The sequence below is a fragment of the Haemaphysalis longicornis genome, unplaced genomic scaffold (assembly GCF_048455015.1).
Source record: "Haemaphysalis longicornis isolate Haplotype H1 unplaced genomic scaffold, Haemaphysalis longicornis Haplotype H1 scaffold_10, whole genome shotgun sequence".
NCBI lineage: Eukaryota > Metazoa > Arthropoda > Arachnida > Ixodida > Ixodidae > Haemaphysalis > Haemaphysalis longicornis.
The window spans coordinates 35,822,355-35,966,533 of record NW_027526204.1 but is presented as its reverse complement, the minus strand read 5'-3'; the positions used below and the strand labels follow the sequence as shown (position 1 = coordinate 35,966,533).

The following is a 144,179-nucleotide window of genomic DNA, read 5'->3' as shown; positions in this document are numbered from 1 at the left end:
AATCAGGCAGCTTAATTTCTCTTCTAGCCTTTTTCGGCCTTCTGGAACCCCGATCGCAGATGCACAAATCGAATTTACGAAAACATATGCGTCATAAGGGCGGCGCTCAGCTAAGCCTAACCTCATCAGGTGTTCATTGGTTATACCCATTGCCCTCAAACTGACAGATAATTTCGGATACTTGTACCGCTTTTAATTTGCTTTAGTCCTTGTTGCATAGAATAAGTGAAACGGTGTTTTTCTGTAAACTCCGACAGATCCCCCTTTCACGAGCACTTGCCTTGGTTGGAGCCCATGAAGAGCCAAAGAGTAGAGCAAGTGGCCATGTTGAGTATCAAAGAAAACCAAAAAAATCTTAACTCATCCTTCTTGTGCCTTCCTTTCAAAATACAGTTCACTAAAGCGAGCACCAAGCTTTTCAGCGGAGCAAGCGTAAAGCACAGCACATAGGTCTAAACACTGACACGGAAGAACCCACTTGGTGCTATTCACGGCAACACAGCGAAGTATTGAGAGGTTGTCCTGCCCCGTATCAAAGTGGTTTCCATGAAATGTATTCCACAAATTTTCCATTTCATATATTGCAGGATAATAATGTTTTTGTATCAATACATTACTAAGTCCTTAACACTGCGTGCTCCTTGCTTCTTGCTGAAGGGATCTATTTAAGAAGGTTAATGATTTCCAAACCTTTACGGTAGTGAAACAACCGAACCTGTCGATTTTCCCGCAAGGCATATCTTGCTGAATACTTTCCTAAGCGTGAACACACCACCATCTCCACCTAAACCTTGAATTCGCTTCAGCCAAGAAACACACAAATAAATCAGCGTGAATAAAAGTGCTCTGGAATATAAAAGATTTTGACAGTGGTCACATATATATAAATATATATATATATATATATATATATATATATATATATATATATATATATATATATATATATATATATATATATATATATATATATATATATATATATATATATACATATGTATATATGTATATATATATATATATATATATAAATATATATATATATATGTATATATATTTATATATATATTGTGACGAGGGTAATGAACATATGCAATAGACGAAACATGCCATGAAGACATCGGGGTATGTGCCTCACCAGCATAGCCCATATAAGGATTCACAATCCACACATGGGGATATGCGCCAAAGAGGTGTCAGGGAAGACGATGAACCCCAGGACGTGCATGCGCCAGAAACGCGCTTGGTGATCGCAACGCTCAGACCTGCGTTATCCATCGGCTTCGCTCCTGCAATTAAACAACCTCAACCGCCTACCGGCGTGTCGGCTGTCGTTTTAACAATATATATACATATATATGTATAAATATATGTATATATATATGTATATATATATATATATATATATATATATATATATATATATATATCTATATATATATATATATATATCTTTTTATCCAAATTTTTTATCTGTTTCAATGACCTACCTTATCCTCCCCTTTCCTTTCCGAGGATTTTTTTGACTGCAAACTGTTATTTCTGTCTTATTTCAACGAGCCCCTCATTCCCTATTCTTATTCGCTACATGCATAGCGAAAGCGTCTGTTCTGGCAGTCTTGATGCCACAAATATTTTGTCACAATTTCACTGACACGCAGAAACAAAGTCAGCGGCAAATAACTCGATAATAGCCTTTAGATCGTTTGTATGCACCATTGTTTTTCAGAGGGTCATTTTCTGTGCAATTATCTTGTAATTTTAAATCCATAGATCCATTTTCAATTTTTTAATTTACCCGTTATACCTTGGTGCAACGGGAAGGGTTTCTGTTCTTGAGCCCGTTTTAATAGTCTTGGTGCCCCAGGGAGCTTAAGAGGGGTCAACGCTGGTCGACCACCCTTGAGATGTCGCACCACTCGAATAACGACCGGGGGGTTAAAATAAGGTGGCGCTGGGTACCACCCCCAAGCACAGGAAACCAAATGCCTTAACATAAATACCCGAGAAAGTGGAGGGGAAAATCGCCCCGCCGGTAGCGTAGTGGTCATCGCACCAAACTGGTATTCTGGAGGTCGTGGGCTAGGATCCAGCCTGGCGGGCATTTTTTGTCTACTTTCTTTCTTTCTTTCCAAATTCTTTATCTGTTTCAATGACCGACCAAATCCTCCCCTTTGCTTTTCGAGGTTTTTCTTGAGAGCCAACTCTTATTTCTGCCTTATTTCAACGAGCCCCTCATTTTCTATTCTGATGATATATGTATATATGCATATATATACCTCACGTATGAACATATTCGGATATACTAGTAAGAGACCCGCTGTGTTTCAAAAATACCATGACGGGATGCTATTTTTTTATTACCTGGCACAATCTTTCAAGTCTTTTCAATAGTTATATTGGCCCTAGATAAGAGTTTACCGAGACGTACTGTGGCACCTACGCTTTCTGTCGGGACGAGTGGAAATGGAAATGCTATGTGGAGATGGTGCGGTGCATCGCTGTCAAAAAGTATCGGTAAATCAGCCATGGGATAGAGCGATCTCTAGGCGTCACTGCCAAATATCCTGTGTGGGTTTAATAGATTGGCGGGTTTGTGCGTTGGTGTCACGGATAAATAAGCGGTGGCGAATTATCCGTGGTGCCACCTTACACAGGCGGTTATAATTTGCGAATTACCGTACACAGTTGTGCTACAGTTGTGGGTGGGTATGCTGAAGCTGCTGCAAAATAGAAATTGGCGAATAGGCCACCACTACAAGCACGGATATATTTCAGGTATTGTCAGAGGGTTACCTATATCGAAAACACCTGATATTCGAGCGGGAAGCCATATTTTGTTACTGTTGCAAAGAAAAGCATATGTAACAACGTGAACATGAGAACTAGCGATTGGATTCCCAATCATACACGCTAAGAGCTCGGTCAACACAAGGGACTCCCAAGTTGCCTGTCGAAGTATCATGGCTGAATAAGTGGCTCCATCAAACTTCCATCTTCTTTGTAGCATCAATTTCAAAGAAACGTCGACCTAATTCGGACCCCCGCCCATTGCCCATTGACGGACAATAAAAAAGGCCGCCTGAAAGCTTCTGCCCTTTTCTACCTCGACCTAGACTCATAAGTGAAGCAGAAATAATTGGTCGCATTTGAAAAAGTTTGACAATGGCTTCGCCATTGCCGACCATATTTTATTTCACGTCACCCACATTGTCTGATATAGAACTGATTACTACCCGTCTCACTTAAACAAATGCATGCTTTTGTCTAGTTCGCTTACCCCTATGGCTTCTAAGTTGATTATTTGCCCACTTCCGTTTCTTCTCTGAGCGAGGAACACGGGAACAGATTGTATAAGCGTACCCACCACGCACAACTCTACGCTTACAGTCTTTTGCGCCACCTTCACATTTACAAAATGTGATCACCAGTGAGCATCTGGCCATCCAGGCACTGCTGGCATCTAGGACATCGATCGCCCGATCATCACTTGAAATCCAGAAATCGGGAACTACAACTTCCTTAATAGTCAATAATAGTTTACTACTACTACTACTACTACTACAACTACTACAACTACTACTACTACTACTACTACTACTACTACTACTACTACTACTAACTACTAACATGATTACAAAATCACTGCTTCCCAGAGCTGGTTCAATCTTGGGAGGAAAATTTAGTCTATTGGCAACTAGTTCAATGAGTATAAAGACGATGAGCATTAATGGCACCCCTCAGCCCATATTAAACAAATACTGTAACTTTGTTGAAATTGGCAAGAACGATGTTCAGAAAACTAAATATGCCAATAACACTACTGTCTTCAACGTTTCCTAGCATCAATTAGTACATTGCAAAAAAATTATGGCATTGAGTGCTGGGAAAGTGAGTATTACAGATTTCATTCATTGCGTGAATTTTCGCATTCATGACTGACGGCCGCCGTATCGATGAGGGCATCCGTACCGATATCAAACGTTTCTCTTGAAAATATTGTACACGCGGGGTCAAAGATTGCACGCCACAATTTCGATTTCTACGTTATTTTCTCTGCTTCCTGGGCCTTAGCACGGAATATGAATTTGCTAGCGAAGCATCACGCTTGGGGTATCATCACAGTTTGCGTAGCAGGACCTTAGCCTCCAGAGAACAGAGATATTATAGATAAAATTCTAAATCCAGTCCTGTAACCTTTTGAGCCCACGTGTTCATTACCGCAGGAACTGATGACCGAGATGATAGTGCCGGAGCACGCGGGACTCAGAATTTTCATAAAGATAAGCAGCACTTTCTGACGGTCTACCCTGATTTTTTAGCTACCTTTAAGCCGTCCCACATATAGAACAGGAATATCGTTGTGTAGTTTTTTACTTCATAACCAGCCTTGTGCTATGCCACGGGGTTAGCCTAGGACCCCCTGCGTTCGAGCTCGCAGCAGAATGGGCGAACCATGAAGAATGTAAGCGCAGCCCTAGGATAACGGTATTGAGCTGGAAAACAAGTTCACCTCACAAATAGCATCCGCACTTGTTTGCACAAAAGAGCCATAATTACAAACAGCTCACTAAAATAGGTCGCATGAAAAAAAATACCTCTTCTAGCGGAGACTATTTCAAAATATTGAGAATAGCCAAGGGGCTTGAGCCATTTATTTGTGAGAAGTTGGATGGGCCGACAAGCGTTTTAGCGCACGAAGCATAACGAACGCAGCATTTACGGAAAAGATATCAGGAAGTTTTACCTCTTCAGCATCGGCGGCTGTCATTAAGATTGAAGCCACATGCTTACACACTCATACATTCCCAGGGACTCTACTGATCATGACAATGAATCCTGTTCATATCGAAGAGAAAAAAGGCATGCTGAGATTAGGAGAAGCATAATCTTCGTGTATAAGTTATTGCTTGATTAAAATAGTGACCTCTTATAACTGATATACTATACGCTCATGTCAAACTTATGCGACGTGCAGGCGTGAGGTGCGGATCTTGCTTTGAGTGCATAGCATGCTACTTTGTTTGAATACGCGTTGTTGTGAGCACACACGGCAGAAGCGTTCATTTTAAAATGAAAGCTGTCTTAGTGGGACGGATTGCATCCTGACAAAGTACTATTGCATTTTTTCTTTATGCCGGCCGGCCGACCGAAAGTTCTGATAAGAGCTCTTGACAACAGGCATCGGCATGAGTCCGGGATTCCAGTGCATCTGTTCGATTCGATTCATTTCTTGCTTTAGAGATCACAGAACAAACAACATACGTTGTGTATATACAGGAGAAGGTCCCGAAGTGAAAAACTACGGGGGGACCTCCTATAATGCAAATCTCAACAGGTAAATATTTTAGCAAACTTGTTGCAGTATTATGTTGAAACAGACAAATCGGAGATATCGCAAAACTGAAATTGCACAATTACAGTAAAAAAAAGCAAACAAAAGTGGGGATAAAAGCATACAAAATCATCTCGAATGAACGGAAGATGTGCGCGCTAGCTATTCTTAAAAGAAAAATTATTTGAAGCATTTTGTCAAGTGAGGCAAGCAGTTCTATGTGTAAGCAGCAGAAAAATGCGCAGCTTGGTGACTATACTTAGTTTGAGCTTTAGGAAGTAAACCATTGTTATGTAAGGCAAGACGAGTGCAGCTCTGAAGTGGAAGCTGGTTAGTAGTGAGGACGCGCGTTTGATTTCCTGCCACAGCGGCCGCTTTTCTAATGCAGGCGAAAAGCAAGATCACCCATGTGTACGAGATTTCAGCGCGCGTTAAAGATCACCAGGTGGTCAAAATTAATCCGAAGCCCTCCACTACGGCAAGCCTCATCGTCTGCGTTGCGTTGCCACGTTAAAGCCTACAATCAATCAATCATGGTTGGCAGTGACAATTTTGACAGGAAGCCTTCCGCTAAAGAATTTGAATGTTATGACGCAAAGAGAATGCTTCGCCAAATTAAAACCGACAAAATATAATGCGGATGAAGGAGCGGTAAAAACTACAACGGAAATGACTAAGAGTAGTGATCCTTATGGCTCGATTCTGGATATGTTGCAAGGGCGACAGGTGCTTTGGGTTTCTATTACCCCAAGACTATATGCCACAACTAATGTGGCTATGAATGAAAGCATAGTGCAGTGAAATTGAAGTCTTCATCCAAAAATACGCACGAACCTTAGTTATATTGCTATTCCATATGTTTTTTTTTCAATTAAACATTTAACGAAGCCGTGTATTTTTTGGAATTTGAGATGTTCAGCAAGCTCAACGCCTCAAAATGTATCGTTTACCTGTTATTGGTGTTGTTTGCCCCAGCTGGCCTTGCCCCATTAAAATGCAACCATCATCATCATCAAAATGCGCCGTTGTCAAGAAAAAAAGTTGACTACCAGTTAAGCAAATGGAACAGTTTTGCGGGAACGTTTTGTGTTGAGGTAGGGAAATACTAAATCTATAAATTAAGCTATAAATATAAATATAATAATGAATAATAAAATACCTATCTATAAATAAAAGTGAATAAATTAAGTAATTATTGTGGTTATAATATCGTCCCTGCTGTCGTGACTCTTGTGCTGTTTTATAGGCACTCTGCACCGGACGGAGTTCACTGTTAGCGCTGCACATTTGCTAATGGCGATGTCTCTAGCGCACTGTTGGGTTTCCATGAAGAAGGGGCGATTTCTTGACCAGTTATCCGCCACTTCCTGCAGCTTGCCGTGCCACGTGGAATGGGGCTGACACATAAAAACGGCGTAATTAAAACTGCTTTTTATTTTCTATAATCTCTGTGGTCTGCTATTATATCAAAGGAATACCGGATTTTCCTATGCCCCTCCTAAACATTTCCTCCGAATCTGCCTTTATTATCATGACGCTACCCTAAAGATTTTATTCTGCGGAGGCTTGGGCTTAACTCGGGTGATCTCCACTTTTGACATCGCGGGCTTGGCGTGGACACCTACGTAAGTTGAATTCTTCGAACCGAGGGGGTGATGAGCCGGCCATCTTCGCTAACAGAAATGACTCCACGAACCAGAAGATATAGAAAGCGGCACTGCTGCTTGCGGAGCCACCATCGTCGCAACTTGCCTATAGAACTGTTCCACAGCACAACATACAGATTATGCTGTTTCTAATCTTCCTGCAACAACACTACTGCACATGTGAAGTCAAAATTTTGGCGGGAACAGAGACGGCAAGACGAAGCAGACTGATAACCTTTGTTCCAAAACCAACAGGATAGAAACAACTGAGGTAGGAACTGAGGTAAGCATGCGAAGGTAACAGACATTTCTGGAACCCACCCTACTGATATTATTCCGGGTTAACAGCAGATGCGGCCCAAAATGATGGTAAGCGAAACAGCGGCATGGTTGCACGCCTTATTCTAAAGGAAACGAGCCCACTCAACGCAAGCCCGCAAATCAACGGAGAACTCGTGACAGGCCAACTCATCTCACCGGCTGTTTGTTAAAAAGCTTACACTTTAGAGTAGCAGGTGTTCTTGCGTGTTCAAATTTTAGAGTAGCACGTGTAACTTATACGACACAACCATTTTCTGAATTATTCTGTCAAGGATAAACTGGCCCAGTGCCCTTGTAGCATAGTCTTTTTTATCCACAAATATTCAGTATTCTTTTGACGCAATTTATTCTGTTAAAAAATAAATAATTTACCCTCTTTTAGACAATAAGAACCTCTACAGTGTAGGCGTAAACGCACTCATTTCCTCCACTCTTCTTGCTGTTATTCATATTCCATTTTTATTGCTTAAAATATTCTTAAGACGTAACAGCATCCACATTTCATTAACAAATGACATTAAGCACTTTGTGAGGAAATAATACAAGCTACCATCCCAGTTTTTTCTGGGATGTCATCTTTTTCAAGTACAATTGTAAAAACATGGTATAGATTATGACATCACTGGCTTTAAAACCAATCAAACGACAAAGCCGCATTTGAGTCAAATTAAGAAAATCAGTTTTGTACCTGCTATTGTCATGACCCCAGTGGTACTTCGGAGAAACACTGGTACTTTTATTTTCAAGCCAGCCAGGCACGGTTCTTCCAACAGCTTCTGAGAAGGTTCACTTACGCAATATGTCAAAGCTCGCGTCTGGTATTTTTCATTTCATAACCTGCTGAGCTTTTTGCCTTATATACATGAGTAGTTGCAGTGTTGGTTTTCCGCAAATGAGATTTTGCTGTAAAATATGCAGTCGTACTAAAAGCCCTGTTTTTATATATTTTGTGTCTGAAATCAGAACGTTGATAATTAATTTTATAGTTTTGCTTTTATAAACCTCTCACACAATGCCCGGGGCGCGTGGAATACTTGAAACAAATTTGTATTGCTATCACTCGAGCGTCATCCTGAAAAATTTGTTGATTTTTATTGGAGAAAATTGTCTTTTAAATATTCAAACTCTACCCAGACCTTGGTGACTTTTCACTTTCTATGCAATTTAAATAAAACAGTTGCGTGAGTAAATCTATTCGCGTAATGAAGGCTACTTCACTGTCAATAGTTATTCTTTTGAATTATGTTCTACCTCTTACACGTTTGAACAGACCGAAACTACAAAAGTAAGTGCTTAGGACCTTTCGGTATTGCATAATCACAATACATATGAACCAAAAACAAGGAGAAGTATTATTTGAATTGTATTTTAAGGAATAAGAACATGGTTAGAGAAAATAGCATGATCTAGATCTAGGAATACAGCCTGGAAATTTTTGCTTTGAAGACAATATGCGAAATTATTCTTCTGCACATACCCCAAAACAAAGGTAATTATAAAACAAGAGAGCCCACTTAAATTTAGGCTTGGAAACAGACGGCAGTATTGAGAAACTTAACGACTGATTACAAAAACATACCTTAGCGTTACGTTTGGCAATAACATAGGTTTAGCCGGTTTATACGTGGACTTAGAACGCTAATGTTATTAGGCTGTCGTTTGTGAAAAGCAATATTTACTGTGTCAAAACAGGCGGCATTTTCAGAGCTCTTTGAGGTGCTCGTATCTGACCAACAATGTGTTTCATATACGCGCACTGGGGCACATCGTAACTACACAGCTCATCACCACGGGCGGTGGTTCTCTTAGCAAAAGCACAAGCAAAGTACAACCATTTTTGACACTGCAAGGGAAGTTTTACGCCAAACGCTCGGCTCAAATTGAAGCGGCGATTCAACTATTCTAACAATTTCATTCCGAACGCTCTTTTTTTTCACTGCCCTGCAAAATAGCCTAGGATATTCTTTGGTAAACAAAGCCTTTTAAGATACATGAAACATTGAGGCACCGGCTCTGTCCCAGGTGCATTGTCACACAGCAGAAGCTGAATACTCAAGTTTGGCCCGAATGCAAACCATTAAAAGAGTGACGAAGAGGGTATTTGCTGTTGGTGAATAAAGCGGGAAGTTAGGCAAGTTGGTTACTTATAAAATCTTACTGCTAGCAAATGTTACACGGAACGGAGAAAAAAAAAGTCGAAACACACGCTAAACTTCAAGCAGCCTAATTCTAGAGAACAAGGAAAGACGCATACACGCACATGCGTATGCACGTTCTCGATTGATGTACATATGTGCGTGTTCTTTGTTTTCTATGGCATAATACAAATTGACGTGGAGCGTGCATTTTGTCTTTTCTTCCTTCGTTCAGTGTCGCGTTCGCTATCAGTGTGAGTTCATTAGTTGCTCTTGGTTTATAACATCATACGAGAAGTGATAACATGGCTACGAAATATGCGGGAGCACTGTAGCCTAACGGTAGAATAATTCAGAGCCGTTAGGTCGGGAAATTTGGGGCCGAACTGGCACTAACACTGCCAGCGCTGCCACGCCGACCCAGGACACCACTTTACTATTAATAACTGTGCTGGACTCTGTCGTCTACATAAAAAAATATGGAGTTATTTTTATTACGAAGTATCCTGTATATTAAGCAGGAGATGTCAAGCGTACTAGGCATCGTATATCTAAATGGTATATGAAATTCAGAGTATTTTATACGGAAAAGTACTGCAAAGCTACTTGAAAACGGCAGCTGTTAAACATCTTACCATTAGGAAAAGTGGTGATTTGTACATTGGAATGTCTGAGCGAACAGAAAACCTGATGAACTGAAGTGTTTAGTAATGAGTGCCAGCAAAAGTTTAAGGGTAGTATTTTTCAGGACAACAAAAATTATTAAAATATTTTTGTTCTTGCATACAAAATATAAAAATAAAAGATTGTTCGTTTTGTTCTTGCTTAAAAACTTAACTATTGATGTTTTACCTAATTGGTGTAAGCAAGCAAAACCTTAACAGTGTTATTTATGAGTGGCTAAACGTCCACCTGTTCTCTCCATTTATCAATGTGGGCTGTAAAATAGAGGTATCCTATCATGTCAGTTTTATATCCCTAAACGCTTGCGGCCGGCAGCGTTTCATAAGGGGTGAGTCAAAAACACATCAGTTTCGAAGAAGTACCAATGTGAAAAGGAAGCATTGAGTTTTTCTGACACTTTTATTAGGCAAAATGAAGATACAACATCGGGAAAGGCTATTACAGTGACGAGCCGTACGAGCAGAGAAAGAAGCGGCAAAAGTAAGGAGGAACAGAGGGGTGCGTGACGCGTAGAGAGTGAGAGCTGTGATGAGATGTGCGTACTGGGGGAAATATGTAAGAAGGTTACGAGGCGATCCATGGTAAAATTGATCAAACATTGCCATAACTGCATTGCAGATACTGGCATTGCGGTGACGCAGTAGAAAACAAGGAAGAAAGGTTTTATTTTGAAGGAAGATGGGCTGATGTGTTAAGAATATTAACAATGAATGAATCTTTCTGCGCTATCTTCAACGGCTTTCAGCGCGTCGCTGAGGTGTGTCTGGTGTTAAGTCCAGATAAGATATAGATATTCCAATTTGTATTGGAGAAGTGATCGTTAGGCCAGTAATTTACCATGCTCCGGTCTGTAGCGAAGGCGACGTTCTGAAAAACCAAGTGCTTTCTTTCCTGATAATATCACAATGTTTATATCAAGTTTCCGGGACAGGTCCTCTGACATTGTATACCGAGGTATTTGTAGTTTTCAACATGCTTAACTATGGTGTAAGAGGTAGTGTAGGAGAAAGTAAAGGGTTTTTTGAAGCGTTGAAAAGGAATGGTTTTTCATTTATTGGTTTAGACTGTCATCAGCCACACATCACAATATTCATCAACATAAAAAATAATGCTTGGAGAGATATTTTATTCCGACCGTCAGTAATTCAACGGTGGATCTATAAGAAGAAATATGCGTTGGCAACAGAAGAAGACGCTGTTTGCAAGTTGGCGCATATTTGGTAAAACTTAGAGCGCGATTCAACAAGGACGACAGGAAGACGACAAACACAAGCGCTCGCTCGAAAAAGTAGTTGCGAGTGAGTACTTGTGTTTGTCGTCTTATTTTTATCCTGGTTGAATCGCACTCTACGTTTTACCAAATATGCGTTGACAAGGGGTAACATACATTAAGAACAAAAGGGATCCAAGTACATCGCCTTGTGGTACACACAATGTTACCGGGAAGGGACTCCTGCACTGATTATTACATAAACGAATTGTGAGTGGCTAGTTAGGAAGCCCTGAATTCGTTTTGGTATAGGTTTACGCTCAATCTGGATAAATTAAATCGTAGGCAGTTAGGAAAGAACGTTGTAAAATGCTTGAAGAAAATCAAACAATATAGCATGAGTGTGCATGTTAGTTTCATGATTGGAGTATAGGACAAGAACAGAAGTAGCCGGTTGTTTCTCACAAGAGAAGTGCTTTCTGAAACAATCCTGAGGTGAAGGAAAGACGTTGTTTGAATCTAGAAAATATACGATATGGGAGTATAGGACGTTTAATTATTTTACAGCATTCTCCAGTTAAGGATATCGGTATGTAGTTTAAGGGTGAATGTCTGCTAGCGGATTTGGGAACTTGAATAAAGTTTTCAATTATTTAATCGATTGGAATCACGCATGTTACCGTGACTGCGAGAACACTCAACACGGAAGAAATGCACATACACTTGTAGTATTTTCCCAAATTTGGGGGTTAGTTTCATCAACGCCAGAGAAAAAATAAATTTTATTTTTCTCGATGAGTCACAGAATTCTTGTTGTAGAGGGCGTTACCTCAGCATGGCATTTACCACAGTGCACGGCTGTGTCCAATGCGGCGTGTCTGTTTCTTGAGTAAAAACTGAAAGGATATATTACGGGCAGAGCTGTTTAGGCCGACACAATTCGTACGTGTAGACGGAAATCCCCGCAAAGTTAAGAAAAAAAAAACGTGGTAAGGGAGGTCGTGGAAATGAAGTCCGGGAACTTTACACCATGAAACAACAGCACTGGGCAACGCGAAAGGCCTGAGGGGTAACGGTTAGCAACACTGGGGAATAATACCATGTGCAGACAATAAGAAACAAAACGACTTTTCTCCTGGGCGGAAAACCGGATTTTGTCTCAGTAAGCTAGAAACGCATTCGGGGCACACAGGGTTTTTTTTGGTTTCGTAGCGCGGGTGTTGGCTTTGAACTTGGCCGGTGGTTTTAGAGCGGACGTGGTCCACTCTGGGAGAGATGCGAAAGCAGGGGATGAAACTATGTCTGACTGTATGTGACGCTTGACGGTGGTAGCCAGCGCCACTCAGACTACGCGAAGAGAAGGGGACCTTCTTTTCAACCCCCGGGGCGTGACGCGAACGTCTACAGCTTGTCATAAGCGGGTAACTGGCGGGAAACTGGCCCCGGGGGTTGAAAAGAAGGTCCCCTTCTCCCCGCGTAGTCTGAGTGGCGCTGGCTACCACCGTCAAGCGTCAGTTACAGTTGTAGTAAATATAAATACCCCAGAAAGTGAAGGAGAACACAGTCGCCCAGATAGCCGAATTGGGAAGGCATTCGAGATCTAATCGAAAGGCGTGGGTTCGGTCCCCACTCTGGGCACGTGTTTTTCTTTCTTTCTTTCTTGTGTAATTATTATTAAAAAATAATGTAACGTCACTAACGGTAAAATATAGTCCAACCATTCCCCTATGCCTTCTTTGGCGTTGTAGACTGCCGGCATTTCTTTCTATATTTCCTAACAAGCCCCTCATTTCCAAACCCTATATATATATATATATATATATATACAAGAAAAGTAAACTTTGAACAAGGTAAAAGCACGATTCTTGCCAACGTTTCAGCAAACAGACTTGCTTTAGACATGCAAAGAGACATACATACACACATACATGCCTACATACATACAGACATACATACAGCAAGTCAGAAATGAGAAATGAGGGGTTCGGTTAAATAAGACAGAATAAGGGTTGACAGTCAAGAAAACCTCGGAAAGCAAAGGTTAGGTTGTGTTGGTCACAGAAACAGATGAAGAATTTCTTGAGTCAGAAACTAAGTGGTGAAAAAAGGCCCGCTGGGTGGGATCCAGAATCGCACCAGACCAGTTTTCTGGAGGTCGTGGGTTGGGATCCCACCCAGCGGGCAATTTTTTCACCAGTTACTTTCTGACTCAAGAAATTCTTCATCTGTTTCTATGACCCACCACAACCCTCTCTTTGCTTTCCGAGGGTTTCTTGACTGTCAACCCTTATTCTGTGTTAATTCACCGATCCCCTCATTTCCCATTTCTGATTCCCTGTATATAAGTATGTATGTATGTATGTCTCTTTGCATGTCTAAAGCAAGTCCCTTTGATGAAACGTTGGCAGGAATTGTGCTTTTACCTTGTTGAACGTTTTCGTGTCTTATATATATATATATATATATATATATGTAAGGTATGTGAGGCGAGAGACACACAACAAACAAAAAAACGTTAAAAATAAAAATGCACTAACGTCTTAGGAAGAGCCCTTCCTATGATCTGAAGAAAGGAAATCCTCGGTAAACGTCAGTAAACTTTTATGTTTTAATTGTTTTTGTATTGTGTATCTGTCTTTACTTACCTTATTTTCTCGCACTCTGGGATTTTTTGTTTCCAGAAAATATATATGTATATATATATAACAGTAAAAGCAAGTACTTTTGGAGGAGCAAGAAGAAATATTGGAGAAAATTGTTCACGCATGATTAAACAATAATTTACTGAGGTTTCGCCTGCAGGGAGCGTGTTCATCAAGTTACTCAGATGTAGACTGTTCCACCAGACTGTTCCACCACAGTTTTTGTTTTTAATCGTGAGTCCACCATTTTGTCATATACATCTCTCTCTCTCTCTCTCTCTCTCTATATATATATATATATATATGCATATATATATATATACTTATATATATATACACATATACATAGGTTTAGGAAAAGAGAAAACTCACATGGCGCACACAAATAGTATAAGATTCGGATACCCAGCAACTACAATACCAAAGAAGGTTTAGTCACGTAGCGGCAATAGGACTTGCCTTCATCAGACTACAGTTACACTATTTTGCTGCCACAATGATGTTGACTTAAGAAGGGGCTCAGAAGATTGCACGGCAATATGGAAACGCAGGTGGCATGGGCTGCACGTTCAGGTAGTATGGAAGCGTGGACAATGACGGTTTTAAAAAGAAGGAAAAGGTACACAATAAGGTATTAATGGTGTGAGGAGACGGGTTTGGATGAATTTATACACGCATGAAGAAAGACATTATTTTGGGTGTGACATCCGCGAATGGAAAGAATAGATACGGTTCACCAAAGACCATTGCACAGTCAGCTTGGAACCGGAAGAGAAAATGCTAGGGTTCATAGATCCCAAAGGGTTAAATGCTGCAAAGTGATGGGGGGACACCATATCCTTCCCAAGAAGAAATTGTGTTGTGTAGCCGGATTAGGCTAATAAAGGTGCTGCACTTGGAGAGTTTGTGCCAATTATGATGGGAAACTCAAGGGTAGAAATAATAAACAACGTGATAAAAATTATGATAGCGCCAATTTTATTTGAGGGATAAGCACATTAGTTTTCCGAAACTTTCATTGATACCAAACGTCGCTAACATAACCTATAGGATAAGATTCTTGGCTTGGCTCTAAGGTATTGCTGTTTCGCAGTGTGTGACATGGCTGCTTTGGAAGTGCAAATACTGCCGTGTGTATGGCGGTTTTCAATACAGTTTATTTTGAAGTCTACCTTGCGAAGTAGTAACAGTATCCTCCAGAAAGTTTGCGCTGTGTTTCGAGCAGGAATGAGCAAGGAAAATAATAAGATGTGCTAGGGTAATTGCGTCAATAAATTTCGGGTGTTTTGCATCACCGTGCTGCCAAATCATACATTTGTCGCCAATAAAACTATTATAGTATAGTGGCTTAAAATGTCAGAGCTGGGAAAGTGTGTTTCGCGGTTAGCCGTAGTGATAATGGCGTAGTTGGGTCCGATTCTAGTTCCCATTGACTTTGCGCTGACCTGCACGTAGTATACCCCGCCAAACTCAAAATGATGAAGATCAATAGACAGAATACCCAAAAGGCAGAAAAGAATAGCTAATACACACAAAAGCAGAAGCAGGTTGTTGAAAAATTTAAGGAAACGCCACAAATGACACCCTGACACCAGGAGTGTGCGAAAGAGATTCGTAGTGGTTTAAACTTCAAAAGGGTATTTCGAGTACTTATTTAAATTCTGGAGGAGACGACTTGACGCAAAAAAAGAGCTATTTGGTACTGAACAAGGGTCGCTTGACTCTTGCAAACAACCAAGTTTCATCTCTATGTTCAAGTACCCGATGCGAAGCTACCATGGACTACTTCTGCTTGCTTGCTAATTTGACAAAGGCATACGGCCCCCTAGAAATGTGCAGCCTCGGATTAAAGGAATCTGGTTTTGCAGTAAAGGAAGAATATGTGCGGGCCACAGTCTACACGGGGCCGCTTAATGACACCAACGGACTCTGTCCGCGCTTTGTCAATCTCGATAACAAGCCATGTTTAGTTGGAGATGGCATTGCAAACACAGAGCTCCGTCACCGGCCCGACCATGAACACACAAGTGATGGCATGTTGAGTGATGGCATGTTGGCGAACTGCTGGAGCCACTGGCTCCAGCAGTTCGGATAAGCCAATTGCTAACCCCGACCTCCGACCACGGTCTACGTGGTGGCCGCTGGGAAAGAAGACGTTCTACGTCTCCCATGGTAGTCGAGGGGCGGCGCTAGTTGACCGGCCTCAGAGCTCTTGTAAATATAAACCCCCGCTTTAAAGTCGAGAGAGAAGCCGCTGCGGGATAGCGTAATGGCGAACGCACCGCACCGGTTATGCGGAGATGTGGGTTCGAGTCCCGCTCCCGGAAACACGGCGGATTTTTTCTCGACTTATAATTTCACTTATTTATCAATGCATCAACGAAACATGACAAGCACACGTCATTCGGCCGTATTAAATATTTCGAGAAAAGCCGAATAGCACTGGCAATGACGACTGCTACCTTGATATGTATCTTTACCGAGTCCCTCGTCCCGTATCTTTCTGTTCTGCTATATATATATATATATATATATATATATATATATATATATATATATATATATATATATATATATATATATATATATATATATATATATATATATATATATATATATATATCAGGGTGTCGAACCGAAAAAAATACCGGTTCGGTTCCGGTTCGGGTTCGGGTGAAATAATTTCGTTCCGGTTCAGTTCCGGTTCGACAAAATCACGTACCGAACCGGTTCGCGAACCGGTTCGGGAGCTTGAACCGGTTCGCGAACCGGTTCGATTAGTTGAATTATCACTAAAATTATAAAAAAAAAACATTTACTAGTTTAAAACGACCGTCAAATCAAAACACAAACTGACATTCAAAATGGTGCTGCTCCCCAAGGGCAGTGGCGCAATTGCAAAGGAAACTTTAAACAATTAGGAGATATTAGAAAAACACATGAAGTGGCGACGATTTACCACCTTCTTTATCGCTCAGACTTTCTGTTGTCCTAGCAACTATTCATAAAGCCAACGCCAAGAGATATGATGGTGGGATATATTTTCTGTCCTTTCCTTTTTTGTTGAAATCGCAATTGTCGCTATGCAATCGCCCATCACGCTAACCTTGAGGCCTTAAATTTAATCCTGCGTACGGGCGTGTTCAAATACCAGCGCTTAATAACAATGGCGCACATTTTTTATATTTGTAACAAAACAGAAAAATTCTACAACAGGCACATAAATACTACCAATGAATTAGATTATTTGGTAACCCTGAATAATTTGTTAGCTGTCACCTTATCGAATGTGTTAGCCACACTTTTGTTAAAAGTAAGCTTTAGTTACGCTCAGTCACTGCATTATTGCTCTGACCACTGCAATTCCTTTTGCGATACCGAAAGTGTGCATTACAATCAGTATGTCATCGTACCGCCTGAACCCCTACCATCGTTCCGTGTGCTACATTGCGGAATCTTATAACAGATAATGCGGTTACAAAATGAAAGGGAAATTTGACACGTGGAGCATGAGATGGGACTTTTTGGGTAGACGCTCTTTAATTCGTCCACAGCAGTACTCCCCTCCGGAACGAGTAGCAGTAGAAGCAATGTAGCGAGTTGGGCAAACGGCTTAGCAAACAGCTTAGCCACTGAGCAGCTCCTGCGGTCACACTTGTCAAGTATTAATAATTTGCAGGTGTCGGACCTTTTCAACAAATTATGAAATGCAAAAAGTTTGCACACATCGGGTGTGAGCTTTCGCTGTTGCGCAGTGGAGCACTCCTGCAGCCTGATTTCTCCAATGAAGTCGCAGCTAGGGAAGGGCAAAGTCGTTTTATATCACCTGCAAGCTGCCGAGAATGACATTTCGTTTGGTCAGCTTGCACTACGCTCGCGCCTCCAGCAGCAACAGACCAATGCTACATTGGTGCTCATTCATTTCCCCTGTTGTTACATAAAGCGCGATAGTGTTCAATTGTCTGGAGGGGAAAGTGTGCGAGCAAGTACGAAGTTGATGGTACGGGAAAGAAAAAAAGGCCTGAATTGCATTGACTGTGCAATATCAACAACAGAGGGTCGAACCGTTTCGGCATGAACCGGTAACCGTTATTTCTTTTTCCGGTTCAGTTCCGGTTCGGGTTCAGCGTGCTCAAAAAATAACGGTTCGGGTTCGGGTTCAGTTCCGGAAAAAATACCGGTTCGGTTCCGGTTTTCGGTTCGGTTCGGTTCCGGTTCGACACCCTGATATATATATATATATATATATATATATATATATATATATATATATATAGATATAGTAAAAAATGGGTATAGCTTCTAACAAAACTGTTTATTGGTCGACGTTTTGATAGGATTCCGATCTTTCTCAAGACAACATTTCGCATTTTTGTGCACGTATTTATAAGCTCGTCTTCCAACGACGCCGAAAAAAGAGGGAGGGGGGATTTGGGGAGAAAGGTAGCAACAAACACGCTCTCGGCGAGGTGAGGTGAAGGTTTGCAAAAAGAGAGAGAGAAAAAAAAGGAAAAGAAAGAAAACGCAAAACAAAGACAAACCCAAACATGCAGAAAAGAGAGAGGAGTACACAACTCTTTCACAAACACTGTCCTCCGTCGTTCGTCAGCTTGTAGAACGAGTGACAGGTAGCGCCCGCTTCAAGGGGGGCTGCTCTGCTTAAGAAACGAAAGCGCAAAGCAGTAACAGGGACGCTCTCACACCATCACTGGGAGGCACAGAATTCTAATGGTCACTGACCTTACGGGAAGAGTTTACAGGAAGCGGCGGGCGCAGCCGCAGACATATCTCAGTGACGCCAACCCCACAAATCAAACAGGCAGGCTCGTTAAGAGTGTAGGTACGATCTCCGCACTGTGGCTCAAAACATGCACGATTCCGCCTACCGTCAGGACTGGTGAGCGCCATTCATCATTCTTAGCTCTATTCTTCTGCCCTGCCCGGGCAGCCTGACTATGAACCTGGTCCCTGGTCCCTGACCATGAACCAGGGAGAAATAGCTAACTAATCCTTTAACCGTACGCGGGAGTCGCGCAGGTCCTTTGTTGGAGTAAACGGCGGCGGGCGCCTCGATGTTGTTTGTGGCATATGCCGCCTGTGCGGACACCCCAGGAAGGGAATAAATAAAATAAGAATAGCTTGATTATTTGTTTAAACGACACAGAGACTTACAATTTAGATAGGGGATTATTCTGCAGCCAGATTATCAACAGCATGTGTAGACGACCTAATGCCCGGGCTAACATTCATTCCTGCCTTTACGGTGTTGAATTTGTAAATAATGTAAGATTCACGTTGTTCGCGTTCTCTTGTAGTAGAAAATCCACTCTGTAAAAGTGTGAGCCTGATGGAGTCGAACGGGTGGTTTTCGGAGTTAATATGGCGTGATAAGGGTAGATCCGGGAGTGAACGAACATGTGCGCGATGGTTGTTGAAGCGCATGCGGAATGCCGTGTCCGTCTGGCCAATGTATTGGATGCCACAAACACCGCATTCCAGAAGGTACACCACATTAGAAGAGTCGCAGTCGAGTGTCGCGTGAATTAGATGCTTGAAATTTGAGTTGGTGCTTTCTGCCACCGTGGTTGTCTGCATGTGTTTACATACGCGGCACCGTGCCTTTCCGCATAGTCGACACCCACCCTTGGGTGCCCTCTCAGTTTTGGTGTGTACAAGGTAATCTTTAATACTTTTGGGGCGCCTGTATACGACCCGAGGAGGGGTGGGGAAGATTTTCGAAAGCTGTTCACTCTGTTGTAGCATGTTGAAGTGCTTTTTCAAGATTTTGTTTATGTTTGGGGAGTTGCCCCCGAACGTCAAAACTAGGTTGCCTCTCCCCTTCTGGTTTAGTTCCTTTTCATGGTGCAGCAACTCTTGGCGATCGAGGTTGACCGCTTTGCCAATAGCGTCGTTGACTATGGGTGGTGGGTATTGTTGCTTCGCGAGTACATTGCGCAAGTTTTCTGCGTTTGCCTCGAAGTCCTCGGTGCGGGAACAAATTCTCCTAAATCGGTGGGCTTGCGAGTATGGGATACTCGTTTTGCAGTGGCGCGGATGACAACTGTCGAAGTGCAGATACTGTTGCCTATCGGTAGGTTTTTTGTACACGGTAGTGATCAGTTCTCCATTGTCTGTATTTATATGCACGTCAAGGAAATTGATTTCCGTGGTTGAATAGGTATAAGTGAATGCGATGCTTGGATGGGCCTTGTTGAAACACTCGATGAAGACGATTAAGTCATCCTCCGTACCGGTCCAAATAAGGAATACATCGTCCAGAAAGCGTTTGTAAAAGAATGGCTTAATTTCACGGGTTGATAGAAATTTTGTTTCGAGATCGTTCATAAATATATTAGCGTAGTTGGGTGCCATTCGGGTACCCATTGCAGTGCTGTTTATTTGTAGGTAATACTGATTGTGGAATTCAAAGCTATTTAATTCCAGCACTAGCTTGGTCAAAGTTTCAATGAGTTGTGGGCTTGGCGACTCATGGTCCCGATGTATGCTATAGGATTCAACCAGGGCTTCAATCCCATCTCGGTGAGGTATATTTGTGTACAGAGAAGTTACATTTAGAGTTACGAGGAAGGCGCCATCAGAGATTTTTATGTTGTCGATTTCCCGTAGGAAGTGGTTAGTATCAAGAAGATACGACGAATGGGTAGCGGGTAATTTCTTAATCAGGGAGTGTATGTAGCTTGATATTGGTTCGGTGAGAGTGCCTCTTCCCGATATTATTGGCCTACCAGGGTTCCCTTCTTTATGAACTTTAGGCAGCATGTAAAATCTTCCTGGCGTTGCGTGTGCTGCTGTAAGTGCTTTGCAGAGGCGTGGCTCTATTTCCCCAATTTTGACAAGATCATTTAGTGTTGTTATTATTATTTCCTGATGTTCAACATTTGGATCCGCGTCAAGTTTTTGGTAGAAAAATTCGTTATTTAACTGACGGTGGCCTTCTTGAGTGTAGTCTGGTTTACTAAGTATTACAATACCTCCACCTTTATCGGCCGGTTTTAAGACGATGTCTGTTTGATCACGCAGTGCCTTAAGTGCCTCGCGCTCCGCTTTAGAAAGGTTCTGGGCCCCTGGTTCGCGAGCGTTATAAGCCCGCAGAACGTCTCTTTGAACGGCTTTAATGCACGAGTCCAAGTGTTTTTCCCGCTCTGATTTCGGTGTCCACTGCCGCCCTACATTGACGGAGGTTGGGGCAGTGCGCTCTTTGTCCGGCTTATCGAAAAAATATTTTTGTAGGCGTAAATTTTGTAAAAAATTGTCCAGATCTTTCAGCAAGCTAAACTCATTGTATCGGCCGGTACTTGAGAAAAATGTCAACCCGTGCGAGAATAACGACCACTCATGAATAGTAAGCTGTACCCCAGAGGTTAATTATGTTTTCATCTATGTTGTTTAGAGTTTTTGACATTTCTTTCGACTTGCAGGGTGGAATTGGGGGTGTAATTTTGGAATTTCCAATGTCTGTGCGGTGCGGAGCTGAATTGATTTGACAAAACTCGTTTGAGTATGGAACAGAAAACTGGTTTGAGTATAGAACTTTATCCCTTGACAATTTTTTAATTTTGATTCTCATTATTTCATCTGTCTTCTTTTTCTCGAAAAGTTCCAGTTCGCTGGCCTCCAGCGCAGAAAGGACAATATTATTCCTAGCACGAAGCTCCCCCGCCCTCAGAGACGCGAGTGTATTATCACAATGATCCACTACGATTTTAGTTAGCTGAAGTGATGCGGATTTAAGAGTTTCGTTCCAATTTTGTGTTTCACATTTGTTAAACGTATGCATCGATGGTGTTTATGATAGAAGAAGGCCCCGGAGGGCGATCCCAGCCTTTAGGTATATTTTGAGTGTACGCACATGTATATCAAGGCGCACCCGATTGTCAATTGTTTTCCTTATCTTAAAAAAATTAGGCGTCAGCAGCTGATCACGCGTGTCATTTGATGGAGAGGAGGTCGGAACATTTGCGCGGCCAGGATGTCAATTCAGGATAGAACCATGGGTATGAAAATATCATGCGGATAACTAAAGTAATGCTTAATAATACCGAGAGAGCCCAGCGGTTTAAGATAGGTGGTGAGTCAGTGGAAGTCGTAAGAAAATATATCTATCTAGGGCAAGTAGTGACCCCGGATCTGATGCATGCGGCAGAGATAGTAAGAGGGATAAGAATGTGGTGGAGTTTATTAGGCAGGCATTCTCAGATAATGAATGGCACACTACCGTTGTCCCTGATGAAGAAAGCGTAGGACAGCTGCATCTTAGCTGCACCCCCCTACGGGCCCGAAACGTGGATGCTCACTGAGAGGGTAGGAACCGAAATTGAGGACGACTCACCGAGCCATGGAACAGAAGATAATAGGTGTAAAATTAAGGGACAAGAAGAGAGCAGATTTGGTCAGGGAACAAACGCGTGTTAAGAACATCATAATAAAAATAAGAAGAATGGACGTTGGCAGGCCACGTAATGCGCAGGGAAGATAACTGTTGGTCACTAAGGATAACAGACTGGATCCCGAGAGAAGCTCAGCGTGGCAGGGGGCGGCAGAAATTTACGTAGTGAAATGAGATTAAGTGTGCGAGGATATATTTGTCGTAGTTAGTACACTACCCAGATAATTGAATTTCTATGGGAGAGGCCTTTGCGCTGCCGTACTCTTCAACACGTTTTGTGTAAATACGTTTCCATAAACTGTCCCAGAACGCAGGAAATATAGTCTACAGTGTACGGGTTTTATATTGAGCAAGATGTGTCACAATGTTTACAAATACCTTCAATGTTCATTCAAGGCTTACCTGGAACCCGCCTTAGGTGTTGGTAGAATTCAATGGCAGCCTATTTGAAGACCACATATTGTGCAGCCTCGATTACTGCATATCGTATATGGCACAACGGACATGACTTGATTAGTGGAAGTGATCTTTATGGCACACCCTGAAACATTTCTCCTGGTGGATTTTTATAATAACGTTCCCAAAATAACAAGGAAGGAGTTTGTTGCTACATGCATTCAACTTTGACGAGTTTTTGTTCATTTTTGTTTTACACGTACGACCTCTTTAATAATATCTCGATGTCTGCAAACACTTTACTACTGGCTAGGATTGCGCAATGTTCCTTGCTTGAATGACTTTCTACTCGCAAACCGTCACGTTCACCCATCATGATGCACAAGCGAGGCTACCTTCTGTCTTCCCGCTGGTAATGTGCAGAAGTTACGTGCGAATAGCGTACGTAGCGCCGACTGTGGTTACCCCAGTAAATTTCAGCACAGATACAAATTTTTGTTTGCTCCAGGCTTTCCTTCTCTTGCAGCTCCCCTGATTGGACAACTTGACCTCATAAACGATACATTTCGCCACTTCATATACTCCAAAAAGTCGCGCCCATTTTCTCCCAAATGGTCACTGAAATTGTTTAGTTACCTAACCAACAATCGCACTGTATGGTATTCACGATAGCTAAGATATATCAGTACTTCAAGTTTTTTGGGAAGATTCTCTTCATGACGACCCAGAAAAAACACGTTGTTTATGCCACGATAGCTAGATTTCGGAATAAATAGGTCAATAAAATTTTAAGAGGACACTACAGTAGAAGACGGTTCAATGGTGATACAAATTTATGGCTTGATAGAAACAGGATTAGTTTAAGTTTACTCCTGGCAAGAGCCCATACGTAGTTTTCATTATTATCATCATCAACATCATCAGCAGCAGCAGCAGCCTGTATATGCACATTGCATACCTCCACGCAATGTGGTACTCTACTAACTGCAACCAATTCATCCCAACAAACGCCTCGATCTCATCGGCCCACCTATCTTTCTGCTGCCCCTGCCATGCTTGTGTGTGTAGGGATTCCCTCTGCTGCCAATAATCACCAACGGTTATGTTGCCTTTGCATTACATGTCTGGTCCAAGCCCATTTCTTCTTCATAATTGCTACTAAAATGTCCTATACACGCGTTTGCTATCTGACGCACTCTGTTCTATACTTGTACCTCAACGGTACACCCATCAGCTTTCGTTTCGTTGTTTGCTGAGTCACCCTCAAATTAAGTTGAAAATTTTTAGTGAGCCTCCAAGTTTCTGCCACTACGTGTGAACCATTAAGATCCAGCTGTTATACACTTTCCTCTTCAGGAACAACGAGAGGCTGCGATTCATTATCTGAGAATACCTGCTCAATGCACTCCACACCATTCCTTTTTTTACAATTATCTCTCCCCTGTGGTCTGGACCCTTGTTCGTTACGTAGCCTACGTAGATATAATCGCTTACCACTTCCACTGCTTCGCCACCTATCTCTAACCGATGTGCTTTGCCGATGCTATTGAGCGTTACTTTAGATTTCCGCTAATATTTTAGGGCCCAGGATTCTATTCTGCTTGTCCAGTTTGCTAATCATGCTTTGAAATTCGTCCAAACAATTGTTTAGGAACGCAACGACTTCAGCAAATCTAACGGTAGTGAGCTTTTCTCCCTTAACCACTACGCCCACCTTTTCCCAATCCGATATTCTGAATAGCTTTTGGAAACTTGTTGTGAATAACATAGGAGACATTGTGCCGCCTTGTCTGCCGCCCTTACTAATTGGTGTTTCACTGTTCTCCTTTGGGGCAGCTAGGTTTGCGGTGGATGCATTGTAGATATCCTTTAGTATTCTTACGTACTGCTCATCTGTACCCTGATTCCGGAATGCCTGCATGACCGCTGAGGTTTCGACTGAGTCGAAATTTTTCTCATAATTTATGAACGCTATACAGGGGCTAAATAAACCCCACGTATTTTTAATCACCTCATAGATCGGGTGTATATGGTTTATTGTTGAATGTTGAATAGCTTTTCGAATGCCTGTTGTGATTACCGCGTCTCTAAAGATGCCTGGACCCAAGGCCTACAGTTGCCGAGAAAAAGAACACACACACACACGTACACAAACATATATATATATATATATATATATATATATATATATATATATATATATATGAATATATATATACAAAGTAAGAAAACTCGGTAACAGCAACAGCGGAGGGTCTATTTCGACGTTTCTACTTCGAGACAAGTCTTCTACGGGAATGATGGCTTCGGTCGCTTTGGAAGAGAGAATATATGTTGAAAGTGGAAAGCGGGTTTACGAATGGCCAACGATACAACAGACAAACATACGTGAATAACACAAATACGGAGCGGGAATCTTCTTTATTAGAGGAATGAACAAAGAAAAAGAACAAAAAATGAACAACGAATAGAGAGACGACAAGATAGTTAGGGGAAAAAGGAAGAAATTGAGAGGAAAGAGCACTGAACAGGAATTTGAGTGGTGGCGGAAACGCGAAAAGCTCAACAGCGTCCGAAAGGGAGGATGTAGAACAAAGGAGATAAGGCAATATATCTTCCGCCGCTAGCCGTCACTATGCAAACGCCCATATGCTCGGAAGGATCGCGTTTCCGTTGATTGAAAGCGAGTGTACCGCCGTATGTTCGGAAAGTACAAACAGGGCATTTTACATCCTGTTTATGGGCCCCTTCACGGAGCTGAGGCAATTAAAGGACATTTTGTGGTCGTGCAGAAGGAAATGGTCCGCTACCATTCCACCATTCCCCCGCTGGACGGACGCTTCCCACTCAGCGGAGGGGAGACACCGACGACGCACGGGTTGTCGCTGAGCTGCATAGTGGCAGCTCTTAACACGGACCTAAAAACTCGGCCTAGCGCCCCGTTCTCGGAAGGCGTCCGTCCAGCGGGGGAACGGTGGAATGGCAGCGGACCATTTCCTTCTGCACGACCACAAAACGTCCTTTAATTGCCTCAGCTCCGTGAAGGGGCCCATAAACAGGATATAAAATGCCCTGTTTGCATTTTCCGGACATACGGCAGGACACTCGCTTTCAATCAACGGAAACGCGGTCCTTCCGAGCATCTGGGCGTTTGCATAGTGACGGCTAGCGGCGGAAGATATATTGGCTTCTCTCCTTTGTTCTAAAATTCACTTTCAGAAGCTGTTGAGCTTTTCGCGTTTCTGCCGCCACTCAAATGCCTGTTCAGCGCTCTTTCTTTTCCTTTTCTTCCTTTTCCCCCCACGTATCTTGGCGTCTCTCTCCTCGTTGTTCATTTTTTGTTCATTCTTCAAAAAGGAAGATTCCCGCTTTGTGTTTGTGTTATTCACGTATGTTTGTGTGTGGTATCGTTCGTAAACCCGCTTTCCACTTTCGACATATATTCTCTCTTCCGAAGCGACCGAAGCCATCATTCCCGTAGTAGCCTTGTCTCGAAGTCGAAACGTCCAAATAAGCCCTCCGCTGTTGCTGTTACCGAGGTTTCTTACTTTGTGTTCACCACGCCTTCGGCCCCACCGCCAGCATGCCAGATGAATATATATATATATATATATATATAGTATACGTAAAGAGTCGGATACACAGCAAGAACATTAACAAACAATGTTTACTTAAGTAGCGGCAACGGGACTTGCCTTCATCAGAGTAAAGTTTACATGCTTTTTACATAATATATATATATATATATATATATAAATATATATATATATATATATATATATATATATATATATATATATATATGTATATATATATTTGTGTGTGTGTGTATGTATGTATGTATGTATACCGAATAAGAATGGAAAAAGCAAAGGGGAGGATGCGGTAGGTCATTGAAACAGATAAAGAATGTTATGGAAAAAAGAAAGAAAGATATAAAGCGAAGAAAAGATGCCCGGTGGGGGGGATTCAAACCAACGACACCCAGAATATGTGTTTGCATCGGTGACCACTACGCTACCAACAGGGCTGTTTTTCCGCTCCATTTTCCCGGTTATATATGTTAAAGGATTTGTTGTCTGCGCTTAGGAGTGGTAGCCCGCGCCACTCGGACTACTGGGGGTAAAAGGGGCCTTCTTTTTTACCCCTGGGTCGTGACTCGAGCGTCTAGGACATCTCGAGAGGGGTCTACCAGTGTTTAACCCTCTTAAGCTACCTATGGCACCAAGAATGCCGGAACAGAGACCCTCGCCATGCATGTAGCAAATCAGAATAGGAAATAAGGGGCTCGTCCAAATAATACACATATAGAGATTGGCAGTCAAGCACGCCAAAAAGCGCAAAGGGGAGATGTAGTAGGTCATTGAAACAGATGAATATTTTTGGGAGAAAGTATGTAGAGAAAAACTTCCCGCCGGGTGTGATCCGAAATCACGACCTCCGGAATACGCACCTGGTGCGATGAGCACTACTCTACCTGCGGAGCTGTTTTTACCCTCCACTTTCTCAGGTATTTATGGTAATGAATTTGTTGTCTGTGCCTAAGGGTGATAGCCAGCACAACTCGGACTATTCGGGGTGAAGGGGACTTCCTTTTTTAACCCTGGGTCGTGACTCGAGCGTCTACGACATGTCAATAGTGGTCGACCAGCGTTGAACCCTCTTAAGCTAGCTATGGCACCAAGAGTGTCAGAACAGAGAACCTCGCTATGCATTTAGCGAATCACCATGGGAAATGAGGCTCGGTGAAATAATACACAAAGTAGGATAAGCAGTCACGAACGCCAAGGAAAGCAAAGGGGAGGATGCGGTAGGTCATTGAAACAGATAAAAAATGTTTTGGAAGAAAGAAAGTGAAGAAAAAGTGCCCGTCGGGTGGTATTGAAACCCATGACCTCCAGATGACGCGTCTGCTGCGATGACCACTAAGCTACCGACGGGGCTGATTGTCCCCTTTATATACAATGCTTATACACCACCCGGTATAAGAGTGACGTTAGACTAGGAGAACAACTGAGAGTACAAGATCTTCCAATGTCTTACTAGTAACGAGCAAATAGGTATGAAGGGCTTTTAAAGGCATGAAAAGAGGTTGAGCTGCAGGTGACGATATCTAACCGCGTATGTTTTAAAGGAAGGAGTAGATATTGTACTAGAAAAGGTTGCTCTAGTATTTTCTGATTGAGGGAAAACTCAAGAAGTGCCGAATGCAAAAAGACGCCAAAATTCTTCTAAAGTTTAAGAAGTGATATTCTGAAGGCGTCAAGAAAGCATACCCATCACCCTACTCAGTTTTTTAGAAGCTGTTTACGAAAGTAAAGATAATTCATAAAAGACAGCCTGCATTTCCTGGAACCCACCGAGCAGGCTGGATTTAGGAAAGTGTATTTAACTATGAATCATATCCATATTGTCGATGTAGTCGTAGAAAAATTTGCAGAATACACTAAAAACCCTTTACATGACATTTAAAGAATATGAGAAAGCGTTTCAGAACAAGTCCCATTTCCAGGATGACAAATTAGCTGAACCACATTACATTGAACCAACACCCTGGACAGAAGTTAAAATTTTACTTGTATTGAGCGACGATGGAAAGCGTGACCTGTTTTATCGGACACTCGGACGAAAATCCCCATTAAGTGCTGATGATTATGTATAGGTGATGATGATGCCGAAGCCATGAGAGCTAGCACTCATGATAATGTGGTGATTACGATTAAATGTTCGTAACGTATTAAAGAGCACAGAGTCGTGGTCAGGGTGTCTCACGGTATAAGGTATACGAAGGCCTTGAGCACCGCAACGGTTACAGTCACCCATTAAAATATATGGTGCATATAAGTACAGCTTGCTTAACAAACATATATATATATATATATATATATATATATATATATATTTATATATATATATTTATAAATCTAGAGAAAGATAAACTCACAAAGCGCGCAGAAATAGTAAAAATAAAGAGTCGGATACACAGCAAGAACAATAACAAACAATGTTTACTTACGTAGCGGCAACGGGACTTGCCTTCGTCAGAGTAAAGTTACATGATTTTGAGTTACATGAGTTACTCTTTACTTATATATATTTATATATATACATATATATATATATATATATATATATATATATTTATATATATAGAGGAACAGAAAGATATGGGACGAGGAACTCAGTAAGGACACATATCAAGGTTGCAGTCGTCATTGCCAGTGCTATTCGGCTGTTTCCGCTATATTTGATAGTGCCGAATGACGTGCGTTTGTCATGTTTTCTTTTTTTTTTAATATAGAGCTAAATAGGCGAAAATATAAGTCGAGAAAAAATCCGCCGTTTTTCCGGGAGCGGGAGTCGAACCCACATCTCCGCATAACGCGTGCGGTGCGTTAACCAATTACGCTACCCCGCAGCGGCTCCTTTCTCGACTTTTACCAGGGGGGTTTATATTTACAAGTGCTCTGAGGCCGCTCAACTAGCGCCGCCCCTCGACTACCGCGGGAGACGTAGAACGTCTTTTTTCCAGCGGCCGCCACGTAAGACGTGGTCGGAGGTCGGGGTTAGCAATTGGCATATCCGAACTGCTGGAGCCAGAGTCCTCGTAATGCATGTAGCACAACAGAAAGATATGGGACGAGGAACTCAGTAAGGACACATATCAAGGTTGCAGTCGTCATTGCCAGTGCTATTCGGCTGTTTCCGATATATTTGATAGTGCCGAATGACGTGCGTTTGTCATGTTTTCTTTTTTTTAATATAGAGCTAAATAGGCGAAAATATAAGTCGAGAAAAAATCCGCCGTTTTTCCGGGAGCGGGAGTCGAACCCACATCTCCGCATAACGCGTGCGGTGCGTTAACCAATTACGCTACCCCGCAGCGGCTCCCTTCTCGACTTTTACCAGGGGGGTATATTTACAAGTGCTCTGAGGCCGGTCAACTAGCGCCGCCCCTCGACTACCGCGGGAGGCGCAGAACGTCTTTTTTCCAGCGGCCGCCACGTAAGACGTGGTCGGAGGTCGGGGTTAGCAATTGGCATATCCGAACTGCTGGAGCCAGAGTCCTCGTAATGCAAGTAGCAGAACAGAAAGATATGGGACGAGGAACTCAGTAAGGACACATATCAAGGTTGCAGTCGTCATTGCCAGTGCTATTCGGCTGTTTCCGATATATTTGATACTGCCGAATGACGTGCGTTTCTCATGTTTTCTTTTTTTAATATAGAGCTAAATAGGCAAAAATATAAGTCGAGAAAAAATCCGCCGTTTTTCCGGGAGCGGGAGTCGAACCCACATCTCCGCATAACGCGTGCGGTGCGTTAACCAATTACGCTACCCCGCAGCGGCTCCCTTCTCGACTTTTACCAGGGGGGTTTATATTTACAAGTGCTCTGAGGCCGGTCAACTAGCGCCGCCCCTCGACTACCGCGGGACACGTAGAACGTCTTTTTTCCAGCGGCCGCCACGTAAGACGTGGTCGGAGGTCGGGGTTAGCAATTGGCATATCCGAACTGCTGGAGCCAGAGTCCTCGTAATGCATGTAGCAGAACAGAAAGATATGGGACGAGGAACTCAGTAAGGACACATATCAAGGTTGCAGTTGCCATTGCCAGTGCTATTCGGCTGTTTCCGATATATTTGATAGTGCCGAATGACGGGCGTTTGTCATGTTTTCTTTTTTTTTTTAATATAGAGCTAAATATAAGTCGAGAAACGGCGGATTTTTTCTCGACTTATATTTTCGCCTATTTAGCTCTATATTAAAAAAAAAAGAAAACATGACAAACGCACGTCATTCGGCACTATCAAATATATCGGAGACAGCCGAATAGCACTGGCAATGACGACTGCAACCTTGATATGTGTCCTTACTGAGTTCCTCGTCCCATATCTTTCTGTTCTGCTACATGCATTACGAGGACTCTGGCTCCAGCAGTTCGGATATGCCAATTGCTAACCCCGACCTCCGACCACGTCTTACGTGGCGGCCGCTGGAAAAAAGACGTTCTACGTCTCCCGCGGTAGTCGAGGGGCGGCGCTAGTTGACCGGCCTCAGAGCACTTGTAAATATAAACCCCCCTGGTAAAAGTCGAGAAAGGAGCCGCTGCGGGGTAGCGTAATTGGTTAACGCACCGCACGCGTTATGCGGAGATGTGGGTTCGACTCCCGCTCCCGGAAAAACGGCGGATTTTTTCTCGACTTATATTTTCGCCTATTTAGCTCTATATTAAAAAAAAAAGAAAACATGACAAACGCACGTCATTCGGCACTATCAAATATATCGGAAACAGCCGAATAGCACTGGTAATGACGACTGCAACCTTGATATATATATATATATATATATATATATATATATATATATATATATATATATATATATATGTTGTAGTAATCGCGTTGCGTGAGAGCGCTTTCTTAACGTTACGCCACCGATACAGCGGCATTTGACCCGAATGCGCCCACTGAGATCCACACTGATGCCAGTGGTGTTGGCTTCGGTGCTGTGCTCGCTCAACGAATGGGCGGATTTGACGAATACGTGGTGAGTTACGTGAGCCGTACACTAGCTAAAGCCGAAGTCAACTTCTCCGTAACAGAGAAAGTATGTTTGGCTTATTGTATGGGCAATCAGCAAATTTTGTCCTGACCTGTACAGTCGCCCTTTCGACGTCGTAACGGATCACCATGCTCTGTGTTGGTTATCGTCGCTGAAGGATCCCGCCGGCCGTCTTGGCCGCTGGGCACTCCGCCTTCAAGTGCACGATATCCGTGTTATGTAGCGTTCCGGACGGAAGCATACCGACGCCGACGCTCTTCCTCGATCCCCGCTTGCGTCGGATATAGATAGCTTGTTCGCGGAAGACCACAGCCTGACCTCTCTCGCCATGACGGACATGGTTGCTGAGCAGCGCCAAGACCCTTGGGTTTCTTCAATCCGCGAATACTTGTCGCGCTCACGGGCAGCTCCTGTGCCTCGATCGCTGCGCCGTCAAGCTGCCCACTGCACTATTCGTGACCAGCTCCTATATCGCCGGAACTACTTCCCCGAAGGTCGAAAATGGCTACTCGTGATTCCTCGCCAATTGCGCAAGGACATTTATACTACGTTTCACACCGGTGCGCAAAGTGCTCACGCTGGAATCCTTAAAACCTACGAGCGACACCGACTCCGCTACTACTGGCGCGGGATGTATACCTTTGTCGCCCAGTTTGTTCGATCTTGCCCAGACTGCCAACGTCGGAAATCTCTAACGCAGCACGTCAGCGGGCCACTCCAGCCACTGCCCTGCCCATCGCGGCCGTTCGACCGGGTAGGCATCGATTTCTACGGCACACTCCCACGCACAGCCACCGGCAACCGCTGGATCATCGTCGCCGTTGATCACTTAACGCGGTATGCCGAAACAGCTGTGCTACCGGCCGCCTCGGCTCGGGACGTTGCGTCTTTCCTTTTACGCCGTTTTGTTCTTCGGCACGGTGCTCCTAGCGGAGTAGTGAACGACAGAGCCCGCGTCTTTCTATCAGGAGTCATGGAGGCCCTTCTAGCCGAGTGCCACGTGGTCCACCGTAAGAGCACGTCCTACAACCTCCAGACTAATGGCCTGACCGAAAGGTTTAAATGCAGACTTGGCGATATGATCGCCATGTACGTCTGCTCGGACCACTCTAACTGGGACCTCGTTCTTCCTTTCGTGACGTATGCTTATAATACGGCCACGCAGGCGACCACAGGATTCTCGCCGTTATTTTTACTCTATGGTTGGGAGCCCTCCTGCATGCTGGATACAGTACTTCCGTACCGACCGGACACCTCCGAGTACGCAACACTGTCTGACATCGCTCGACAAGCTGAGGAATGTCGCCAGCTAGCCCGACGATTTACATCGGAAGAGCAGCAACGTCAAAAGACGCGTCACGATGACTCCATTACAGCTCCAACATTTACGAAACGATCACTGGTCGCGCTTTCAGTACCGTGCCCGGCTCCCAGTCTTTCGTCGAAATTTCTTTCTCAATACCAATGGCCTCACCGAGTACTGGAATAAACATCACCTGTGAACTATGTTGTTGAACCTGTAACGTCCACATCTGACCGCCGACGTCGTGGTCGCGAGACGGTTCACATCCAGAGGCTGAAGTCATATTATGACCCGCTCGTCTTGTGTTCCCCGTAGGTCGCCAGGATGGCTCCACTTTCCGCCGGGGGTATTGTAGTGAGCATGTTGCGCCCACGAGAACTGTGATGAGCCATCAGACACAATGGGCAAATCCCCCTTCGTGGATATGCTGCGCCGGATGCCGCTTGAGGAAGACGCCGCGCTTGTTCAGTGTCAGTCTCGCGAAAAGCTGGTCCTTTAGGCTCACCCCGTCTGCATCGACGCCTCGTTCGTGAATAAAGAAGTCCAGCCTTCTTCCGGAACGCCGACTATCTCCTTTACAATATATATATATAGTCTGGAAAGATAAAAACTCACACAGAGCGCGAAAAAATAAAATTAGTACAGACAGAGACACACGAGAAAGACGTAGAAAAAAAACGTTTACTGACGTTTCAGATAGAGGACTTCCTTTCTTCAGAAAGGAGTTCTCTTCCTGAAACGTCAGTAAACTTATTTCTATTTTCTACGTCTTTCTCCTGTGTCTTTCCCTACTAATCTTATGTATATATATATATATATATATATATATATATATATATATATATATATATATATATATATATATATATATATATATACTTTGGAGAAGGGCTGTCATTGGTTGCCGTAGGAAATAGTAAAAAATGGGTATAGCTTCTTAGACAACTGAAAATTGGTCGACGTTTCGATCGGATGCCGATAAAGATCGGCATCCGATCGAAACGTCGACCAATAAACAGTTTTGTTAGAAGCTATACCCATTTTTTACTGTATACATATATAGCTATATATATGAACCCTTCCGCTTTTCGCGCTATTCCTGCTTCGGTGGTTTTAATTTGAATTGTCGACTGCATACTTTCTAAATACTGTGCAGGCGCGCACATGCCGGTTGCTCTTTTTATGACTGATTGTGTATTTTATATTTATTGTGACTGTTGGAGCAAGTACTTCAGTACAGAAACCCGCCGAGGTGGCTCAGTGGCTATGGCGTTCTGCTGCTGAGCACGGGGACGCTGGGTCGATTTCCAGCCGCGGTGGCAGCTTTTCTGAAGGAAGCTAAAAGAAACTGCGCCCTGAAAGATAAGATTTTGGCGCACGTAAAGATCCCCATGTGTCAAAATTTATTCGCAACCCCCCACTACGGCGCACCCCATCGCCTGCATTGCGTCGGTGCGTTACACCCGACACTCAATCAATCAATACTTCTGTATACAACATTGTGTAATACTGGCGTTTGGGTATTTATTTTACTCTTTATTTGTTTTACTCTTCAGTTTGTTTTACTTTACTAAAGATTTATAGGTTGGAATGAATATCAAGCCATGGCGACCACCACATATTTGGACAGCTACAGTTTTCCTTCCAAACCAAAAACAGACTCAGACAGTTATTATTTTAACTTGTTCAAGTTCTTATTTTATATGTGGATAACATTTTTGTAGTTTAAATTTGATCATCGTGGTCTAGCTTATGAAGAGGAACATGAATCAGAGGAACACGAACTCCCGAAAGCCAACCCCGATATGAGCGAACCGTTATTGTCGCATAGAACTAACGGCCACAAGTTTAGAATATTTGTTTTCCAAGCTCAAATATTTTGCCGACCTATTTTTTGGAAATCGCTTCAAATGCTTCTGACTATATCTTGCAGTTGAATCATTTGCATAAGGAAAAGACAGCCGCTGACAATTGATAATTCATCGCGGAAACAAGAACAGCAGCACGTTCATGTAAACTAACATCAGCGGTTATTGAGTGTCGGTATTCCAAACGTTCAGTTCTACACCTAGGCTGGTAGACCTGAGGGTAAGAAGCAGAGAAAATATTTTCTTATTTTTTTTGTGTCACAACGTGCTAAAAAGAGCATACAACCACCGAGCGCCAACCAATAAATTCGCATGAAGTAGTTGTCCTATCCTAATAATTTTTCAAACAAACCATCACCTGCTGCTCAAAAATGTTGCTAATCGGATTTAAACAATTTATTACATCTATGAAGAATTTGAACAATGAATCAACGTGCATAAACGAACAAGATTGTGTTCATGTTTCTCCCGACAATCCTTCGTTTCCTTACGGGTGAGTGAAAAATGTTCTAGTGATTATTAAAAATATAATTTAGTAATGCATCAAACTTTCTTAGAAAGCGAATACGAAACCACCGTTTGACCGTCCGAAAATATTGTCACGAAGCCAAGGACGACGCAGTTGTTATGAAGGAGAAACAAGTTTGTTGGAGGGAACTTGTGCTCCCCTAACAACTCAAAAAAATACAGAGGCGGCGAAGCAGCGGTCAACAAAGTGACTTGCTTCGGCGAGCGTCGCAGAATCGAATGCCGAGGCATCTGCTCTGCAGGCTTTTTATCTTTCGGGGCGAGTGTTTCTGGAACCGTCTATTCACACCCAGAACATTGTAGATCACAGACGATTATGCTGGGCCAGCGACGGTAGGGCGAAACAGTTTGCTTATCTGAATGTGGTAGTCCGTTCGGCATAAAAATAAAGAATGGAAGACGCGCTTTGCTTGGAACGCAGATAACGAAGCCGGGCGTGGCCCGGAAGTAAAAACAAACAATAAATAAGCAAGCCAATACATGGTTCGCGGAATTACCCCCCCTTTAAGAGTGCATCGAATCGATGCTAAAATAAAAGACGGTCCGAAGAAACAACAACAAACAAAATAAAAAGTCCGTCATCTTGCATAGTAAGGTTTCAAGCGAACCCCGTGGACGACTTCGGGCCGCGTGTGTCGTTGTGATGTTCCAGAATCACCATCGGAGATCACCTCGTAGGTAAGTTGGCCGACACGTGGTAGAATTTGGTGGGGTCCGAAATATCGTCGCAGAAGCTTCTCACTGGGTCCGCGTCGTCGGATGGGAGCCCAAATCCAAACACGGTCACCTGGCTGGCACTCGGTGTCTCGGCGTCGGAGGTTGTAGCGCCCGGCATCCACGAGCTGCTGGCGCGTAGTACGAACTCCAGCCAGCTGGCGGGCCTCCTCCGCACGCTGAAGGTATCCTTGGACGTCGGAGGTGAGGTCGTCGTCTTCTACGTGCGGAAGCATGGCGTCGAGCGTCGTAGTTGGCCGTCTTCCATAGACAAGCTCGAACGGCGTAAGCTGCGTCGTCTCCTGGATAGCCTTGTTGTACGCAAATGTGACATACGGGAGCACTTCGTCCCAAGTCTTATGTTCAACATCAACGTACATTGACAGCATATCTGCGATTGTCTTGTTCAGACGTTCTGTTAGTCCGTTCGTTTGGTGGTGGTACGCCGTCGTTCTTCGGTGATCCGTGTTGCTGTAGCGTAATATTCCTTGCATCAGCTCCGCAGTAAAGGCCATTCCGCGGGCCGTGATTAGGACTTCCGGGGCTCCATTTCGCAGCACAACTAGGCTTATGAAGAACTTTGTGACTTCCTGTGCAGTGCCCCTCGGGAGAGCGGCGGTCTCTGCCTAGCGCGTCAGGTAGTCTGTGGTCACGACAATCCACTTGTTCTGTGATCGTGACGTAGGAAACGGGCCTAGAAGGTCCATTTCAATCTGTTGAAAGGGCCTCGATGGGGCGGTGATCGGTTGCAGAAAGCCGGCGGGTCGTGTCGGTGGCGTTCTTCGTCGCTGGCAGTCACGGCAACTCCGAACGTAGTGGGTGACGTCGGATGTAAGGCGGGGCCAGAAGTACTTCGCCTTGATATTTGCAATAGTGCGAGCTGTGCCGAGATGTCCGGAAGACGGGTCGTCGTAGCACGCTTCCAAAATTTCGTCACGGAGCTCTGCAGGGATGACAAGTAGGCAATGCGTTCTCGTTCCGGGGCTGAAATTCTTCTTCACGAGGACTGAGTTATTGAGGCTGAATGCTGGCAAGTTCCGCTTGAACGACCTAGGCACGGCGACATTTCGTCCTTCGAGGTAGTCGATCATGACGCGCAAGTCGGGGTCGGCACGCTGCTGGGCGGCTAGGTCGCTCTCCGTAACGACTCCGAAGAACGCGCTGTCTTAATCGCAGTCTAGTGGTGGCGGGTCGACGGGGGCGCGGGACAAGCAGTCGGCGTCGGAGGGTTTCCTGCCGGATTTGTAGACGATTGTAACGTCGAACTCTTGCAGGCGCAAGCTCCACTGCCCAAGACGGCCAGAGGGGTTCTTCAAATTGGCGAGCCAACACAGCGCATGGTGGTCTGTGACAACATTGAATGGTCTACCATATACGTATGGGAGAAATTTTGAAATGGCCCATATAATTGCGAGGCACTCTTTTTCATAGGCTGAGTAATTTTTCTCCTCCTTCGACAGACCACGGCTTGCAATGGCGATTACTTTTTCGCCAGCGCTTTGCTTTTAGACGAGAACGGCACCCAAGCCTATATCGCTGACGTCGGTGTGCATTTCTGTTTCGGCGTTTTCGTCGAAATGAGCGAGCACGGGTGGGCTTTGCAGGCGTTTTTGCAGCTCGTAGAATGCCTTTTCTTGGTCTTTTTCCCAGCTAAAAGGCGTGCTATCTTTCGTCAACCGTGTAAGTGGCTCTGCAATGCGGACGAAGTTTGCGACGAAGCACCGGTAGTATGCGCACAGTCCGAGAAATCTTCGCACGCCCTTCTTGTCTTTCGGCCTTGGGAAGTTCGCAATGGCCGAATTTTTTGCCGGGTCAGGTAGGACTCCCGCGGCGTTGACGACGTGGCTCAAGAAATTCAGCTCCTCATACGCGAAACGACACTTTTCAGGCTTCAGCGTTAACCCAGATGTACAAATGGCCTCGAGTACAGACTCCAACCTTGCAAGGTGTTCGTCGAAATTCCGGGCGAATACCACAACGTCGTCGAGGTATACGAGGCAAGTGTGCCACTTCAGGCCAGCTAGCACAGTGTCCATGACTCTCTGAAACGTTGCTGGCGCCGTGCACAGCCCAAAAGACATCACCTTGAACTCGTATAGGCCGTCCGGAGTTATAAACGCAGCCTTCTCTAGGTCTCTCTCGTCCCCTTCAATTTGCCAGTAGCCGGTCTTGAAATCCATCGATGAGAGGTACTTGGCATGGCAGAGGTGGTCAAGGGCGTCGTCGATTCGTGGCAGGGGATACACGTCCTATTTGGTGATTTTGTATAGTCGCCGGTAGTCAATGCAGAACCTTAATCTGCCAATCTTTTTTCTTTACGAGTACGACCGGCGCAGCCCAGGGGCTTTTCGATGGCTGTATAATGTCGTCGCTGAGCATGTCGTCGACTTTAGTCCGGATGGCTTCCCGTTCGTAGGAAGAGACGCAGTATGGTGACTGTCGGGTAGGTCGGGCTCCATCTTCAGTTATAATACGGTGCATCGCTAGGGGTGTCTGACGTAATTTTGAACTCGATGAAAAACACTCCCTGTAGCGAGGCAGCAAAGCCAATAATTTGTTCCGTTGTTCTTGCGGTAGTGCCGGCTTCACGTCGAAGGGGTGCGGAAGCTTGAAGGTGTCATCGGGTGTGCGTTCAAGGTCGGCGACCGCGATCACGTCACTTGCTTCTTGCGTTTCTTCGAGGAACGCAATTGCAGCTCCCTTGTTTAAATGCTGGTACTCTTCGGTGATATTAGTGACCTTTTAAAACGTGAGATTGGCGTTGCTTAAAGTGCGCAATGCCTCTTGCGTCGGAGACACCGCGGTCGATAAGCAACCTTCGATCACTCTCTACGATAGCGTCGATGTCAGAAGCAGCATCCTTACAGTAGACGTCGAGCATCGGGCTTGCGCGGGGTGGCGGGCTGGTGTGATCGTCAGCGATCCTGACAGCAGCACGGTGATCGGGGTTCGCCTGCGGCGTCGTGGAGTGATCGGAGGAAAAAATTATCGACTTGGTCTGCAGATCAATTATTGCGCCGTTGTCCGTCAAAAAGTCAATTCCGAGAACTACGTCGCGGGAGCACTTAGGCAAAATAACAAACTCAGCAGGGTACGTGGTGCCACGTATGGTGACGCGTGATGAGCACGTTCCAGTTGGCGTTACGAGATGGCCTCCTGCTGTGCGTATATTCGGACCGTCCCATGTTGTCGTAACTTTCTTCAGCTTCGACGCGAATGAGCCGCTCATTACCGAGTCGTCGGCTCCCATGTCGATGAGGGCGACTACCTCAAAGCCGTCGATGGACAACTAGACGTCGGAAGCCGCTTTCCTGGAGTTTTTGGGGCGTCGGGGTGTTGTATCTCGGCTTGTACGTGTTGCGTCGTCATTCTCGTCATCTTCTCAGCGGCAGGCTCTGTCGTTTCGGGTACGCGTCGCGTCATATCGTCGTCGGGTTCGGGAGTCACGTCCGGGTTAGATCGAGTCGTTGGGCTGCAGGTACGGTGTTCGGTGCGGCCATGCGTCGACGTGAGAAGTCAGCGGTGTTAGGGCGGTTTGGCTACTGGTACCGGTAGGGCGACGGTGAACGGTTGAAGCGGGCAGGTCCTCGGTTCGTGTTGGACAGGTATTCGTCGATCTCAGTAGGGCGCTGGCCGGGTCGGTGGCGTTGTGCGTCGACGGAGAATCCTCGCAGACCAAGCATCTTGTAAGGGCAGCGACGGTAGATGTGGTCGGCTTCTCCGCAGTGATAGCACAGCGGGCGATTACCGGGCGTTCGCCACACGTCGGTCTTCCTTGTCGTCTGGTATTGGTGTACAGGGCGTCGGGCGGGCGGCATTGGACGGCGGTATGGCTGGGCCTCCTGACGACGCGTTGGAGCAGGGCGGGGTTGACGAAGAGCTGCGGAGTTGGTCATCGCTTGGGGCTGACGGGGTGCTTCTGAAGGCATAGAAGTTTCCAGCGCCTGTTGAACCTCTTCACGGATGACGTCAGTCAGAGAAGCCACTTGAGGTTACGGCGTTGTTGGAAAAAGCTTCTGAAGCTCCTCCTTGACCACTGCTCGAATGGTCTCCCGCAATGTATCGGAGCTTCCAGTTGCGGCACCGATGGTCTCCGAGAACAGCGCGTTGACAGGGCGGTCGTATTGCCTCGTTCGCTTTTCTAGCGTCTTCTCCATCGCGGCCGCCTCAGACGCGAATTCAGCCACCGTCTTCGGCGGTTACGGACTAGACAAGCAAAAAGCTCTTGCTTCACTCCTCGCATTAGAAACCTGAGCTTCTTTTCTTCGGTCATTTCGCGGTCCGCACGGTGAAAAAGTCGCTTCATCTCTTCAACGAAGATCGCGACACCTTCGCTGGGGTGCTGGTTCGAGTTTCAAGCAAAAGCGCAGCTCGCTCTTTTCTCACAACGGTAGTGAAGGTCTTACAGAACTCCCTTTTGAATTGAGTCCAGTCGGTCAAAGAACTCTCATGGTTCTCGAACCAAGTTCGAGCAGCATCTTCTAAGTAAAAAAAGGCATGCCGGAAAGTTTCTTCGTCGTCCCACCTGTTGAAGATGTTGACGCGCTCCAGCTTCTCCAACCATTCTTCAGGGTCTTCACCGGGGGCTCCCCGGAACGATGGCGGTTCCCGGGGCTGCTGCAGGACGATTGGCGACGTTGTTTCTTGCACCATGGTGTTGGTTGCAGCGTTCCTTTTCTTGGGCCCTTCTGGCATCAAACCGAACTCGGGTAGCAATCCTTGCAGTCGGCGGCTTTCTCTGGTTGGGCTGGCTTGGCGGCTTCCAGATGTCGTAGAGAGCATAAAGGGTTAGTACCCCGCACCTCCACCAGATGTCACGAAGCCAAGGACGACGCAGTTGTTATGAAGGAGAAACAAGTTTATTGGAGCAAACTTGTGCTCCCCTAACAACTCAAAAGAATATAGAGGCGGCGAAGCAGCGTACAACAAAGTGACTTGCGTCGGCGAGCGTCGCAGAATCGAATGCCGAGGCGTCTGCTCTGCAGGATTTTTATCTTTCGGCGCCAGTGTTTCTGGAACCGTCGATTCACATCCAGAACATTGTAGATTACATACGATTATGCTGGGCCAGCAACGGTGGGGCGAAACAGTTTGCTTATCTGAATGTGGTAGCCCGTACGGCATAAAAATAAAGAATGGAAGACGCGCTTTGCTTGGAACGCAGATAACACAGCCGGGCGTGGCCCGGAAGTAAAAACAAGCAATAAATAAGCAAGCCCATACATGGTTCGCGGCAATATTGTATTCAACTTGCAATTGAACTCCTCGGTCACGGCTGTGTACAGTTCACCAACCCCAGCACATCCCGAAGCGTTTTCCGTTGTCCCGCCAGCGCCATTTTCTTGTATTCCCTGCGTCGTCGCTTTTCTGAGTCCTACTCCGACCATCCTACGGCACCGAAGTTTCTCTCTCCTCCTACTCGATTTCCAGCACACGCTCCACCACTGGTGTCAAATCCACTCCCTCGCAAAACGTTTCTTGGACCATCATATGAATCGATGTTTAACATACAGACTTAAGCATCGTGTTCTAAGGAGCCCCTCGATAGTTTCTTTATTGTGCCTCGAACTTCTTCAAAGATGCAAAGCCTGCCGCCGGTAAGTAGACTCTGTCGTGGAAGAAAGAGCCAAATGAACGGAAGTACATGCATTGTAAAGAACAAAAAATTTAAATTTTCTTGTAATTCGTGTGAAATCGGCTGAAACAGCAGAGCTGTAGTGCTATCGTCTCGGCTCGAACGTCAACGGGTGGTCGCCAGAGAAAGGCGCCGCTTGAACCGCTAAACATGTACGTTTTATAGAAAGGAATCGACAGCTAAACGTCAGAGACAGGTGTCTGCCTTTCCTAGCATGATGGAGAGGAACCCACCCGAGTTGAACCACTGCTCTTTATAATGGTGGGCATAGTCACTGATTTCACCGAGCCCACCGGAAGGGGCTGGGAGCTTGCGCCTACCCGTGTGTGAAGCATTACATTCAGCAGACTTATTTAAAGACTCGATGCACAAAAGCGCCACTGTTTAAATTACTTAAGCTGGCTAAGCTCTGAAAAGCGGACGTTCATCGGGATTTTGTTGACAACCTTATCTTCAGTTCTCCCAGTAGTCGGACGGGGTGACCACCGAGGTAGTTTCAATTGAGAAACGCCAAAAAAAGTTCTGCACACACGTTTCGTCGCACAGGCTTGAATTTGGTTTCCTGCTTTTTGGAGACCATACCTCGGTTTTTTGTTTTCTTGCAGTTGGCAGTGCAGGGCAACTATCTTGGCTGCCACTTTGATTGCAATGTTTTTCTATGGCTGAAATGATAATTGCACAAAAAACGACAATCCCGGAAACACTACTGAAACGACCGGTAAAGAACCTTAAAAACGTTATGCTTTTCCCGTTCGTACCTTGTTTTTATTGAAAAACCGAAACAATAAATATTCATTATGATCCCACCACAAAAATCACCCTGCGCCAGCTAACCAGCTGAATTGAGTGTCGTGGAATCCGGGCCGGGGACTTTTTTAGGTGTGAGGTCCTTAGGGAGACGAATCGTTACTTAGTAAAATGCCATAACCTAAGATTTCTCTAAGCAGCGAAGGCTTTCAAACTGACCAGCCAGAATGGCAACCGTTGTCCTGTCACTAACTGTATTTTCTGTGACAGAGATGAGGAAAGCGAAAATATGGTGATTGCTAAAGTTGCCCTTTTGCTTTAGGGGATGACATGTGACTTCTCACCTTAGTAAGTTACCTACTCCTAGTGTAACGTGCCTCAAATAAACTCCGTAAGCAGTTTACGTGAGGCGGAGGGTTTATTCTTTGTCTATAAATTTTAGGTACTGAAGTATGAATCCCGCTAATCAGCGGCTACGGGCTTAGGAAAAAAACTGCACCCTTTTTAAAGGCCAGATAAATTGTACTTCATGAAAGAACCTTCCGACATTTAAAGTCCACGTCGACCTGTAGCCACCTTCCTTCCACGGACTTCTAAAAGCTGCTCTCCCTTCGAGCGCTTCAAGCGCGCAACACGTTTTCTGCGCTTCGAACTCGTGGTGTCTTTGCCAGGTGATTAAGACGTTGAGCCTTGATGTCATGCTTTCTAATCCCAAGCCCTCTTGCCCTCGTTGGCGTGCCACAGATCTGGCGCCGCACATCAAAAATGTTGGTAGATATCAGTTTCATTCGCGTTGTCAGTTTACTTAGCACTCCGGACAGCAAGCAGGGGTCACTGTATTTATGGTATATAATAAGAGAAAAGGGAAAAAACTGTGTAGGTGAAGACCCACTAAGGCAGCCGCGCAATCATGAAAGAAGAGCAGCAGCCAACATAGCTACTTGGTACCGGTAACCACATGAATTGCTTTTTGTAAAACAATAAAGACAAACACGGTAATGCCTGTATGCACAATAACAGTAATTCTCAATCTTTAAAAAGCTCAAACAATGCACTAGCGTTGCGAGCCCTGTATCATGCCTTGAAGGCGCGTTATTGCTTGTTATGAAGGTATTCCAGGGTCGCTTCAAGATAGCATATTACCATGTTGAGGAAAATATTTGCGCGAAATATTTCAGGGTCGCGTCAGTCAAATATGGCTGCAAAGCATGTGGACGCTGCCAGCTTAGTGCGACGTAGTTCGCAGTTTAACAATATTATCTGTCACTCTTACCACGACAGAAACGTCATCCAAGCATGTGACGTACTGAAATGCTAGCAAGTTGTAATGTGCTATCAGCCATTATGATAACTTCAGAGGGACGTCGTGTGCGTTTCAATACAAAAGACGAATATTTGTCAGGGTTGAATGCATGTAGCAACGATACGCTTTGTTGTTGAGAAAGTAAGGCCACGCCCTTAAAAATAATTTCCAGTAAACACGTCCTCTCAAGTGTGAAATGCCCGATATGCACCAATAAATGCAGCTTATTTTTTGATAAAGATATGTTGTATTAGGCTGCTTTTTGATTGGAGCTAATGTCTGCAATAAAACATTTCTCTCTTTATCTCTCTCCCTCTCTCTCTCTCTCTATCTCTCTCTCTCTCTCTAGTTGAACTATCAATGCCGCAAGTGCGAATACAAGCATTGAACGACAGCTACTCCTAAAATTGATTTCAGTTATGTGCTTTGTTTGATGGCATGCTACTTCGCAAACACCATTTTATGCCCCTGAACGCTTGACTGAACGCACTGATGCTGTTAGGTGCTGTGAAACAAGCAACATTTTCACTCGAACGAAAGAGATTTCCAGTGCGTAATTCGCGCTCTTTTATTTCTTCGCCGAGATTGTGATCAGAGGGTTCGCGAAGCATCAGCATATAGTAGTAAGCGTAAGCTTACACCACTTTGGATTCCTGAGTAACCTTTCCCAGTGGCTTAGTTGCAAAGGTGCTGGGCAGCTAAACCCAATGATACAGTTCAAACCCGCCGCAGTGACTGCATGTTTGTCGAGGCGAAAACCGAAAATACCCTTTTGTCGAAATATAAGGTAAACATAATTATCCGAATGATTCAAGATGTTTCGGGGCCTTCTGCCACGGCCCACCCCATAGCCAAGTAGTCGCTTCGGATGGTTAACCCCGCGAGCCTATGTTTCGAGCTCACACATAAAATTACTTTTTAAAGCTAAGTTTTTCGTAGTCGAACCGATTGGGTTCTGCAGAAAAATAATGTATTTTCAATATACCAATTAGGCGACCCGATTGGTCGACCCTGACATTGATCGACCCAAACTCTAGACGCACGGCGCATTGTTGAAGACATGCTTTCATTGTGTCAAAATAAGTAATGAAAAATTGCAAAAATGGAATGGCTCTGCATCAGACAATACACTCTTGGACACTGAAAAAGGACTGCCGTAGCATATCTTTTCCTCAGAACCACGTATCGGTATACATTTAAATCGTTGGTAGATGTGCTTAACTAGTGCTTGAACAATGCGCGAATGCGGGAGAACTCTCCCGGGTGCAAGATTTCGGCGCACGTTAAAGCTGCCCAGGTTGATATTGCCGCGAACCATACATTGGGTTTGTTTATTTGTGTTTCGCTTTTACCGCCCGGCTGCGCCGGTCTGTGTTATTTCTGCGCCAAGGGAAGCGCGTGTTCCATTCTTTCTTTCTGTGCCGCATGTGTTATCTGTTCTGATAGGGAGAGCATTCCGATCTAACGTGAACATCCCGGAATAATCTTCTTGCATCTACAATGTTCTCGATGCGAATCGACGGTTCCAGAACCACGCGCGCCGAAAGATAAAAAGCCTGCAGAGCAGACGCCGGGGCATTCGATTCGACGACACTCGCCGACGCAAGTCACTTTGTTGACCGCTGCTTCGCCGCCTCTGTATTCTTTTGAGTTGTTAGGGGAGCACAAGTTCGCTCCAATAAACGTTTCTCATTCAAGACAACTGCATCGTCCTTGTCTTCGCGACATCTGGTAAGGTGCGGGGTACTAAGCCTTTATGCCCTCTACGACATCTCGAAGCCGCCAAGCCAGTCCAACCAAAGAAAGCCCCCGACTGCAAGGATTGCTACCCGAGTTCGGTCTTCTGCCAGAAGGGCCCAAGAGAAGGAACGCTGCAACCAACACCATGGTGCAAGAAACAACGTCGCCAATCATCCTGCAGCAGCCCCGAGAACCGCCATCGTTCCGGGGAGCCCCCGCTGAAGACCCCGAAGAATGGTTGGAGAAGTTGGAGCGCGTCCGCATCTTCAACAGGTGGGACGACGAAGAAACTTTCCGGCATGTCTTCTTTTACTTAGAAGATGCTCGGTTCGAGAACCATGAGAGCTCTTTGACCAACTGGACTCAATTCAAGAAAGAGTTTCTTAAGACCTTCACTACCGTGGTGAGAAAAGAGCGAGCTGCGCTTTTGCTTGAAACTCGAACGCAGCACCCGAACGAAGGAGTCGTGATTTTCGTTGAGGAGATGAAGCGACTTTTTCGTCGTGCGGACCCTGAAATGGCCGAGGAAAAGAAGCTCAGGTTTCTAATGCGAGGAGTGAAGCAAGAGCTTTTTGCTTGTCTAGTCCGTAACCCTCCGAAGACAGTGGCCGAATTCGCATCTGAGGCGGCCGCGATGGAGAAGACGCTAGAAATTCGAACGAGGCAGAACGACCGCCCTTTCAACGCGCTGCTCTCGGAGGCCATCGGTGCTGCAAATGGAAGCTCCGATACATTGCGAGAGACCATCCGTGCAGTGGTCAGGCAGGAGCTTCGGAAGCTTTTTCCAACGACGCCGCAACCTCAAGTGGCTTCCCTGACCGACGTAATCCGAGAAGTCCAAAACGCACTGGGAACTTCTACGCCGTCGGAAGCACCCCGCGAACCACAAGCCATGACCTACTCCTCGGCTGTTCGTCAGCCCCGCCCTGCTCTAACCCGTCGTCAAGAGGCCGAGCCATACCACTGTTCAACGCCGCCCGCCCTGACGCCCTGTTGACCAATACCACACGCCAAGGAAGACCGACGTGTGTCGAACGCCCGATAATCGCCCGCTGTGCTACCACTGCGGAGAGGCCGACCACATCTACCGTCGCTGTCCCTACAAGAGGCTCGGTTTGCGAGGGTTCTCCGTCGACGCCCCACGCCCCCGATACGGCCAGCGCCCTGCTGAGATCGAAGAATACCTCTCCAACACCAACCGAGGACCAGCCCGCTTCAACCGTTCACCGTCGCCCTACCCGTCTCAGTCACGGAACCACCGCAGCACTGCTGACTTCTCACGTGGAAGGTCCCCCAGCCCACGCGGGGGAAACTAAAAGCAGCAACTTCGGGAGGTAAAGTTGCACAACGGCGGAAAAATGAAAACCCTCCAACGACGCAGCGACTCGCTGAAGACCATCATTCACGACATGCCCTCATCCCGATGACTCGACCTAGCCCTAACGACACTCCTGAACACGACGACAGCTACACGGCGCAACGCGTACCCGACCTGACCGAGACGTCCGTTGAGAAGACGATGACAACGACAATGCACACTGCCCGACCGTCAACACGTACAAGCAGAGATACGACGCCCCGACGAACCCGGAACTCGAGGAAGACTGCATCTGATGTCAAGGTGTCCATCGACGGCTTTGACGTAGTCGCCCTCGTAGACACGGGAGCTGACTATTCGGTAATGAGCGGACTATTTGCGTCAAAACTGAAGAAAGTTATGACCAGATGGGACGGTCCGCACATACGCACAGCAGGAGGCCACCTCGTGACGAAAAGTGGAACGTGCACATCGCGCGTCACCATAGACTGCACAACGTACCCTGCGGCGTTCGTCATTCTGCCTAACTGCTCCCGCGACGTAATTCTTGGAATGGACTTTTTGATGGACAACGGTGCAATAATCGATCTGCAGACCAAGTCAATAACTTTTTCCCCCATCACTCCATGACGCCGGAACCGAACCCCGAACGACGGGCTGCTGTAAGGATTGCCGATGATCATGTCACCCTGCCACCCCGCGCAAGCTTGATGGTCGCAGTCTACTGTGAAGATGCTGCTCCTGACGTCGACGCTATCGTAGACACTGATCAAAGGGTTCTTCTCGACCGTGGTGTGTCGGTCGCAAGAGGCATTGCGCGCTTTAAATAACACCAATCCCACTTTCTGGTTACTAATTTCACCGAGGAGTACCAGCATTTAAACAAGGGCGCGGCAATTGCATTCCTCGAAGAGGCACAAGAAGCAAGTGACGTGATCGCGGTTGCCGACTTCGAACGCACACCCGTAGAAACCTTCAAGCTCCCGCAGCCCTTCGACGTGAATCTGGCGCTACCGCAAGAACAACGGAACAAATTATTGGCTTTGCTGCGTCGCTATAGCGAATGTTTTTCGTCCAGCGCAAAACTACGTCAGACCCCTCTAGCAAAGCACCGAATAATAACCGAAGATGGAGCCCGACCTACCCGACAGTCACCGTACCGCGTCTCTTCACATGAACGGGAAGCCATCGGGACTCAAGTCGACGACATGCTCAGCGACGACATTACACAGCCATCGAAAAGCCCCTGGGCTGCGCCCGTCGTACTCGTAAAGAAAAAAGACGGCACATTAAGGTTTTGTGTTGACTACCGGCGACTGAAAAAAATCACGAAAAAGAACGTGTACCCCCTCCCCCGAATCGACGACGCCCTCGACCACCTCTGCCACGCGAAGTACTTCTCATCGATGGACCTGAAGACCGGCTACTGGCAAATTGAAGAGGACGAGAGAGACCGAGAGAAGACTGCATTTATAACCCCAAACGGCCTATACGAGTTCAAGGTGATGCCGTTTGGGCTGTGTACAGCGCCAGCGACGTTTCGAAGAGTCATGGACACTGTGCTAGCTGGCCTTAAGTGGCACACCTGCCTCGTATACCTCGACGACGTAGTGGTATTCGCCCGGACTTTCGACGAACACCTTGCAAGGTTGGAGTCTGTACTCGAGGCCATTCGTACGTCGGGGTTGACGCTGAAGCCTGAAAAGTGCCGTTTCGCATACGGGGAACTCAAGTTCTTGGGCCACGTCGTCAACGCCGCGGGAGTCCTACCTGACCCGGCAAAAACTTCAGCCATTGCGAACTTCCCAAGGCCGAAAGACAAGAAGGGCGTGCGAAGATTTCTCGGGCTGTGCGCATACCACCGGCGCTTCGTCGCAAACTTCGCACGCATTGCAGAGCCACTCACGCGCTTGACGAAAAATAGCACCCCTTTCAGCTGGGAAAACGACCAAGAAAAAGCATTTTGCGAGCTGCAAAAACGCCTGCAAAGCCCGCCCGTGCTGGCTCATTTCGACGAAAATGCCGAAAAGGAAATGCACACGGACGCCAGTGATATAGGCTTGGGTGCCGTCCTTGTCCAAAAGCAAAGCGGCTGCGAAAGGGTAATCGCCTATGCCAGCCGTGGTCTGTCGAAGGAGGAGAAAAACTATTCTTCCTCTGAGAAAGAGTGCCTGGCTATTATATGGGCGATTTCAAAATTTCGCCCATACGTGTATGGAAGGCCATTCAAGGTTGTAACAGACCACCATGCGCTGTGTTGGCTCGCCAATTTGAAGGACCCCTCCGGCCGTCTTGGGCGGTGGAGCTTGCTCCTGCAGGAGTTCGACGTTACAGTCGTTTATAAATCCGGCAGGAAACACTCCGACGCCGACTGCCTGTCCCGCGCCCCCGTCGACCCACCACCACAAGACGCTGATGAAGACAGCGCGTTCTTCGGGATCGTGACGGAGAGCGACCTAGCCGCCCAGCAGCGTGCCGACCCCGACTTACGCGTCGTAATCGAGTACCTCGAGGGATGCAACGTTGCCGTTCCTAGGACCTTCAAACGCAGCTTACCAGCATTCAGCCTGAGAAACTCCGTCCTCGTGAAGAAGAATTTCAGCCCCGGAACAAGAGCGAATTACCTTCTCGTCATCCCCGCGGACCTTCGTGACGAAATTTTGAAAGCGTGCCACGACGACCCGTCTTCTGGACATCTTGGCACAGCCCGCACTATTGGAAAAATCAAGGCGAGGTACTATTGGCCCGGCCTTACCTCTGACGTCACCCACTACGTTTGGAGCTGCCGTGACTGCCAGCGACGAAAAACGCCGCCGACAAGACCCGCCGGACTTCTGCAACCGATCGCCGTCCCTTCGAGACCATTTCAACAGATTGGAATGGACCTTTTAGGCCCGTTCCCTACGTCACGATCACAGAACAAGTGGATTGTCGTAGCGACAGACTACATGACGCGCTACGCAGAGACCGCCGCTCTTCCGAGGGGGACTGCACAAGAAGTGCCAAAGTTCTTTATAAGCCAAGTTGGGCTGCGACATGGAGCCCCGGAAGTCCTAATCACCGACCGCGGAACGGCATTTACTGCGGAGCTGATGCAAGGAGTATTACGCTACAGCAACACGGATCACCGAAGAACGACGGCGTACCACCCCCAAACGAACGGACTAACAGAACGTCTGAACAAGACAATCGTAGATATGCTGTCAATGTACGTTGACGTTGAACATAAGACTTGGGATGAAGTGCTCCCGTATGTCACGTTTGCGTACAACACGGCTATCCAGGAGACGACGCAGCTGACGCCGTTCGAGCTTGTCTACGCTAGAAGGCCGACTACGATGCTCGACGCCATGCTTCCGCACGTAGAAGACGACGACCTCAACGCCGACGTCCACGGATATCTTCAACGTGCGGAGAAGGCCCGCCAGCTCGCTCGAGTTCGTATAACGGACCAGCAGCTGGTGGATGCGGGCCGCTACAACCTCCGACGCCGAGACGCCGAGTACCAACCAGGGAATCGTGTGTGGGTTTGGACCCCCATCCGACCGCGCGGACTCAGTGAGAAGCTCCTGCGACGGTATTTCGGACCCTACCAGATTCTACGACGTGTCGGTCAACTTACCTACGAGGTGATCCCCGATGGTGATTCCGGAACATCACGACGACGCACGCGGCCCGAAGTCGTCCACGTGGTTCGCGTAAAACCTTTCTACGGTCGATAACGAATTTTATTTTTATTTTTGGATTGTCGCTTATGTTAGCATCGGGTCGATGTACCCTTAGAGGGGGGGGTAATGCCGCGAACCATACATTGGGTTTGTTTATCAGTAGAACCTGCGATATAATTCTGGTCATCTTGGGTACACAAAACGAGTTGTCGGTGAGCGCCTGCCTCCGACGTTATAAATTTTTCGTACAGCGCGACACCACAATCCAACGGAGTGAAACAAGAGGCCGCAATTCAGTGGACAGGAGAGTTGAAGTAGGTGTTTGAAAAATGCAACAAAACGTTACCAATGACATCTCTTTCTGCAAACTGAAAGCAGTATTCGGCGACAAAGATTCGTGGCGAGTCTAAATACACGGGGCTATGAGCAGTGATAATCGAACATTGGTATGATGCAACTTGAAGCATTGAATCTGCATGCCGCACTTTCTCTCTGGGAAAACGCAGCTACTTGGGTACTAAAGCAATATTTCTTGCTTTGTTGGAACTAAAGAGCCATCATTTCTTCCGTTAAGCTCGCCATTTTCTAGCCGTCACGGACAATAACTTCGTCTATCTTGCTAATGTGAGACAACCTTGAGGTTCCCTAAAAGGGTGCAGCATTGTTTTCAAATTATTTCAATTCTTTTTATTTGTAAGTAGGTGAGCGCCGCAGTGCAGCGAAGGTACTTTAGGGACACCAACAAAGTCAGTCCAGACTTCCTTCAAACGCTATAACCCAGTTAACCCAAAAGACTCCAACGACCCGATTTGGCTGGAGGACGAGCTTGGCTATTCTTTGTCGCCAGAGGACACTGTAAAAATATATAGCAATCAGTTTGCCTCCATATTTTCAGATGAGCTTCCAATAGACTCACAAGCATTATCTTAGACTTTCATTCACCTTCGCTTTTCCCCTATTGTCGTTAAGAAAAATGGTGTAACACGAGCGACTGAGCGGCTTGAATACTAGACTACACCAGGGCCTGATGAAATATGTGCTAAACTACTGAAATAAGCCTATCAAAACTCAGCGTACCTATTGAAACTAATATTCCAGTAGTCACTTGACACGGGTTGCGTTCCAGAAGATTGGAAATCTGCATTGGTAATACCTATATTTAAACCTGGCCGAAACTCTTCATCTAATAATTGCCGACCCATCTCGCTCAGTTCTATTCCATGCATAACACTAGAGCATATTCTCTTTACGCACACAATTTCCCACCTGAAAACAAACAACCTGCTATAGACAACCAACATGGCTTCCGTACTAACCGTTCTTGTGACACCCAACAGTTTGAATTTGTAACAGACCTGCACGATTCTATGAATAACTCTCGGTATACCAACGCGATTTTATTGACGTTTCCAAGGTATTCGATCCCGTGTAACAAAAACAGGTAATGGCTAAAATCTGAAATCTACATCTAGATGATAAAACGACCCAGTGGATAAAGCTCTTTCTTAATAACAGGGTTCATTCATTCAAACTTAGCAACGTTATCTCTAGTCCCAGCTTCGTCAAGTCTGGAGTACCTCAAGGTTCCGTACTCGGTCCTTTATTGTTCCTAGTCTACATTAATGATATCGGGTCCAACATTAACTCTTCACTGCGTCTGTTTTCCGACGACGTCGCCACATACAAACCCATCTCTAAACCTAACCACATAACCATCTTGCAGTCGAACCTGACAAAGTGATCGGAATGGTGCCGTATACGGCAAATAGAAATCAATGTTAACCAAACCACGCATATCCGTTTCCCATCTGCTGCAGATCCTTCGCCTAACGTGTATGCCATAAAAAACATCGTAACTGAAACTGCTCCATCTATAAAGTATTTAAGCATTGTTTTTCATTTCCATTTATCTTAGACTAGCGCTGTAGAATATATAACCGTGAAAGCATTAGGAAAGGTCAGCCTTCTCAAAGGTTGTTTGAAACTCGCGAACAAAGACAGCAAACTTCACGCATGTAGAAGCAGTAATCAAGCCAACTTTAAAGTATGCTTCAATAGTAGGGCACCTGCACACAGCAGTCTTTACCGAAATGCTTGAATCTGTTCAAAAGGAAGCCCCACAGTTTAACTTGTAGTGCTATTCCTGTTATGAGAGTGTGTCATATATTAGGAAAAGATTAAATCTCCCCACTTGCCTTGCGCAGAAAATTTTCCCGCTTATCCTTTCTCCACAAGTTATACCACACTAATTCTTCATTTAGTCACACTTTCATTCACCCGGCTTCGTAGACTTCCATGCGTATCGACCACGATCATAAGGTGGAACCAGTATTTTTTTCGCACAAAGAAATACCAATTTTTCCCTCTTGCTTTGTCCATAAATGAGTAGAATTCACTACCTGCTAGCGTTGTCACACAGACTCTGCAATCAACTTTCCAAACTGCGTTACTTGCTTTTCTTGAAACCCATAAAAAATTTTAGTCATTGTTGTCTGTTACCTGTGTAAAACGATAAGTAGTGCTTTCCCAACGTGTTTGCTCTGTTAATAATTGTTGCGATCTTCTCTGTATTTTATTTTTGGAAGTCCGACTGGTTATTTTGCGGTACCGTGCATATTTTCGTTGTTATTGCTGCTGTATGCCTGCCTCTTATGTAATGCCTTTTGGGCCCTTAAGGTATATAAATAAATATATAAATAAATAAATAAATAAATAACGAGCAGTTTAGCGGACCTGGAATGGCATGTTTAGTTCGCGATTAGAAGTCAGCTTGAGGTCCGTCAGCTATCGTGTTCCGAAATGTAGATAATGTTAAAATAATGATCATTTATTGTTCGATGCCACACAGTATAAAGTTTTATGACTGAAGCTATCGGAAAACTAGGCGTTCGCACAAGTAATTTATGGATAATTTCTCCTTGCGTTGTGTCACTAAGGAATTTTAGTAATGCAGAAAACTAAAAATAATACGCAGCTGCGCGAGTGCACCGTCTGCGGGAATATCCAATAGAATATTAATTTTATTCTCCTACCTATGTCGAAGTCACATGTTTGTGTGATTTATTTTTTGAACAAAATTTAAAATTGCTTGATTCTCTTATTTTTGTTGAACATGATAATGACCCGCCTGCAGGTTTAAACATGTGCCTTTGTCAATTAGGGCAAGTAAGAAGTAGGTGGTTGTGCTGGTCGTCTTTTTGTGCTTGTCTGTTTCTTCCTCTACACGAAGCTGTAAATCGCCGATGCACACTATCCCAACCCAGCCTCTGCAAAGAAAAATAAAAGTTACCTTGAAGACATAATAAGAGTGTCGTACCGTTCGGAGGAACCTTACGGTAATTCATTGCGAATGGCATACCGTAGCTCTCAGTCAAGAAGAATGTAGGAGTGTAGGAGAAAGTTAGTAGTTTGTTGAAGTGGTGAAAAAAAAATGGTTTTTGCATTTATTGGTTTAGAGTGTCATCAGCCAAATATCCCAATATTCATCAACATAAATAGAATGTTAGGAGAGATATTTTATTGCGGTCGTTAGTAGTCAAATGGTGGATAGCACCATCGTCAGCAGAAATGCGGGAATGAGAAGAAATATGCGTTGGCAACCGTAGAAGACGCTGTTGGCACGTTGGTGCATATTTTGCAACACTAAGAGCGCTATTGAACAAGGACGACAGACAAACGACAAATACAAGCGCTCACTCGAAGTAGTTGCGACTGAGTACTTGTGTTTATCGTTTTATTGTTGTCCTCGTTGAATCGCGCTCTAAGTTTTACAATATATGCGTTAACAAGGGCTTAAACTACATTAGGAGGACAAGGACTCCAAGTACACCGCCATGTGGTACTTCGAACACACTGGAACACACTGGGAAGGGTCTCGAGCATTGATCATTACATAGGCGAATGGTGAGTGGTTAGTTAGGAAGCCCTTACCCAGGTGGCACCGAAAGTGTGTCCCAAGACCGGCCCGTCTTCGGCCGCTTTCTGGCATGTCCGGCCAGAGTACTGGTTCTGGCAGCCACTAATCATACGAGGAACGGCCAACATTCGGCAACCAACGCTTCGGTATTTCTCCGGCAGCCCGTCTTCAGACGCACAACGGCAGCTTCCCGGCTGCCAGATATTCAGTGCCTTTGGGCTGCCGATGTTGAGAAAGAAATCGGCCGGAGTGCGGCGTTAGGGCATCCGTTTTTCCTTCGGGAAGCGGTGTTTAGCCGAAGCACGGCAAGCGACCGGCCACAGGATATCCGTATTCTTGTGGCAGTTGGTGTTCGAAAGGAGACCGGCCGTAGCGCGGCTGCCACGCATCCTCTCTTTCAACGGTGAAGCGCGCCTCTGTCGGCAGAATATTCAGCTTTCTTCGGGCAGCCGGTGTTATAAAGGAGACCGGCCGACTTACGGCCTCAGAATGTACGTTTTTCATTCGGTTAGCGGTCCTCGCCCGAACTACGGCAAGCGAACGGCCGCAGAATTTTCGGCAACCGGTCTTCAAGAGGAGACCGGCCTTCGTAAGGTATCAAGTTATTCGTCATTATGCGAACAACGGCACGCATCTGGGCGCAGAGCATTCATGCACAGACGTAATTGGAAGACCCGCCGATTTAGTACCGGTTTTTCTCTCGGTGAAGAAAGAGCCGTTAGGGCGTGGAATGGCGCCGACACGTTTTTCATTCGCTCGGTGTTTCTACGTTTTAAATGAACGAAGTACGTTTGTCAAACAGTAAAGAGTGTTCTAGGTGAATGGGCAAGGTGCAAGGACTCGTTGCAGATTACCAGGAAAACGTTTAGGCCATCGAAATGACATTTATTGCCACAAGAAGAATGTGCCACACCGACGGGTGAGCTAAGCCTCGCCAGTCATAGCCGCTACAACGCCTCGCCCGTCGGCTTCGTCGACGCATCAGCTCGAGGCTATTCGCCTCCTCTAGAAAAGGAGACCATCGGATACAACGGCCCGGCAGCGATGTCCGACCGGAGATGGCGGTGGTTCAGCAAAATAAGTGGCCTTAAAGGGTGTCGAGCAAGCGGCCACCACTCAGGAGCTCAACCGGCGCCATCTCAAGGACTCCCCACCAAAGAAAGGCAAGGGCGCGCAAAAGCGCAATATTCCGGCTATTCTTCTCCCAATAATACTGCAAAAAAGAATGTGAACTACATTGTTTGGGATAAATGTAGAAGAGGCTAAGCTCGTGCATTGGTAGGCTCAACTTAGTGCACTGCACTATGGTACTTCATGAGATTTTATGACTGCCTATTTAGAAACAAGTGTTTTTTTGAATTTGCCATAACAACGGAGCCTTGTGAATGACGAAGCCCGGATGTTAATTTAGTTGTGGTGTATGAAATTGAGATTAGCTACACTTGGGATATGACTCATTTCGTTAAACATAATCGCCAGCATCCTAGCAAACACGGATTTCGTCGGGTTTTTCTTGTTCATGTTGTTGATTTCACGCACGATTTGGCTCTAGCAATAGATAGGCTTAAAGTAGCTGACTATTTTCTTGTGCGGCAAAAAAGCATTTCAAGGTGTTTAATATCACCTTCTTGTTAGTACATTGCAGGCAATAAACTGAATGAATCGGTTATTGCATAGATAGCCGAGTATATCTCTTTAAGACAGCAGTTGGTCGCTCTCAATGGTTGTTCGTCAGGATATGTTCCCGCGACCTCAGGAATTCCGCAAGGCTCAGTTTGTTCCACAAGGCCTCAAATTTTAGTTAAGAATGTTCGCGAATGACTGTGTAATTTACAGGACTATACCGAATGAACGTGATCCCGAATACTTGCAGCCGGATTTAAAATTAATAACATCCTGGTGTGCTGATTCAGAAAAGTCGTTGAATCTTAAAAAGTGCGTTAACGTCAACTTTACAAGAAAACCTTCATTCCAATTGAATGCGTATACAGTAAATTACACTGCTTTAAGAACGGCCGGGGAATATAAACAACGACGAGTTTATTTAACGAGTTGTTAGAGAAATAGGCACGTTCACAACATGAAAGTTAGGGCTGCACGCGTTTTTGGCTTTCCGAGATAAAATTTCAGCGAACCTCCACATAACTTAAAAGAACAACCGTATTTCACTCATGTGCGCTCAATGTAGGAGTACGCAAGTGTTTTCTTGGATCCCTACAGCAAAGAGCTGGTTGATACGCTCGAAAACATACAGAATAGGCCAGTAGGATTCGTGTTAGGTATTGGAACTGTCAACTGAGGATAAGGGAAAGTAAAAGTAAACTTAAATGGTAAGACGGGAAAGATCATAGACGAAACCTGGGGTTGAAATTTTTCGTAATACCTATCATTCGAAAACTGGAATAGAAGGCGAGAAGTATATCCAAACGCCATTCTACATATCCCAAAGTGGGATCGCTAGCTTGAAGCAAATTATTAACTTTCCTTTAAGGTGACGCCTTGCACGATTCATTTTATTTTAGATCAAGAAGGCAGTGCAATTATCTTACACGTATGATTTTATCTACTGTTTATAGTGACGATTTTCACCGCGCTTTGTAGAATTATTTTGTTATTTGGTCTCCTATTTGATGCTTAGTGTTATGTATCTCTCTGCTGTAATGCATGCAAGGGCAAGCAGGTATCAAATAAATAACTGAATAAATAAATAAACAAATAAATAAATAAATAAATAAATACACTTGCGGAGCCGCAAGTTCGCCTCCGACGGGTTGAGAACCCTACGCATTCAAACTTGACAATGAAATATTTATTGTTTTATTCGTCCCAGTATGCAAGGTTTGCTGTATGAATACTACAATTGCTAAGTTATTTGTTTGACAGAAAATATAAAACACTTGTCTTACGCCTTTCCTTGCGTGAACACAGAGGGATACAAGGGTGTCATTCGCAACAGGTGTCATTCGCAACAGGTCTAGAATTTTCTTAACGTGTGCGACTTTAGAGGAAAATTAAGTTCTTTTGGACTATTAAAATCTGTACACGTAACTCATGAAAACTACATAAAAATATTGTTACGAGACAGGCTGAAACTGAAAGTACTTCTTTGATCTCTTCTAGGATCAGCCCTGTGAAAGATCATGAGAAAAGTTGATCGAGTAGAAAATTTCTTTGCAAGAAAACTGGGCAAATACTGGACATACTTTCTGTGGAAAGTAAATTATATTGAATGCTGCTGAGTCTTTTGTGGACTACCGAACCGCTTCATAAAGGCATTCGCATCGGTTTTATATACAAAAAAAATGGTGACGCAGCTGTTGTAAACATAGTTGATTTATTTAGAGTATGAAAGTATTGTCTTAAAAGAAATTGCCTAAAAGCGGCACTTTCATCTTTCTGATATTCAACCCACTAAAGTATGCGCCTTCCGCCTGCCCTCCTCCATCCTTCCTTATTTATTACAGGTAAGCCGCTCCACAGAAGATATCAATACCTGGACGATACATCTATTCCAGCTCTGCAAAGAAATGAATATTTGCTGTATTCGACAGTAAAAGAGGCACAGCAATTAAAGGAAGGACCATTTGTGAGCACTGTTGAATAAATTAATTTGGTGTAAACTGACGCTGATAAATAAGCCAGGCTGCGCTGAAGGCTGGACGGCTGGTGGTTGCGTGGGGGCTCTATTTGATGTGGGTGCAGTGGCCCCAAAATGGTGGATTTGTGCTGCTGTACAGGGCGATTGAGTTATCTGCTTGCGCTGCATGCAGTGGTCGTCCACCGGACTCAGTCCAGTTAACGTACTGTGGCTGAACTCAATGCCCGTAGCACGGCCGAATTTCCGGCAGCTTTAGTTCATCTGGAATCCGACGACCGCATGTCGGCTGTCCTTCGGTGGCCGTACTTCGGCCGCACACGGGTGGCTTTGGGATGGCCGGAGCCCTACGGCTGGAATCTGGCCGTATGAACGTAAGCCGGTAGACTAGCCGACGGACACTGGCCGTTGGACAGTGATGGGAGTACGGACGTATACGGCAAAAGGCCCACATTTGGACACGGGCCCAACATGGTTGCAGGAGAAAGGCCGGGCAGAAAATCACCGACCAAAGTACGCCGGCTTGACTAAGGCCGAACAGTCCTGTGCGGTCTGGGTTAATTCATTTTGGTACTGCAGTGTTTGCGCTAAATACGGCGAGCTTAAATCATACGCAGTTTAAAAAAGCGTTGTGAAGTGCTTGAAGAAATTCCAAAAAATATAGCATGAGCGTGAATGTTAGTGTCATGATTGGAGAGTAGGTCAGGAACAAAAGTAGCCGCTTGTTTCTCACAAGAGAAGTGCTTTGTGTAACAATCCAGAGGTTAGTGAAACACGTTGTTTGACTCTAGGAAATGTACGATATGGGCGTATAGGACGTTTAATTATTTTACAGAATTGTCCAGTTAAGAATAGCGGTATGTAGTTTAAGGGTAAATGTCTGCCACCAGATTTGGGAACTTCAATAAATTTTTTAATTATCAATCGACGGGAACTGCGCCAGTGACTATGACTGTGAGAACTCTAAACACGAAATAACGCACATACACTTGTAGCAGTTTCCCAAATTTTGGTGTTATTTCATCAACGAGAGCGGAGAAATTAGTTTTATTGTTATCGATGAGTCACAATATCGTCGTTGCACAGAATGTTCCCAGACCATGGCGTTTACCAAAGCACAAAGCTGTGTCCAATGCGACGTGTCTGTTTATTGAGTAAAAACTGAAATGCTCTATTAACAGCAGAGCTGTTTAGGCCTACACAAACTCGTCCGCGTAAATAGAAATACCCAAAAACTCGAGAAAAGAAACGTGGGAAGGGAGGTCGCGGAAATCAAGCCCGGGAACATTACGCCGTGAAACAACAGCACCGGGCAACATGAAAGGCCCAATGGGTACGGGTTAACAGTAGAGGGGAATATAAAGAAGACGACCCTTCTCGTGGTCAGAATCAAAGCTGGGTCCGTCGGGTTATCAAATCGTATTTTGTCCGATTAAGCTATGAACGAATTCGGGGTACACAACGTTTTTTTTCGGTTTCGTAGCGCGGGTGTTGTCTTTGAACTTGGCCGGTGGTTCTAGAGCGTACGTGGTCCACTGTGGGAGAGATGCGAAAGCAAGGGGATCAAACCATGCGGGCCTGCAAGTGTTGAACTTTCAACGGCAAGCTGATAGATACATGCGCGGTGATGAAATACAATGCAGAGCTGAAACCTGGCGCCTTAGTACAAAGCTTTTAAGCAAACGTTGGTGAGTGAGCTCAACGAGCCATGGAACGACGAAGGGTAAGGGTAACTCTCAGAGACAGGAAAGGAGCTCCCTGGATCAAATAACCGATAAAAGTAAAAAAATATCATAGTTCACCTGAAGAAGAGTATATGGAAATGGGCTGGTAACGTAATTAGGATATTTAGTGGACTACCACGATAACGACTGGAAACCGAGAGTCATGTCTACGAAAAAAGGAAGCTGAATTGGTCGATGGAGGAATGAAACGAACAAATTCGGAGACGGAGAATGAAATCGAACAGCACTGCACAGTAGCCGTTGGAGGTTGAGTGGAGATGCCTTGGCCCTGCAGTGAATTTAGTGTGCTGCTGCGGCTGAAGAAGGTGATGCAACTCCTTGGTCTCCAATGAAGGGAGACGGGCCTACAGCTCTGATGTTTCCCTAGCCATGAACGACTAGAACAAGCTGCACCAATTTTAAGTGCAGAGCATGTTAGGGCCGTGCCTTGTTGTAGCTCGTTCGCTGTCACGCTGTCCAGCCACCACCGCAATCAGGCGGCGTGGCGACGTAACAGACCCAGATAGAGCACCCCTGGGCAGAATCGTAAATGACACAAAGAGAGGCTTTGAAAAAGAAGCGGATTACATGATATATTCATAATCGTTCGGAACTCCTGAACGTCTGGCACTTGGTATATATTTTGTCGTTGTTTTGCGCAACGAAAACGGCATGTACATTTGTGGCAAAATCAGTGTAAATAACCGGCCTGAAGCACACGCAACCATTTATTTAGGAACGCTGGTTGGGTTGGTTTATACGATTTTGAGCGCATAATGTGGCTGCTGAAAATGACGCATTTCCAAACTGCGCAGTATTCTCCGGCACGTTCGAGGTGTAAGCAAGAGGAAAAACAAGAGAATTCTCTGTGCAAAAACAACACATTCCGAACTGTCCTGTATACTCCGGCACGTGCGAGATGAAACCAAGCACAAAACTAACAGAACTCGCGCAGCGCTGTTCGAGGCAGGTGGCATGCGAGCACTGCGAAGGCTAAGGTACTTGTTTTTTTCAACGGTAGCGCAATCTCTCTTCCCCGCGTCGTTTCCTCCTCACCCGTCTCTCTCGGCCGCCATTAGTGGGCGACTCCCGCGGCGCGCGCCGCCGGACTCTTTCGTTTTGTAAGCGCGGCACGTTGAACTGCTTGCTTAAAACACGACAGTTCTGGAAATAATTTCACAACGGTGTTCGCAGATAATGTGTAGGAAAAACAGTTTATGATTGGTCAGTGCCTTAGCTATCATGCCGCGTTTTGAAGGCAACAAACTCCGAGCTCATGCCAGCCTTTTTCAATATCCTTTTCAGGAATCTCGCATGAGATTGATTATCTGTGACCGTTCTAGGAGATCAAAAACCTAGCATTTATACATTTTTGTTCAATTCAGAGATGTGCCAAAGGGCACGTCAAAAAGTTATGAGCACCAGCAGAGTTCTAACCGCAGAACCGTACTCAAAGTTGGAACATGCACGCCTACTTTCAAAATTTTGTGCAGGGATGTAGCCAAGAGGAGATGGGTTAGCACTTTTTTCGAAATTTTTTCCAGGCAGCGCGTCAACAGGACCTAGCGTTCCTTTCACCAAAATTCATCCCATCAAATACCCCTTAAACCATCCCTAAATAATTCCTGGCTACGGCCCTGGTCGTGTGTGTACAATAAAAAAATACTGAAACCGTTCCGTGGGAGGAAAGTACTTTTATTGCATACGCAAATTGTCATTTGTAAGCAGAGTCAGCGCCGCATAGATCTGGCACAAACACACTGGTAGACAGTTTTCGCTACTGCCCCGTGTATATTAAACAGAAAGGTGTTCTGTTTAGTGGGCGCGTTTAAAAAAAAAATGTGCATTAGTCTATGCACGCTACATGGTAGGCAGTTATATTGCCTACATACGCCCAGCTTTAATTGTTTAAGGACACAAAATGCACTCACGTGGTTCCATTTCCCGTTCAGTTTTAAAAAAATGTTTTTGGTCCCATGTGTGCGCGCGCATTCTGCATCGTGGTTTTACTTGCCACTTATCCATCGTCCTTATTTTATGGCAACTAAAGCTGACATTTTTGTTGCAAAAATAGGACATTTTGTACCCGGCAGAGCCTACACAGGGACTTTATCCTTGCTGAATTGCTAGTATTTTCGTATGGCGGTACTATTCCCTGTTATAAATGCCTGAGAATAATTTTTTGGATCACACCTATTTTGTATCCTGCATCGCTCACGTCTACTGGGTACCCTGTTCCGAAGTATCGATTGAAACGTTATCTTGGAAAAAATGTGTTATTGTCAAGTCGCGAATGAACCCTCCCCCTCCACTTCTGTGTTCACCACAGACAAGTACGTTCATAACAATGACCCCATAAAAAACAACTGTGAATTTTTATACTCTTTTTTAATAAGTACACACGTATGTACCACATTCGTCTTGAAAGTACACTACAATGTGGTAAATTAAAATACAATCTCACACACAAAGACCCAATAGATAGAGTGCAAACGAATAGAGTGTATTATAAAGGAGGTCACCGGTGAAAGGTATTTCTTTCGCTGCAAATTTTTGCAACTGGAAAAAAATCGCGAGCACGAAAGATTTTGCAGTAATTACCATGGGTATTTTCGAACACCTCACCGAATTCGAGCGAGCTAAATACGATCGTGCTTTCATTGTTACTAAATCGTGTTAGAGAGCGTCGATGGAAATGTTACGCTTTTTTGTTTGTTAGTTTCATTCAACCCGAAAGTCAGTATCAGCCTCACTTTCATCTAAAGACCTTCCAGAGGCAATTATATATGAAGGAGTTTAGTAGTTCCTGCTTGACTCGGAAATCCTTCCTCGGTGACAATAAAATCTTTTTGCACCTGGTGCAGTGCAGCCATATCACTCATCGTTTAACGTCATTTTTCTCTGCTGGAAAAACAACAGCTGATCGCCTCTTACAATGCCACGAAGCGAGCCAAGGACACAGCAAGTAGGTATCGCGATGCAGCCAAGACAGCCTTGAGTAAGATGTACCTGTAGCTGTCTTCACGTGCAGCGCACGTGTGTGCGCCTTGCCCTACGCTGCCTAATGGTGTCGCTGCCTGGTGAAAGAGAAACTCGCGGGGTGGTCATCGGTGGTAATTGGTCACGTGTCGAGCCTAGTCCAATAGGGGAGCAGAAAGGGGAGCAGATGCGGAGGAAATAATTCTCCTTTCCTTTTTTTACAATGGTTTGCGCTACCTTTGAAAAAATACAGGGGCCTTAGCGAAGGCGGGTAATTTGAATTGCATTGTACAACTCTCGGTTCAATGAATCAAAAGATGATTGAGGCAGGAGTGCGAAGAGTTTAAGATGGGGTAGCGGAATGCGGATAACGGTGCCATCACCCGTTATGGCGAATTACGGCTCTGCACTTCCAACAGCTTTCACATTTAGTGTAAGGAAACCCCCAGAAAACCGGTCTGGTGCGATTCTGGATGTCGTGGGTTGGGATCCCACCCGGGGGGGCATTTTTTCACCACTTACTTTCTGACTAAAGAAATTCTTCATCTGTTTCTATGACTCACCACAACCTCCCCTTTGCTTTCCGAGGTTTTCTTGACTGACAACACTTATTCTTTCTTAATTCACCGAACCCCTCATTTCCCATTTCTGATTCGATGTATGTATGTATGTATGTGTGTATGTATGTATGTATGTATGTCTCTTTGCATGTCTAAAGCAAGTCTGCTGAAACGTTGGCAACAATCGTGCTTTTACCTTGTTCAAAGTTTTCTATATATATATATATATATATATATATATATATATATATATATATATATATATATATATATATATATATATATATATATATATATATATATATATATATATATATATATATTAAGTAGTTAAGTAGGTGAGGCCAGAGACACACAACAAACAGAAAAACATTAAAAATAAAAATCTACTAACGTCTCAGGAAGAGCACTTCCTGTGATCTGAAGAAAGGAAGTCCTCAGTAAACGTCCGTAGACCTTTATTTTTTGTTTTTATCGTGTGTAATCTGTCTTTACCTACCTCATTTTCTCTCACTCTGGGATTTGTTTGTTTCCAGAGAGTATATATGTATATATATATATATATATATATATAACAGTGAAAGCAACTACTTTTGGAGGAGCAAAAAGAAATATTGGAGAAAATTGTTCCCAAATGATTAAACTGTGGTTTACTGAGGTTTCGCCTGCAGGGCCCGTGTTCATCAAGTTACTCAGATGAAGACTGGTCCATCAGTCGAAACGTCAGTAGACCACTGTTTTTGTTTTTAATCGTGAGTCCAGCATTTTGTCATATATATATACATATACATAGGTCTAGAAAAACAGAAAACCCACATGGCACACATAAACAGTATAAGATTCGGATACCCAGCAACAACAACACCAAAGAAGGTTTACTCACGTAGCGGCAATAGGACTTGCCTTCAACAGACTACAGTTACACTATTTTGCTGCCACAATAATTTGATACATATTACTGATATAGCTTTGCCAAAAACTGTGAGAAAGAGAGGAAGATGTTTCGAAGACGGAGAGTACGTGTACAGGAGGGCTATGCCCGGTGTAATGCAACAACAACAAAAAAAGAGGCCGGAAGAGAAAGATGTTGATTTAAGAAGGCGCTCTCAAGATTGCACGACAACGTGGCAACGCAGGTGGTGTGGGCTGGATGTTCCGGCAGTGCGGAAGCGTGGACAATGATGGTTTTAAAAAGAAGGAAAAGGTACACAATAACGTTTTAAGTGGGTGGGGAGACGTGTTTGGAGGAATTCATACAGGCATAAAGAAAGACTTTATTTTGGGTGTGCCATCCGCGGATGGAAAGAATTGATACGGTTCACAAAAGAGCACTGCGCAGTGAGCTATGAACCGGACAAGAAATAGGTAGGGTTCATAGATCCCAAACGGTTAAATGCTGCAATGTGAGGAGGGGGCACGGTGTTGTTCGCCAGTAGAAATCGCGTTGTCAAGCTTCATTAGGCTAATAAAGGCGCTTTACTTGGAGAGTTTGTGGGAATTCTTATGGGAAATTCAAGGGTAGGAAATAATGAATAAAGTGATAAAAATTATGAGGACGCCATTTGTAATTGACGGATAATCACATTAGTTTTCCGAATCTTTATTTGATACAAAACGCCGCTAACATAAACCTATAGGATAAGATTCTTGACTTGGCTCTGAGATATTGCTGTCTCGCAATTTGTTACATGGGTGCTTTGAAAGTGCAAATACTGCTGTGTGTCTGGCAGTTTCCTATACAGTTGATTTTGAAGTCTACCTTGGGAAGTAGTAACAGTGTCCTCCAGAAAGTTTGCACTGTGTTTCGAGCAGGAATGAGCAAGGGAAATTGTGCTAGGCTAAGTGCGTCAATGAATGTGGGGAGTTTTGCGTCACCATGCTGCCAGATCATACATTTGTCTCCAAAAAAACTTTTATAGTATAGTGGCTTAAAATTTGAGAGCCAGGAAAGTTTGATTCCCGGTTAGCTGTAAAGATATTGGCGTAGTTGGGTCCGATTCTAGTTCCCGTTGATGTCCCTTTGACTTGCACGTAATGAACCCGGATAAACACAAAAGGGTCAAGTTCAATAGACAGATTACCCAATACACAGAAAAGAAAGGTCAATAGACAGAAAACAAGAAGCAGGTTGTTGAAAATTTTAAGGAAACGCCACAAATGACACCCTGATAACTGGAGTGTGCGAAAGAGATTCGTAGTGGTTTAAACTACAAAAGGGTATGGCGAGTACTCATTCAAATTCTGGAGGAGACGACTTGACGCACGCTCTCTAGGGCAAAAAAAGAGCTATTTGGTACTGAACAAGGGTCGCTTGACTCTTGCAAACAATCAACTTTCATCCCTATATTTCAAGTAGCGGATGCGAAGCTACCACGGACCACTTTTTTTGGCTTGCTAACTTGACAAGGGCATACGGTCCCCTAGAAAGGTGCAGCCTCGGATTAAAGAAATCGGGTTTTGAAGTAAAGGAAGATTATGTGCGGGCCACAGTCTAAACAGGGCCCCTTAACGACGCCAACGGACTCTGTCCACGCTTTTTCAATCACTATAAAAAGACATGTCTAGTTGGAGCTGGCATTGCAAACACAGAGCTCCGTCACCGGCGCGACCATGAACACACAAGTTGTGGCATGCTGACGTCGTATCTGAGTCAGTGTGAGTTAACATTTCTCGACCTTGCTGTTGTACAAAATGTGGGTTTTATTACGGTCATTTCTTGATGGTTGTTGAAAAGTACGAAGTTTTTTCATTCCAACTGTATGGGAATCACACTTTTGAACGAATAATTTTTTTATCAGATCGGGTTGTATTGTATCCCGATGTTGGTGTACGCTTCTATTAAAGCAAAAATAAATTATTGTGGAGTGCACGGGCCGTGGTGCGATCTCAAAAAATATTGGCTATATGAAGGCGTGATTTCCATTATAACGAATTCCTTGCGCTTCCTATTTCAAAGTCCCTACCCTGTAAGGTTTATTTCGTGTGTGAATTAGGGAAGGCTTCGCTTTTTTTCTTGTTTTGTTGTGTTTAAAAACGTCCCGCCTCCATGTTCAAACCTGTGCCTTTGTCAATAATGCTCTGTTGGCACTGACAGCTTGTACTCGCATCATCTTTCTGTGCGTGAACCTTTATCGCACTACAAAAAGTAGGTGATTACGCTTATCAAATACCGTAAACTCAAACTCAGTAAAGTAAATTCTAAGGTTAACGTGAAAACTTAAAAAGCGGCGTTTTTGGAAGATGCGCTTTGAAAAACTGCGTTTGAAAGACCCGCCAGTTTATTCTCTGTGTACTGCGTCGCCAAAAGGTGACGCCAGCAACAATCCACGTGACTCGTGCTCGTGCCTCTGATTGGTGGAATCAGCTTTAAAAGAACCGTGAAATTTTGCCTCGCGGTATTTGCGGCCGCTCAGCTGTTCAACTTTCAGATCGCCGAGTCAGCGAAACAGCGCTGTGGTAAGCACACTGAAATTTCTTTTCGTTGGCTGTAAGGTTGTTCATAGGGCGAAGTGTTTCGCGAATGTTAAAGTTAACACTACTGCTGATCCTGCAACTGCTCTTAAATGGCCCCCAGACGCGCATAAAACTTATGCACCAACGATGTATTTTTTTTAAGTTCGACTTTTAACATATACTAACTTATTTAAACGGCCGGAATGCGTTCGTATTTTCGTAGGATTGTTTTGAAGAAATTGGTTCATGTTTGCTGCATTTAATAAAAATGCGTCCTATAAAACTCCCAGCGGGGAATCGAAGTTCAATGACTGTCGAGTTTTTTGCAAAATGCTCACTCGAAATGAATTTGGATGAAATAGTAATTATTCTTTATTTCCCGCCGTGGTTTCTCAGTGGCTAATGCTTTGTTCTTATGCGCCCAAGGACGCGGGTTCGCACCCCGCCGCGGCGGTCGCTTTTCTGAAAAAGGCGAAAAGCGAAAACTCCCTTGTGTCTGAGATTTCCTCACACCCTAAAGGTATCCAGGTGATGAAATGTAATCCGGAGCCCTCTTCTACGGTGCGCCTCATCGCCTGTGTAGCGTCGGGGCTTTCAGCGCCACAATCAATCAATCAATCAATCAATCAATCAATCAATCAATCAATCAATCAATCAATCAATCAATCAATCAATCAATCAATCAATCAGTCAATCAATTACCGAGTCGTTCAATCGATCAATCGAACGATCAAATTTTTCTATTTCCTATCGTTTGCGAACAATAAATAAATGCACGGTTACATTTTCCTACACACTCTAATTGCTGCAAACCTTTGTGTACTCCCACTATTGCATTCTAGCTTAGTCATTCATGCTTTGTTTACTTGCAGACTTTTAAATACACCATGGCTTTTTCCGCAATGGTAAGGGATAATTAAAATACTTTCATTGTATATGTGCGTTTCACGTATGTTGCTCTTACTTCGAGAATAATTGCAGAAAACGGACCCAATTTATGCTATGCGCATCATGTCGGAAGAATTTATTGAAAAAACTTATCGATAGATATAACACCGTCATCGGCTGAACAGCAAAACATCTTTCAGGCCGTTTAAAATTGTGCGTCCTAGCTATGAACAGTTATCGCCATCTGGCACTGTTTAGTGATACTGTATTCGTCCGCAAGGCGAGCGGAAAGCTCCTGAATCACAATGCACTTTCTGGAGCTTTGCCAATAGAAGACAGCTTTACATCTGCAGGATTCGTAAACGCCTCAGACGCGGAGATGCGTCTCGTGAGCGCTTTTCGTCAGGCCCCTAGGTTTTCGAATATATTAAGAACTGAGACCCACTGTTAAGACACATTACTATACACAGTACGGTAATCTCAATGGTTTTGAGTAATTTCTGTGTAATAATAAAAGACAAAGCCTATTTAGCCTCATGTTATAGATGGCCCAAAGAAAAACGACTGGGGCCAAAATGGTGTTTGTAAGTGACTTTGCATATTCATGGCGTTTTCAACACAGCTGCCTTTAGGTTGCACTCGCGTGGTGTTTCTGATATTTCTGGAAGTGTATAATCAAAACAAGCAAACTGAGCTCTACCTTGCTATTAAAAAGCGATGTTTTCAAATGTCACAGTAATGGGCAGTCGAAAAGAATCATGTAAGGGTTGTGATTTACAAGGCGGATAGCAACATGGAGTTCGCTTTGAACATGTAGGAATAAGCTTTTTACGGGTAGTAACTGCCTGATAATTGCAATTTTCAATATAAAAAGCTGACTTCCGACAAAAAAGTATAACCTGCGTCTTCCTGGGTTTGAAAACTGGGAGGTTTTATGCTTGAACCGTGCGTTTTCAAAACGGTCGTTTCGACGCGAGATTTCCTTGTCTCAAGTAGGTGTTAAAAGTTCAAGCAGATAGCATCAGCGGTAGTTTATTCACAGGTAATTTTTTGCAGAGGCATCATTAGTTTTTGTTCACGGTGCTTTTCATGTTGTGCGGTTGTAGTCAGAACAAATGCAATCTTAATGCGGTATGACTGCATGTGTAGTAGGCTCACACACTGTTTCCAATAAATGACCCTACTCTTTTGAATCAGCCGAAGTCTGTTTTAAAATTTCTATTGTGCAGCTTATATCAAGCGATAAGCAACGTGTGCTGCATTCATTGGGTGCGGATAAAAAATAGTCTACAGGCAAGTTCTGATAGGCATAATGATCATCTTTTTTGTTATGCAAAAATGAATACTTCGGTAGAGCCATAATTTCTGCTTAAGAACGTATTAAGACCTCATTATTGTAAATGGCTGTAACCGGAATGAGAAGGCGAATTTGGGTTTCGCTACAGATTTTCAGATACCTTATGGTGACGATGATTCTTTTCGTGGCACTAATGGCACAAGTGGTTGTGGCAAAGGGATGCCTCGGCCAAGCGGTAAGATCTGAATAATGTTTCCATGCGTATATACAATTTTACACACCTTCTTGCAGACACACATAAAAATACACAATGACACACAAACACGCACTCGCAAGGCCCCCCCCGCCCCACACACATACCACACGCACCTAAACATACGCACGCACACATACAGGCACACGAACACGCAAACACACACCCGCAGAAGCATACACACAGAAACACGCACACACACGCACACACCAAACACACACAGACACACTCATACACACACACGCAAGGACACACTCACGCACACGCACACGTGCAGAAACACACAAATGAACACACACGCACACGCGCGCTCATGACTACCTACAAAATACATTTCTTCTCGTAACGGCGACTCGAGAAGCAGTTTGATAGGTAAATGTAGGTTTTCCCATGTGTCTGTCTCCTTACTTATTTTATCTAATGGGAGTGTCCGCGAATGTTTTACAATAGATTCCGCGTCTAATATGTGCTGTAGGTTGTAATTAGAAAACCATTTTAATAGTACAAGCATGTGTATCAGCCAATTGCTACGTCAAATCGAGCTTTACCCTCTGTTTTAGACCCCACGTGGTCATAAAAAGGCGGAAGAAGGGTATTCAGGTTTGCAAAAATTTGTCCGTGCGACATTCTGAATACTGCAACGGCCTCTAGTGGGCACGTGGAGACTGCAAAAGAAAAACGCTATGTTCACGAATGCTGGAGGAGATACGCTGAAGGGGTCACTTTGGGCTCCAATAAATCTCATTCGTAGTGATATAGGCCAATAAAATAAACAAATAAAATGAAATAAAAAGATAAAATAAAAAATAAATTAGGGAGATTTTGAATCCTACTCATGGAAGATAACCTTGCATCTAAGAGCTTTTAAAAAAATACCTTACCATTCGAAATGAAATCTGGAATGTTGCGTCATGCAAAAATTTTTACAGCTTCAGGACCACTTCATAATGCAACAGCAGTGATGTAGCACGCAGGAAGGGAGACACTACATTATTTGAACGCTTTCCACAATAGAGAACGCTAAAAACGACGTTGCACCTTATTATAAAACGTGCAGCAGCTACAGAAAATTAAAACTTGTGCAATGCAAATCCTGGTAAAACGACGAACTGGTAGCCAGACGTGCATCATAACCTTCAGAATGAAATAAATAAACCCAATTACAACAACGGGTAAAAATTAGTACTTGGTTTGGAATTACTGCTATAAAAACGTTTCTCTCATCCACTGTGCTTAAAAGTATCAGTAAGGAGTAAAAAAAAGTGGTAACAATGACTGGTGCTAAAAAGGGCACTTGCGAATGAGACTGGCATACACAGTAAGCTGGATCACGAAGAAGCAGCTGAAACATGTGCAGAAAATGACACTGTTATTTGCGCCTGCAGAAGTAATGAACTTTGAAAACAGCCGGAACATATAAAGTGATGCCACCTAAAGAACAAAGCTAAAATACTTACGACGTATCACCAACGTGTATCAGTTACTTTTGTAAATCCGAAATAGGGAGCGTAGATTCAGACTTCTGCAGGTAGCAGGGCAGGCCCACCGGAGTGGACGGCGGGAAGATCTTCAAGACCGACCGCCTTTCTTCAGCTTACTTTTTTAGTTTCGATACATGACTTGGCTTACGTTTAGGGCTTGATGAGAATAAGTTTCGTGGTGGCGTGATTGTATCTGCGTCGTCGCATTCCATGCTATTCTATTTACGGAGTTAAAGTCTAGGTGACGACTAAAAGGAAGGCAGCTGCTACGGATGTTAAGTCGTTGTGATAAAGCTATTTCTTTCAGCGAGATATAAATTTTAGTGCAGAATTTTGAAACAAAATCTTTGCAGCAGAAGTTTTGTGTTTTGTTTTGAAAGCATTGTTTTAGTTTTAACAAAATTCAAAGACATTTTGTCTGCGGGCACATTTTTTCACATTACCACATAAAAGACATTTGCGATGTTGTCAATGGGCTAACCTGAATGCAACGGCCCGTCAGCAACATTTTCACGCTTTTTTCAGTGCTCCCTTCTAGAGCAAGATTGCTGCGACATGTTCTTCTGCACGCAAGTACCTTTCACAGAGGGGGGCATTTGCCGTTATAATCCCTTGGGGTGAAATGGCTGTACGAGGATCCTGCTTCATAATAGCGGTACAAGAATGTCAGAGCAATAAAGAAAGTGGCTTGACGTGACTCCTTAGCAGTGCTATCATGAATTGCTTATGGGCGTGAGCCTTTTTCAGTCAGCGAAACACTCGGAAAGGGATGGTGCAAGAGCTGAAATATTTTGCGTCATGAGCGCTTTGGTCATATAAAAAAACCGCTGAATAAATATCACCAACGTAAACAAACCGAGGGTTTTTGGTGTTGCTCTGCCTTGTAGGGGCGTTCTGGTCAGTTGCTCCGGCCAAAGGCATGCGCTTTTGTAGCAACGTCCTCGTTGGCCGAAGCATGAGTAACGGTTACATTTTGGCGCCATTGCGAAGACTCCCTCTGATAATTTCTGCTTCCCTCTTTACACGTTAACACCGGCAGTATAAAGCAGTCTTGTTAAATATTTCCTTGAGGGATTATATCTGGCAGCTAACAAAAAGTGTAGCCTTAACACCGTAAGAGGTATGAGCGTTACGCAGACAAAATGTATTAGTTTTCGTTTCAAATAACACCCAAAACATCATAATAACCGCCATGGCGGAAAATGACACCTCCAAAAACTGGCCAGCGCTGGAAAAAAAGTTTGGTGAAACAATGAAGTTTGTTGGAATTCAACGAAACAAAAGATGCTGGGCAAACCTTTTAATGAATTGCCAAGGTCCGCGGGGTGGTTCCGGAAGCGGGAAGAATGCACATTATGCTGCATGTCTCAGTCGCACAACGAGAAACCATTGTTACTTCTGTGCACAATTCCGTGTCAGCGATTCCGTCTATGATAGCCGTTTTTATGACTAAAGCAAGCAAAACCGGCTGAGAGGTAAATTATGGAGTCATTCAACACTTACTAGGAGCCTGCGTTGCCGTACATGGCATTCCGTACTTTTAACCATTTTTGGACAGCGGGACATGTACGTCCCACTTTCTGTTTGGTGAGCCTTAAGCAATGGCTCGCCCCATTGATACGGGTCACTAATTTCACCTTGCGACTGTAGCATATCATTCCAAAAGGACTTTCGTAACGCTGCCGCTGACTGGAAGTACACTCCAAGGCAAGCAAAATCCTTTTGTCTCTCACGGACAATTCTCAATTTTTTGCATTTTTGTGAGCTATTACCAAAAACGAAAAACATCTCTGGCGCGCAAATATTGTTTCTTCCACTACAGTAACAAAGTACAAACAACCAATAGCTATTGTTTGTAATTTCTGAGCGTGTATTGATAAACAAAAAGATTTTGGTGAGAAGTGCGATTCACTTCGCGGTAGAGTGGGAGCTGTTCATACGGCACCGATGTTATTTTGTATAAAGGTAACAAAAATGTTTCCCGGATGAAGATGCCATTTTGCTGGAATAACGTCGTTCCGATACGTCGAGAGATCGAATGCCTGCGCACAAGAATCGGAGCGGCACATTCTTGTGGGGTTTCAAGTGCTCAACAAGTAAAACAAATCTCTCGGTGACTACACATTAAGTGTATAAAATGTCACCATAGGACCGAATATATAAGATCAATTTTAACAGAAGAGAAATCTGCGCCAAGAATACCGATGGAAAAAGAGGTTCTACAAAGGGGACAAAGCGGTGCAGCGGGACAAAGGGGCTCTACGTTAGCAAAGTGGCCCAACCTGACAGTGGGACATACGAGTCTCCTTTATTTTGCAGCAGTATATTAATTCTTAGCTTTTGTATCTGTTTTACTAAAGAGGTAACCTGCATATAACGAAGTTTACAAAAATTCGATATTTTTATTACATCCAGGTTTTCTTTGCATGAAGACTTAGAGTTAAGGCTGCGTGAATGAAGCAGAAACGAAACAAGTCTGCTAGACATCAGTGACGGTGAACTCTCTATTCAATGATTTTTTTCACAGTAAAAACTGCGTGATTAGCGCCTGCTTCGTTCCCGCAAGCTTAATCACTACATTGCACTCCAACGGAGCAAAGGCACTCAAGTATCCCTTTGGCCTTGTGACACTTTTTGGTGCGTTAACACGTTCCAAGGTCCAAACGTACGCTCAAAGGGCGCGTTTTTTGCGAACTTGAGACTGTTTCACGCACTCAGAATTGTTGATAGGTTGCTAGCTGGGATCCTTTACCAGGCGATGGCATTCTTCTTTCTCGCTGGTGGAGAGGGCATTTAAAATTTCGAAATTGTCTATACACGACAATTTTTTTGTTTTCTGGCTGGAGAACCGATACTACAGCAGCGGCGACGCGCAACTACACGCCGAGAGTCAGCCCGAGGGCCTAACCGATTAAGCACGCACATGCGGAAACGCACATAGGTTTGCCGTGCGCGCGAATTTCGCTAATTTAGCGCATTTCTCTAGCATATTCTTCAGAAAAAATGGGAAAAAAGAATGTCTCACCAACGTAGCAAAATTCGTTACATCAAGGTTAACCCTCGCAACGCCTTCGTTACATGCAGGTCGCAAACACATGAGCGTCGATGGGGTGGCAATAAGGAAGGAAAAAAATATAGGTAAATACAGAAATTCCTTACATAGATGTTCGTTAAACCCAAGTTTACTGTAATCAAAAAAATTATAAATACTACTGTAGAATGTTTCCGACACGATAACATTTATGTCTCTGTTGTGTTCCCCAAAGTGCTAGTGCTGCTTATCGCAAGATCATCAAGAGGGTCCTGGATATCCCCGTTACGGCTACTACTGAAAAGCTGGAACTTGTCAGCGTGCACAATACCCCGAATAAAGTTATCGAAGCACAGAGAGCACCAAATGCACTACGTCTTCCCACGACAAGAACGCGTCACCAGATCCTGTGCACTCCGGCATATAGAGCGGAAGACATGACGACACGTAGCATCCAGCTTCCTGACATATGTAAGGGAAACCATATACGTCGAGCCTATCCCACCAAACGTGCGACGGCAGAACAATGAGGTAAGATGTGCAGCGAGAGAACGAGCCTTCCTACTACATGCTGCGCGGAACCTAACAAAAAAGGCTTTTGTAGAAGTTGCCCAGCACGCATCCCCAAGACTTTTCGCGATGGTAGCGGTGTACTTCGCAAGGGACGTTTTAACCGCGGTCGCCAGCAAAGCACCGACCGCTGTCATATCCAAGCAGGAGGTGATAGCTCAAGCAATGCAAGACTTCTCACGACCCAACGAAAAAAAGTATTCTCGCCACGTAGCCAGGGTCTTTCTGGTGGGCAGAATTGCGACGGACGCAGCCGAAATTCTCACCATACGCAACGTAAAAGCCTTGCACAACATTGCATGGTTCTCCATGCACATGGATGGGACACGCAGTACACCCAGAAATTCCCAACGTCAGCGAGTTAGCTAACAACCGTGTGCAAGGTTGCGCAAGCCGCGCTGGCCCAATGCTATCCCTAGTGACAAGCTGGGTGATTACGGAGATCCTTAGCCCACTTTCAACTAAATCTTTCTCCAACTATCAGCTATCGCGCCAGACACTGCCACCACTTAGCCCGAAGTTGAAACGATCACAATAATTAGGTTTCGGGATGTTACGGGTGAATACGTTTCCCACTAGAAGCAGGTTTTGCCTTATCCTGCTTTCCATCGAGCCTCATTGTCTTAACTGCTCAGAAGCTTACTGCACTCTTAAACATATGCGTTGGAAATGCCCACCGCTACGTTGGGCCACCAATGCACGAAGGCGCTCTCGAGCGACGAGCCGGACAGGCAACTCCTGGCTGTCCAGATGGCATGTCAGAGGGAGGGAGACCAAGGTCTCTGACCACCAACGCGAGTGTGGCCAGCGACAATGTGATTAGGACCCTTAGCGGCTAGCTAAGATAGTCCCTCAGGATCTTTAATAAAGTTCTTTGTCTGTCTGTCCATCTGGCGGTCTGTTTCAGCTATGTTGAGTGTTTTGGTATTTGGATTAGACTAATTAATTGGCTCACGGGCGTTGGAGGCCTCTTCAGAAAGAACCCTATTTTAAGACGTTTAGGGTAAGGTATTTGCTTCGCAATGTAGAGAGAGCGCAGGCGGTGGCCTGAAATATTGAACTGGAAGCATAGCCACGCTATGGACAGGCTCAATTGTTTTTTCGGCACGGTTTTTGTGGATATCCTACAGCATGCAACATTACAACAAACACAACGCTTAGCACGTTGCGGCTGTCCCCCACGCTTCATATTACTTCTCCCTTGTTATCTTCTCCAAGAAGATAAGTGTACGTGAGCAATATATTTTAGATGCGAAGCATCTCATGCTCGGGTCTGTATCCCTCCCTCCCTGATTGTCCGCCATCCGCACTCTACTGCGCATGCGCGTGTCTTCAGCCCCATCAGTGTTTGGGCTGGCGTCAGCGCAGTCCACCATAAAACAAAACAGGCGGCACCGGGTTTTGATCCCACGACTCTCTTGCCGCAACAGAAAGTACGTGGTGCTCTTCCCACTGCACTGCAAACCGGGAAGGGAGCATCTGCTACGAACGCGCCTTATGTCCTTCCCTCATTCAAACTACGTCAACATGCTACTGATACAACGAAGGCACGCGAAGCTGAACGTCAACGGAACCGACGAACTGAAATCTTTAAAGGAAGTTGTTGAATTTCCTGCAAGAAAGATGTGGCGGGAAGTGCCACACACATTGCAGCTCAACTAGAGAAGAGGACTAAGAGGGGTGGCGGTGGGGTAGGAGCGTGAGCACGCAATAAAGAAAGACGGGAACCAGTAGGTGTTTGATCATGTAACGCGGATGTCGGTCTCTTCGCCGTCTCTAAATTTGTCTGTCTCGACATGGGGGTTCACACTACGTTACCATTCGTGCCCGGATAAATGAAACAACATAACGGCAACACAATGGAACCTACATGGAACCCTCATGATGCTTCGCATCCCCTGGGAAGATGGTGTAATTTTTTCTATGGCTTTTAGAGCCCGTGGTTTTCATTTGGATCCATCAAATTTTTAGAAGGAAGATTCACCATACATGTTCTTGAACTATTTGCATCGTATGAGAACATTAGGCCTAATGTTTACTTTCTTGCGTATTTCATGACAGAGTCCTGGCTTTATAGTTTACGCAAGGGTTTTTAATTAAATATTTATTAGCAAGCGTCGTTTTATTGGCGTCCTGCAAACACTAACTTCACAAAAACTCAGCCACAAGAAGAAACACCCAAGGCCCGCCTAACTGTCATACCCTACCTGCATGGAGTATCACACCTTTTGAACAAGACGGGAGATAATGATGGAGTAAGGACGGTTTTTTCAGCTCTCAACAAACTGGCGTCTTTGTGCACCAAGGTAAACTGCAACGACCGCCCATGCGCCATATGTGACAAGAAGCATGAAACCCAGTTTGTGAATTGTGCGAACAAAGTGGTGTAGTAAATTCCACTTTTATGCAGACGAGTTTACGTAGGTCAGACTGGTAGATGTCTGAATGATCGCCTTAGAAAACAAGACTACATCATGCGCACAGGAGCATGCAGGAATCTTGCGATACATTGCAAGAAATGGGAGAAAAGTGATTCCCACCCAAAGTAAAAAGGCGTTTTTAAATGCTCGCTCACGAAAATAATGTAGCCTCACTGATTGGCACTCGGGGGGAACAATGCGTCAGCACACCATCAATTGCCCTTTTGGAAAGCGAGGTGGCATATCCAGCCAGGTGAGCCTCACTTGTACCAGATAACAAGCTTGACACCAAGTGTGATTGTTTTATCCTTAATATTATTTTTCATTGCATACTTGGAGTGACATGTAATGCTTGAACGGGCGCCAACTTGCAGCCACTGGTTTTTTCGTGTATTTAATGTCGTGTAATAAATAGTACATGAGTGGTTTGTCAACGCTTTAGATTGTCACTTCTTCCGTGCTCGTTCCTGCGCTGTTTTTACTGGGAATAATGTGTAGCCAACTAACCTAACGTCAAGCCTTTGTAAGAAAGGTTGGCCCGAAGCCGCAGGGGAATAGGTGGGCAGGAAGGACGCTGAGAGGGAACTCGTGCAACTGCGGTTGTCACTTTGCAGGCCGACGAATTTGCATAGAAGGCTCTTGATTCGTTAGCATTTCTAGAGGATTCTGGATAACACTTTCAACGAATGCATGCGACGTAGTTGTTGGAACTGTTAAACAACAGGGTGAATTTTGCAACCTGAGGAAGGTCTAAAGAATTGGATTTCATGCAACTAGAAGTATGGCAATTGCTGTTCAAGAAAGTCAAGTGCAAACACTTCTGATACGTCGTATGAAGAGAAGTTTACAACTACTGTAGCAGAAACTCAAAATAGGGACGAGTCCATGTGTTCCATGGAATTTCGTCCTGAGACATGTGGCGCCAAATTGAAGTGAGCGGCAGGAGGTGCAGGTAGCCTACATGCAGAACACCATTGAAAGAGTCTCTAAATACCTGTGTGCCACCAAATTGTGAACAGTACTTTGCAATTTTGATACGGTGACAATACATTATGGCATAAAACTTCAAATTCAAAACAGCAGTTTTTACTGTATTTTTTATTTTAACTTCATTTGCTACCTTCTGCCTTTTGTCCAAAACCGTCGACCATATGCAACTTTTAAGGACGTTGCTACTTAACTGTTTCCTCTTTGATTACCTCGCAAGGAGCTTGGCTGAGAGCGCTCCATTCTGACGCTCAACTATAAAGTATTCATATGACGCGAGGTATTTTTACTTGTAAGCAAAATAAATTTAGTGGTCAGCATACTGGAAGAATATTACAAAAATAAAAGAAAACGTTTTTTAAAATATGGTGTTGAACCTATGAGTCTTCGTAATTTTCCTCGGTATAGAAGTTTGGCGGAGATTGATTGTTAGTGTGCGAACATATAAATCAATGTTTGTATCCATAGGGGGATCATTTGCCTTCTGTAAAAAACATAGAATTTGAACAAATCTGAGGGAAGTCGCAATCACAAGAGTACTTCATGGACAGCCAAGGAAACTGGGCTCCTCTTTTGTGTTGTGCCCGCTACAGGAAAACAATGATGCAACATGTTTTTGATGATAATCGAAGTGCGTGTCAAGGCCTACACCTGGCAACACTTTCAGAAAAATCTAAGGTGTTTTTTTTTATCTGAGCGAGTGAACTTTGTGCATGGCAGTAATTTTTCAAACTATCGTGCCTGTTGCATTTTATTCTTATTTCGTGCAGTTACAATATTGAGTGTTTTTTTTTTTGAAAAAGCATGGGTGAATAGAATTTGAACATTGCTGCCTAAGTAATTCTGGTGGCAATATCTACGATAAATGTTAAATAGTTGCCCTCTAAACCGAGTTTGGCCTTTTGTTACAAAAAATTTGTATTTTTCTGAGGAACCAAACCTTTTCTTTGGAAAAGCACTCCAGTCTTGAATTGAGCAAAATTTACAAATTGCCCCTCCAAAATATTTTCGGGCATAGCCTTCGCTAAAATTTGCTGAGGCGCAATGGCAGGCTGCTGCGGTCGTTCAATTTGTCCTGTTACCAAAAAATTTTACGTTAAGATTTTATTGTTCCTGGCTCAAATATTCGTGAATTTGGACATCAACAGAATCATTTAAAATAAAATGTTCTCGCAAATTGAAGAGGCTGACCAGAAACCCTTTGGTCGATCTTATCTAACTCACCTTCACTATTGAATGTTTTCTTTATTGTGGCGTTTATTTAAGGCTGTCTATTCATTTTGTTGTTAATGGGACAGAGTATCATCGCACGTTCGCCGGTAATGCGGTGATCTCTATTCTCGTCTTATATATGCGTACAGGCCGGACGGGCGGTCAGAAAGCCCATGACAGTAAACGGCAGCCCTCCGGTTTTCAATTGTGTGGATTGGGGTCATTTGGCTTTCAGTACTTGATGTCCTTTAGATAAATAAGGAGCAAGATATTTCTGTTTGAAACTTTGCTACATTACGTAGATTGCTTATATGAGAATTTTACGACTTTTTCAGGGGCTCTTGTGCCTGAGAAACAAGCATAAAGCTTGGCTAGACTTCAAGTCGGGTCTGCTATCCGGACGTGATTTGAGATCTAGGCACTTTGCTTGCATTTTGGAAATCAGCGTTTATGTCACAAACTTTTTCAATGATTCTTGTGAGAAAGTTTTCTTAACTGGGGTATGCAGCTCTTCTTCTGTGATATGTTCCGGTCTGGTACAATTTCATCAGGAAGGCCGTGTTAAGCGTGGCTTTATGTTCTGATTTTCAAAAAAGCACAAAAGTTACACAAGGAACAAAAAAAGTCAAAAGAGACCAGCGCTGCTTCCAACCGATATATATATATAGTTCAAAGCGATCAAATATATTCACAAAATGTGGCGCACATGAGGACTGATTTATATTATGCAACGCATATAGATATTTCCCGTGCGATCCCCGCAATTCCTCATACGCTGAGATCAGAATAGACAGCCACCGACGACTGTGTACCCTTGGGCTCTCAAAACGTAAAGAACACAACAAAACAGGAGCTTTGAAAATAAAGACTGATCCCCGAAAACAACACAATACAGAGAAAGCTGCTGGCGGTCAATTTCAAATTACTCAGGAGCAAGTTATACAGTTTTCTTAGCCGACAATCCTACCGAGGGCAAGCTTTTCTATCGTCCCCTAGGTGCACCATTTCAGACGCCTCAATAATTTCTCTTGCGAACTAGTTATGGTGCTTGGCTATGATTACAGTCTCAATATTGCAAGGCATGCTTTTGCATCTCTCGCAATGTTCACCGAGCTGCCCTATGTGCCCGCTCATCACGTTCCGTACATGCTCGCGCAATCACACGTTCACACACCGTGACATGCTGAAGGGATGGCACAGACCACATTTTCCGCGCACGCAACGAACTTGGTTTTGTGGTGGATGCTTCAGCTCTTTTTCCGTTTTTGGAAGGGGCGTTTTTAAGAATAAATGTCATTTGGAAGTAGTGCTTGCCTCTTGTCCTTCTTCGTGTATTGTGTTCAGTTTTGCGCTTTACTCGTCAGCAATGCAATACCAAGTAGCCCAGAAATCCGCATTTATCAGCTGTGTTATTATTTCAAGGAGCCGTCAGAACGTTACTTCGAAGTTGTGTTATGAACAGCGGCCCTGTCAGTTGTGCTTCATCAAGTAGCATGTAAGTTGTGCAAAATGAGCTCTTGGTTATACTCTCTGACCTTTTTCAGCTTTCGTGTTATACTTGGGATAACTTTCAGTGTAGTTCAAAATTGCCCTGCAAACGTCTGTGGCCCTGAATGACCGAGGAAAAATATTTTTGTATGGGAAACAGAGGGTTCTGATAGCTGGAGGAAGAACAATCTACACAGTAGCCTTGAATAGTCGAGATACCGTGGATATTTCAATTGGGGGGGCCAGTGGATTAGTCTATACCTTTTGCTCTATAGTTTATTCTTTTCCCTGGGTATAGGATTGAAAGTGTATGCACCAGTATTATTTGGGCACATAGAAGACGTTGCAAAATGCGTATTCGGTCAAAGAATTTACAACGTGGGTGGGCTTCTTTTTTTAGAGTGAAAGCTTTACTATCCCAGGGACAGATTCAGAAAACTCTTTCATTAGCCAGTAACTTGCAGTGTAAGTCTGGCCCTCAAGCACAACCAAATGGAAACTAGCGTGTTGTACAGTTTGACGGAGTGAGTAGATTCACTTGTTCGTTTTAAGGTGGTGTGCGGAAAAGGATACGGCGAGAGAGTACAGTTGGCCAGATATGTGCCTTAGGACAGTGATAGGAGGGAGTGGCTGCTTCGAAGGTCACTGCGAAATTCAAAATAAACGGGTGCAATGCACTTGTTCAGACATTTCTGGGCGCGCTCGACGAGAAAAGCTATGGCTACAAAACTTCGTTTAACGTCGCTCATCCGAGGGAACTTTTTATATTTTGTATTTTAATAGTGATGTTCAATGTCCAACTTTTTATACCCAAGTAGGAAAGCGATGAGGAACAAGCAGAAGTGGCCCCTTAACTAGAGACACTGCACCTGACAGATTTGGAACCGGGAATCGGTTTCACATTGTTGCTGTCTGTGTATTGCACGTTCAATGTGCAGTACACGCCAAAGTTTAGGCACAACAGCTTGTTTCTTGAAATGTTACTTAGGCTCAAGCCCAGCGGCCAGGTGCCTGCGGTTAAGAAGGCCGCCACCAATGTTTCGAGGTATTACGGCGAAAGTTGCTTGTTGGTAATAGTCGTTTATGCCTTTTTTATCTCACAAGGCAACTTGTGTTTTAGAACTACCGCTACAGAAAAAACAGTGGGAATGTTTCAGACTGTTGGCTAAGGTCCTGGGGTTTTTGTGTTCAAAATTGAAACATTTTCGTTTCAGATACTTGCTGCACCGTATTCTTATTTGTAGATTGTTCTTTATTGTGTCCTAAATAAGAGATGCCTTTGTGTGAGACTCATGTACGCTAGGGCACGTTCTGGTACTTTTTTGTCACAGTGAACAAAAGCGGTCACAAACACAGGGCAAAAAAAGAAATATACACGGCGAGTTATTAACAAGAACTAGCGTAGTTGGTATTTTGTTCTTTGTTTTTTGGCGGTTTTAGTCACTCTGACTCCATACAAACTTCCTCACTTATCGGTGCTACCAATAGAGTTGTAGTGTTTACTATTATCCCACTTATGTAACTGCAATGCGAAATACTTGTGCGAACGTCTGTCTTTTATTCGTGTGTTAGTGCCATCCTGATATCTCCTATTGTTCTAGTTTTAATGTTTCTCGTGGCAAAATTTTATTTTTCTGCATTTTTACGTGTGAAGGTTTCTCGAATGTGTCCTAAACAAGAGCTAGGTCTTCGTTCTGTGGGGAAGTGCAGCAAGGAGAGGTTTTTATGCTAATTTTTATAGCCAAAAAAGCTTTATTTTGTGTGAAAGTGCAGAAGAAACTGATTTTCTCTTGATATTGTCGTAGGAAATAAAGTCTCCGTTCATTTATCCTGCTTAGCATATTTTAATACATTTTCGCACTGCTGTTTGTACCGGTCCCAAAAGGTGCAACAGCTTAGTAGCGCCCAAATGTTTAAAAGCGTGATTCTCAAGGTTAGATCACTATCGATAACGGAGGGAAGGTAGCCGCATGCGGTGGGCATGCACGCTGCTTCGCGGGGAATAACAGAGCGCTCTTGAGGCGGAACGCTAGAAAGGTTATGAGTACTTTTCTATTGTATGAGGCATAGCCGCAGCAAGTAAAGATCATTTACTCTGAGAATTAGCGATGGAATGCTGATCGCTTTGCATATATTTTGCATCCGTGAGGGTCTCCGTGTAGAAGGGAGTATACAAACCCCGCGATGCGGATTTTGGCTCCCGATATGCCGCAAACCGCGCCACTGCCGGGAAAGTAAGTGCGCTGCGTCGCGGAAATGCCGCGGCTCTCTCGACGGGAGTACGGTGTTTATGCGTACTAAAAAAAGCCTAATGCTTGAAAACGACGGAAACAGGGGACAAACGTTTTTACTCCTATAAAGAAACCCCTGTGTGCTCCTCGGCTTCCCAGAGTTTGTAGAAAAGGGCAAGAGGGCAAAAACTGCGGTCTTGGAATAGGTTTCATCACTACTACGGCTATGTTTAGCCTGAAGATACGTAAATATTGCAACTGAAGGCTGTGAGACCTCGAGCGGTGACAGGTTAAGTGAGATTGTTATTTTGCACTCACTGCTGGAGACTAGCAAGGTAAGGTTATTCTCATGTCACACTTTTTCAAAATTTTGTTTACCCAGTTTGGTGGATCCGTTGGGTTGATCAGTCATGTTTCATCGGTTTCTTGACAATCAGCGTTGAGTTATGCGCCGCCTCTTATTGAAGGCGACTTTTCTAGATTTAAAACTACAAGCATTGGCTTTATTAAATTTTTTCTGAGGTATCGATCGTATTTCGCGAGAAAAGATCGTTACACGGGAGATGCTGTGGGTGCTTTAGTTGGAACGCAATCGCCATTTCTACGAATTAGGCCACTGAGGGTGAACCACTTGGCTATTTAGGTACGAGTTGATGAGGCCACTGGTTGATTTGTGACTGTAAACTTCAGGCCTTAGGAGCGGACCATGTGTCTACAGACCAAAGCAACGCCTGAAGAGGTTTTTCTCAGAGAAAAACAGTGAGTAAGCGTATTTTCCAAACATCACTCTTCAGTTAAAATCGCAATTTCTGCTGAGCAAGGGTAATGCCGTCAACATCTATACCTTCACCACGATTGCTAATCGGTAGTGTCGACTGAGAGGGCGAATCACTCCTCGGGAGATCAGTTGTTCTCTGTAAAATATGCTAGGCCCGGGTGCAATTCATTGCACCCGGGCCTAGCGGGTGCAACGGTTCTCCCGCACTCTTCTCCCATGCTCTGATGGGAGAAGAGTGCGGGAGAACCGTAAAGAACCCGTTGGATTTTTACCTTCCGCTTTCTGTCGGTGAATATAAACAAGCATGACATGACATGTTTCGTGCCAGGATAGTGCATAAAAGGGAATCATATCACTGGGTTTTTTTTTCACGCACTCCGTGAAACCACCTATTATTCGAGAGTGGGCCGTTGCTGGTGATACCTAACTGCCTAAAATTCTGCTTATGATGAAATATGCATACACATTCACATCTTGTGTAAGAAATACCGGAGCGCTGGTCCGCAGTAGAATATGTTGAATTATGGAACCTAGGATTTCAAAAGTATTTCAAGGGTGAAGAGCGGTTATTTCCAGACGCGAATTCAAATAGTCAGTTGTTTCTTTAATCCACAGTTTGTGAACGGCTTCCCATAAAACAGGCAGTAAAATACCGAATAACTGGTTGAAAAGTGGCCGTTGGTGTTCAGGCTGGCTGGAAAAAGAGGAAATTTTTACTGAAACACTTTTCGGCGCTACCCTTCCCGCGTTGTTTGGGGCAGTAAGGGCTGGATGTTAGAAGACGACGCGAATAGTAGTTCATGCGCCCCCACTCTATTGTGTGACTCTGAAAAAGCTTTTTATTGATATGACGAGCTAGATGTCGACCTTCTGAGGAAGTGTGTTTCGAAAGTACATTAGTTAGGAAGCACAATGTTATTAAATAAATGGCTGGGAGTTTAGAAGACACATTTCGGGAGACACAGCAGAAAATAAGGTCGCCGTCGAACGGTTTTATCCGAGATATGGAGTACCACGAGCAAAATATGGTGAATAGTAGAGAAGAACGCTTTGGCTGTTCACAGGCCTCTCAAACAAAGAAAAACCGCTTACTGGATTAACAGCGTGAAACAATGTGAGGGTGGAAATTATATGGAAGTGTAAGCCCCTCCAACTGACCCACCCGGCTATGTATGGAATAGCCACAAGCCAACATAGCTCTTTGGTATCGGTAATTACATTGTGGCGTTCCAAAACCACAAAATAAAAATCTGATAAATACTGTATACATATTACCAGAAATACACGAAACTGCAATATGACATACAATTCCCTAGCTGTGAAGGACATAAAAAAGTTCCAGGCGAGCCTAAAGATAACAATTTACCTTGACGAAAAAACATTTGCGAGATAAGTTTAAAGGACCTGCCAGATATATACGGCTGCATCGAATACCGACGTTGCCAGCTGAATCGCAATGCGGTTTGAAAGAAAAACAAGGTAATATCTCAATCGTACCCCAACAGAAACGTCCGTAAAGCATGCAATGTAGTGGAATGCTTGAAATTGGAAACGTCCTTTCATCCATCAAGATAACTTCAAACTGAGGTCGTATGTCTTGCAATAAAAAGTCTAACATTGGTCAATGTTGAATGCATGCAGCACCAAACGCTTTCTTGTTAAATTACAAAATAGTTTTACTACGTATGTATGGGCGTATATTAAGGCCACTGCCGTAAAAATCGCCTAAAGTAAAGAAGTCCTGTCTTGTGTACAATAGAGGCTAGGCACAAATGCATGTAGTAATTTAGTAATAGACATATATGTACATCAAACCGCGAATGTTGCATTCGAGATGGCGACCACTGAAAACCATCAATGCTTAAAGCATATTTCTGTAGGGTAGCTTTTTGATGGCATGCTAGTTGGCTAACGAAGTGTAATGTCAAACGCACGTATGATATTGGGGGTGTTGTGCGAAACTTCACCATTGCGGAAATAAAAAGATTTTATGAACGTTTTTCGCATTTTTAATGCAATGCTGCGCCAAGGTTGTGGTCATGCCAACATAAATCTCTGTTGTCGCTATGAGGTCGGAACGAACGAACATATAGTAGTGACGCTGTACTTATTTCATACTGAAATTCCTAGTTACACGCTGAAGTTGGTGAGTGGTAAGGTGTTAGCAGATGAGCCGAAGAATACTGGGTCGATGCCCGCCACCATGCTGGGTGTGGATGCGAAAAAGGAAAACGCCCTTTTGTAGGGATTTCAACACGCGGTAATAACAACCAGGTTGTCCAAATAGGTTAGTTGGCCTGTACTTCGGCTCGCATCGTCACCCAGCTGGAGCCTTGGCACGTTATAGCCTTCTTCAACCAACTTTTTCATGCAAGCGCGTAAAAGTGCTTATATGTTCCCAGAAATCTCTAAATAAATGTTTTTGTCCTGCCGATCTGCAAGCAAACACTACATACCTTTTTGGGCGGCTTCAAAGCAGCAGGTGATAGCGAATACAAAATATTATGAGGACAACTTCCGTAAAGTAACTCTCAAGTGATTTGCAAATATCTTGGAGTTATTTGCCTAAAATAAAGCTTGCATTCCTAAGTCAAAATTCACGCCCCTCAGAATTCGTATACGGGAACTTGATTGATTGATTTATTGTGGGGTTTAACGCGGCGACGCAACGCAGGCGATGAGGCGCGCCGTAGTGGAGGGCTCCGGATTAATTTTGACCACCAGGAGATCTTTAACGTGTGCCGAACTCTCGTACGCACCGGCGTTTTTGCTTTTCGCCTACATCAGAAAGGGGCCACCGCGGCCGGGAATCGAACCCGCGACCTCGTGCTCAGCAGCGCAATGCCCTAGCGACTGAGCCACCGCGGCGGGTGTATATGGGAACTTGTTGATTAGAATAAAGTACCTTGAAAGTGGTATCCTACTCACGGCATTATCCTTGCCGATTTCCTATAACATTTCACTTGCGCTTACTGAAATGATTCGGATCTACTGCGCCCACAGCGCGGATCGCTTTCCCACCGACGTACTTTCAGTCGGCCTGTCCGCGAAGGATCGTTGCACTTGGTTTTGTCAGTTGAAAATTAAGCCGCCCCGACAAGATGAGCTACAGAACACTGGTGTTTACGTCGTTATTCATTTACGGACAAATGTTTTCTCGCACATTGTTAATAACAGAATATGTATGGAATCAACACATGTGGTTTATATTTGCTGTTTCCATTGGTTGAAATTTAAAACAGAAGAATTTTCAAAAGTACTATTGGGGAGCTGCAATTTTTAGTAGCCTTGGATGTCGTTAGCCGCAGCATCCTAAGAAAATGTAATCGAGCTTTAAGCAGAATTTTCCAACTGTTAAATTTAGAAGCCAAATAATCCCTACATTTAGGACGTAAATTCTGCTTAATTACAAGTATGGCATAACAAGATTTTTGCTAAATGTAATTAGGCCGAAAGTCTAGCCTTGATGTTCGAGGACGGAGGGGCTAAAAATATATTGTTCTTTGAACGCTTTATTTTGAGATTGGGAGAAAATATGTTGCCCCAAATTTTCTCAACCTGTGTCACCTCGTCAGCGCTGTTAGATAGTCATGTCGAGTATATAGAGATTACCTTGTTTTTCTTTCAAGCCACATTGCTATTCAGCTGGCAGCGTCGGCATGCGATGCAGTCGTATTTATCTAGCAGGTCCTTTCAACTTTTCTCGCAAATTTTTCTTCGTCAAGCGAAATTGTTATCTTTAGGCTCGACTGGAATTCATTTATGTCGTCCACAGCTAGTGAATTGTTTCAGCAAATTGAAGTTTCGTGTATTTCTGTGATTATGTATACAGTATTTATCAGATTTTTTTTTTGTGGTCTCTAAAACGCCGACCCACAGCAAAAAGCTATGTTGGCTTGCGGCTATTTTATGGTTTAAGTCACATGAACAGGCATTATTCTATAGACAATTTTAAGATATCTTACTACGAGCAATGCAGTTCGACACGCATTATGCCTGCAAGACGATGTGACTAGTAATCCTTGCGCACTCGCAAGAGCAGCTGACTGTATCTAGAAATTTTCTTGACATACTGGTGCTGCTTTCCTTGTTTACGGGAAGTTTTCAAAATATACATCACTTGAGCAATGTCTTTCGAAGGAAAATCTAACTGATCTCTCAGTCATTCGACGAGACAAAAGTAATGTAAAAATGCGACCCACTAGAGCACTTAGCCGAGCGAAGTGTCGTTAGAAAAACGGAGTGGTGATTGACTCTTGCCACTCATACCAGGATAGTAGCGTAATGCTAGCAGGTCACATACTGAAATTCTTACCTGAAGGCAAATGTCGTTAGAAAGAAAAACAAAGTAATCTCTCATTCATACCTTGACAAACGGTATTCAAACATCATTCTTAGAGAAATGCTTAGTTCCAGCGAAATGTCGCAAGAAAGACAAAAACGAAGAAATTTCTCACTCCTACCACGAAAGAAACGTAAGGCAAGCGTGCCACCTAGTGGAATGCTTAGCTGAGGGTAAATATTATTACAAAGAAAAACAAAAGAATCTCTCACTCACACCATGATAGAAACGTAATGCAAGCATGCTACCTAAAGAAATGCTGCGCTGAAGCGTAATGTCGTTAGAAAGAAAAACAAGTAATCTCTTACTCTTACTTCGACAAGAACATCATGCAAGAACATCATGCATACCTCGAGGCATGCTTGTATTTTGGTACGTTTTTAAAGTCAGCATACCTTCTGAAGTCGTAAGCGTTGATAAAAAATACGCCAATATATGACAATATTGAATATCTGTAGCTAGAAACCGCATCCTCGCTAGCTTGAGACAATTGCAAACTAAGAAGGAGCCACCTTAAGGCTAATGCAGTAAAAGTAATTTACAGTAAAGACGTACCGCCCTGTGTACCGTACAGGGTATGCATCAATAGATGCTGCATATTTTTGGAAAAAGGGTAAAGCTACGTAGAACTCCGAATGTCGCAGCCGAAAAAGACAGAACTGAAAGTTTGATGCTTAAATCCGATCAAAGTTGTTTTGCTGCTTTGAGGACATGCTGCTACGCGAAGAAAGAATGTCCCGCAGAACTGCTACGCGTTGTTGATTTTAGCTGCTCTGAAACGACCTCCACTATTACCCAAATAAAAGATGTTCTGAATGTTATGACATGTTTTTTATTTCATCAATAGTATGATCACGGTTGTCTCTATGAGTACGGCACGCAGCAACTTGCAGTGAGTCTGTGCTTAAACCACATGGGATTCTTCAGCGAACCTCCATGGCGGCTCCACAAAAAGCTGTTTTGAAGCTGAGCCGAAACACACGGGTTAAACTTGAGCCACGGTGGCTGCTTTTCTGTAGAAGTGAAAGCGCGAAACCCCCTGTGTGGAGATTTCATCGCATGGTAACTATGCCCGGGTGGTTAAATTTATTTGGAGGACCTCCGCTACAGCGCACCTCTTACCCAAGTGTAGCTTCGGCGCGGTAAACATATTACAAATTTTTCTGAGCTTGCATCTAGAATTACAGATTTGCTAAGAAATCCGTAATTATACTTTTCTTTCTCGAAGGACGGAAAGCAAACAGCACGCACTATTCCACTATGCTTGGGAGCAGCATTTTTATAAAAAACTTGCAATTTATTGAGGCGAAAGCCTTCAGTGTAAAATAAAATGATTTGTAGATACCACAGCATAACTTGCTGAAATCTAGTCTGCAGTCTGTAGGCTTAGTGTCTACCGCACTAAGCTTGTTTACGGGAATTGTAACAAAAAGGATTTAGAAAGTGCTCCTTCACCTCGTGCATCCTCCGTGCCGAATTCTTCTAACGTTTTGTACGACGTTTACACTGTCGGCTTGGCCTGACGTGGCATACTGCGGTGGTCGATGACCCTCCTACTGAGTCAGTCGACAGCAGGCGGTGTTCGTTGAGTTACAGGTAAGTCCTGACATAATTTCCGCAGAAAAATGTGGCTTCATTTTGTTAGTTCGTAGAGTACACAACTGGTGATTTCGGTGATGTCGAAGTGCATCCTACCAGCGCACGTGCGATAGGTACACTTGCTTATGACGCATCACCCATTTCGCTTCACTGGATATGTAAACCCAGTTCGTTTGTGCGCGTGGTCCGCAGGTAGAAAATCTAAGAAAATATGCGCAGGAAAAGAGTTAGCGAAATGCCTACAAATAATATCGAATCTATTCAATAAAAACTTCATTGAAGTTTATAAAAGTACCGCAAGAGAAGCACTTTTTCGCTGTGTAAACAGCGTACATTGAACCTCACATAATTGCGAAAGCTTTTGTTCGAATGAACGCATTCGCTGCTGACAAGACATTTGTTGGGAGAAAAGGACAGCTTACTGCGAAAGCTTTTTGCAAGTGTTTGACTTACGAGCTCAGAATGCTACAATCATTGAGCCAATTACACGTCATTCCAGGCTTCTAATTCTATATATGTAGGTAGGTATGTATGTACGTACGTACGTACGTATGTATGTATGTATGTATGTATGTATGTACGTACGTACGTATGTATGTATGTATGTATGTATGTATGTATGTATGTATGTATGTATGTATGTATGTATGTATGTGTATGCAAGAAAAGAAAACTGAACAAGGTAGCGACCAGAATTGTTGGTAATGTTTCAGTAAATATGCTTGCCCTGAAGAAGGTCATCAGAGTACAGTTACGAGATTTTGCTTCCCAAATTCATGTAACTGTACTCGGATGAAGGCACGTCCCATTGCGACTACGTGAGTAAACCTTCATGAATATAGTTCTTGCTGCGTAACCAACTCTTTACTTATACTAATTCTGGGCCTTTTGAGAGTTTTTTTATTATATATATACATATTTAATCAGAATAGGACATGAGGGGCTCATTGAATCAAGACAAACATTACGTTTGGCAGTCAAGAAAAGCTCGGAAAGCAAATGGGAGAATGTGGTAGGTCATTGAAACACATAAAGAATTTAGAAAGATAGAATAAAGGGACAGAAAAAAATTCCCGCAAGGTGGGATCCGAACCCAAGACTTCCCGAATTTTGTATCAGGTTTCGTGACGTTCAACATTCTTTCCAAGGTTTCCTTGACTGCCATCCCTTATTTCTGCATATACATCTATAATAAGGCAAGTAGAGTCAGAGAAAGGCGAGAAAAACCTAAAAAAATTAAATAAAAGTTTACGGGCGTTTTAGGAAGATGACTTCTATTCTTCTGTCCTCCTCTTCCTGAAACGTGAGTAAACTTTTATTTTTATTTTTTCATGGCTTTTCTCGTTTGTCTCTGTCTCTACTTACCTTATATGAATATATATATACGGTATAACGTTTCAGCGTTTCTGTGGTTTTACAGCCTCCCCTTTGCATAGGGGCAAATTGCTGAACTTCCCAAACGTACAGTCGCATCGGAGTCGCATGTATCATTTACCCGTAGGTGACCGTGCAAACAAGCCACACGAATGCCCATGGTGCGTTCCACAGCCACAGTGGACGCTGAACTTGCAACAGGCTGTGGCAGGACCTGCCGCGAGACCTTTTCACCCCCGGCAATGGCAGAATGCGCAAGGACGGCCGCGGGCCCCGCCAGATGGACAAGGGGCACAGGCCCCTTTTAAGGGTAAACGCAGATTCCCAGACGTGAATTCCCCTTCCAAGGGTCCGGACTGGACCAGGGACGCCTGTACCCAATAAATAACCGGTGGGTGCCCGGCGGTATGAGAGGAAACCAAGAAGAACATAAAAACATTAAAAATAAAAGTCTTTGAACGTTTCAGGAAGAGCACTTCCTGTGCTCTCAAGAAAGGAAGTCCTGAGTAAACGCCAGCAAACTTTTATTTTTAATTGTTTTTCTCGTGTAATTCTGTCTTTACTTTACTTATTTTCTCGCGCTCTGTGTTTTTTTTTATTTCCAGAGACTATATATATGTAACCGTACAAGAAAAAACGTCTCGAGGAGCAAGAAGAATTATTACAGGAAATTGTTCAAACACGATTAAACCCTAGTTCACTGAGGTTTCGCCTGCAGGACCCGTCTTCTCCTAGTTACAATCGTCAGTAGACCACTGTTATTGCTTTTAATTGTAAGGCAACCAGACCGAGTGGGTCACGGTCAGTTTAAAGCAGCAAAACAGTGAGAGAGAAATGGAGGTGTGGTTTTTTTGACAGGGCCCCGCACTTGAGAAAGAAGAAAGACTACGAGAGGGTCGGAGGAAACAGGATCGAATGGTTTAAGCTTGGCTGCGGCGGTGCGCGTGATCTCAAAGGAGGTTTCCTGGAAGTTTGGAGCCTAGAGGGGCGTCTTGGGGGTGCAATTGCAAGGTTTTTGAACAATGTGTGACAGAGAAATCTCCTAAACCACAACAGCACGTATAGTCCGAAGAATTCCGGTTGGGGAGACCAGTGTTCGCAGAAGAATAGAAGAGGTATGCGCAGGTACAATCCACGAGGAGCTTTGTGGTAAATTCAAGACTTCTTTTCTATTTTCTTTCTTTTTACTTTTTTTTGCGTGTGTGTAAAGCAGGTAGTAAACGAAATGCCGAAGGTCGAGGGAGGCGAGTGCGCGTGGTATGTCGAAATCGGCTAGGAGCAAGACAGGAAAAAACGCACAGAAATTATATTCAAGTAACAGCTTTGGCGATGGACAGGCAAGGTTGATGCGAATGGAGATGCTACTTTTTTAAGAGCAATATTTTTCTGTTCGATTACGATACCGCAACGTTTGTAAGCTGCCTTTCCAAGCGTTGATTTCAGCCCGCTCCAGGCAGTTGAATTTATGGAATAAGTACGATTTTCTGTATTTCCGGTCCCTTGGAGACTTAAAGTTTGACGGCAGACTATAGAGCTTGAGATCACCGCAATTGTGGTTGGGCTGATTGAAGTGTTGCGCCGCTGCTATGGAGGCACTGTTAGAAGTGTCGGCCCCATGTCCATTCAGGCGTAAGTTCATATGTTGAATCCTTTCTCCAATGTACTGCTTTTGAGAGAATGAGCATTCTAGCATATACACAATGTTAGAAGAAATGGACGTGAAGCTTGAAATATTCTCGTTAACGTATTGGCTGGCAGTGCTATTGACAATGTGGAATCCGTCTGCAGATGTTTGCAGGTCTTGCATCTAGGGCAGAGGCAAGGGCTGATGACTGGTTCCTGGGAAGCGCAAATTTCGGCATGCACTCAAATGTCTTTTAGGTTCTTATTTCTTGTGTAGTTACCTTTTGGGGCTTCCGGGAACATCTTTTAAAGTAGGTCATAATAGCTAGAATAGGGCAGTATTTCCGCAGGATGTAGTTTATGTTAGAAAGCGCGTGTAAGAATTGGGTTATTAGGGGCTGGTTGTCGTGCGTTTTGGTTTAGACGTGGCTGCTTGAGCACTTCGTCTGTTTCTCACTTGGATGCTCTTTCGTAAGCCATACATAGCGAGCTGACCGGGTGATTACTTCTTGCCAGGGTGGACTTTACTTCATTACGTGCTTTATATAGTCTGTGTTATCGGTGCATACTCTTCTTAGTGTGGTAGCCTGTCCTACAAAGTTACTTTGTTAGCAGTGTCGTGGGTGAGGACTAGTGTAGTCTAGGTACTGTTGCCTGTCCGTTGGGTTTCCTATAAAGCGTGGTTTTCAGTTTACCATTGTCAACAACAACAGTCGTGTCTAGGAAGTTCACTTGTTCATCCCAGTGCTGGCATGAGAACTTATTGGACGAGTGCGAAGAATTAAGATGCGAAATGAAACTTCCTAGGGCTGTGCGGCCATGCTTCCAAAAATGAAATGTCATCTATGTGTCGAAGGTAAACCTTTGGGTTGAGGGGAAAAGACTCTAAAAGGGAAGCTTCAAGTTGTCCCATTGAAAATGTTGGCGTATCTGGGTGCGAAAGGAGTGCCCAAGCTGGTTCCACATACTCGGAAGTAGTTAGAAGATTCGAAGTCGAAATAGTTTAGAGTTAGAACTTATTTTAGTAAAGTAATGTAGTCTTCCAATGCATGTTAGTGCCGGTTTTCTTTTAGGGCGTTTGATATAGCTGCTATATCTTCGGTGATGGGAATGTTCGTATAGAGGGCGGATACATAGAGCGTGGCCAGAAGGGCGGGATTGGGTATTTGCCCACCATTGTTTATTGCTTCTATTATGCGGAGGAAGTGTGGGGTGTCCTGAACAAATGAAGCAAGAGAAGTCGGAATGTTGGCCGAATGGTGATTCAGAAACACAAACAACGCTTCCGTAGGGGTGTTGCTGTTAGAAATACTAGTATGTGCGAGGTTAAATTATAGGAAATACTAGGATGTGCTCGGTTAAATGCCTCAATGAATGTGAAGAGCTCGCGTCACCGTGCCGCTAGATCATGAATATGTCTTCAATATAACTTTTATACTACAGTGGCTTAAAATTTGAGAGCCAGGAAAGTTTGATTCGAGGTGAGATATACAAATCTTTTAGCAAACAAAAGTAGCAAACAGTAAAGTAGCAACGTCCTTAAAAGTTGCATTTGTTCGACGTTTTTGGACAAAAGACAGAAGATTACAAAAGAAGTGAAATTGAAAAAATACAGTAAAAATTGGGCGTATGCATATACGGCTACTTCGTCGTGTACCTTAGCCCGGACGGCTTTGCTGTGCATCACGGCCATAATAAATATTAGAAGTAACAGTTGGCCGAGCTAGCAATGGCTAGCTAGTATAATACAACGCAGCCTGCGGCTCACGCAATTTAGTGCCGCGACAGCGCACAACCTCTGCTTCGCCTACGGACCGCCGGCGGGCCGGCCACTTCCGCAACTCACCGCCGTCGTTTGCGGCACGTAAACACTACGTGCGACGACGACCGCGTACCGCTGGCATCCCTCAGCGCTAGATGAAACGGCGCAACCAGCCTAGAATATCATTACGTCCAGCTAAAAAATGGTGTATTTAGAAGTGCGATTCACCGTACATGTTTTTGATCTATTTGCCTCTTATGAGAACGTTAAGCCTACTTTTCATTTTCTTTGAGTATTTATGACCCATCCCTGGCTTTATAGTTTACGTAAGGGTTTTAATTAAAAATATATTAGCAAACGTCGTTTTATTTCGTCCTGCAAACACTAACTTCACAAAAAACCGGCTACAAAAAGAAACACCCAAGGGATGCTTAAACGTCATAACCTTGGTCCATGGGGTATCACACTTTTTAAAGAAGATCGGGGATAAGGCAGGAGTAAGGACGGTTTTTTTCAGCACTCAACAAACTGGCGCCTTTGTTCTCCAAGGTAAACTGCAACGACCGCCCATGCGCCGTATGTGAGAAGAAGCATGAAACGCAGTGTGTGAACTGTGCGGACAGAGTGGTGTACGAAATGCTACTTTCATGCAGACGAGTTTACGTAGGTCAGACTGGTAGATGCCTGAATGATCGCCTTAGAAAAAATGCCCACGCCATGCGCACAGGAGCAGGCAGGAATCTTGCGATACATTGCAAGAAATGGGAGAAAAGTGATTCCCACCCAAAGTGAAAAGGCGTTTTGAAATGCTATCGAGACGCTCGCTCACGGAAATATTGGAGCCTCACTGATTGGCCTTTTGGAGGAACAATCTGTGAGCACGTCTTCAATTTGCCTTTTTGAAAGAGATGTGGCATATCTAGCCAGGTGAGCCTCACTTGTACCAGATAAGAAGCTTGACACCAAGTCTGATTGTTTTATCCTTGATATTATCTTCCATTGCATACTTGGAGTGACAAGTTCTCCTTGAACGGGCGCATGCTTACAGCCACTGGTTTTTTCGTGTATTTAATGTCGTGTAATAAACCGTACTTCAGTGTTTCGTCAGCGCCCTAGATTGTGACTTCTTCCGTCCTCGTCCCTGCGCAGTTCTTAGTGTGAATAATGTGTACCCAACTAGCAAGACGTCAAGCCTTAGTAAGAAAGGATGGCCCGAAGCCGCAGGGGAATGGGGGGCAGGAAGGACGCTAAAAGAGGACTCGCGGAAGTGCGGTTGTCACTTGGGAGGCCGACAAATTTGCATAGAAGGCTCTTGATTCGTTGGCATTTTTTAAAAGTATCTGGATTACATTTTCAAAGGATGCATGCGACGTAGTTGTTAGAACTTTTAAACAACAGGCTGAATTTTGAAACCTAAAGAAGGTCTCAAGAATTGGACTTCATGCCACTAGAAACATAGCAATTTTTGTCCAAGAAAGTCAAGTACAAACACTTCTGCTACGTGGTATAAAAATAGGCTTACAAATATAGAAGCAGAAACACAAAAAAGAGACAACGAAACCATGTGTTCAATGAGGTTTCGTCCTGAAACAAGTGCCACAAAATTAAAGTGAACGGCAGCAGGTGCAGATAACCTACAAGTAGAACCCCATTTAAACAGTCTAAATACCTATATGCCACCAACTTTAGGCGTACAGGTAATTATTGGGTGAACAGCACTGTGCAATTTTGATAGGGTGAGAATACATTAGGGCCTAAAACTTCAAATTCGAAACTGGAATTTTTACTGTATTTTTTTAATTTCACTTCTTTTGTAATCTTCTGTCTTTTGTCCAAAAACCTCGAACAAATGCAACTTTTAAGGACGTTGCTACTTAACCACGCAGGGAGCTTGGCTGACAGCGCTCCATTCTGAAGCTCAGCTATTATGTATTCATATGACGCGAGGTATTTTTACTTGTAAACAAAATAAATGTTGTGGTCAGCATACTGGAAGAGTATCACAAAAATTAAAATAGACCTTCTTTTAAAATATGGCATTAAACCTATGAGTCTTGCCACTTTAACCTCGGCGTATAAATTTGGCGGAGATTGGTGGTTAGGTTGCTAATATATAAATCAATTGTTGTATCCAGGAAGGGATCCTTTGCCTTCTGTACAAAACATTGAATTTGTGCAAATCTGACGGAAGCCGCAATCACAATAGTACCTAATGGACAGCCAATGAAACTGGGGTCCTCTTGCGTGTTGTGTCCGCTACAGGAGAACAATGATGCAACATGTTTTTGATGATAAAGGAAGTGCGTGTCAAGTGCCTACACCTGGCAAGACTTTCATAAAAATCTAAGATGTTTAACGCTTTAATGTAACGCTTTACCCAGCCACACCGATTGCTTGACCATTCTCCACAAGGGCACCACCTCCAAATTTTAATTGGTATGGTATGATATCTAGCAAAGCTACGTTTCGAGCACTTTCGGCAAGTAAGCACCTTAGTGTAAACTTCTTATTAATTTAGGCTTAGACGGATGTAAAATATTTCTTCACATCCTCTTCATCTTCTGCGGGTGTTAACTGTTTCGTGGTCTTTCAAAGTTATTTTACTTGGAGAGATGTGATTTACTTTGAACGCCATATGTTTGTCATTTGCACACTGCAGTGTCAGTATTGAAGTTGCATACTCTCTTCTGATTAAATTCTCGTGGATTGGCCTGAGCTTGTGACAGGTGAAAGGTTCAGAGGGGGACGCCACGTATTTTGCCAACCACTACATTTAAACCCAGGACAGTGGCTGCCGAGCTCGCTGAACACACAACCTTCCGTGTTCTTACGATCGCTCAATTCTGTTACCGGCTGACTAAGATTTGGGATTCCTCATTGCGTCGCTTACGGAACAAGCAACGAGCGATTACAACTAAAGTTGTGACATTATTACCTCTCTTTGGAGGGATTACTTCAAAGTCCCGGCAATGATAAAGAGGAATGTGATGTTGTTAGTGTGGCAGCTGGCATGTTATCGTTTGTAGTATGGCTTAGGGCTCAAACCGTACACAACATTGATTAAGGGGTTGAAGTTAACCGCACTATCGGGTAGCGCTAATTGCTTCATTGGCGGTAAAGGCGACCTATAAATCATTACAACTGACAGTTGTGACCATATTACCATTCTCTTTGGGCCACCATCAGGATAATTTCCTACCGCAGCACAGAGTTCTCTCCCAGGTGTTTCCAATCTTTGCTGTTACACTAAGCCCCAACCTATTTATTACGGCTAAACTATTCCAGTTTTTCCTCTTTCGACGAATAGACGCTTCCTACATGTAGCTAGTCTCACCTCTCAGTGGCGATTCCCTTCCCCTGATGCAGAACCGGTTGTATTTTCTCCGCAATAGATGTCCTACCGAAGTCCACCTCCTTTTCTAACAAGTGTTGTGAGGTCTTCGAATCAGGTTTTTTTTTGCAGTACGGCATGCCCGGTTTCATTAGGCATTTCGCGACCCATCAGCGTAGCAGCCGTACTTGAAAACAGACGCCCTATATACAAAAATTAACGGCGGACAGCATGAGCTCACATATAATTAAAAACAATTACCACAACTTACCATGTGATCGGTACACAGTTTCATCGTCATACCACGTCACATTCTATCTGCAGGCAGCGTCATCAACAGGCAAACCACACAATGAGCAGCCGAAACCATTCTCACCACTTTCACTGGCCTAGAAGAGGAAGTTGCAAATGTTGTGGCCACCCCCAACGACTGGGAAATCCCGGTTATTACGCACTCAGAGACTACTGGCAAAGTTTTCGCTTAAATCGTGCGCCTCTAAAACAGTCCTGAGTATTCCGCGACAACCAAAACCATCACGTGTACTTCAGATCATCTTGCCACCAGAACACGACATCCTCAGAGGGGACGAGGGCGGAACTCGCTGCTGTTCGTCCTCATCACGCCGGCTGGAGGTGATCACTTAAACCGGTCAAGCTCAAATCTGCACTTCTCCGCCATTCATACACAGAAATTCTCCAATCCCATCCCTTCTGGAGTCTCCTCGCCCACAGCTGGCGGCCGCATCACGCGATACCTCAACCCTGGTATTCTGAGCCTCTAATAGAGGAGAACCTTGAAATCGATTTCCCATTGCATAAGCAGTGCCGGAATCCTCCCCGCAACCGAGTGGTGGGAGCAAATGGAGGGGCGGAGGTACTCAGAATATGGCCCGAAGCGAAACAAGGGCGCTGCTTCACTCTTTATAATTATACAGGCGGATAGCGCGTTCCAGTCGCACCATTTTTTGCCAGTTCGAGATCAGCTGCAGCGCAGGCGCGCTCGCTGGGTCCGACACTCCGAAACGCAGGTAGCAGCGCTGAAACAGCGACAATGGAATCGGGGCCGTGAACCTGTTGGTGCTCGGCGAACTAATTGCGAGTTTCAGCAATTGCAAATCCAGGCGAAATAACAACGATGCACGCTTAGGGTGTTCGGCAAACAGGGGTTGAGCATTCGGTTCGATAGGAATTCTGGAAGGAATTGGATAAAAGTGTCCCAAGGTCGGAAAAGCTTCGTGCGCACACCTGTTCCGGGTAGCGTAAGGGTCTAAATTTGTTTATATAATTGATTCTTAGGTTCCGGTACTGCCTAATGTGGCAGTGGGAGAGTAATTTATTTCGTCTATCGGAGGCACTTCAGCTAGAGCAGAAAAGCGAGATCTTCGAAATTGCGATAATTTTAGAAATCATAGATCTGTGTAGAAATTAAAATATAGTTCTGTAAAACTCTCTCGTCTGAAATCATGAACCGCGAGTGATCTGTAGCAAAGCAGCTGTCGAATTTTTTGGACGGCTATATTAAAACGCAAAACATGCCCAAACCTTTGTTTCAACTACTTAAATTCTTTAACAATTAGTGGCACGTTTCTGTATCGACAGAGGCACAGGGCGCACTTTTTATGTCATGCGGGTTAACTCAGCTAACCTTGGATATTCCATTCAAAGCTAGCTGCTCGATCTTCGTAAGTCTCCAAAGCTAGCTCCGCGCGCTCGGCAATTTTAGAACATTTTCAGGTAAGCAGCTTGCCGGGTGGTATGCGCGAGTTAGTCAGACGCCGCTGGCCGGCGACGGCTCAAAGCCTCCCACTTTAGCGTAATCCTCAGAGAAGACGGCAAAGCTCGCACTCACTAGGCGAGCGCGGTGCTCCTCTAAACCAGGCGCGAGGCAAATAAAGTGGTCATGTGGAAACCCAGCTGTTGAGAGGGCATGCGCCACACCGCCTTTTTTGGTGGCGCTGCTCCGGCCTACGAGTCACGTGATGAGGTGCCAAGGCTACGGCTCAGCTGCGGTCAAACGAAGGTCAAATGTCCTGGGACGAGATTTCGGGCCACGTTAAAGAATCCCATGTGGAACAAATTAATCCGGAGCCCTCCACTACGGCGCGCTTCAACGCCTGCGTTACGTCGGCGCATTAGACCCTAAAATCAATCAAATTGCCTGGGACGGCGGCACTCGGCTCGACTAGGTTCATAAAGCGTTGCTTTAAAGTAATGGTCAGGTGGCGTACTCTGCCCATCTTTTTACACGAATAACAACGTTTAAGGATTGACAAAAATGCGGTTAATAAAAATATTGAGTACGAACGAGAAATAACGTACAGAAAAGTCTTTACGACTCTTATTCATAACAGAGTCAAGTTCCCGAACAAATAGCATTCAGCAAGAAATGCCGTTGCTTGTGAATAAAGAAACCATTTAAAACTCCGGGTGTGCGTCCACGCAGTTCTTTTTTATTCAAGCCCTAAATTCTACACAGGAGGACTTCCGGACGCCACAAAGCCCTAAATTCCACACAAAACGAATTTGTGAAGAACGTGTTCGGAACAGTCAACTTCGGACACTAACTGAACCCCTCGTAAATGGGAAAAAAGTATCACCACCAAATGCCAGCTTCTGCACTTGTGGTTTAGAAATCCAATATCGTGCCATTGTCTTCCAAAAGAAAAATTTGCTTGCATACTTGTAAAACACTAGTCATGCGTCAAGCCTTCTTCTGCATGAAGCACAAATGACCCAAGACTCAAAGACCACGGAGGACAATGTCACCCTCCTTTTGAACCTAAATGATTCACTTAATGGCACACAGTACACAAACAGATTGCCGATTTCCATCCGTATTGCAGATAAATGCCTAGTTCACGCAAACTGGATACGCAGGGGCTTTTCATGCATTCCAAAAAGGATTGAGCCTTCATGCAGGGTATTGTCGCAAACTCTGCACATAGACTCAGATGTGTGAGTAGATACCCCTCTCACCAGCTAGCTCCGGAAATATCCTCTTACAAGTTGGTTTGCAGGAGAGAATAGGGGAAGCGATAATGGGGTGACCGTCTGTGCCTTGTCAGGAGATAGGGACAAGCCTGGCGTGAGTCTTTCATCTTGGCACTTTGTTGTGCTTCTCGCTTTTTAGATAGGGTTGAAATATTTCGGCTCAAGACTACTAAACCATTCCACCTGTGGTTGACCTGCGGTTGACCTTTGCGGAGAGAAGACAGCTTGCTCGTCAAAATGTTCGCAACAGCGTGTGATTCTCATAAAATTCATTGCGGGGCTCTAGTGAGAAGCCGTTAGTGGGGAGGTAACTTCCCGGTAACCGTGCCAAGAGCAGGGTACCAACAAGCAGTAAAACCACCATTCCAGGAAAATCTGTCTTAATTTACATGCTACGTTTACGAACCGGTGAGTTATGAATGCTACGTTTTTGAATCTTTTGAAGCAACCACGTTCCTTAAAAAAGGAAGGCAGGCAGGCACCTGACAGCAGTACTATGTATGATGTCATGTGGTTGCCGCCCTATTTCAAAACAAGAGCGGACATTAAAGTGGTGCCTCCGTAGAAAAGATCGACCGCGAAAAATATTTGAATGTCGAGACGCAACTTCACAAGCTCGCGCTCTCCTCGCAATCTCTAGAATGATGCACAATTTTTCCCCCGAATGATACAGTTGGGTGAAATATTAACATTCATTTTCATTTTTAATGAACGGGTAATAATAATTAAATAATTATAATTGGAATAACATTATAATTGGGTGTAACTAGTTTTTCATATCGAAATACATGTTCAATTACATGTGCAGCAGCAGACTTTCATTAACGGGCCAGCGTTGCACACCGGAAGGCTGTATTGCAGCTTCATACCACCACACCTTTTGAGACCGGTTCGTACCAAGCCGGGTTGGAGCTTCTCTCTTACCGCTTGTTATAGTTTGTTGTGATAAAAATGGGGCCGGGATATAGAAGATAACGCAGGCGTCCCTTCAATTGTTTGCCTCCGCCAATATTCCTTGAAATGCACTAATCACAAGCGAAGTTGATCTTTAAGACAGCGTAGCACCTAATTTGCCGAGGGTGTATTTAAAACGCTTCTAAAAATGTTCACTACATTGGACACAGTACTTTTACACACTGTCTACCCGCAGTCCTATGACGTGAGTTGCGTTTTGGAGAATCGCTTTCCTTTTCGAATTGTTAATGTTTTTCTCAACCTTTCGTACTTGAATAGATGGGACTGGTTCGTAAGGTACTTGTACGAAGCCGTTTCTATCTTTTTTCAGAAGCGGCACGGCGAGCTGGTGGCCGAGTCCACGCAGTACAGTAACAGGGATGCTGTGGTGGGGCTCTCACTGGAGATGGGTGCCCAATATTACGAAATGAAGAGCGATGTTTCCAACCTCAATGACATTCCTTACGCTCCATGTACATCCGGCGTTCTTACTGGTGCCGACATCGTAAGTTTTTAAAGTTGCTGCATTTATGATCAGGGAAAATAGCTCTTGAAGAATAATGCATGCTTGACGCCCTGAAGAAGCCGTGCCGCCATGTAGTGTAACTGCCTTCAACGAGCTAGTTAGTCGAATGCAACCGGCTGGCCATCCTTTTCTTATGGTTGTATTGGGCACGCAGAGCGTTCTCGGGAACATGAAACATTGCCATCATCGTGATGAGTTGTCATTTTTCCGTACATCGTCGCTTTGCCTTACGGTTTGAAAGATTCCTAACCATGTAAACGTGAGAGTAGCGCTTTCCGGTCCCCTCAAGCTCGTAATATCTGCCAAGGAGACATTCACGACAGGTACAAAAACAATAGGGTGCCACCTAAAGCATCTTGAGTGGTTGGTATGACCAATGGACTGGAAGTGTCGTTTATTGCTATTTGTTAAAACGGCAGGAAAGTGTACGTCGGTAAAACTGGCAGACTCCTGAAAGACCGGTTGATATAGCATAGAAATATCGTTCGAAAAAACAATGATGGTCTTCGACCTTTGCATTGCATATCTTGATAGTGCAGAGCACAGCTTGACATGTGCCAAATGGTAGAAAAGTGTGGAAGTCAAACGACGCGAGAAATAATAGAAAAGCATGAAATTGACAAACTAGGTAAATGAAATGCGTAGCAGGACGTCAATCACGATTATGTCAAGTGCGTGAATAGTTTTTGATGTGGTGTGCGCTTTTCCTAGTTTGTGGGGTTTTGGTTTTCATGTTTTATTTGTCTGTCGTTAAACTGGTGGGTGCGTTTAAAAAGTACAACTTGGTTCTGAATAAATTTAGTTAGACGTCAGCGCTCCTCTCCTGCTTTCCTCATGTCCTTTTCGGGCTGTAAAAAGTTTTAAAAACAACTACCAAGTCTTCATCAGTAAAGCCTGTTAGGCTTAATATTTTTGATAAGAGCCATTTACTCCCGTATATAGGTTCTTTTAGCAGAAATATCAAACAAATGCTGAGAATCACTTTAGGCGCCAACTGAATTTAGTTGAGACGCTCTCCAGTATTGGCTACCTTTACGTCATAAACACGGGCAGTGAAATACCAATGCCGCAGCCATGGGATCCTCGGTCGCACACCAGCCACCCCGGGAATCAAGACGTTAACGTGGTTGCTGGGGAGGCTCGGGAGAAACATTGTTGAATAGATTAGGTCATACACTCACATCGTAATTACTATGGATGATACCCCGGCTGTACTTTCCCGTCTCCTGCACATTTGCGAAACTAGAAGAGCCCTCACAAGGCGATGGAAAAGAGATAAACATAATGAGAACTTGAAGAGGAGAATAACAGTGTTTTACCCATAAGCGGAGAGGTGTATGTAGTGTGTTTGTCTACTTCGTTGTCGTCTGCTTATAGCCCCTTTTATTCTTTGTATTACGCCGTCAGCCTAACGGAAAAAACTGGAATGCACTGTACGATGAAATTAGAGAAAAATAATGGTGTCAATAACTTGGAAACTGTAATGGGAATTGAGAGACCCGAACGGGACGAGAACGGCCATGCGAGACCGCATCGACAAACTTAAACATCTAACAGAATGGTCAGATGAAAAGTTTTTAAAGCCCTTAGCAGACAAATATCTCTTTACCGATCCCGCACAAGTTCAGCTCCAATGAGAAGGTGATCCGAACCAGGAACTGAAAGCCACTAAAGAATTCAGAGCGGAACTAACGCTCATGATATAAGCGGCAGCTCATGGACGGAAGCAGTGGGAGGACACCCTGCGGAGCGATGACCCTGCCTGGCAGCGATTGCTGGTAGAGAGCTATAGCGCCGTTGGAGCCCAGTGGAATCCTGGAATTCAGATAGCCACCTACTTCCCTACTCTTTCTTTCTTTTCTTTTAAATAAAGATATCTTAAATCAATCAATCGATCCCGCAATTTTATGTCCGAGGGGTATGTAAGCTTCCAAAGTACTCTGTCAGGAACCGTTGCTTCAGGAATACCGCATTACTCGGGTATCGATGCGCACTGATTTTGGCATTGGCCAGCTTGCAAGATTCTTTGAAACCTATTATAAAGCTAGCTTGGAAACGCTCTTGACATTTACACAGCACGGCAGATAACAACGCCTTTCGGGATCTTAATAATTCAAAGTGCAGACACGCTTTTTCAATAACTCCCGTATCAAGCTCCGCCGCCGTGTAACACGAGCTTCGTCTAACCTGCCGGTCAGATGTTCCATAGTTTTTTTCCGTGAGTCGTCTTTGACCTTAGCGGCACGTGCGCTGCTGTATGGCGCCCACGTTTGTCCTTGCATGTGTTTATGTAGTTAGCAGTAGATAGGCAAAACGTTTCTGCAATTACGCAGAACATCGCACGCTGAACACAGTACAGAACGCAACCTAAGAAAATTCACCGGAAGGGCTTGTGCGCACAGGGCTGGCGCGAAACACAATCGCGGTGATGGAGGCTGGGGTGTAGCTGCCTACGAGAATTTGAAGGCCTACTTGCTTGGCATAACGTAAGGCCGAGTTGGCGGCTTGAGCACAACTATGGCGGCTCATAGCACTTGGAGATGTGGGTCCATGCGGAAACCGCGTGCGAAGTTTAGGGCCTCTGAAATTTGAACATTCCGAGCAAGAGAAGGACTGAAAAACTCCCAAAAGGCACGTATGACACAAAAACGGCATTTTAGGCGCTAATGAGCCCATATAGGCACGGACAAATAACTACGCACCTAAAGGGGCTGTAAATTACTGCATTCAATGTACCCATTCCCCTAGTTTATGCTCATATGTATAAAGCCTTGGAACGTGTTAAACCAAAAAAATAATCTTTTTTTGCACAAAATTACGGTCTTCATAAGGGTTCACAGCAGTGATCAAGGCTTCCCTTGTTGTGTACTCTTGTATATTTGTATGCTAGGCTATTAGTTGTGTTTCGCAAGTAGCGAAATCTGATGTTTTAAGCGCACGTTGCAGGTAGAGAGAGCGACAAAACTCATTTTCCCAGCGAATAGAAAGTGCATATATTTACCATCGGCTATCCTTGTGTAACAAAGAGGCGTACGCTCGGTTGGGCGGACGCGACTTCCTGGATTTACTGCTGCTGCGGAGGTCCGGCCAGAACTGCGAGCGTCAAAGATGAGGGACCGCCCAGGGAGGCAGCGGTGTTCGATCTGTCGCGGGAAACTGCTGAAGCGGTAGGCCGCCCAGGTCTAATGATGATCATTACAGGATGGTAATGATGATGGTAGGGGTGCTAAGGGCGGATGATGCTGATACTACTAGTCTCCCATTCAACTGCGGAATAAAAGAACGAAGGCGCCATGCGTATAAGGCCGATAGAACGTATTTTATACGTTCAAACTGATAACAAAGTTTCTCCCGGCATCAAGATTTCAATTCTCTCCTCCAACGCGACGCAGATGCAAGGTATCTGAGATCGTTTAATGAAGATTCATGCTTTGGAATTCACCAGGTATAACTGCTTAGACGGGCTAAATGTTCACGTTTTGAATCATGCTAGGTGTGAGATACTTCGGGCTATTCTGCATGAATAGAAAAATAATTACGTAAGAACACACGCCTCAATTCAAGAAACGGTGTGACACGGAATCTATACATAAATTCCTTAAAATACAGTTACAGAGATCCGAATACCGAGAAACACTCAAGCATTACTCAACTGCACAGACTGTGCTGAAATAAATATCGTAAGAATACTAAGCTATTGTTCAGTACAATCCTTGTGCGACAACAAAAAAAACGAATGCAATGTTCATACACAACACATTGAGTAATAGGCAGCTTCAACAAGCAGCACATAGTACGAGTGGAAGCCTTTGTTTTTAAAAAATAACTCCAGAGATGGGAGAAATATTTTTATAGTCGGGGTGCAGGGCCTGCTGCCATACTTACCGCTATATATGAGCATTTATGACCTTGCAACAACAGTTACCTGAAAACCGGTTCACCGGATGTAAATTATAGTTCTCGCCAATATATATGGTGAAATAGTGTGCAATAACTTTTTCAGGGCTGTGAAAATGAAACTCATATCACAGTACCTCAGTCATCAAATGCTGTTTCCAGACAGTGGCACAAAAAGGCTGCCATTCTCTTTGACCTGCCCGCCACTGTTGAAGGAAAGGTAAGCCCCAATAGGCGTCAATTATCGCTTTACTGAACATCGGTTTTGACTCAGCCGGTTCACAGTTGAATCATGTTTTTCTTATATGAAGTGATGTCGGCACCGGATCAGAGGAATGCGCGAGGTGGAGCCGTTGCGTGGTTAACACGATACAATTTATTTTAAACATCAAAAAAACTTTTCACAAGCTACATTCAACAAACGGGATATACAATTACCTTGATTTCCCTAACGAAACATCAAAAGAACCGCCATAATCATTCCGGAAGTCACTGCGCTCAGTTAACGTGAAAAACTGGGCGCAATACTACACGGTCACAGAAAAACCAGGGCCAAAATAAAACAAGGATCGAGAGAGGATGACACGGACTACGCTGAACGTCTGAGGCGCTATTCGAAAAGACCCGAGTTCCTCCTTCTGGCAAGATTCCAGCTGCTTGGGTTGTGAAAGTAGTGGTAGTGGAGCATCCGGTAATTTCGACCGAATCCGGCGCAACAGCTCGCACCACAATGAACACATTGAGTGTGCCGTATTAGGGCCGCTTACGTTGAAAAAGAATGCCTTGTGCTATTATCTGCATGCAGCGACTTCTGACATTCAGCTGCAATACTCATTCCTTACCATAAATTCGATAACGCCACTAATACTTTCAAATCCCATGCCAGGCTATTGGCCACCCCCGGTGCGGGGCGGTCCATTCTCTGACTGTTACGTTTTTCCACTAAATTATGCTTGCTGCGTGGCTTGAGTAAGAGACGCAGTATAGCTCTTGACAAGCACAAACCAAGTGAGGAAGGGGGTTCACTGTAGCGAACCGGACGCGCCCTGCTCTTGACCGTCACACTTTGGCTTTTCTTTATGGCTCCGTTCGCTGTGCATGGCGGGCTCATGTCAGACATCGCCCCAATTCAGCTTGTCAAGGGCGTGTTTGAACCTTAGCGAGGGCGTTTTAAACGTTGAAGTTGTGTAGTTTTCATTGACCATGTTTTCACTGTGTATGAAGAAGATTTCGTGGGGAAATGTTGTTTTTGCGGCTCCTATCGCCTCGGACAAGAATGATGTCAAGTGCGGACCGAACACCCCCGCGAATGTGGCATCATTGGCTCACGGCGGCCTGGACACTTCGTTTTGTTTGGTGCTAAGTCCTTGTAGATGCTAACCTGCATCGAATGAAGCTACGATGATGCCCCATTGCTAAAGTCGACGCCATGGTTGGGTCGGGTGTCGGTCGCTACAACGCGCCAACGATACGCTGGGTGTATTTGCTTAACACTAGCACTCGGAAAAAAACTCATGAATGCTTTTGCTCTGTGGTGTTGAAGTCGTGACACTCGCGGTGGCCCATGCTTCGGCGCGGTTGATTGTTAATAGTCACCGTAGTTGCATGTAGCTGCCCCTACACATATTTTAACTGGAGGAGGAATGGCGAAGTGTTTTTTTGTCGTAACGTACAGTGCAGTGTCTGTGTACACATCTGGTGACCGAACCCTGTTTCCGACGACCTCGAAGTAACTTTCCCTCCGTAATTGCCAATGGACGCGTAGGATATGCGCTGTCGTTTTACGCGACTGGCAGCATCTTGGAAGTATTGGTAGCTACCGCACCATACCACCACAACTAAAAAGTCAGACGATCTGGGCACAATATGATCACTAAACAAGTGTTTCCCTTACATCGCGATTTTGTTAGGCGGTTCGGCGGACATGGCTTCCGGAAGTTCCACCGCACGTCTGGCCTGCAGCCGGAGTGTGTTCTTCTGTTATCATCTGCTGCAAAACCGTTTGGAAGAAAGCGTTGCATGGTCGTGCGTTTCAGTTATCTTCAGTGCGGCAGACAATTTTTCCAGAGGCGTTGCATGTCGCACATTTCTTGTGAAAACTTTAGTGGCAGGATAGTTTAGGTATACACATATACCATCAACGGCGTGTACCTATTATCAGAGACGATCTCTATACATTTCAACAAGTTTTGTTCAGCGTTAACATCGTATTACATTAAGTAGAGAATTGAAAGAGGAAAGGGCAGAGTTGAGAAGCACCGTCACCGCAGTGGATCCAGAAGGAAGAAAGATAGAAGGTGAAGGAAGACCGGAGAATGAGGCGATTAGGCTATATAAAAAAAACCAGCTGTAGAGAGCTTAGTCAAACAAAAGCATTACCTGCAAAAACAAAATAACGCAAAGAAACCTAAAACGTTGTTCCAATTGTTAATATTCCTTCCTCCGTAGCACATGCCATTTGGGTTGGCCCGAAAATGGGAGATTCGTGGAAATTATATGCCCGGTGCGGAAAGGTTATAACTGTGTGAATTTGAAAACATCTCCACAATAGTCCTTGCCGCGTGACGCCTGATTGTCATGGCACAGGAGGAAGACAGGGGCCCACCAGTCTCGCAGTACAACGATTATAATGAAGCTACGGCGAGTGCTAGTATTCCTCAGGCATAATTCGCGCAGCAATTCGTAGAAATGAAAGAGACCCGCCGCGGTGGCTCAGTGGCTAAGGCGTTGCGCTGCTCATCACGAGGGGGTGGGTTCAATTCCAGGCACCGGCGGCTGCTTTTCTGATGGAGGCGAAAAGCAAAAACGCTCATGTGTACGAAATTTTGGCGCCCGATAAAGATCCCCAGGCGGTCAAAATTAATCCGGAGCCCTCCACTACTGCACGCCTCATTGCCTGCGTTGCGTCGGCGCGATAAACCCCACAATCCATTAAATCAATCAGAAATTAAAGAGAATAAACTGACGCGACCATGACGTAGCAGAAATCGAACTGGTCGAAACTATTCATGCCAAAATAGAAATAAACAAAAGCGATAAAAAAGACGGCAGTACGATGTATTAATAAAACAGTTCTTAAAACGTATCGCAGGGCGTTCGTCTTCAAAGCAATTAAGCAGACTTAAGTGCACCGAGGAAATTTGTTGCGGTTTCGAATGACGTATGCAGGGTTGTCATAACGTAATATTGAGCAGCAATTTTCTCTAATGCAGCGCGTTTCCATCAACCGCTTTCTTGCCAGTCCACCATAGTTACGTTATTGCATTGTCCTGCACCGACGGTAAAAACTGCTTCTGTGAACAAACAATTTCAACCAAAAACCACATGGGAACGCCTAAAGTATAAAATAAATCACTTTTCCAGGGACATACCTAATAATAAATAAAATCTCAATCAAATGACGTTGTTGGACTTGCTTGCCCCTTGTAGCCACCAATGGTACACTGGAGCGAGATAAAGCACTCAATAATGCCACCCGGCTTAATCCGCGCCTCCTTAAACCGTGCTATCTTAAACCGCTTCCGTCTCCTGAAAAGTCATCGAATAGCATGAATCGAGTTTAAGTAGTCTTTAACACCGCCTAAAATATTATGAGCTCATTATAATTACCACAGCTAGGCTTTCCCGTAGTTGCGATCAAACTCGGGTCTTGTGTAACCGCAGTCGTTTTTATTGCGAAAGAATGGCTATATATATATATATATATATATATATATATATATATATATATATATATATATATATATATATATATATATATATATATATATATGTATATATATAGACCGGTATTCTGGAGGTCGTGGGTTCGGATCCCACCTGGCGGGCATTTTTTTCTTCACTTTCTTTCTTTCTTTCCAAATTCTTAATCTGTTTCAATGATCTACCACATCCTCCCCTTTGCTTTCCGAGGTTTTCTCGACTGCCAACCCTTATTTCTGTGTTATTTTCAACGAGCCCCTCATTTCCTATTCTGATTCGCTATATATATATATATATATATATATATATATATATATATATATTGTGAGCACAGGAGTCATCGTTCTCTCGTAACTGTTAGTCGACTGGCCAATCCCACCTAGCAACTCATCATCAGTGTGGCACACGCGAGCACCACACCATCTTCTTCATCTTTCATCCTCGCGCCTTCTTGACCATCGCTTTTCGCAACGGCATCTCGGCGAGGTTGCGTCGTCATTAAACGCGTCCTTCGAGTCGCCCGTGTCCGAGTCTTGCAATATAAATATATATATATATATATATATATATATATATATATATATATATATATATATATATATACATATATATATATATATATATATATATATATATATATATATATATATATATAAGAGAGAGAGAGAGAAAGACGTGCTTTATTTGAGGCCTGTGCGAGACCACTCTTGCTGTCTGCATCAGTGCTGGCCTGTGAGGGTGGTTGAGTCATCAGGGAGGGCGGGTGGGATGGTAGGAGTGTCTGTGGTAGGCACCCAATACGCCTCTTGGACCCTCGTCGGCATAGACAAACGCGGCAAGAGAGGTCCATAACAAAGTGAGCGTGGGGATGTTTCGTGTTAATGGTAGCACCCAGTCGAAGAACGTCGTCGGGCGAATGTCCTCGGGGAGTGTATCGAGCGTGCGAGCACGGAAGAGAGCGTAACACTGGCAGTCCCACACCAAATGTTCGGCCGTTGCAGGCACGCAACACTGCAGACAGAGTCCTTCGCCGGGGTCATTGCCGTAGAATTTGTGGCGGAGCGCAGGTGAGAATGCGGTGTTGGTGGCAAGGCGGCGAACCAACGTCTGTGTGGCCCGCGGTAACTTCTCCGGCATGGGAGGAACAGGGCGCTCATGCTCTTCGGTGCGGTCTTCCCTAACCTCACGAAGACACCGGAGTATCTGTCGGCGTCGCTGTTGTCCGAGTGTTTTCCTGACAGTTACCTCGGGCGGGCTTGCATCACTGATGGGCAATACTATCGGGGAGGTTCGCTGTCCAGCCGCAGCTCGCGCCTCGCTGCGAGCCCACTCATTGCCCTCAATACCCGAATGGGCGGGTACCCAAGCAATGGAGGCGGCTATGTTGAGGTTAGAATGTAACTCCAGGAAAAGTGCGACCAAGTCGGCGAGGATTCCCGGATATGAAGACGAAGCTTCGCTCACTCGCGTACAGATGTTGTATGCGCGAGCCGAATCAGTGAAGAGCAAAAGCTTGTGGGGTACGTCCCTCGGTTCGAAAGTATTCCTCGCCCACTGTGCAGCATAGAGGAGGGAAAGTAACGCAAGGTACGTTGTGTCGGCGCTGGCGGTACTGGTAAGGAGACCCGCATTAGCGACGCAATGGGTGGTGTCAACCCAGGCCACCGCACAAACGTGCGCTACGCCACTATCGTCCTCCTCACCAGTATCATTTCGTGGAGGCACCGAAGTCACCGCTATGCTGGTATACACGATGGTGTGAGTGACCGGCGATTTGTGCACGACGCTGAAATTGTGCGCCTTGGCAAATCGAAGCCTTCTTGCTGAATTTCGATGCAGAGATCCTATGCCACGAGGGAGCGGCTTGCCATTCGTCAATGGAATGCTGAAAGCCCATGGAGGGAGAGAGGAGGGTATCTCAACAGCCATAGTGGGTAATATCTCAAGCTCGTCTAAGATAGAAAGTCCCGAGTTAGTGCTGCTAAGGCGGTCCCTCTGGGCTGAGAAGGCTTGCTCGGCTAATTCCGTCAGCAAATTCATCCCACCATGCGCATAGAGCTCACTTAGGGGTGTGTATTTCGGCAACCCGGTAACAACCCGTATGGCCTCCCGGTTAATCTTCTCTAGTTGCTCTTGCTGCCGGCGGGTAAGGACATGGTAGTTGTAAGCGTAGAGAATGCGGGAATTGATTATAGCTTGTACGAGCTGCCGCGTCTCCTTCTCTCTCGTACCCCAATTTATACTTGTAACTCGGCGAACGAGATGCAGCAAGGACTTGCACTGCGTGGTGACTTTCTTTACCCATGTCGTGCTTTTACCGTCTTGGTCAATATATGCTCCGAGAACCCTGATAGAGGGTTTCCTGAGTATCCGTTGGCCTGCCATGGAGAGGGAAAAATAGTTGCGGATAGCCTCGGTTTTCTTGAATGGGCCATTGAGAACTACCACATATTCTGTTTTTTCAGCAGACGCAGTCATTCCCATTGTCTGAAGGTACGTGTTAATGACATCTAGGCCAAGCTGTAATGTTTGTTCCTGTTCGCCAGGTGCTCCAGTTGTAGCCCAAATGGTGATGTCATCTGCGTAGATGGCGAAATTTAATGACGGAATTTCCTCAAGCAATGGCGGGAGGCGTGCCATTACGAGATTGAAGAGAGTAGGCGAGAGGACTGCACCCTGGGGTACTCCAACCCAGTTTGAGCAGGATGGTCCGATGTATTCGCCTACTTGCACTCTGTACGTTCGATTGTACAGGAAATTTTTGATGAATGTAAGCATACGACCCCGTACTCCAGCCACTTCTGCGCTTTCTATCACAGCTCTGTGTGGTACGGAGTCGTATGCCTTACGGACATCCACCGCCACCACAGTCCGTGTCTGTACCGCTGACTGAGCACTGAGGACCTGGTGATGCAGCATGAGCAGGACATCCTGCGTGCTTAGGCCTTGACGGAAGCCGATTTGATGCGAGTGAAACGTAGAAGTTTTCTCAAGGTGCCAATTGAGGCGCTCTAGAACCATGCGTTCAACCAGTTTACAGAGGTTGCTCGTGAGGGATATGGGTCTGAGATTGGCAAGGTCGTTCGGTGGTTTTCCGGGCTTTGGGATGGGTTTGACAAGGGAGTCACGCCAGGCATATGGAAACGTGCCGGTCTTCCAAACCAAGTTAATCCCGTCTAGCAGAAGGTGTAAGGAAGATTCTGGTAGGTTCCGTAGTTCTGCGACGGTGACGTTATCCAGGCCTGGAGTGCTACGAGGATTCGCCTTTGCCAAAGCTGCGTGGAGTTCGGTCATAGAGAAAGGTTTATCTAAGTCTGCCAGGCTTGTAGAAAGGTGATCGTCAATCTTCTGTGGCACTGAGTTCGTAGAATATATTCTCGGATCAGGCAGAGTCGCTGGCTGGGGGAAAAATACATCGCCTGCCTGGAGGGCCAACTGGGCTTCCGATATTTGCAGGCGAAGGGCGACTGCTTGGGCAGCGGTACGTTTCTTCGATTTTCCTTGCCAGTTACGGAAAAGGCGCCATATTTGGGGCCCACTCATATTTCCATTAAAACGCGAGCATAAGTCACGCCACCTTTCCGAGGCAAGCTTAGCGGCATAATGACGTGCCTCAGCCGATATACAGTTGAGGCGACGACGCAGCCGAGACGGTTTTCCGTTCTTTCTGTATTCACGCAGTGCATCGAGGCGTTGGCTCCATAAATTGGCGAGGTGAACATCTGGCGCCGGGGAGCCCTCCGTAACGTAAAACTGCCGTGTGGCTAACCGTTTGGCTTTGTTAATCGTTTCTAGAAGTTTATCTAGGCGAGTTTCCTCTGGCTCGTCGTATATAGTATCGAGGAGTGTAGTCTCTAACGTTTCGCGAAACCTATCCCAATAAACGACGCTTGTAGCGTATTTTGCAGTTTGTCTGGCGTGGCCACGGAGCCGAAGAAAAATGGGAAAATGGTCACTCCCCCACGTATCCGCACCTAATTCCCAAGAGATGGATTTGGGCTTATTCGTCCAAGTAAGGTCGGTTGTTGTATCGTTTTGACGGTCATGTTGACTAATACGTGTGGGACAGTCCATGTCGTTTATAAGCGTGAAGTTATTGTCCTCCATCGCACGAAGTAGGTTTGTGCCATGAAATGTGTCAGCTCTGGCTCCCCAATGTGTGTGGCGCGCATTGAAATCGCCGCCAATGACAAAGAGAGCGCCAGGACGCGTCTTCCGGAGGTTTTCCAGCCAAGACCAGTCAACTTCAGCAGTTTTCCGTACCGAGGGGCGGACGTAGACGGACACTACCACAACCTCACGCTGATGAAGCTGCAAAGTTACTCCAACAACTTCTTGATGAGATGTACACCAGCGCTGAAGATCAAGCTCGACATGTGGAAAACTGCTGTCGAATAAGACCGCTGCGTTACCGTCGTAAGTGACAGGCTGCATCGACGCGATTCCCACCGTCTTGCGTGACATGCGCTGCCGCCGTGGTATTGTGGGTCGCAGATATGTGTCGTAGCCGGGTACTGCAAGGTTGGAATCTCGCGTTTCTTGCAGGAGAAAAACGGTCGGTCGTGTCCATGTTCGATACCGGATGAGGAGTTCCGCTTTCTTGCGAGCGAATGTTCTGCAATTCCATTGAAGGATCCATGGTGCTTGCCCTTGATGTGGTCGAGGTGCTGTTGCAAACGACTGGCTATTATCTCCCATTGTAGCGGCGAAGAAGATTTTTCGTCAGCTGAAGAAGCTGACTTTGTTGGTCAATAATGGCGTTGATAGTGGCCGTTAATTGCTTCTGGCTTTCCTCTATGCGCTCCAGGTGATGAATGAGTATTTCGACCGGTTTAGTGTATGCCGGGTTTGGATTAGGACTGAACGACCTACCGGTGCCTTCAGGAGACTTGGAAGCGTTTGAAGCTTCCCAAGGAGATTCTCCTGTGTTTACCTTCTTTCCTGAAATATGCGCAGCACTTGAAAGGACTGTATCTTGACCAAGTAAAGGTGGAAAGTTATGGTCGTCCTTGTCAAACGGTAATGATGGAGGTGATTCAGTGGGCGAGAGATTCTTGCGAAGGCAAGCATTAGTTATGCCTGGGGCCACGTGATCTGGCATTGCAGAGTCATCGATACTGCCCATATTACTGCTACTGCGCTGTCGAGAACGTCTTGGCATCTTTTTAAGGTTGAGGTCAATCGGTGCTCCCAACAGACCAGTCGTCAACGAAGCTTGTGTCGTCACTTGGAGAAGTTTGGCTCGAAGGTTTTGCGTCGCCGCTTGGCGGGCCGGGCACCTCGGATCTGTCGCCAGATGCTTGCCCCGGCAGTTCTTGCAAACTGGTGTTACTGTGAGCGAGCATGTGTCTAAATCACTACTGGAATCATGCTGTCGGCCTCCACACTTGGTACAACGCTTTCTGTGTGTGTTTGGACACACATCTTTGCGGTGACCTATGTCATGACACACAGCACAAACTGGAACGCGTGGTTTGTATGGGTGTACTTTGACTTGGCCTAGGCCGAAGGTCATCGCGGTCGGTAATGTGGGTCCTTGAAACGTGACCAGTACTGTGCCATTCCTGCCCATCGGTCTGACCGCAAGAATTCGATGAGTTTCGCATTGTAAACGTTTGTGCAATTCAGACGAATCGCAGCCAGTGAGCCCATGCAAAACCCCACGGGAGGCATTATCAGGTGCGGGTTCATACGTTTGCACCGGAATGTTTTCGTCTGGTTGCACACGGAGGTCACGCATCTGTAGTAGAGCATCCCTGACATGAGCACTGGTAGTGGTGAAGATAATGGTGTTAGAACGTGGTTGAAGTTTGTACTGAAAAAATCCCGTGAAAGCAAACTTGCGGTGCATCTCCCCAATAAGGTCATCGAGGCGTATTCTTGGTACATTGGCAAGGCGATATTGTTGCCTAGGACGAAGGACAACTATATAATGTTTCGGTGATGGAGTCGACAAAGCTGAAGTGAAGCTAACCTTACGTTTACGGTTTGCCACCGTTTTCCAACTACAATCACGGCTCTGCACATTAGGCGCGATTCCCTCTGTAGTGTCTCCCGTGTCAGAAATTGCATCGTGGGTGTTACACCCAGTCTGGTCTGTATGCTTTGAAATTACATTTCGGACCTTGTTGGGAGGCTCCAGCGCATCTTCTTGTACCGACGAAGGACAGGGAACATGCTCCGTTCCAGGTAATGTGGCCGGCGGCGATTGGGTGAATGAAGAAGAAGAAGGTAAATTTTCAGTAGCTTCGCCTTTGCATGCCGTATCTAGCCTCGCATCGATGATCTCACCACGCAACGGGTCCGAGGAATCATCAGTCAACATCGCGTAACGGTTTGAAGTCGTCAGCGGCACGGAAACCATAGTCATGAGCTCTGCAGAGCTTTTGGACCATTAGGCCTATGCTGCTTCCTACCTGGCCAAGAATTTCTTCGTCCCTCGATGCAATAGTTGATTCCGAAGCCCGGAACTCTGTGGGAGGCGATGCCGGCTGCTCTTATGAAGCACTCAGGTAAAAGTAACGGCAATGCAACGACAATTTGCACGGTTTTAGTCCATTTTCATCGGAGCATGGTACGGGTCACACTCAATCCCCACTAGGGGGATTGGCCTTTTCCCTATAAATATATATATATATATATATATATATATATATATATATATATATATATATATATATATATATATATATATATATATATATATATATATATATATATATATATATATATATATATATATATATATATATATATATATATATATATATATATATATATATATATAATGTAGAGTTTCTAGATATCGTTAAAAAGGCTTCTGTCTTTTCCAGATGAAGGAAACTTAGTTGGTATATTGTTTATGAGAGAGTGTACATAAAGTGATTGTTTTTCTTTCCCTGTGCCTTTTTCGGATACGTTGGGACGACCTGGATAACCTTTTTTATGTATTTGTAGCAAAAGTAAGACTCTATGTGCTACCGGACTAAGGGGAACAAGGGGTTTTATTGCGTCTTCTGCTACCTTATTAGCCTGTGGCAATGTTGGAGGGTTTCCTTAATATTGGAAATGAATTCTTCTGTGGGATCGGCATCGACACGTTTATAAAAAGAACTGTTGGATAATTGTCTCAGGGTTTCGTTTATATAGTCACTTTTATTCAAGGAAACTATTGCGCCTTCTTTGTCTGCTGGCCTAATGATGACTTGAGGCGACTGTATCTGTCGCTCTGTGAAACATGGGAAGCTCCGCACTTCAAAGCGCGCCTAGTTGAAATTGATAAAAAGAAACAATCACTATTTGGCTAACCGGCTCCGCGCAGTATTTCCTCCTGCAGGGTTAACCTAGACTACATTTCTTAGTAACATAAACTGCAAACCGGAAATATCTGGAAAATTTGGCGAGCACGTTTCCGGACCAAATCTTCTGGAAATTTATCATTTTTAAAACGAATTCGTTTGGCAATATTGTTCATGGGTGAGGGTTGCCTCATTTGCACTTATGTAATGGGTGTAATCATTTAGCTCAGGATTGCGATGACGAAATGCAAACAATTAATGCACGTGGCCGACAAATTTTACATGCCCGGCTAGCAATATGCGGCCAGTGTGCAAGGACATCGTTCGTTGCACTTGATAGAGTGCAACAAGGAACGTTTCAAACTCGCAACGTCCAGGAACTTCAGTTTAAGAAGTATGTGGCGAGTACGGCCACCGCCTACGCGTGCAAGGAGCAAAGAAAGCAGAGACATCACGCCCATCCAGACCTGCCAGCAGGGCGACGAATAAACATATCAGATAGAGCGGCTGGGACAGGGCGCACGTGAACCCAAGTACGCCTCTCATTTCTTCCCGTCGGCATTTCAAGGTGGCTCGTCGATTCACTTCGGCTCGCGCACCCGTTCTCTGCTTTCTTCTGCGAGGACCAGTACTTTCCGCATCAGCGCTGTAAAGCTTAATTGTGCCGTGACTTAGTGACAGTTTAATAAAACTGCTCCACACTTTTGGCACATGCGTTTTGGCACATGCGCTGCTGACGACGCGGTCAGGGAAACCTACGGCAACTTGTCGTTATAAAAATCTCGGACAACATTTGGTACTTCTCGCCGTAACGCCTCCCGGGTATATTCACAGCAGCCACTGCGGGTGCCATCAGCTGGGCCCTTGTAATTAACCGAACCTATTTAGCTACAGCTTCTGACTTGCGACAATGGTGCGCTATTATTTTTTCCATTATCTTTTAGTGTTCGTTACATAGTGTGCTTGGAGGACTCAGCTTGGTGTTATTTACGTGGTCCACCTTCTTTATGTGTGCTATTCTTTTTTCGTACAGTCATCATTTCTTGGAGCGACGCTTGCAGCGCTCGGTCGAACCTATTGTAGCGGCAGCCGCTCGGCACCCGCGCGCATTCCTTTCTCCACGGTGTGCCGGCGGCTCGACGACAGTCCACCTTTGTTGAAGACGCACATTGGTGACGCCATCGCCGGCTTAGGGTACTTCCCCCGCACTCTTCAATCGCCGCCTTTAGGGTGGAGCGCTTAACTTGTTGGGCGGCCGACTCGGGCATTAGTCCTGGCGCCGTTGTTGTCCACTCGCTCGGAGGGCTTTTTTCCTCTCTCTTTTGAAGGACGCGGGGGGTGCCCTTCTTTCCCTCGTTGGGGAAAGCTCTCGGCGCACGCATCTTTGGAAAATTGTTTAAACAGCCCTGTCTTGAAACTGCAAACCAGCTCCACGTCAGCTTTTTCGCCTCCTTCAGCAGCCGACATTCCGGACTGCTACAAAATTCGTGACCCAAACAACGCTTCAACAAACAGGCCGCGATGAGCTCAAACGACAACGCTGCTGCCTCCACGCCTGCACTCGTCGCCACAGAACTGAAACTACCAAACGTTTGGCCTCAGAATCCAGGAGTTTGATTCAGCCAAGTGGAGGTGCATTTAGCCCCAGCACATCACCTCCCAGTCGACGAAGCACCTTCACGTCGTCGCAGCCCTGCCCCCAGAAATCGCCGACGATATCGACGACATTTTGCTTTCACCCCCCCCCTTCACAAAGGGAATACGACACTCCCAAAAAGACGGTGCTAGACAGCCTCGAGGCGCCTGCAGAAAGCAGACTTCAGCAGCCCTTATGAGGGGATGACCTGGGCGACCAACGACCTTCTTAACTGCTGAAGCGGATGCTGCGACTACTCAGTGTGCACGCCCATCAGGACGGCCAGCTCCCACTTCTCCGTCAACTTTTTCGGCAACGGCTGGCCCAGTCGGTGCGCGTGGTTCTCGCAGGTTCAGATGAGGCGTCTTTTGATCGATTGGTGCAAATTGGCCGATCGCATAGGAGAATACTCTACTCCAACCTTCGCGCCCATAGCTGCTGCAAGAACACACGAACAACCAGATCGACTGTTCGCCTTGAGGAGAAAGTGCAACAACTTACCGAGACAATGCAGCAACTTTTGCCCTCTGGCGCTGCCCAACATTACGAGCAACAACGCAACTGATCCCCTTCAATACAGCCAAGCTCTTCCTAGAGAAGCCAGTTCCGAGATAGACAGGACGGAGTTTGCTGGTACCACCGTCGTTTCGGCACGGGTGCTAGCCGCTGCACTCAAACTTGCTCGTTTCCGGGAAACGCTCCGGCCAGTCGTTAACGGCCGCATACGACTTCGGCCCTTCAGCAAGCCGCCTCATCTTCGTAGTCGACCGCGTAAGCAACCCGCGCCTGCTAGTCGGCACAGGATCTGAAATCTCTATTGTTCTGTCAACCCCCGAGGATCGCCGACGTAGCAAGAACATATCGTTGATGCAGGCGGTGAACAACACTGCCATCGCTGCGTACGGTTTCCGCTCGCTGAGAATAGACGTCGGACTCAGGCGCCTGTGTCGCTGGGTCTTCGTGGTGTTGGACGTTAATTTCGCCATATTTGCAGCAGACTTTCTCGGCCACATCAACCTGGATGTGAGCGTACTTGACCGTTGCCTCAAGGACAACAACACATCCCTAAAAGTACGTGGTTTGGATTCAGACATCTGCTCATCTGGCATCTGCGCCTTCCAGCCAGTATCTGCCTACCACTACGACCTGGCCAAAAATCCCTTCTCTCACGCAGCCCCGCAACACGGAACAGCCGATGAAACACAACGTGACTCACCACATCGTCATCACTGGGCCGCCAGTCACTAACTGGCCACGACGGCTGCCCAGCAACAGCCTTCACGCTGCAGGCATTGAGTTCGAGAATATGCTGCAGCTGGGAATTATTCGCACTTCGTCTAGCAACCATTCATAACCGTAGCACACGGTGCTAAACACGACGGGGACGACTTGCGCCCGTGCGGTGACTACAGAGCCTTGAAAGCATCAACAACGCCGGACCAGTATCCTCTACCACGCATTCCCGATTTTAGTGCGCGGCTGGCAGATACAAAAATATACAGCAAGATTGACATCGTAGCGGCAAACCACCAAATCCCCATCGAGCCGGAGCACATACCAAAAAACAGCAATAACAACTCCATTCGGCCTGTTTGAGTTTGTCCGTATGCCCTACGGCTTGAAAAATGCAGCACAGACCTGTCAAAGGTTCAGGAATGAAGTCGTCCGTGGTCTTCATTTAATCGTTGTCTACCTGGATGACATGTTGGTGGCATGCAGATCTCCTAGCGAACGTGAACAGCACCTACGCCAGCTCTTTCAGCGTCTGGATGAGCTCGGTCTTGTGTTGAAATCTCAAAAGTGCGTGTTTGGTGTCGAGGCTCTCAACTTCCTTGGCCACCACATTACTGCTGAAGGCATTATGCCATTGGTATTGAGGGTGGAATTCGTCAAGAAGTTTCTTTCTCGAACATCTTTCCGCAAGCTGAGGGAGTTCCTCGGACTCTTAAACTTCCACCAGTTGTTCATTCCGTCTTGAGCTCAAGTACTCCAGCCGTTGACCAACCTGCTGCGCCGAGGCGGCCAAAAGGCCCAAGAATTTTGTTGGTCTGACGAACACCAGAACGCTTTCCAGAAAGCGAACAGAGAAGTGGCCGTGGTTACCCTCTCATTCATCCACTGCCTGACGGTCCTACAAGACCCATTGCGGACGACTCCTCCACAGCGGTCGGAGCAGTGCTGCAGCAACAGAAGGGTGCACAGTGGAAGCCACTGGGCTTTTTTTCGAAACCCCTGAAGCCTGCAGAAGTACGGTACAGCACTTTTGGAAACAAAAAGCTTGCAATCTGTGTTTCATTAGGCATTTCCGCTACTTCCTCGAAGCTCGTGAGTTCTAGATCTTGACAGACCACAAGCCCCTCACTACGTATTCAACAGCAACAGTTCCTTCTACTCAGAACGAGAAATTGGTCAGCTCTCCTTCATCTCCGATTTTTCTACAGACATCCGCCCCGTTGCCGGGGCCAAAAACGAAGCAGCCGACGCCTTGTCTCGCGTCAATGCTTCCATGGAAAGAAGCCGAAGTCAGGCTTATCCCAAAGCCGGGCAAAGACCCAAGCATAGAAAATCTGAGACCGATTTCTCTTACTTCATGTATTAGAAAGCTCATGGAGCATGTAGCTCTTAACAGACTACAGGGCTACCTTGAAGAATCCCAACGCATGCCACACACAATGTTCGGTTTCCGGCCACATCATTCAACTCAAGACATTCTCCTGCAAATTAAAGAAGATGTTCTGAGCAAAGCCAACGAACTAACACCGAAGGCTATTTTGGCCCTCGACCTAAAGGGGGCGTTCGATAACGTCAAGCACGAAGTCATCCTCCAAAACCTTAATAAACTTAATTGCGGGGAACGAATGTACGCATACATTCGAGACTTCTTAACAGGTCGTGTGGCAGTCATCAAATTTGTGGACGTGAGCTCTCAACCCATCACGATTGGATGCAAGGGCACTCCGCAGGGGGCGGTGCTGTCCCCGCTTCTCTTCAATATTGCCCTCATCAACCTTCCAAGGCAACTGGATCAAATTCCAGGTCTGCACCACGGAATATATGCTGACGATATTACGATCTGGATAGGGAAAGGCTCAGAAGGCGACATGCAAGACAAATTACAACAGGCTGCAGACGTTGTCCGAACCTATGCAGCAAACTGTGGCCTCAAATGCGCCCCTGAGAAGTCAGAACTCCTACTGGTGCAGAAGAGATCTCGACTCAAGAATGCCACTAAGACAACCATAGAAATAGAATTAGATGGCGTCCTCATCAAACCCTCACCCTCCATCAAAATATTAGGCATGATCCTTCAAGAAGACTGTTCTAACTCTCTGGTGATCCGCAAACTCGACTCTTGAATCAGTCAAATCACCCGCATGCTACGCCGTATCACAAACAAGAAGCACGGAATGAAAGAACAAGACACGATTCGCCTTGTACAAGCTTTCGTTGTATCCAGAATTGTCTACATTGCTCCATATGCCATACTCAAAACTTCTGAACGCAATAAGTTGGACGCACAAATCAGGAAGGCCTACAAACAAGCCCTCGGACTACCAATAAGCACATCTACCGAGAAACTGCTTGGGCTTGGACTTCACAACACCATAGCCGAGCTCATAGAAGCCCACCTGACCGCTCAGCAGCTTCGACTCGCCACCACTCCAACTGGCCGTCAGCTTTTGCGCCGTCTCGGATATTCAGTAGTGAATTCGGGGCCTGCCATGAAAGATATTCCAGAAGAACTCAGAGAACACATCAAAGTTTCCCCTCTACCTCGAAACATGCACCCTCAGCACCACGACGGCCGAAGAACAGCCAGAGCCGAAAACTTAGAGAGGAAATATGGGCAAAAAAGTAGGGTGGTGTACACGGACGCGGCAGACTACGCCCGAGAGCATGCTATGACGGCAGTAGTCACCGACACGGCGCGAACACTCACAGGCCTGACACTTAGACGCACCAATACACTGCAAGCAGAAGAAACAGCCATTGCGCTTGCCATCACTCAAACTGAAGCCATGACTGTCATCTCAGACTCACAGGGAGCATGCAGGAATTATATAAATGGAAGAATTTCTAAAACCGCCCTTCGAATCCTCCAGCAAAACCCTCCTCGAAGAAATGTGACTATCGTCTGGACACCTGCCCACTCCAGTCTTCGTGGAAACCTCGTCGCTCACACGAGTGCCCGAGAATTAGCCGGCCGGGCTCCACAAGAAGATCAGCAGAGGGTTAACCAGCCGTTAGTCACGTACAGAGATATTACGCAACATTATAGGCTTTCCCGACAGATATACCCGCCAGGCCATAAATCCCTCACAAAAGAGCAAGAAACCTCACGTAGGCAGCTACAGACGAATACTTTTCCGCACCCTACTAGGCTCCACGCTATATTCCCTACAATATATACATCCACTTGCCCTCACTGTGGAGAGCTCTCTACCTTATATCACATGGTGTGGGCTTGCCAACACAATAAGAATATAGACACAATAGAAAATCCAACTTTAGAGCAGTGGGAGCGAGAGCTTGCCAGCTCAGATCCTGATCGTCAGCTCCGGCTCATCGAGAGGGCGAAGGCGGCAGCAAGCTCTTCTGGGGTCCTGGACTGAGGACTCCACTCACAGCGCTCTTATTTTATATGAATAAAAGTTTTCCTCCTCCTCCTCCGCCGCAAAAGTCCTGGGCTTCGACGCAATGGCCGCGGCTCAGCGGGAGGACACTGAGGTGGCACTTCCTTCCCTCCAGAGCACCATAATCTGCGATACCTCCCGGGCAACCACACGACCTTTCGTCCCACTGAATTTTCGTCGAGTGGTATTCAACACTTTCCATTCCATCAGCCACCCAGGTGTCCGCGCCTCCCCGCAGCTGATAAAAAAACGCTTTGTTTGGCCCGGCTTCAACGCGGACGTGCGACGTTATGCTCAGACATGTAAAACGTGTCAGCAAGCGAAAGTGAGTCGCCACAATTGGGCTGCACTACAGGAATTTCGGACTCCTGAGTCGCGGTTTTACCACGTTCACCTCGACCTGGCCGGACCGCTACTGCCCTGCCAAGGTTTCAGGTACCTCCTCACATGCATCGATAGATACAGCCGATTGCGGACATATCAGCTGAGACCGTCGCGCAGGGCTTTATTCAGACATGGGTCTCCCGCTTTGGCTGCCCCACCCGCATAACAATTGACCGGAGATGGCAGCTCCAGAGAAACCTCTTTTCCGCGCCTTGGAGACTCCACAGCACGCGGCTGCAGCATACAACCGCCTACCACCTCGTCAGCTACGGAATGGTGGGGCGCTTGCACAGGCAACTAAAAGCTGCACTTACAGCGAAACTCGATGGCCAGCGCCGGGAGAAAAAGCTCCCGCTCGTTCTTCTTTGCCTTCGCTCAACGGTGAAGAAACACGACTGCTTCAGCGCAGCGGAAATGGAGTACGGCTCAACAGTACACCTCCCGGGAGAATTCTTCTCCGACATGGCACTTTTCGCCCCAGCAGCCTCCCACCACATCGAGAAGCTACGCGCATTGCTAGCGCTACTCAGGCCAACAGCACCTCGCATCGCCCGCAACAAAAATATTTTCAATTGTCCCCAGATGGACTCAGCTACACATGTGTTCGTGCGACATGACGCAACGAAGCCGCCCCTCAGTCCACCGTACGACTGCCCTTTCAATGTTTTGGGACGTAATAACAAGACCACCCAAATAAACGAGAGGAGAAAACGAGAAGTTGTCGCCGTCGACAGCGCCAAGCCTGCTCATATTGAGGTTTCTGTTCCAGCAGCCTCTCACATACGTTTTACACCACCCAAAATTACCGCCTCCTTCGAAGACAACTTCCCCCTCCTGACCCCTCCCTCACAGCCAAGGCTGCCAACATGTGGCACCTTGTTCAGATGCACTCCTTTCCTCACCGCACTGTATTGGTGCAGATGTACCCTCACCTGTTTTCCTCTCCCAACTGTCCCTTGTGTGACGCGCAGGACACGCTTATCACTCGCTCTGCGATTATCCGCGCGACCCCTTCCCCTCTCTACCCTGCCCCAACCTCTGGAAACAGGCTCTGGGAGGCTCGGACTGCGACCGCCATGAACTGGTCACCCGTAGGGCGTCGCGGCGGCCTCGACGTCGCGGCGGCCATCTGGGCCACCGCCAGTCCCCCACCCTAAAACCAGAGTTCCAAATAAAGTGGATTCTCCCTTTCTCTCAGTGATAACCAGTGGACTCTGACTTTTCGCCATTCAGCCGGTAACTGCTGCCTTTCTTTAAAAGCCCCGCAATTTAGGGGGAGCCTCTGTTGCAGAAACCGCTCGGCACCCGCCCTCATTCTATTCTCCCCCGTCTGCCGCCGGCTAGAAGAGAGTGCGCCTTTGTTGAAGACGCGTATTGGCGAAGCTACCGCCGGCTTCGGGTCCTTCCCCCGCGGTCTTCAGTGGTCGCCTTTCGGGGGGAGGGCTAACTTGTTGTCCAGCCGACTCCTGGCATTTGTCCTGGCCCCGTTGTCGTCTGCTCGCTCGGGGGTCTTTTTCTCTCGCTTTGAAGGACGCGGGGGTCCCCTTCTTTCCCTCGTCGGGAAAAGCTCTCGGCGCACGCATCCCTGGAAAAGAAGCAGTCCCCTTTTGAAACTGCAAATCAACTCCACGTCTGCTTTTTCGCCTCCTTCAGCAGCCTACATTCCGGGCCCGTACACTATTTTGGTTTGCGGAACCGATAGTGCGCATGAAAATTCTATTATGAATTACATCAGCAGTTTTAAAATCGTCTCCCACTACGATACTTTTACATGTACATTGCTTACATGTTTCCATGCGTGTTGTCATCTAGAAACTATTCTTATTTCACGGCCTCTCTCAATGTTTCGTCGGTTCCTTCCGTTATGGCCGTTGTAAATTATTACCACCGGGCCATGCCATGCGACATTCGTTCCAGTTAAAAGGCCAACAGATTTTTTGCGGTTAATTTAGTATCGTATCGTTGAAAAATAGGCATGATCACACTGAAATCTCTTATGCAAGCTTTTTATAGAAATTGATTGCATTTTACTGACTAAAACATGGTGCCAGGATCAAGTCGACCTACTGAAACTGCCGTCATACGCTTGTTCTTTCCTAAATAGACCTTCCAGCGGAGGTAGAGTGCCTACTTAAATTAAGCCTTCTCTCAAATGCAGTATCATTACAAAATTTTTAGTAATAAACGATGATTATGAAGCCGTTCTGCTACAACGGAACACTAATTTAATCAGCAACTTACGTGCTCCCTGATGCAAACCATAACATTCTCTTCAAATTATCTAGCGTGAGCAACACTGGCAGAGGTTGAGCTGTTTCGCGTAACTCGTTGAGAGCCGTGCTATGCATGCGGGAGCAGCAGTCACGTCACACGGGCACGGGTGGGCACAGAACAATGCTCGCTGCCAGGTGTCTCTTACACAGCCCCCGCGCCCTGCGTCTTGATGACCTCCGTTCTGCACGTGGCGGCGCGATCCACTTGATGATGACGTGAGCGGTGGCCGGGTGTGGAACCAATTGCTCGTGCGTCGCAGCAATACCGGCGTGCGCCTGTAGAACCAGCTTAGCTTTTGGGCGATTGGTGACGTTACGGCGGAGCTGCTTGAAAAATATACATGTGTCGCCTAGTGCGGATACTGTGCGTGTCAATGAAGCAGCAGTAAGCATGATAATTAGGCTAATTCTAGGCAGCCAGGAAAGCTAAGAATATCCAGCTGAACCTTAGCTCACGCTGCGTATATCCAGCTAAGCCACTGCCAATATTTTGGATACTTTTTGAAACTACTGCTCACACAATAGATATACCCTATCGCTCGGTGGAGACTTTATTATTATTATTAAAATAATCAAACGATCACCCATTCAGTAGAATTTCTTAATCACATCTCCAACAAGAGCCACAACTTCTTAATTGAAAAATCGATTAACTGTCGGGAAGAGTTTTTGCGACTCGGGTGATCACTGTGCTGCTTTCATTACTATCGAAACGTTTCATTTCACGCCCGCTCAAAATCGATCGATTAACTTTAAGGTAATCACAGATGCCAAACTAGAACCTTTCAGGCAACTTATCAGTAAAACAACGTGGGCAGAATGCCTCAACTATCGTGGAGTTGATGAGGCTTACAATGCTTTTATTGACAAATTATAAATGCTTTACCATATCAGTTTTTTCGTCAGTAACGAGATCATCTATATAAAAAGTAACAAAAGGCGTGTGTTTCCTGTAGCATTTCACAATGATTAAATTTCAGAATGATTAAGCAAAGATCCTATTTAGGATACCTTTCTTATAAGCAGAATTCCCAAAAATTTCGTCTTGTTTAAACAGTTCAGGAATAGAATGAACAGTAAACTCCGCAAAGCGAAGCGTGAGTATCTCAGGAATTTTGACAGCGAATAGGCAGAAACGAGATATTGGCGTTAGATAAAGGAGGTGATGAACACAAAAAATGCATTGAGCATCATCGAAAAAATAAAGAAATAAAATCACGAAACTCTTGCCCCCTTAGATAAATTCTTTACCGAGAGCATAACAAGGTATAACAAGGATTCGGGTTTCGCAAGTTCAAATAGAACAACTTGTTCAGTATTCCTTGGACCAAGAGATCAACACGATGTTTTTTCTCTCATTATGTCGTTGACAAATAAATCCACCGAAGGCATAGATGGCCTCACAATTAAACCAGTAATACTTTCTTCTGACTTACTTGCACTGCCGCTGTGTCACACCACAGATCTTAAAAAATTCCTTCGTCTTTCCGGCACGGATGAAACTGACGAATGTTACGGTTTCTTTTCAAGTTGGGCCTTAAAAACCTAATATTTCTTCACTGCCCCATCTCGTTTTACCCGTTTTTTCAAAGTGTTCGAAAAACCTCACTCGCGCGTTTGCACAATTTTTTGATGCGAATAAATGAACGTCACAATCTCAGAATGGTTTTCCTAGAGATGTCTCTACTGAATCTGCTTTATTGTACCAAAAATAAGCTTTCTTACAGAAAATTGAAAACAAACTTTTAACGTTAGGAGTTTTCGCCTATTTTAAAAAAAAGCTTGTGATTGTTTAAACGACGCCATTTTTTTACCCATTTTTTGTTGTTCTAGAGCAGTCCGCATTCGCGGAAAGGGCACTTGGTGCGGTGCGTAAGAATTTCAAAGAGGTACATGTCAGTGGCATGGTAGCCAGGGACCAGACCCTGGACATGTGTACTTCGTGGAATCTGAATAGCCTAGCCACGGCTAATAAGAAAGAGAAGGAACACACGCTGAGACTGGTTTTCGCGGCAAAAACCCACAAGCCGGGGATACCCTTCCGTTCTATCGTTTCAGAGCGAGGGTCGTGGCAGGTGGCTGTTTCTGGTTTTTTGCAGAAGCATTTAGAATCTTTGACCATCATTGATCTGTTTTCGGTGCGGACCTCTTAGGCGGTTGGGAAATATCTGTCCTCTGTTGGTGGCGTGAACGTCTCGGGAATTAGCGTGGACGTTGAGGACCTGTTCTACTCCCTGCCTCACGATGTGATGATGAGACGTACTAGAGATTGCATCACAAACGACAATGAGGAGCTGGCCTTTGTGAATCGAAGTGGAATCCCCGTGGAGGCGTTTTTAGAGCTGCTCAGTTTCTACCTTCAGAGTACTGTCGTGGGGTTTGAAAATAAGGTATACGTGCAAAAGTCGGGAGTCTGCATTGGGTCTAAGGTTGCTCCAGTCCTGAGCAACATTTTCCTGGGCAAGGTTAACTGTGATTTCCAGCTCGCTTTACAGGGCGTTGCCACTAAGGTTTTCCGCTATGTGGACGATTTTTTGGTTCTGGGCTGCAACGTACAAATGGAGTCCTTCCAATGTGCTGTTCTCGATGCCTTCAATGCGAAAGGTAAAGGTTTGAAGTTCACGACTCAGGTTCCAGTTGAAGGCACCTTGAAATTTCTTGATCTCGAGCTTCGATTCTCACGGCACCATACATGCTGGATGTACGCACCCCGTTCTAATAAGCCACCCTTGAACTTCGCTTCTTTTCATTCCAAGCTGGTTAAGAACGGGATAGCCCACACGTGTCTCAAATCCGCAGTCAGCAAGTCCTGTTATCATATGGCGCAAAAAAGCTTTAATGCACACGTAGTTCGGCTGGAGAACGCAGGGTTTCCCCTCTCCGTCCTCCAGGCAATCTGTCAGCGTCTTGTGAAACAGTTGAAAGGGTTCGCGCATCACATAACAGATACCCAACAGAGCAAAAAAGTGGCAGTCATTCCCTACGTACATGCGCTGTCGCATCGCCTCAAGAAGACAGCTGACAGATTCGGCGTCAAGGTGGTGTTCTCGGCCAGGAACAAGCTGGGCAGTTTGTGCGCCATGGTGAGCAACAGGCTCGATTCCCGGGGCGATTCCCCCCTCCCCCGAGGTTTTTTGATAAAACACGGGCTCCAATTTGTTCGTTGCATGACTAATGTTGTGCACTGCATTCCCATGTCCTGTGGCCGGGTGTACGTCGGCCAGACCGGCCACGGTCTAAATGTACGCCTGAGGGAGCACCATTCCTCTTTGAAAGGAAAGCCCTACACACAACTGGCGCAGCACTGTTCTAAATGCGGGTATCAGCCACGTTGTCAGCCACACTTCACGGACACGGTAGTAGTTTTTAAGCACAGAGACCGTGCCACCAGGGAACTTGCAGAAGCCTTCCATATCCGGATTAAGGGTTACGATTGTATAAGTCACCCGTCGCTGAGTATTTTAGATAAAGAAGTGCAACTTCTCAAGGAGAGGGCGCAAGAGGATGAGGGAGAGGAGAAGACAAACGAGAGGGGAATGGGGCGGTTCTCTTGTACGGCCGTACGCACGTGCGAAGGGCACACGTGCTGGGTTGTTCGGTATGGGGGTGGTATAAATGGGTATTCGTTTTCATTAAAACTTTGAGTTGATAGTAAGCGCCTGTGTCGTTCCCTTTCTCGTCCCTGTGAAAAACTTTTGCGCTTAAGGTTCACTCAGGGAAATTTTTACAAAAACTAAGCATGTGCAGAGTTTCGGGTCGGGCTCTAGAAATTCGAACTGCACAACTTAAAGAACGTGAACAATATGGGTACATCGATGCGTTTTCGTCATCCAAGCATTACAAAAACTGTGGTTTCTCTCAGGGCAGCATATTAAGACTTTTTTTTTTCAACGTTTTGATTTTACGGTTTAACGTTCCAACGTAACCCAGGCCATGAGGAGCGCCGTAGTGGAGGGCTCCGGAATAATGTTGACCACCTGGGGATCTTTACCGTGCGCTGAAATCTTGTACACACGAGCGTTCTTGCTTTTCGCCTCCATCAGAAAAGCGGTCGCCTCCGCCGGGAATTGAACCTGCGAATTCGTGCTCAGCAGCGCAACACCTTAACCCCTGAGCCACCGCGGCGGGTCTTTTCAATGTTTTAATTTTTTCAATCGTTTCAATGTTTCAATATTTCAAGGCATGAATTTCCAAAGAAACTCAAGTTGGTAATTGTGCTTATGGCTCCTTCCTTGTTATCTCGCGTCCTTCGAATGCAGAAATAATTATGAAAGCAAACGGTATTCTAAAATTTGTTTAAATTTGTAGAACGCAAACAGTCAAATAATAAATACGGTTAAGTAAAAAGCTGTCCTTTTCAGCGTAATACAACGGCGCGTATAAAAGGATTTGTTCCTTAACCAAAGTAGCAATCTTATTGACGTTGATAGCCATCGTAATATACCAGGTGTTATATTCGATGGAAACCTTCGATGAACTAACACATTATTACGTAGCCGCAAGCTTACCAAACATGTTGCAGCCCTTTTTCGTTGCCATGGGATACTCCCAGTTAATGTTGAAAAAACAGAGATCTGTTTCATTATTTCAATCCCAAATTGCATATGGTGATCTTGTTTGGGGTACAGCATCACCGGCACGCATAAGGAGAATTGCAGGCCTTGAAAAGAAAGCGGTTCACCTCAATGAGGTCGAGGGATACTGCGCACACGCTACACGTCCTTTTATTCGGTTCAAATCTTTGCGAGTTCCCGTGACGCTACAATATATTATAGTTTCATTATTTGCAGCTAAATGCCGTCTCGGAACTGCTTTTCTCGCGAAAATGTCAGCTTTGAACGAACGCATACACCTGCGAGTACTCGACCGCCAGAAAAGTGGGTCCTTCCAAAGACAGGGCCAAACTACGGTCAACAAGTGTCAAAGAATGTTATGCCTTAAACCCTTAAATCTAATGAAACTTAATTTATACGAACACTTTCCGGCAAATTTTTAATGGCGTAGAATTAAATCGGCATGTGAGTGCATTGTTTTATGGTTATTAGTCTGAACGAGTATATAGACGTTGTATAGTTCATTTCTAGGTGTGTGTGCACCTATTTTTCTTGTCCCCAGCGCTGTGTGAATGTTTCGGTCTCCCGGATTTTTATTGTACCACTTTTATTTACTGCTTTCTTATTTTCTGCGTTTTTTTAAACTACCAGTTACCCTGCAGGGAAATATGCATACTTTGTAAACATTGCCGTAGGCGTATTTGTCTGTCAATGGGAGTGTTGCGTGTATACCCGAATACACTTTTCTACAGAAAGGGTAGACTACAGATTTCAGAGCGCGGTAGATGTGCTTACATTATTTGGATATTCCGTATCATCTGCGTCCACGTATGTAAGATTTTTAGTTTCTTCCTCTCCTTGCCATGTCACACCGTTTGTACGCACCCATGTTTTCTTCTCCACTTGTTGTTTCTGCGTGAGTCAACAATACGCGTTGCAATTTCGCCGCTGCCACCCCGCGTGTGCTGCATCATGCCTCATAAAGCTGTTCAATGGACACTTTTTGTCTGGAGTTCATTTTTCGTTTTTCCGTGAGGAAAATAAACACCAATTCTGATTCAGATTCTGTTATAACGCGTGGGAATATTGGACGCGACTAGTGAAAGCTAATTCAAACCATGAACGCAGGTGTCCTACATCAAGAACCTGCCTGCACGGCGCCGGTTCTCCTGGCTCTACTTTGATCTTCACTGGGCAGACTTCAGGTTAACCTGTAAACAGAACAACCCGTTCTCAAATGTGGAGAAGCTCAAGGAGGTCTTCGGCATCTAGTCTCAACTTTGAAGGGACTCGGCTGATTTTTTTAGAGAACAGAACAAAATACGCAAAAATTCTTTCAATTCACACTGTAGTGAACAGTCTCAATTATATGAATCGTTAGAATTCATTTTTGGTTTCACTATCTGTGACCTGCTTTCTACAAAAAATTGTTACTTGAGGAAAATAAAAACAAAAGTGATAAATTAGAATACAAAGCGAGACACAGACGGGCGCACGTTCAAACTAAACAAGTTTGAATATACTCTTATCTGTACCTTTTGTTCCGCTATGCTTTTATGGGAGGTAAATCTGCTTGACTTCAAGCAAAAAGGTCATACACAAGTTAACCGATCCTTATTGTTTGGCGCTTTGCGATTAGCTCGGTAAATTTGAATTGTAGTTATACACTTTTGTTATATCAGTGCGACTAGGGCAATGAATGCACAAATTTATATTTCAGTGCGACGAACAATTACTTCATTTTTATCTTAAATCAGTGAGAGCATGTACCAAGGTTTGGTATTTTTCTAGGCATATTTCTTCGCTTGATTCTATTATTGTAAAACGGTTACTTCAGCTGATGAAATAAAACGTGGGTAATATAGAAATACGCGTGGAAACTTCTTAAAGAAAGTTGCGAGAGACCGCTGCAGCTCTAGCCCGGGACGACACCCATTGCTCAATACCGAGCTTATATCTGGTGAACCCACCCTCGCAACGCTCTGTGGGGGGAAAAGGCGGATTTCGGTATTTGGCGCAGCCCCGCATGACCTCGCACGTCGTATTGGCAGTATGGGAGGTTGGACAGTTTAATGGTTGTGGTAATCGAGCGAAGGGGCAGTGGCCCATCCCACGGGACGGGTATGTGCTACGTGAAGATGAAAATGTGGCGCAGGACAAAAGCTAGGGCAGACATGGCGGATGGTGCCGGACTGTGTGTGCGTAGCCAGACTGGCTGAAGAGCGGACCTTCGGGAAACAGGAGTGCCAGTGCAGGTGGGGCTTCAGCCGACGCAGTGTCTTTCTGGGAAACCTCGGCCGTGTACAAGGACCCCTTTACCGCAGGGTATGTACTAGTGGCATACCATGAACGACACCAGCGTTAAGGAGAGCTTTGGTATAGAGTATGCCCTACATTCAGCCCCCTTCGCCGGAGTTTAGAAAGAGGTTAGGTTTGGGTAATGAAGGAAGGCGCTCTGACGCCAACGCTGGAGAATACCTGTGTACAAAACTGGGAATTGAAAGGTTGGGGGGTGCGGCGATTCGTCTGTTCTGGATGTGGATGCCTGAGGTAGAATATTGTCACAAAGCCAAGGACGACGCAGTGGTCTTGAAGGAGAAACAAGTTTATTGGAGCGAACTTGTGCTCCTCTAACAACTCAAAAGAATACAGAGGCGGCGAAGCAGCGGTCAACAAAGGAACTAGCACAGGCGAGTGTCGTCGAATGGATGCCGCGGCGTCTAATCTGCAGGCTTTAATTTTTCGGCGCAAGTGTTTCTGGAAACGTCGATTCACATCCAGAACATTGTAGATCACAGAAGAATATTCTGGGCTAGTGGCGTTAGGGCGAAACAGTCTGCTTATCTGACTGTGATAGCCCGTGCGGCATAAAAGTAAAGAATGTATGGCGCGCTTCGCTTGGAACGCAGATAACGCAGCCGGGCGTGGCCAGGCAGTAAAAGCAAAGAATAAATAATCAAACCCATACATGGTTTGCGGCAATATCGTGGGTACCGTGAGCCGGCTCATGTCATGGGGTCCAGACGACTTGGATGTGGGGAAGTGTTTTGGTTGCCTTGAACAGCTTGATAAGGGTGGAGAAATGCACGATTTCAGAAAATTCCGGTGAGACTTCTGCGAGTCAGCAAAGGAGGTACATAGTCGTTTGCGGGTTGCAGGGGGGGTGAGTGCTGTGACCATCTCTTCGGCGATAGTCGCATCGGTAAGGGTGGAGGATGGTGGAGGATGTCAGAATGAACCCTTAGGGAATGTGGGAATGCATGGCGCTCTCAGGTGCGATGGGGTTGCCACAAAGTTGGCCCACTTTAGGAGTTCCAACTTTGAAATGTGGGGCAATTTCGGGTGAGTGCGTGAAAGGGGTGAATGCAGGGAGTCCAAGCACAATTCTGTTTGAGTTTCAGTTTTGATTCCATTGCTTGCGTTGTTTAACGCGACGACGAAATGCTGGCGATGACGCTCGCCGGATTAATTTCGACCACCTGGGGATCTTTAACCTGCGCCGAATACTCGTACACACAGGCATCTTTGCTCTTTGCCTCCATTAGAAAAGCGGCCGCCGCGGCCAGGAATCAAACCCGCGACCTTGTGCTCAGCAGCGCAACGCACTGAGTCACCGTGGCGGGTCACAGTTTCAGTTTAAGTTTTTTATTCATTGCAAAAAAGTAGCACAGTAATACTATTATACACACGGGGGTACCAAAGTTAAAACTTTAACGGGACCCTGGATGAATTACCACAAACACTAAATTAGATCACCTAACAAGCAACACGTAATACGAGTGAATGGCAATCAAATATACTATATGTTGGGGTGAGTACTCATTATAAGGTAAGCGACACATCAGGCAACAAAAGAAAGCAACAAGAAGAAGAAAAGCAACAAAAATAAAGAAAAAGAAGAAAAACGAAAAAAATATCACATCTATTTAATGGCGGGCATTGTTAATCAAAATGCACACGCGTGCTATAAAAGTTGTGTACTTATAATGAAATTTTCTTTTGTTTTTATTTGCGTATGATATACAATGCATAATGCGTCTTACCAGAACCGCTTGAACAGGTCGCTAGGGCGTGGTGTCTTGTGGTGATTCCTCTGATGACGGCTGGTAGCTGCGCGAAATTTTGTGCGCCCTTGGCTGTGGGGAGAGCCGTAAGTCTTGAATCGCTACTTATTGTGCGGCGTGTGTAAGTACTCGAACGGTTTAGGTGTCGGGGGTTTCAAGTCGCGTGTATAACGCGGACGCGGCCGCAAGGTGCTTCGTGCAGAAAGGTACTTATAATTAAACTGCACGAGATTTATTAAACAAATACTATTGTAACAAACTGCAATAAATTGATTAATTGGGTTGTGCATATTTTATAGGCCACTGCCACCTTAAGCTATAGGGCAGTAGTAGCTTCGGACGAATGGAAAAAGCAACACGCAAAAGAACCTATGAGACAGCGTAGCGCCAATGTCTTGTAAGTAAATTAATATCAAGTAAAGTAAACTAAGTTACAACAACCACCCCAGTCGAAAAACACAACAGGAATTTCTGTCGCACAACAGAAATGTCTGTCGCACGACAGAAATTTCTGTCGCACGACAGGGATTTCTGTTGGGACTACAGGATGGTCTGTCGTGCGACAGGAAGTTCTGTAGTACAACTACAGAAAATTTGTCGTACTACAGGCATTTCTGTCGCTCGACAGGAATTTCTGTTGGGACTACAGGGTGGCCTGTCGTGCGACATAAATTTCTGTAGTACAACTACAGAAAATCTGCCGTACGACAGGCATTTCTGTCGCACAACAGGAATTTCTGTTGGGAATGCAGGATGGTCTGTTGTGAGACAGGAATCTCTGCAGAATGATGACAGAATGTCTGTCGTACGGCAGAAATTTATGTAGTACAACAGACATATCTATCATGCGACCGACTTTCTGCAGTCCCCACTACAAAAACCTTTGTAATAGAACTACAAAATTTCTGTCGCATGAGACATTTCTGTTGTACTACAGTTTTTGTGCAACACCCTGTAGGCACTACACAAACTTCTGTTGGCCCGCAGACTGTCCTTCAGCCACTACATTCAGCATTCCGTAATTACCATTATTATCTGCCATGCGACAGGTCATTTTGTAGTCCCTGCAGATTTTTATAGTGTGAAAGAGAAGTTTAGATCCATTGCGAAAGTGTCACATGGCAGACCGTTCAGTATTGCTACAAAATTTCTTGCTTACCCTGTCGGAAAACCCCGCGTTTTCCAGCATTAGGAGAGCGATGGAATAGCCCGGAAAGAACGGAATACATAGGAAAATGCCGCGCTGAACGACAGCAACGCGGGGAGGTAGCTGGAGAGCATCGAATAACATGGGGACATTGCCTTTGGGGACAGGGCTTTAGCCAATGCGAAGGGGATAGCACGAACGTTATAGTACGGGATGGTATGATGCCGCTGCTTGGCTGGACACGGGAATGCCGCGCGCCGGTTAAGGGGTGGACTGGTTGTATTCCAGCGCCGCGATCGACGCAGATGCTCCGAAACTTGGTGTTTGCGGCCCGTGCGGTGCAGCAAAATCCCACTTTTTTAGCGTGCGCTGCACGGAAACAATGCTGCGTGCGAGTGACGGTCATCTCGTTCAATTGCATTGCAAGCGTCCGTTGTAATGAACGTTTGTTGCATTGCGGCCATTAGCATTCCGGCCGTGTTGGAAAAAACCTTCGCTACAAATTTGCAATTAACAACGCAACTTAGCACAAATCACACTAATGTTGGAGCATCTAAGCGTAGCCCCATAATAAAAAAAATGGATACATAGAGAACTTCGGAAATTCCTCGGGTTCTTCGAGTGAATTGCAATTGCATATATTGTACTGTGGACAATGTTTGATAAAAGAATCAGGCAACAAGGGTAGCCCCTCGGCAAAACGGACGCATAAAAAACAAGCAAGATGTGCTTTTTGAAGACGTGGTGTAATAATTGCAGTGCACATTCTGACATGTATTTCTGGGTGTCTTTGAGAGCCCCATTGTTTCAATCTGCGTGCTGTTGTTTTGTTTTGTTTTTTTAGCGAGCAATTTGTTTATTTTAACGCGAAAGATGTGTCCAATCAAGCGAAATAGTTAAAATAAGATTTTAAAAACAGCGAACCAGTTGCCGCTACCTGTGTGAAAAAAAAAAAAAAGAAACGGCGCCAGTGAACTCGCTGCATTGCCGAGATGTGTTAAAAAAATAAATGTAGAAAGAAAGAAAACGCGCGCCTTCCCTCTAGCCCGGCCCTCTGGAAGAAGTTCGGGGAAGCATCGTCACCACTGAAGGCATGTCGGGGCGCGACAGAACTCGCGGGACGGGGAGACCACAATACGAAGAATCGAGAGGGGTCAGGAGGGGTCGCGAAACAACTTCTCGTGATCGGCCGGTTCCCTCCTTACCTTTCCTTTGTTCCCTCCTGCTTTGTTCCTTCCTGCTTTTCGTCTCCCGGTCAAAATTTGCGGTGGCTGCGTGGCCCAGTGGCTCGTTCACATTTCACATCGGCGCTTTGCCTAGTTGAAGTTAGGCTTAACTTTTTTGTAAAAACGTGCATCTTATGTCTCCGCGGAGTGTCAGCAGCAACATTTGAAGCTTCGGAAGCTGTGGTAAAAGCAAGATCAGTGGTCCGGATTTCAAGCATCTCGATGTGAGGACTCCTCCAGCGACGACTAACCGGGGTGCTTGGGATAATTGGCACTTTAATGTGAGTGAATGCGACGAATCTCGCAGGCAGCGTGATTTGTAATACGTGCGATGTGCTTCGACAATCGACTGAACTTGCAACGATCCCTGCGTGACTTCGGCAGTTATCGTGTGTGCGTACTCTTCAAGATAGTGCAGCACCACAGAGACGTGCGCTTTTCGCCACAGGATACCCTTCCACGCCTTGCTGTGCGAATGCAACGGAACAAGGTTCACAAAGGCAAGCATTCCAGCTAAAGATTGACTTTCCATTTTAATTTTCTCACGTTCTCTCACGTTTTGCAGTGTAAAAGAAATATTTGTTCACTTGTGTTTTAATGGCCCTAACTAATATAAGGAACGAATAAGGATCGAACGGTTATTGTCGATCCTCGTTTAATATTTTTTTTTCTATCGGGGAGAATAAATTTGCTTTTATGAATAGGTTGAGCGTCATTGACGGAACGCGATGATGGGACGCGATTTGGCCCTGCTTCCGAAGCACGGCCAAATCAGCTGAAAAGTGCCCAAATGAGTCTGGCTAAATTTTGTAGCGCTACTGAGGTTTCCCTGAAGGAATGACTTCTGTATTTCTTGTTAACAGCTACGCGGGTTTGCAATTACACGGCTATTAAAAAAAAACGCAGAGCGCGAGCATCGGCCACGCTATTCGCTAGACACGGCGTGGTCTCGGGCGTGTTCCAGCGTTACGTTCCAGCGGCTGCTGGATCCACGAGTTTCCGTGTCCGGCGTGTACCAGCGTCCAGGTTCCCGTGAATTTGCAGCAGGCGCAGTTTCGCATGACGGGCGGATGAAAGCTGTTTTGTACTAAAAGAAATTATAGTTCTGACCGTTTCCAAGTCAGCACGATCATGGAGCATACAAATAACGCGCCACATTTTGTTTTTATATTTGGCAATGAAATAAAAATTATTTGTTTGGTGTAACAGCAACATAAGAGGGCAGCAAAAGCCTCTACATGACAAAAAGTGAAGCCCCGGTAGTGCCCAGGAACAGTGTTGTAAAAAGAGGAAAATAAAATGGATAAGCACCGCAAACTGCTTTTTTTTCGGACTGTGATCAGGCATGTGCAGTCTGCGTAACATCAAACTTTTGTATTGCATGCATGAATGTACCACTAGTTGCATTGCTTAAATGCCTTTTGGTACAGCTTTCTGAAATCAGTTATTCACTGAAAACAATTTCAAGCTTTTACCAGAAAAGCAAGAATGACCCCAAATGCTTATGTTTGTTGGTCATATTTTTATTGAAATTGTTATGCATACCCTGCATACTTCAGGTAATTAATAGAAAAAACATCACGGGAAGTAAATTTCTTATGCCAAACTAGTTGAAATTGGAGACATGACAGGATTTACTACGAAAACAGACATGACAGGATTTACTACAGACTACAGAACAGGATTTACTACAGACTACAGAACAGGATTTACTACAGACTACAGGGCAGGATTTACTACAGGACAGGATTTACGACAGACTACAGGACAGGATTAACTACAGACTACAGGACAGGATTTACTACAGAATACAGAACATGATTTACTACAGAATACAGGACAGGATTTACTACAGACTACAGGACAGGGTTTACTACAGACTACAGGATGTCCCATTCCCTCACAGGATCATTCTGTCGTATTTTTCTGTTGTGTTTTTCGACTGGGACTGTCCGAATAACCCGTAAAAGGTACAAACCAACAGCTGGGAAGACATCTTAAAAATATATTTTGTAGGTTAAACCTTTTGGCTTTGCTGCTTGTTGGGCGTGGCCATATGCGGCCTGTCAAGGGTCACGTTTTTCACAAAATATTTGCGCACAGTAGGTAAGGTTTACCTCGAATTATTCTACCCCAAGGAACCAAAAAAATAGTTATCCAATGAACAAACATGTACTGTGCGTTTCGAAGTAAAATATATTAATGATGAGTGTGGCCACAAACATCCCAGTCGAAAAACACAACAGAAAAATACGACAGAATGATCCTGTGAGGGAATGGGACATCCTGTAGTCTGTAGTTAACCCTGTCCTGTAGTCTGTTGTAAATCCTGTCCTGTATTCTGTAGTAAATCCTGTTCTGTATTCTGTAGTAAATCCTGTCCTGTAGTCTGTAGTTAATCCTGTCCTGTAGTCTGTCGTAAATCCTGTCCTGTAGTCTGTAGTAAATCCTGCCCTGTAGTCTGTAGTAAATCCTGTACTGTAGTCTGTAGTAAATCCTGTTCTGTAGTCTGTAGTAACTCCTGTCATGTCTGTTTTCGCAGTAAATCCTGTCATGTCTCCAATTTCAACTAGTTTGGCATAAGAAATTTACTTCCCGTGATGTTTTTTCTATTAATTACCTGAAGTATGCAGGATATGCATAACAATTTCAATAAAAATATGACCAACAAATATAAGCATTTGGGGTCATTCTTGCCTTTCTGGTACAAGCTTGAAATTGTTTTCAGTGAATAACTGATTTCAGTAAGCTGTACCAAAAGGCATTTAAGCAATGCAACTAGTGGTACATTCATGCATGCAATACAAAAGTTTGATGTTACGCAGACTGCACATGCCTGATCACAGTCCGAAAAAAAAAGCAGTTTGCGGTGCTTATCCATTTTATTTTCCTCTTTTTACAACACTGTTCCTGGGCACTACCGGGGCTTCACTTTTTGTCATGGAGAGGCTTTTACTGCCCTCTTATGTTGCTGTTACACCAAACAAATAATTTTTATTTCATTGCCAAATATAAAAATAAAATGTGGCGCGTTATTTGTATGCTCCATGATCGTGCTGACTTGGAAACGGTCAGAACTATAATTTCTTTTAGTACAAAACAGCTTTCATCCGCACGTCATGCGAAACTGCGCCTGCTGCAAATTCACGGGAACCTGGACGCTGGTACACGCCGGACACGGAAACTCGTGGATCCAGCAGCCGCTGGAACGTAACGCTGGAACACGCCCGAGACCACGCCGTCTCTTTTTTTTTTTTTTAATAGCCGTGTAATTGCAAACCCGCGTAGCTGTTAACAAGAAATACAGAAGTCATTCCTTCAGGGAAACCTCAGTAGCGCTACAAAATTTAGCCAGACTCATTTGGGCACTTTTCAGCTGATTTGGCCGTGCTTCGGAAGCAGGGCCAAATCGCGCGTCCCATCATCGCGTTCCGTCAATGACGCTCAACCTGTTCATAAAAGCAAATTTATTCTCCCCGATAGAAAAAAAATATTAAACGAGCATCGACAATAACCGTTCGAAAATTCGTTCCTTATATTAGTTAGGGCCATTAAAACACAAGTGAACAAATATTTCTTTTACACTGCAAAACGTGAGAGAACGTGAGAAAATTAAAATGGAAAGTCAATCTTTAGCTGGAATGCTTGCCTTTGTGAACCTTGTTCCGTTGCATTCGCACAGCAAGGCGTGGAAGGGTATCCTGTGGCGAAAAGCGCACGTCTCTGTGGTGCTGCACTATCTTGAAGAGTACGCACACACGATACCTGCCGAAGTCACGCAGGGATCGTTGCAAGTTCAGTCGATTGTCGAAGCACATCGCAGGTATTCCAAATCACGCTGCCTGCGAGATTCGTCGCATTCACTCACATTAAAGTGCCAATTATCCCAAGCACCCCGGTTAGTCGTCGCTGGAGGAGTCCTCATATCGAGATGCTTGAAATCCGGACCACTGATCTTGCTTTTACCAAAGCTTCCGAAGCTTCAAATGTTGCTGCTGACACTCCGCGGAGACATAAGACGCACGTTTTTACAAAAAAGTTAAGCCTAACTTCAACTAGGCAAAGCGCCGATGTGAAATGTGAACGAGCCACTGGGCCACGCAGCCGGGAGACGAAAAGCAGGAAGGAACAAAGCAGGAGGGAACAAAGGAAGGGTAAGGACGGAACCGGCCGATCACGAGAAGTTGTTTCGCGACCCCTCCTGACCCCTCTCGATTCTTCGTATTGTGGTCTCCCCGTCCCGCGAGTTCTGTCGCGCCGCGACATGCCTTCAGTGGTGACGATGCTTCCCCGAACTTCTTCCAGAGGGCCGGGCTAGAGGGAAGGCGCGCGTTTTCGTTCTTTCTACATTTATTTTGTTAACACACCTCGGCAATGCAGCGAGTTCACTGGCGCCGTTTTTTTTTTTTTTTTCACACAGGTAGCGGCAACTGGTTCGCTGTTTTTAAAATCTTATTTTAACTATTTCGCTTGATTGGACACATCTTTCGCGTTAAAATAAACAAATTGCTCGCTAAAAAAACAAAACAAAACAACAGCACGCAGATTGAAACAATGGGGCTCTCAAAGACACCCAGAAATACATGTCAGAATGTGCACTGCAATTATTACACCAGTTCTTCAAAAAGCACATCTTGCTTGTTTTTTATGCGTCCGTTTTGCCGAGGGGCTACCCTTGTTGCCTGATTCTTTTATCAAACATTGTCCACAGTAAAATACATGCAATTGCAATTCACTCGAAGAACCCGAGGAATTTCCGAAGTTCTCTATGTATCCATTTTTTTTATTATGGGGCTACGCTTAGATGCTCCAACATTAGTGTGATTTGTGCTAAGTTGCGTTGTTAATTGCAAATTTGTAGCGAAGGTTTTTTCCAACACGGCCGGAATGCTAATGGCCGCAATGCAACAAACGTTCATTACAACAGACGCTTGCAATGCAATTGAACGAGATGACCGTCACTCGCCCGCAGCATTGTTTCCGTGCAGCGCACGCTAAAAAAGTGGGATTTTGCTGCACCGCACGGGCCGCAAACACCAAGTTTCGGAGCATCTGCGTCGACCGCGGCGCTGGAATACAACCAGTCCACCCCTTAACCGGCGCGCGGCATCAGCCAAGCAGTGGCACCATACTATCCCGTTCGTGCTATCCCCTTCGCATTGGCTAAAGCCCTGTCCCCAAAGGCAATGTCCCCATGTTATTCGATGCTCTCCAGCAACCTCACCGCGTTGCTGTCGTTCAGCGCGGCGTTTTCCTAAGTATTCCGTTCTTTCCGGGCTATTCCATCGCTCTCCTAATGCTGGAAAACGCGGGGTTTTCCGACAGGGTAAGCAAGAAATTTTGTAGCAATACTGAACGGTCTGCCATGTGACACTTTCGCAATGGATCTAAACTTCTCTTTCACACTGTAAAAATCTGCAGGGACTATAAAATGATCTGTCGCATGGCAGATAATAATGGTAATTACGGAATGCTGAATGTAGTGGCTGAAGGACAGTCTGTGGGCCAACAGAAGTTTGTGTAGTGCGTACAGGGTGTTGCACAAAAACTGTAGTACAACAGAAATGTCTCATGCGACAGAAATTTTGTAGTTCTATTACAAAGGTTTTTGTGGTGGGGACTGCAGAATGTCGGTCGCATGATAGATATGTCTGTTGTACTACATAAATTTCTGTCGTACGACAGACATTCTGTCATCATTCTGCAGAGATTCCTGTCTCACAACAGACCATCCTGCATTCCCAACAGAAATTCCTGTTGTGCGACAGAAATGCCTGTCGTACGGCAGATTTTCTGTAGTTGTACTACAGAAATTTCTGTCGCACGACAGGCCACCCTGTAGTCCCAACAGAAATTCCTGTCGTGCGACAGAAATGCCTGTCGTACGACAAATTTTCTGTAGTTGTACTACAGAACTTTCTGTCGCACGACAGACCATCCTGTAGTCCCAACAGAAATCCCTGTCGTGCGACAGAAATTCCTGTTGTGTTTTTCGACTGGGATATATTAGCAGATGTAGAACGGGCTCGGAAATCTTTTAGGAAACCTGGTACTAACCTTTGTATTTAATTATGTTTGCTCTGGCATATCCCCAAATTTATACCTAGCACTAAAAATGTTGTCATTAAACTCGCTTGTCATTCACGGCTAGTTTATTCTTGCTGACAAGCATAAAGAAGGTGTTCTAAAGACGATACTCTTTCTTGGGCTACTTAAAGCCAGAAATTTTGGTCTCTCATTATGTCTGTCTGTCTGTCTGTCTGTCTGTCTGTCTGTGGATCGATTCAGCCTCCCGGCCAAAGCAAAGTAGACACTGAGCAATAATCTTATATACTCAAAGCTAAAGGTAAACGTCTAAGGCTGGGCTTTGTGTTCATACTTGTCAACTTTGTTGAAAAAGAATAAGACCTTAGCAAATATAAGAGAGGAGATTAGTACACAAGGGATATTTACTGTGTTACTTTATTATAATATTCATGGATCCTTGCTTTTTCCATAGCAAAGGATCTTCTACACCTATTGAAGAATATGAATGAATGAATGATGAATTTATTTAGAAGGGAGAGGTCGAACGTCTCGTGTGGGGGAAGGGGCGAAGAAGGAGGGGAGGTAACTCAGCGGGGTGATAGCGTTCAATCACAACGAGTGTGCGCCCCGCACACGGACCAATTGATTAGGTCATTTTCACAAGACCTGTACGTACTGCAAATGTCCACAGGGTCATTAAAGTTTAAAGTTCGTTTCTTTCACATCGCTCGAAGGCGCTATTCATTCTCGTAAGGACATCACGTGAGGAGTAGTAGACACCTACGGCGTTCCTGGTAGAGTCCAGCATAGTCCCAGAGAAGGTGGTGTATGGTGGGTCCGTCGGCATTGCACAGAGGGCAGGGAAGGGTAGGAGGGGGAACAGGTGTGGCGCCATCTGGTCTTTTCCTGCCGAAACGTCGGTACCAGGTCTATCGGTCGCGTACGTCAGGTGTAGCCCCTGTGCCACCGCGGGCCTTGTGTAGAAGGACCTGGAGGCCTCGCGGGATGTCCTCGGGCACTGGTGGGTCTGGCCTTGGGGTCGTTTCTTTGCGGCGACTGGGTCGCCGAATTTTTGGGATACGGCGCTTAACGACTGGGTTGTTGAGGGCAGGTTCGGGAAGCGGGGCGGGCATCCCATGAGAATTCTGGGAGGTGCGAAGTGACAGAGATGCCATGCGATGGCGGTCTCGTTCCCTTGGTTGGACTGCTGGCCGGGGGTCCATTCTATAAGAATTGTGGTGTCATTTATTTCGGCGAGGTTGTGAATGGTTCGTTTAATTGCATTGGAGATGTAGTCATGAGATGGAGATGTAGTCATGAGGAAGAGTGCATTGTGCTGATTGCCTCGGCATTGTCAGTACGTATGACGACTTTAGAAGGAGTGTGTTTTCTCTCGATGGACGGGAGATCTCTCCTTAGGAGGGCGATGGCCAGTAGAATAGCTTGAAGTTCTGCTGTGAGTGGATCGATTTCTGATTCCGTAGAGAACGTCAAGTACTCTGTCATGCTCGGGTCGTTGACGTGGTGTATGCCGTACGTAAATCGGTAAGATGCTAATGTGGTGTCAGTGTACATGGCATATGTGCCTGGTTCTTATAGGTGTTGGAAGCGAGATAGGGTGTTTCTTTGATGCGTGTGCCTTTTGGGCTTTTTTATCACCCTTGGTTTGTGATTAACCGGTTGTGTGAATTTGTGGTTTGTGATTTACCGGTTGACTCTAAACCCGCCAAGGTGGGCTTATGGTCAAAGAGGGGTCTGCTGACGGCCCTGAACGGTAAGCTCGCGACGGTCGGAATGATTGTCGCGCGCT

General features: G+C 45.1%; 1 protein-coding gene across 4 annotated transcripts; it reads left to right on the top strand.

The window, feature by feature from the left end:
* Window positions 1-66,331: 66,331 nt before the first annotated feature.
* LOC144158377 (uncharacterized) lies at window positions 66,332-131,755 on the top strand. 4 transcript variants are annotated; one of them, XM_077689237.1, is made up of 10 exons: window positions 66,332-66,393; window positions 67,263-67,295; window positions 68,724-68,810; window positions 70,835-73,447; window positions 73,576-73,871; window positions 79,952-88,964; window positions 90,469-90,651; window positions 101,334-101,507; window positions 105,532-105,645; window positions 131,034-131,755. In XM_077689237.1, exons 7-10 carry the CDS (start codon window positions 90,592-90,594, stop codon window positions 131,175-131,177), a joined length of 492 nt encoding a protein of 163 aa, XP_077545363.1. In that variant the 5' UTR covers window positions 66,332-66,393; window positions 67,263-67,295; window positions 68,724-68,810; window positions 70,835-73,447; window positions 73,576-73,871; window positions 79,952-88,964; window positions 90,469-90,591; the 3' UTR covers window positions 131,178-131,755. The 4 variants fall into 4 exon arrangements, 2 of the variants coding, with proteins under 2 accessions (XP_077545363.1, XP_077545364.1); XM_077689238.1 differs by lacking the exon at window positions 79,952-88,964; XR_013320042.1 differs by lacking the exons at window positions 79,952-88,964; window positions 90,469-90,651; window positions 101,334-101,507; window positions 105,532-105,645 and having other exon boundaries at window positions 131,034-131,168.
* Window positions 131,756-144,179: the final 12,424 nt, after the last annotated feature.

Excerpts from the sequence above, each read along its gene's own strand:
- LOC144158377 (XM_077689238.1), top strand. The coding sequence starts at position 90,592 with ATGCGCAAGGACGGCCGCGGGCCCCGCCAGATGGACAAGGGGCACAGG. Across the intron at positions 101,508-105,531 it reads TTCTTACTGGTGCCGACATC|GGCTGTGAAAATGAAACTCA; the intron begins GTAAGTTTTTAA and ends TAACTTTTTCAG. Across the intron at positions 105,646-131,033 it reads CCGCCACTGTTGAAGGAAAG|GTGTCCTACATCAAGAACCT; the intron begins GTAAGCCCCAAT and ends CCATGAACGCAG.